The sequence below is a fragment of the Pinus tabuliformis genome, chromosome X (assembly GCF_031772625.1).
Source record: "Pinus tabuliformis cultivar Carrire ecotype Pingquan chromosome X, CPIR1, whole genome shotgun sequence".
Classification (NCBI taxonomy): Eukaryota; Viridiplantae; Streptophyta; class Pinopsida; order Pinales; family Pinaceae; genus Pinus; species Pinus tabuliformis.
This window is the reverse complement of record NC_142308.1, coordinates 509,748,605-509,892,783: the sequence shown is the minus strand read 5'-3', so window position 1 is coordinate 509,892,783 and position 144,179 is coordinate 509,748,605.

The following is a 144,179-nucleotide window of genomic DNA, read 5'->3' as shown; positions in this document are numbered from 1 at the left end:
CTTCTTCCACATGGGCACCAAATTGGAAATCCAATCTGAAAATCTTATTGGAATGATTATACCAGCCTTGTACAATCGATACACTTCTTTCTCTATTGATGGCAGCAACTTTGGATTTATCTTTCTTAACTTTTGTCGAAATTGCTTTTGGTTTGGCTTGATTGGATTGATGTGTTGAATTATACTCTTATCGTACTCCTTCAAATCTGAGATAGTCCCATGCAAATACATCAGTGGGTGAAGACAATAAACTAATGTATTTTGCCTTTACCTGACGAGGTAATGCCTTTTACAATTTCACCATCTTTGGATTTTCTGTTGTTCCAATATTCACATCCTCAACTCCCTTCTCAGTCGACACCAAGCCTGGTTTCCAGGCTACATCATCTTGATAAAATAACTCCTCTAAAGGTATTAGGCCTTTAGGAATGAGATTGTCCTTCAGCTACAAAACTTCCATCTCATTTACCTCTATGTCTGATTCACCAGCATCTTGCTCTCCATCGATAGAAGTATCTTTGTATTTGCCTTCATTTTGCAGAAATTCTTCAATATCTTTGTCATCTTGAAACAACTGCCAATATCTTTGATTATCAGGGATAGTTGGGCGATGTTTCACATGAATTTCAAACTTCTTGTTTGAATTCATCGGGATTTTCAAATTGCTTGCAGCTGTAGCAAGGGAATCTGCAATAACATTTTGTACACAAGGGACACATGTCAAAGTATAATCTGGAAACACCCTCAAAATATCTAAAACCGCATTATGGTAAGCCTACATTCGAGGATGTTTGGCTTGGTATTCACCCTTGACTTGCTTTATTACTAATTCGGAGTCGCCATAAACTGAAATTCTTTTTGCATTCAACTTCTTGAGGATTTTCAAACCAGCAATAAGAGCCTCATATTCAGCTTCATTATTGGAACAGTCAAATGCCAATTTATATGAACAAACTCTAACATTACTCGAGATTTTATTTGGTACAAAAACAGGGCTACGTCTCCAAATACCAATTCTAGCACCATCCTTACCTACTGCTCCATCAAAGTCCATACTCCACAAACCGGCTTCGTCCTCCAAGTGCTGAAATTTTGCCCGTTCTTATACCTTTACATGTTTTCCATTAATTTTCTACTACTGGCGGAAGGTTGATTATTCAGCGGTACTATCAAGCCTTTGTCTTTCTTGATCAAGTACAACTCTAAAATTTTCTATGATCTCTGGAATATCTTCAACTTCAACTAATTGACTATTTACATCATTAAAACTATTAGAATAAAGAAAAAAAATTTCTAAATCTGTATGTACATAATTGTTTGGATGATTCAAATGTTTCTCCTTGCTTGTGATCATATACTTCATCTTTTTCTCCCGATATAATTTCCTCAACTGACCAAACATGGGAATAGTGGCATAGGAGAAATATAGCTGCAATGTCCCTTTGAGTTTTGCACCCCACGATCTGGATAGAAGCATGCCAAATCTAGGGGGAATGTCGGCCACAACCACATCCATAAGAACATTCTTTGCTGGAATCTGATCTAAAGTGACAACCAAATCTTTAATGAGACCAATACATCTGACCCTACCAGAATCAAAGGAATAAATATCATGGTACTTGTGAGTGATGTCTAAACCCAATTTTTCCATAATTTCCTTTGGCATCAAATTATGAGATGCTCTTGAATCAAACATGGCATTGTGGAAGACATAATCATACAATCTAAGGCTGATGTAAAAAGGAGCTACATCACTATCCTTAGATTGACCTTCTAATGCCAGACCAAAGATAAGCTCGGGTTGGTCATCCTCTACATTAACCATATCAGATAATGGATCTAAATTCAAAATATTTGACATGTGACCTTTATAGCTGCTAGTCTTCAATAATTCAGTCAAAGGTATCGACACTTTTAACTTAGAAATCTCATTCTCTAAGCTAAAGGCTGTAGTTTTTTCTACCTCTTTGAGTGGACCATATTTCTTTTCAGTCTTCTCCTTTGATGCATTTAGCTGATTTGACTTTTCATTTGTTGATTGTGTTTTGCTGGTGGTAGGATCTACTGCTTCCTTTCCCTTTTTCTGCACATTTGGAGAATCATTCTTTGGTGGTGTTGCTTCCTTCCTCTTTTGAATTGGATTGATGGGTACCTCTCTACTCCTGAGTGAATATTTTTGTTACTGGGTTTTCAAAGCATTCATGTATCCCCTCTGATATTCATCAAATTCTTCTTCTATGACTATTTCATTTGCTAATATAAAATCTTCATGCTTTTGTATAGCAGGGCTTTCTGAATACTCTTCATCCTCCGTGATATAGATTGCCAAACCATCAAGTGTAAAGAAATGATTCTCCTCTCCTATTATATTTCCATCATCAACTGATTCCAGACCATGTACAAAATTCTATTGTAATGGTATTTTAACTTGCTACTGTGCTACTTGGTCTTGTGCTCATTGTTCTCGTTGTTTAATTCAAACTGTGGCTGTTGCTGACCACGAAAATTTGGATTTCTGATTTGTGTCTCAGGCTTATCTGCAATAGTGAGTCTATCAAACATATTTTCTATCTTGTAAAGCAAGTGATTTGAGGAAGAAGCTTCCTCCTTTATGGTCACTTTCTTCTCGGTCTTTGTTCTAGCTCTTTTAGCTAGCAGATTTGCCTCCACGCTTACTGCAATTTTCTGCATATCCTCCAATGTGGCAGGGTCTCTTTCTCTCAATTGATATGCCATGTTGGGATCAAATCCATCAGGAAATTTAATCAAAGCCAACCCCATTGGTGGATTTATATCAGTTGGAATTACATTATAAACAGTATTGAATCTAACACAATAATCCTGGACACTTTCACCAACATTCCTCTTTATGTTTTCATTTTCGGAAAGAATTTGAAGTGGATTTTTCTTTACCTCCCAACGATCCAGAAATTGTCTATGAAGAACCGCCAATGTATTGATAGTCCCAGCTGGCAATGCTCTGAACCACTTCCGCACTTCGCCTCCAAAAGTTTGCACAAATAATCTCATGGTCACATTTTCTTCATCTATCTCATGAAGGTCAAAGAAATTGTTGATCTTATCCACATGTTGCTACACTGTGATACCTTGGGTACCATCAAACAATGGAATTTTGCTTTGGTACTCAGCAGGCATAGCATCCAAGTTTTGTGTCAAAATGAGAGGTGCATACTAGGCAGCCATTTCTCTAGGTGGATTTGAAACTGACCTTGGGGATGTAGGAGGAGTCAGAACAATAATAACAGTTGATCTAATGGGAGTATGAGGTGTAGAAGGAGGGGACGAAATATGAGATGCTTGAGGTGTTGAAGGGGTTGATGGGGGAGAAGACAGTGAGTCTCTGATCAGATATGGTGGGCTGCATGCAAATGGTGGGGATAAAAGAAGTTTCAATAGGAATCTCTGAACCAGATACAACAACAAATGAACCAAGAGTTGCAGATGCAGATTCTAAGAACTCGGGAATGTTTGTAGCCAAAATGGAAGTTTGAAGATTCAGGATATAATCATCAATTGATCTATTAGCCTTTTCAGTTTCAAGATCTTTGACAAACTCCAGATTTAGAATAGTAGAACCAGCTGCACTTTCAAATTTAGTTTAAAACAACGATAGATAAAAATGTTCATCAAACTCAAGATCTTCAAGGTATTCAAAAACAACTGGACATGAATGAGATCTGAAAACGGGAATCACAAAACTTTCTTGTCGGAGAATTCTTGGAATGAGATTTGGGTTTTCATACATGGGAGGAGGATCAGGATCAAGATTGGCCCTGGTGTATCATCTAGAAGCCAGTGTGTTGAATTATTCCCAAAAATAAAATGGACATTGTCAATTTGTCAGCCTATCAAATTCTAAACTCATCATCCAAAGTCTAGAATTGCTTTAAGATACTAGGGCAATAGTTTTTAGTTCATATGTTCAGTTCATAAACTAAACCGGAGATTGATTGAAGTAGCATTCATCTACTTATGCACTTGCAAAGCAAGAGCAGTTTGAAGGCTACCTAGCTAACTTTAGGCTCCATCTATAGTCTACAAAGCAAACAGCAATAACAAGCAAACATTTCTTCCCCAATATGGTCGCCACTATGTTATAGCCTAAATCTACCTCAGGCTGAGAAAGGCAGGTCTAGGGTAACATCAAACCACGCTTAACCTGGTAGCTAGCCTTACCAGGTTGGTAGAGGGCTCTCTCCTTGTCAATCTCCGGAAAATATGGCCAATAAAGCTTGAGATGACTGAAGTAAAGACGAATTTTAGGCTAGGTATATTCTCAGAGGAGTTTGATTGAGTTTTATTTTGGTTTGTTGGATCAAATGTGAAAGCCAGATTTGGGTCCGGGGAATGAACTCAGTTTTACAGAGGTTTCTTTGGGGTGAGGTAGGAAAATGCTTTAGTACTTTGAATTAAGTGAAATGGAGAGTCTTAAGACTGATGAGGAGTTGGAGAGGGAATGAATTTTTCATGAGTCCTCTTCAAATAGTAGAAAACATGTAAAACCAATGAAACCCTAAGGTAGAGCATTGCAACATCAATAATTTCCACCTTTATACTTGATTCATTTAGTTAAGTTGAAAAGATAGAGATAACGGCACACATAAACACATGATAACTTGATTCACAGAAGGAAAAACAATACTAAATCACCTTGCACAAGAATCCCACAGAATGCTACAAACCCTAGTTTATTTCCTTGCCAAACTACAAAGATGATGTACAATAGTGCTCAAAGCATTCACAAGAGTCCAACCTTGACAAATGACTAAGAAAGTACAAGATATAGGCAAAAAACCACCCGTGCTAGCCTTTAGGGGTCAAATCCATGAGTCTAGGAGTTGTTTCAATAAGATCTAAACTAGGAATTGAAAAATAGGCAGTGGAACAGCTTGCCTCTAAAACTATGGAAACTAATTCATTCAGTTCAAAACAACCTGTACATGATGTATCTACCTCCTTGAGTCAATTTTCATCATTTTTACATCAAAGTACATCAATTTAAATCAATTTACATCATGATTTTGACCATGAGAGAGAAAAAGTCAAACTGATAAAAACTCTAGGCAAAAATTTTGAGTTTTGAACAAAATTGAGCAAATTGTGCCTAATGCGTGGCGCCATCTTCCTGATGCACAACGCCGTTACCCAGCCAAATTTGGAGGCCTTCCCTTTTACCAAATTTGCTCCAAGTTGTCTTGTTAGAAAGGTTTGTCTATCTACTTTCTAGGAAAATTCAAATGTTTGAATTTGGTGTCAATTTGCCCCTCCAAAAATCAGTTCTCCCAACACTGCTTCCAGTGGGTCCAAAAAGTGGCAGAAAGGGCAATTTTGAGGTGTTTTTTGCCCTTTTGGTGACTCAAAAATCCTCCAAAATTCATGAAATTTTCTGGATTTTCATATTTTTTCATGACAAATTCAAAAATATCAGCCATTCTTCAAAACTACTTACCATCTCAATGTGCAATGCCAGTGGCGTTGCGCATCAGAGGAAAATCCCTATGTATAGCAATTAAAAATTTGAAAATGACAAAGAGTTCTCCAAACTTCTTCAAAATTGGCATGAGGCAAGCAGATCAACTACTTTGCTAAGCTAAGGAAGCTTCAGCCAAGATTCTAAGTTTGTCTTTCTCCTTTTTGGCCTTTAAGGCTCTCCCTAGCTTGGCTTTTAGTCTTCTTATCCTTGCCTTACAAATTTTGTTTTCGGCCAAATAGTCATAGGCCATGTGTTGCAACATTTTCTTCTTATTATTAGCATTGTCAAGAAGCTTCTCAACATGGACATTCACTCTTTCCAACCATGATTCTCGGTCAGCTTCTATTTCTTGCTCTAGTGAAGTTAGCTTGAATTTCCTCCTTTTTGCCATCTTTTGGTTTTCCCTGATAGTTTGCAGCTCCATGATCATATGTTTATCCTCCAGTTGCTTGTTTTGTTGCTCAAGGTATTTAATGATCCACTTAGCCCTCTCAAGGTTGATGGATAAGGTATTGATATCAGCTTCTTGTTCTCTAATGAGCTCCTTGAGACTTGAGTTTTGGGAGATCAAATCAGTATCCTCCTCCTGAATCAAAATAAAGTCTCTCTACTAACCTTTAGAAGGCCCTTCATCATGCAATGGTTTCTTTCCTCTGTCTTGTACTTGCTCTGTTGAAGAAGAATGCAAAGCCCCTTTCACCCCAGGTGAAGTTAACATTTGCCTGTTGTCTGGTGAAGAGAATGAGACCCCTTCCACCCCTGGTGGAGATAATACTCGTTTTGCAGCATCAAAAAGTCTTCTTCTCCCCTTTTGATAAGTGATAAAAACAAGAATGTGAGCCTCTTCAGCTTTGCTTTCATGCTCTCTTTGTTGCCCGGAAGGTCCATCTTCCTCTTGAGGTTCTGCAAACATTTGAGGTCCCTTGAAAATCTCATGGGCAATGAAGGTTTCCAATGGCACTCCCAACTGAGTCAACTAGTGCAAAACAACAATTTTGATGATAGCAAAGTGATATATGATGTTGAGCTGCTGTGAGTAAGGTTTCCTCTTTACAATTACAGTAATCCTCTCTATGCTTTTGCAAATGAAGTATGGTATGCTCATCATTCTAACCCTAGTAAAATGCATAAGCAACCTAATATGATAAGCATAGAGTTGGGAGAACCTTCCCTCACATGTGAAGTATTTAATGATGAGTTTCATTAATGGCACATACTGTCCTCCAAAAACTTGAAAGGAAACACCCTGCCCATTTGGCTATGATATCTAGCTTTAATGTAGGGTTCATAATTCTTTTTGGTGATATTTTGTCTCTTATTCCATCTTTCCCCCACATCTGGCATTTGAGTTTCTTCTGCAATAATGGCTAGTGAAAGAGTGAAGTTGATGCCAGCAAGCTGTACCATATTGTCCTCCATGTTGATGACAAATTTCCTAGCCAATTCATGATGATACCTAACCCTCTCTACCATCTCACAAAACTCAAGGCAAGATTGGTATCTGAAACAAGTGGTGGAAAGAGGACAAGCAAGAAGTTCAGCAATACTAATAGGCTCCTCCCTGATGATCTTCCCACCATTGTGAGGTCTGCTAGGCTGCAAATTTTTGTCTCCTAAACTATCACTTTGTGTTTCTTGTTCATAGCTTGAGTCATTGTTTCTTGCCATTGTGCTTGTTTTAGGGAAAATGATGAAAAATGGTGATGAAAGAGGACAATAGTGATGAGTATGAAGAGATTTTACTCTTGGGAGATGAAATTGGGGAGTGAAAGGAATGATTTTAGGAAATTAGGGTTTAGTGAGGGATTTAGGGTTTGGTGAGGGAAATTCTTGCATTAGGGGAGTGGGGTATGAGAAAATGGGATGAATGAAGTGTATTAGGGTAAATAAAGAGTGAAAATGGGTTCAATGAAGTTTTTGTGAGGGTGGTATGAAAATTGCACAATTGGATGGCAAACAATGAAGAGAAACTAGGGTTTCATTCTTCACATGCAAGATCTATGAAAAACACCAATGTGACTCCAATTTCAACCTTAGGAGGATGAGTAATTACTTGTAGAGGGAAAATGTAGCAAATTTTAGGTTTGTTGAGTAATTTGGCATGATTTGGGATTATTTGGAGCAAACTGGACTAATGCACAGCGCACTGGGCCCAATGCGCAACTCCCTCTTGATGCACAGTGTCAGTTCAAATTTACACTGCAGTTCTGCCTTTGATGCGCAACGCCTGCCTGATGCACAGTGCCTGGCCAAGTTGCCTTGAAAACATGGTTTTTTGCTTCTTTTGCTCCAAATCGCGATTTTTGACTCTCCAGGAGTAAATTTGCATAATGAAATGACCAAGAAGAACCATTTCACTTTAAATATGAATGAATTTAATTTTTCATTCATCTCAATCCCACTTTTCTAATGTTAAAGTCACTTTTGGTTTTGAACTCTGTTTTTCCATTGAAATTGACTTTTGTTAATCATTTGACAAACTGATGCTTTGATGCTTGTGTTTTTGCTTGTAGTGGCTGGAATTGGCAAGGTGACCAAGGGTAGCAATTATGAACTTATTACATATAGGAAAATTAAAATACATGAAATTTTTATACATCGAACATAAAAACTCTATTTTACCTCAAAACAAGGTTTTGAGGAAAAAATCAATTATTGAGTATATCATTATTGGAATTTGATCTTGAAACCTTATTAGACCTCCTCATCTGCCTACTAACCATTATTGAGCATTTACATGACTATGGTGGCAAACCCTAGACCTAATGAGACCTAGAACCCTAAAAATGGCTTTTGCAAATGTAATGACAAAAGATGACTGTAAATGACCTGAACTTGTAAAAATAGGCCAGCAAGTAAAGACCATGAGGAAAATTTGATAATGAACCACTACCATCAGAGGATCCATGATCCTAATGGAATGTAGCTGATCGGATGAGATAACTACAATGCATGCAAAAAAGAGAATTTTGATCATTGATGGAGGGATGAAGATATCGACACTAACATTGGCTCCAATGGGGATGGTAGCTCTTGGGAGGTGCCAAGAACTACAGATCTCCAAAAAGCAGACATTGCCTCTTCCATTGGGCTAAATGAAGTCAATAACTTCAGCAAACCAAAACCAATATCTTGACTCAAAACTGACTCAATTATAAAGACTGAAGACTGACTTAAAACTGACTCAAACAATCCACACTAAGTAATCAAAAACTGAAATCAAACCTTTAGTTTTATAGCCTTCACTTCGGGCCCCAAATAGAATGAATGACGACAATACACACTTTGAAATGAAGGAAATAAAATGTTATGTACAGTGACAAATTATGATAGCAGAAAATTTCTCAAAGATAATACCGTTTTAGCAGCCGACCATTGACCGGCCTCCTAGACAATCTTCCCCATTCATTTCTTTCAGCAGGAAAGCATTTTGACCCCGATATGCAGCAATTCTAAATGGTCCCTTCCATAGATTCTCGAACTTGCCATGCTTGCCTTTGTCCTCGTTTCTAGCATCCCATTTCAGCACTACGTCTTCAATCTGAAATTTGTCCGCCTTTGCCTTCCGATCATAGATTTTCTTGATTCTCTCTTACAGCCTAAAGGTATTTTGAAAAACTTCCTCTCTCATCTGCTATAAATGTATCATTTGGTTTATTCTTCTTTGTAAATGATCTTCCTCGCTGCTAGCTTCCTGTAGAAGTTTAACAACCGGGACTACGAGAGATGTCAGGAACACTGTGTCAACACCATATACGATCTTGAAAGGAGACATGCCTATTGATTTCTTCTGACTTATTCTATCCACCCATAGTACATTAACTAATTTCTTATGCCAGCTCTTTTTGTTTATTTCTAGCAACTTTTTAATGATGTTGACCAATGATTTGTTTGAAGATTCTGCCAATCCGTTACCTTGTGGATAGTATGTAGTAGAATGCCCTAAGGTAATTTGATATTTGTTACAAAATTCAATCATCTTTTTAGATTTGAAAGCTGTTGCATTATCTGTAATCAACTTGTTAGGACAGCCAAAACGTGACAAAATATTGTTTTCAAGAAACTGAATTATTACCAAGTCGGTGGCCTACCGAGTGGGAATCGCCTCAATCCATTTTGTGAAATAATCTGTTGCTGTGAGGATCCACTTGTGCTGAGCTGAAGATGTTGGATGAATCTCGCCAATAAAATCTAGATCCCACTGCTAAAATGGAGCACTAACTTCCACTAGCCTAAGAGGTAAAGGCTGCAACTTTCTCCTTCCCTGAAAAATTTGGCATTCGTAACAACTTGTAACAGTTTTATATACATCAGCAAAAAGGGTAGGCCAATAATACCCTGCTCTCAAAATTTTGTGCATTGTCGTCTTCCAAAATAGGTGACCTCCACAGTCTCCCTTGTGAAAATCATCCAGGACCTCTTTTGCTTCCTCCTCAACCAAACAATTCAGCAGAATACCGTCGGGATCTTTCCAATAAAGTGCATTATTCATAATACAAAATTTGGCAGCCTTTAATTTCAGAGTTCTACTTTTATTTCTAGCCATCCCTGGTGGCGGTGAAAGATGCTGGAGCACATATACAACATCTGAATGCCGAGAAGAATGAAGAAAAATTTCAGATACCTGAACAAGTGAGCTGTATTCATCTTCTTCGGACATAGCAACAATCAAGTTTATGTCCAAGGCATGCAAATTAGACTCCGCCATCAGTTTTGCTAGCCCCTACCCCTTGATGAGCTTTGTTGGCTTTATCTCCATGTCATATTCTAACAAAGCTGTGATCCATTTGCCTCGTCTCCCTTCTGGATCTGTTTGTACTAAGACATCTTTAATGGTTGCATTAGGGACATAAGCAAGAATATGAGAATGCAGAATATATAGCTGGAAATCCTTCAAAGCTTTTACCAAGGCAAGAGCTTGTTTTTCAATAATGTTATACCTTAAGGCTGCATTTCTTATTGATCTGCTGAAAAAGGCGATTGGCTTTTCAAGCTGGTCTCTTTTCTGCATTAGCACTGCTGCCATAATATGATCCAAAGCGAATGAAAATAAAATGAAATCTTGGGAATAATCTAGGTTGATTAAAATCGGATTTGAAGAAAGAGCCAACTTTACCAAATTGAAAGGCTTGATAGCTTCTTCGGTCCACTTTACTACAGTATCTTTCTTTAACACGTTTGTGATTTCCCTTAAATGTTCAGCTAGATTTGGCACAAAACGACGTAAGAAGTACATCATATCATTGAATGCTTGGATCTCCTTTTTACTATATGGAAAATCAATTTCTGAATGGCTTCCACTCAAACAGGGTCGATGCGGATGCCCTCCTTGGATATGATGTGACTGAGAAGCTTCCCTTCATCCATGGCAAACAAGCTCTTTTTTGGATTAAGAGATATGCCATACTTTCTACATCGTTGAAAAACAATATTCAAATGGTAAATATGCTCCTCATTTGAATTGGAAAAAACTGTCAAATCATCAAGATAAACTACTAAAAATACATCTTTCTCATTTGCAAAGGCGATATCCATAGCCCGCTGAAAAGTTGCACCAACATTCTTTAATCCAAATGGCATCTTAGCATAATGGAAAGTCCCCCATGGAGTGGTGAATGTTGTTTTGTCCCTATCATCCTCATGGACCAGAATTTGATTATAGCCAGAATACCCATCGAGCAGCAACATACGAGATGCTCCAACTACTCTTTGAAGTATGTGGTCCATTTTTGGCAATGGATAATTATCTTTCAAAGACACCTTATTCAGATTTTTGAAATCAATACATAATCTAATCTCACCTGTCTTCTTCCGCACGAGCACCAAATTGGAAATCCAATCTAAAAATCTTATTGGAACGATTATACCAGCCTTGTATAATCGATTCACTTTTTTCTCTATTAATGGTAGCAACTTTGGATTTATCCTTCTTAACTTTTGTCGAAATGGCTTTTGGTTTGGCTTGATTGGAATGATGTCTTGAATTATACTCTTACTGTACTCCTTCAAATCTAAATAGTCCCATGTGAATACATCAGTAAATGAAGACAATAAACTAATGTATTTTGCCTTTACCTAAGGAGGCAATGCCTTTGACAATTTCACCATCTTTGGATTTTCTGTTGTTCCAATATTCACATCCTCAACTCCCTTCTCGGTCAGCACCAAGCTTGGTTTCTGGGCTACATCGTCTTGATCAAATAACTCCTCTAAAGGTATTAGGCCTTTAGGAATGACATTGTCCTTCAGCTACAAAACTTCCATCTGATTTATCTCTATGTCTGATTCACCATCATCTTGCTCTCCATCGATAGAAGTATCTTTGTATTTGCCTTCATTTTGTAGAAATTCTTCAATCTCTTTGTCATCTTGAAACACCTGCCAATATCTTTGATTATCAGGGATAGCTGGGTGATGTTTCACATGAATTTCAAACTTATTGTTTGAATTCATTGGGATTTTCAAGTTACTTGTAGCTGTAGCAAGGGAATCTGCAATAACATTTTGTACACGAGGGACACATGTCAAAGTATAATCTAGAGACACCCTCAAAATATCTAAAACCGCATTACAGTAAATCCGCATTCAAGGATGTTTGGCTTGGTATTCACCCTTGACTTTCTTGATTACTAAGTCGCCATAAACTGAACTTATTTTTGCATTCAAATTTTTGAGGATTTTCAAACTAGCTATAAGAGCCTCATATTCAGCTTCATTATTGGAATATTCAAATGCCAATTTATATGAACAAACTCTAACATTACTCGAGACTTTATTTGGTGGGAAAATAGGGTTTCATATCCAAATACCAATTCCAGTAGCATCCTTACCTACTGCTCCATCAAAGTCCATACTCCACAAACTGGCTTCGTCCTCCAAGTGCTGAAATTTTGCCTGCTCTTCTACCTTTGCTTATTGTCCATCAATTTTATGCTACTGGGGGAAGGTTGATTGTTCAATGGTACTATCAAGCCTTTGTCTTTCTTGATCAAGTACAACTCTGAAATTTTCTGTGATCTCTAGAATATATTCAACTTCAACTAATTGACTATTTACATCATTAAAACTATCATAATAAAGAACAAAAGATTCTAAATCTGTATGTACATAATTGATCAGATGATTCAAAGGTTTCTCCTTGCTTGTGATCATATACTTCATCTCTTTCTCCCAATATAATTTCCTCAACTGACCAAACACGGGAATAGTGGCATAGGAGAAATCTAGTTGCAATGTCCCTTTGAGTTTTGCGCCCCACGATCTGAATAGAAGCATGCCAAATATAGGGGGAATGTCGGCCACAACCACATCCATAAAAACATTCTTTGCTGGAATCTGATCTAAAGTGACAACCAAATCTTTAATGAGATCAATACATCTGACCCTACAAGAATCAAAGGAATAAAGATCATGGTACTTGTGAGTGATGTCTAAACCCAATTTTTCCATAATTTCCTTTGGCATCAGATTATGAGATGCTTCTAAATCAAACATGGCATTGTGCAAGACATAATCATGAAATCTAAGGCTGATGTAAAAAGGAGATACATCACTATCCTTAGATTGACCTTCTAAAGCCAGACCAAAGATAAGCTCGGGTTGGTCATCCTCCACATTAACCATATCAGATAACGAATCTAAATTCAAAATCTTTGACACGTTACCTATATAGAAGCAATTCTTCATTAATTCAGTCAAAGGTATCGACACTTTTAACTTAGCAATCTCATTCTCTAAGCTAAAGGTTGTAGTTTTTTCTACCTCTTTGAGTGGAGAATCTTTCTTTTCAGTCTTCTCCTTTGATGCATTTGGCTGATTTGACTTTTCATTTGTTGATTGTGTTTTTCTAGTGGTAGGATCTACTGCTTCCTTTCCCTTTTTCTGCACATTTGGAGAATTATTCTTTGGTGGTGTTGCTTCCTTCCTCTTTTGAATTGGATTGATGGGTACCTCTCTACTCCTGAGTGAATATTCTCGTTTCTGGGCTGTCAAGGAATTCATGTATCCCCTATGATATTCATCAGATTCTTCTTCTAGGACTTTCATTTTCTAAGATAAAATCTTCATCCTTTTGTATAGCTGGGATTTCTGGATACTCTTCATCCTCCGTGATATAGATTGGCAAACTGTTAGGTATAAAGAAATGATTCTCCTCTCCTATTATATTCTCATCATCATCTAATTCCGGACCATGTACAAAATTCTGTTGTAATGGTGTTTTAAGTTGCCGTTGTGCTGCTTGGTCTTGTGCTCTTTGTTCCTGTTGTTTGATTCTGAACCGTGGTTGCTGCGGACCACGGAAATTTGGATTTCTGATCTGTGTCTCAAGCTTATTTGCAATAGTGAGGCTATTAAACATCCTTTCTATCTTGTGAAGCAAGTGATTTGAGGAAGAAGCTTCCTCCTTTATGGTCACTTTCTTCTCAGTATTCGTTCTATCTCTTTTAGCTAGCAGATTTGCCTCCACGCTTACTGCAATTTTCTGCATATCCTCCAATGTGGTGGAGTCTCTTTCTCTCAATTGATATTCCATGTTGGGATCAAAGCCATCAGGAAATTTAATCAAAGCTAGCCCCATTGGTCGCTTTATATCAGCTGGAATTGCATTATAAACAGTATTGAATCTAACACAATAATCCTGGACACATTCACCAATATTCCTCTTTACGTTTTCATATTCGGAAAGAATTTGAAGTCGATTTTTATTTACCTCCCAACGATCCAGAAATATCTATGAAGAATCGCTAATGTATTGATATTCTCAGCTGGAAATGCTCTGAACCACTTCCACACTTCGCCTCCAAAAGTTTGCACAAATAATCTTATGGTCACATTTTCTTCATCTATCTCATGAATGTCAAAGAAATCGTTCATCTTATCCACATGTTGCTGCACTGTGATACCTTGGGTACCATCAAACAATGGAATTTTGCTTTGGTAATCAATAGGCATAGCATCCAAGTTTTGTGGCAAAATGTGAGGTGCATAATGGGCAGCCATTGCTCTAGGTAGATTTGAAACTGGCCTTGGGGATGTAGGAGGAGTCAGAACAACAATAGCAATTGATGTAATGGGTGTATGAGGTATAGAAGGAGGGGAGGAAATATGAGATGCTTGAGGTGTTGAAGGGGTTGACGGGGGAGAAGAGATAGGGAGACTCTGATCAGATATGGTGGGCTGCACGGGAATGGTGGGGATAAAATAAGTTTCAGTAGGAATCTCTGAACTAGATACAACAACATATTAACCAAGAGTTGCAAATGCAGATTCTAAGAACTTGGAATTGTTTGTAGCCACAACAGAAGTTTGACGATTCAAGATATAATCATCAATGGATCTATTAGCCTTTTCAATTTCAAGATCTTTGACAAACTCTGGATTTAGAACAGTAGAACCAACTGCACTTTCGGATTTAGTTTCAAACAACGATAGATCAAAATGTTCATCAAACTCAAGATCTTCAAGGTATTCAAAAACAACTAGACATGAATGAGATCTAAAAACGGGAATCACAAAACTTTCTTGTTAGAGAATTCTTGGAATGAGATTTGGGTTTTCATACACGGGAGGAGGATTAGGATCAGGATTGGCCCTGGTGTATCATCTGGAAGCCAGTGTGTTGAATTATTCCCAAAAATCAAATGGACATTGTCAATTTGTCAGCCTATCAAATTCTAAACTCATCATACAAAGTCTAGAATTGCTTTAAGATACTGGGATAATAGTTTTTAGTTCAGATGTTAAGTTCATAAAATAAACGAGAGATTGACTGAAGCGGAATTCATCGACTTACGCACTTGCAAAGCAAGAGCAGTTCTAAGGCTACTTGGCTAACTTCAGGCTCTGTCTATAGTCTACAAAGCAAAAAAAAATAACAAGCAAACTTTTCTTCCCCAGTATGGTCACCACTATGTTATAGCCTAAATCTACCTCAGGCTGAGAAAGGCAGGTCTAGGGTAACATCGAACCACGCTTAACCTGGTAGCTAGCCCTACCAAGTCGGGAGAGGGCTCTCTCTTTTTCAATAGCAGGAAAATATGGCCAATAAAGCTTGAGATGACTGATGTGAAGACTAATTTGAGGGTAGGTATATGCTCAAAGGAGTTTGATTGAGTTTTATTTTGGTTTGCTAGAGCAAATGTGAAAGACAGATTTGGGTCCGAGGAATGAACTCAGTTTTGCAGAGGTTTCTGTGGGGCGAGGTAGGCAAATGCTTTATTACTTTGAACTAAGTGAAATGGAGAGTCTTAAGACTAGTGAGGAGTTGGAGAGGGCATGAATGTGTAATGAGTCCTCTTCAAATAGTAGAAAACATGTAAAACCAATGAAACCCTATGGTAGAGCACTACAACATCAATGATTTCAACCTTTATACTTGATTAATTTAGTTAAGCTAAAAAGGGAGAGATAATGGCACACATAAACACATGATAACTTTATTGACAGAAGGAAAAACAATACTAAATCACCTTGCCACAAGAATCCCACAAAATGCTGCAAACCCTGGTTTATTTCCTTGCCCAACTGGAGAGATGATGTACAATAGTGCTCAAAGCATTCACAAGAGTCCAACCTTGACAAATGACTAAGAAAGTACAAGATATAGGCAACAAACCACCCATGCTAGCCTTTAGGGGTTGAATCCATGAGTCTAGGAGTTGTTTCAACAAGATCTAAACTAGGAACTAAAAAATAGGCAGTGGAACAGCTTGCCTCTAAAACTATGGAAACTGATTCATTCAGTTCAAAACCACCTATACATGATGTATCTACCTCCTTGAGTCAATTTTCATCATTGTTACATCAAAGTACATCAATTAACATCAATTTACATCATGATTTTGACCATGAGAGGGAAAAAGTAAAACTGAGAAAAAACTAGGCGAAAATTTTGAGTTTTGAACAAAATTGAGCAAATTGTGCCTGATGCGCAACACCATCTGCCTAATGCGCAATGCCCATTCCTAGCTGAAATTGGAGGCCTTCCCCTTCACCAAATTTTCTCCAAGTTGACTTTTTGGAAAGGCGTATCTGTTTACTTTATAAGACAAGTGGAATTTTTGAATTGGTGTCCATTTTCCCTCCAAAAATCAATTCTCTGAACACTGCTTCCTATGGGTCCAAAAAGTTGCTGAAAGGGCAATTTTGAGGTGTTTTTTTGCCCTTTTGGTGACCCAAAACTCCTCCAAAGTTCATGAAATTTTTTGGGTTTTCATATTTTTTCATGAAAAATTCAAAAATATAAGCCATTCTTCAAAATTCCTTACCAGCTCAATGCGCAAAGCCAATGGCGCTGCGCATTAGAGGAAAATCCCTATGTATTGCAATTAAAAATTTGAAAATGACAAAAAGTTCTCCAAACTTCTTCAAAATTGGCATGAGGTAATCTGATCAACTACTTTGCTGAGCCAAGGAAGCTTCAGCCAAGATTCCTAGTTTGTCTTGTTCCTTTTTGCCCTTTAAGGCTCTCCCTAGCTTGGCTTTTAGTCTTCTTATTCTTGCCTTACATATTTTGTTCCTGGCCAAATAATGATAGGCCATGTGTCACAACATTTTCTTCTCCTTATTAGCCTTTTCAAGAATATTTTCAAGGTGGACATTCACTCTTTCCAACCATGATTCTAGGTCAGCTTCTATTTCTTGCTCTAGTGAAGTCAACTTGACTTTCCTCATTTTTGTCGTCTGTCGGTTTTCCCTGATAGTTTGCAGCTCTATGATCATCTATTTATCCTCCAATTGCTTATTTTTTTGCTCAAGGTATTTAATGATCCACTTAGCCCTCTCAAGGTTGATGGATAAGGCATTGATATCAGCTTCTTGTTCTCTAATGACCTCCTTGAGCCTTGAGTTTTGGGAGATCAAATCAGTATCCTCCTCCTGAATCAAAATAAAGTCTCTCTCCTGACCTTTAGAAGGCCCTTCATCATGCAATGGTTTCTTTCCTCTATCATGTACCTGCTCTACTGAAGAAGAAGGAAAAGCCCCTTTCACCCTGGGTGAAGATAGCATTTTCCTGTTGTTTGGTGAAGAGAACGAGACCCCTTCCACCCCTGGTGTAGATAATACTCGTTTTGCAGCTACAAAAAGCCTTCTTGTCCCCTTTTGATAAGTGATAAAAATAGGAATGTGAGCCTCTTCAGCTTTGCTTTCATGCTCTCTTTGTTGCCCGGAAGGTCCAGCTTCCTCTTGAGGTTCTGTAAACATTTGAGGTCCCTTGAAAATCTCATGGGCAATGAAGGTTTCCCATGGCACTCCCAACTGAGTCAACTGGTGCAAAACAATAATTTTGATGACAGCAAAGTGATATATGCTATTGAGCTGCTGTGGGTAGGGTTTCCTCTTTGCAATTACAGTCATCCTCTCTATGTTTTTGCAAATGAAGTATGGTATGCTCATCATTCTAACCCTAGTAAAATGCATAAGCAACCTGATATGATAAGCATAGATTCGAGAGAACCTTCCCTCACATGTGAAGTATTTAATGATGAGTTTCATTAATGGCACATACTGGTCCTCCAAAAACTTGAAAGGAAACACCCTGCCCATTTGGCTATGATATCTAGCTTTAATGTAGGGTTCATAATTATGTTTGTTGATATTTTGTCTCTTATGCCATCTTTCCCCCACATCTGGCATCTTAGTTTCTTCTGCAATAATGGCTAGTGAAAGAGTGAAGTTGATGCCAATAAGTTGTACCATATTGTCGTCCATGTTGATGACAAATTGCCTAGCCAATTCATGATGATACCTAACCCTCTCTACCATCTCACAAAAATTAAAGCAAGATTGGTATCTGAAACAAGTGGTGGCAAGAGGACAAGCAAGAAGTTTAGCAATACTAATAGGATCCTCTCTGATGATCTTCCCACCCTTGTGAGGTCTCCTAGGCTGCAAATTTCTGTCTCCTAAACTATCACTTTGTGTTTCCTGCTCATAGCTTGAGTCACTATTTCTTGCCATTGTGCTTGTTTTAGGGAAAATGATGAAATGAAGGTATGATGAAAAATGGTGATGAAAGAGGACAATAGTGATGAGTATGAAGAGATTTTACTCTTGGGAGATGAAATTGGGGAGTGAAAGTAATGATTTTAGGAAATTAGGGTTTAGTGAGGCATTTAGGGTTTGGTGAGGGAAATTCTTGCTTTAGGGGAGTGGGGTATGAGAAATTGAGATGAATGAACTATATTAGGGTAGATAAAGAGTGAAAATGAGTTTAATGATGTTTTTGTGAGGGTGGGATGAAAATTGCACAATTGGATGGCAAACAATGAAGAGAAACTAGGGTTTCATTCTTCACATGCAAGATCTATGAAAAACACCAATGTGACTCCAATTTCAACCTTAGGAGGATGAGTACTTACTTGTAGAGGGAAAATGTAGCAAATTTGAGGTTTGTTGAGCAATTTGGCATGATTTGGGATGATTTGGAGCAAACTGGACTGATGCGCAGCGCACTGGGCCCAATGCGCAGCGACCTCTTCCCAATGCGCAGTGCCCTCTTGATGCGCAACGCTAGCTCAAATTTACACTGCATTTCTGCCTCTGATGCGCAGCGCACTTTCTCTGATGCATAGCGCCTGGCCAAGTTTCCTTGAAAACATGGTTTTTTGCTTCTTTTGCTCCAAATCGCGATTTTTGACTCTCCAAGAGTAAATTTGCATAATGAAATGACCAAGAAGAACCTTTTCACTTTAAATATGGATTACTTTAATTTTTAACTCATCTCAAACCCACTTTCCTAATATTAAAGTCACTTTTGTTTTTAAACTTTGTTTTTTCATTAAAAGTGACTTTTCTTAATCTTTTGACAAACTGATGCTTTGATGCTTGTGTTTTTGCTTGCAGTGGCTGGAATTGGCAAGATGACCAAGGGTAGCAATTCTGAACTTATTACATATAGGAAAATTAAAATTACATGAAATTTTTATACATAGAACATAAAAACTCTGTTTTACCTCAAAACAGGGTTTTGAGGAAAAAATCAATTATTGAGTATATCATTATTGAAAATTTGATCTTGAAACCTTATTAGACCTCCTCATCTGCCTACTGACATTATTGAGCTTTTACATGACTATGGTGGCAAACCCTAGACCTAATGAGACCTAAAACCCTAAAAATGGCTTTTGCAAATATAATGACAAAAGATGACTGTAAATGACCTGAACTTGTAAAAATAGGCCAGCAGGTAAAGACCATGAGGGAAATTTGATAATGAACCACTACCATCAGATGATCCATGATCCTAAATGAATGTAGCTGATTAGATGAGACACCTACAATGCATGCAAAAAAGAGACTTTTGATCACTAATGGAGGGATGAAGATACCGACACTAACAAAAAAAATACACCCTACTCCTTATAGAGTGTCATGGTTACAAAAGGGACATCATATTATTGTGACAGAATAATGCAAGGTTGAGATACAAATTAGTACGTATAAAGATGTGATATTATGTGATGTAATGCCCATGGATGTATGCCATGTATTACTGGGAAGACCGTGGCAATTTGATCAAAAATCTATTCATGATGGGGGGAGAAACACTTATACCCTGGAGAAGGATGGAACTAAACATACACTGCTGCAATTGAAGGATGAAGTTGACAAAGGAGCACTTGAAAATAGTGTTATGCTGATGAGTGGGAAGGAGCTGTTACAAGAGGTTGAAAAGGGTGAAGAAATGCATTTTTCTGTCATAGGGAGACCTAAGGTAATTTTGACTTCCACAAACTCAAATGATTTACCTAAAGAAATCAAAACTTTGTTGAATGATTTTGCTGATATTGTTGTGGATGAGTTGCCAAATGCATTGCCACTGATCAGGAGTATTAGTCATCATATTGATCTAATACCAGGAGCAAGTTTGCCAAACAAAGTAGCATACAGATTAACTCCTCAAGAGAATGAAAAAGTTGGAAGAAAAGTGCAAGAATTGATGGATAATGGGCTAATCTGAGAAAGTCTTAGTCCATGTGTTGTACCAACAGTACTCAGTCCAAAGAAAGGAGGTGAATGGCATATGTGCACAGATTCTAGAGCCATCAACAAGATCACTATCAAGTATAGATTTCCTTTGCTAGGAATGTATGATTTAATGGATTGTTTGAGTGAATCAAATTATTTTACTAAAATAGATTTGAAGAGTGGATATCATCAAATAAGAATTCAAGAAGGCGATGAATGGAAGACTACATTTAAAACAAACAGTGGGTTGTATGAGTGGTTAGTGATGCCTTTTGGACTCACTAATGCACCTAGCATGTTCATGAGAATAATGAATGAAGTCTTGAAGGAATATGCAAGCAGGTTTCTTATTGTTTATCTTGATGATATTCTAGTTTTTACTAAAAGTAAAGAAGAACATATAGAGCATCTTAAGTTGGTTCTAAGAACTCTGCAGAAACAGAAACTACTGATAAACCTGAAGAAATGTAGTTTCATGAAGGAAGAATTGATTTACCTGGGATTTATAGTTTTTAAAGAAGGATTGAAAATAGATCCAGAGAAAGTCCAAGCAATTTGGAATTGGCCTATTCTCAGAAATATATTTGAGGTAAGGAGCTTCCATGGTCTTGCAAGTGTTTACAGAAAGTTTATCAAAGGCTTTAGTCAGATTTGTGCACCAATTCTTGAAACAATTAAGGAGATAAATCAGCCATTCAAGTGGACAGAAGCAACAGACAAAAATTTTAAATTGCTAAAGAAGAAAATCATAGAGGAACCAATTTTAGCTTTGCCTGATTTTGAAAAAGTATTTCAAGTTGAAACAGATGCTAGTGGAGTTGCAATTGGCACAGTTCTGAGTCAAGAACAGAGACTAATAGCATACTTTAGTGAGAAATTGAATGAAGCTAAGAAGAAGTATTCTTCTTATGATAAAGAATTTTATGTTATTCTACAAGCCTTAAAGAAATGGAGACATTATTCGCTACCAAAAGTATTCATATTGTATTCAGACAATCATACCTTACAATTCATCAATAACCAGTCGAAACTAGACCAGAAACATGCCAAGTGGGTAGAATTTTCGCAAATATTTACTTTTGTGATCAAACACAAGAGTGGTAATTCAAATAAAGTCGTTGATGCATTGAGCAGGGTAAGTTTTATTGTGCAAGAATTCAAAGTGGGTGTTGTAGGATTTGAAGAAATGGTTGAAATCTATAAAGATGATGCAGATTTCAAAGATATCTATACAATAGTTTAGAATCCAATAGTTCATAAAAAAATTCAGTGGTTGGACTATCTCATTCAAGGAGGCTTATTATTTAAAAGCAACAAGTTGTGTATTCCCAAATGTTCTATGAGGGAAAACATTTGTTGGACACCTAATCCTAAATGGGTTAGTGTGGAAGCCGAATAGACCAAAGCAGTCCAAGAGACCTTGGGATCTGAAACCCAAGAGTCACATATTGTACTATAAATGTATATCTGATGTTAATAAAAAAATGTACTCACATGATTTATCTTTCCTATTCTATGTTTCCCATGTGTGTTTAACATGGTATCAGAGCAGGCGTATTCCTGCCCTGTATAATTAATTTGAGCCATTTGTTTATGGCCTTTCTGTGCAGTGTATTTCTGCCATATTCCTTTATACAGACCTGTGCATTGTCTGCCATATTCACTTGAACGTATGAAACGTTCCTCTCTCTGCCTCTGCCAGTGCTCTCTCCTCTAGTGTAATTGCATTCGTTGGTTAACGCCTCTGCCTCTGCCAGCGCTCTGTCCTCAAACGGCTATGTTAATCTGCCACACCTGCTCTAATACAGTCCGGCCTGCGCCTTGCTCTTCTGTTGCGCTGTCATCCTGACCTGATTTGAAACGTTTGCACTGTCCTTGTACCTGCGCTCTGGGCCTGACACGGTATCTCTGCGCTTGTCAGCTATGCGTTTTATGTATTCTCCCATGCAAAAATGCAAAAACGCTTCTGCCATTATTCTTTGTGGTATCAGTTCATCGAATCACTGCACCTCATTATAACCTGTTAGTGAGTAGAGCGACGATTATTTCTCATATTCTAAGTTGCATCACCAGAACTCTCCGCTGGAATTGCGCACTTGTTGATTGCTCAACTAAAGTCAAAATTTTACCTAAATTCCAGTGAAACCCACAATACAACATTGATTAAAACTGGAGGCATTCTCTACGCATTGAATGCCGTGTTGGTTTGGTATGTGGGATTTTGGGGCATTTCTATGCCTTGTAGCTCCTCTGTTGCATTAAGTCTGTCGCTTGCTACACATTGGTATCAACCCCTCTATTGTATTAAATTCATTGCCTGCTACACAACCCAATCGATTTCGAATATGTAATGCTCTCCCTAATGTCTATGCCTGACATATCGGTTTGGTTACAGTTTGGGTAGCAGCGTATTCTTTGGGCTTTGTTATTATCTTCAAATCTATTAAAGCAAAGGACATCGATGTTGATATAATGAAAGAGAAGTTGCTTCGTAGTTTTTTGAGAATTTGAATAAGAAACTTCGTCTGTAAAAACCATTTTCTTCTTTCTTCATATTAATGGCATGCAGAAAGTTCAACTCCTCATCGTGTGGACCAGTTGGATCTGACTAGAGAAAGGGAAGTTGATCGCCTCGTCAAAAGGCTATGAACCGAAGCTGCCCACAAATTCTGGCATTGTTCACGTGTTGTCGAATTCTCGGGAGAGATTGTTCTCATTCCTGTTCTACCATATCGAGATTTCTGCTCAACATCACCAATTGCAACGATGCTGTGCTGTTTGAAGAATGATGGCAGTCTCATGAAATCTCATTAATTCTTTGAAAGTCGTTGTAAGAAGTTGATTGTGTTGGAGCAATTCCTGCATATACGTCTCTTGGAACCTACAGTGCGTCGAACGTTGTGTTACTCCTGTGTGTTGAATTGAAAACCGTGTAATGGGCTGAAGAATTGTGCAGTGAAGACCGGAATGCTACATTTTAAAACTGATATGTGTTGATTGGTTTGTTGAATGCCGCTCTGTTGCTTTCAATGGTGCGTACAAGAACCTTCACGTGCTTATGAGAATATTGAAGTCCTGGTATCGATATTGAATGGTAACATTTGAATGCGTTTCCATTTGAACGCTGTCCATATCTGTTGAATATTAGCGCTGTGCGTTTGAATAGTGTTGAATATTATGCTGCGTTATTGAATGGCTGTACACTGTGCGTTTGAATGGTATTAATGCTGTGGGTTTATACATATGCCCGTCCAAAATTTGTATATGCGTTGAACTGAGCTGGTATATGCGTTGAAATGGATACAGTAGCTATCGGGTGGCCTGTTATATCAAAGTTTGTCTATGCATTGTTCAAATTTTATATGTCATGTGCTTGACATGGTATCTATGTTGAATGCGTTTGAATAATAACATTTGAATCGCTTCAAATCATAGTTGTTCAAAGCTTGAAGCCGTTGAAGCCATATAAACCTACATCAATTTTGGATGCCTTGAATTGTGCACTGGAATCGTTTCATTATGTTGCGAGTTGTTTTTAAATGGTGGTGCATTGAACTGAAGAATACCTCAATACTAGTGTTGAATGGCCTGCATATGCATTGGTGATTCTTTTAATGGTCGTATTGAAATCTGTGAATAATAAAAATTATGTGGTATATGAATGAACGCTGAAGTAGATCAGAGTTCCAGGAGCCGAGCAGAATCACTGGAACACCTGGTGCTCTTCCACTTTGCATTCTACTGAACTCCGATGGAATTCGACCATCAGTGTTACACATTCCTTGAGGTCTATTTCAGAGTAGCCTGAATGGTTTTTAAGTACATCATTCCAGAGCGGCTTCCTTTCCAAAGTGCATTGAGCAGTGTAGACTGCAGCAGCAGCAAGCATTGATGGAGGGAACTTTATCATCACATATTCCATCAAGCTCAGTTCCATAAAGAAGAATACCAAATTTGCCATCTCTCCGTCAGAGTCTGCAACCTTGAGGAACCGGACAAGGAATACATATGGGGTTGGGACTGTGAGGTGAAATTTCAGTTTGTTGAGCATTGTCTTTTCCATAAAGCAGTACATGTTTCCTCTCAAAATTTGTTTCTAAGATTGCGAGAAATTCATCTATCTCCGGAGCCCAAATTTCCTCGTACTTGGAAGCTAGAAGCAGTGCAGTAGCACCTACTAATTGACAGTCGCTCCTTGATATATATTGAATAGAAAGATATCTATCAAGAATATTTGTAGTTAGATACAAAATATGCTGCCTGAATACGTTTTGATGCTGCCTGACGTTGAAGCTGCTGTTTTAAATAAGTTCGTATGAGGCCTGTTCGAATTCCATTTGCAACCAAGATTCTGTGCTTCTGTTCCTATAGTTGGATCCGATTTGATTGTTGGTGCCATTCTTATGTTTAATGCTTTGCTGAGGTTGACCGCTGTAAATTACAGTTCAAAGAATGCCCATGACATGGTGTTATAATTATTGAAGTTTTGATAACCATCATTTCTGAAGGAGTACTTGAAGGATCCAAACAAGTTTGCAGTTGCTGCTGCCCCAGTTGTGGAATTGTATTTAAAACTCATTATAGTGCATTGATTCCTTGATTCCACTGCTGCATAAAGATTTTGGTGAGCTGATTGTAATCCTTTATATTGCACACTGATCATTTGCTGACATTTATAAAGGATATTGCTGTGTAATGTGAGTAGATATTACTTTTCTGCATTAAGTAGTAGTTTTGATAAGTTTTTAAAGCATAAATGGCCAGAATCAGTGAAGTATTAGAGTTCATGAAAACTCTTATACAATCTACTGTTGATGACACATTACAAATCAGCAAAGGATCTCTCTCATAAATTCAGACATGTCTACAAAATGCACAGGAAAAGATCGATTTTTTGCAGCTTGAATCACAGCTACAGCAAGAAGAGCTACATCAAAATAGACACCATTCTGAACCTGTTTTTGTTCAGAATATTGAGACAACCACCCATCAGCAGCATGTTAATAATGTTATGGTTCATTCAAATAAAGTAGCAGTTGTATATGCAGATGCAGAAACTCAGTCTGCACTTCCCAAGCCCATCATCGGACCTTGGGAACAGCTTGTCCACAACAATCACAAAACTGGTCTTGGATATGACAAGGACTTGTCCTTTCATATTCCAGACTATGCCAAGCCCATTCAGTTTCAGAGTGTTGGATTCATTCATAACAGTTCACTTGCTCCTCATGACAATTCACCTCCAGCTGTTCCAGATTCTACCCCTCTTCCACAGCAACAACAACAACAACAGATTGAGAAATGCCAACACTGTGATCGAGTTGGCCATCTGAAAGATCACTATTTTGATCTTCATCCATGTAAGCATTGTCATAAAACCAGCCATTCTTCACACAGATGCTTCAGAAACAAACGCCCTGCAAGAACAAAGATTCATCTTGGATGGATCGCTTCTTGGCAATGGGCATCAACAGCCAAGAAGATATTCCAAACACATGTCAGAACTTGTTCCAGAGTATTGAACAGTGTTGCAGTTGAGTTTTCTCCATCATCTCACCTTGTATCTGACAGGGGGGAAAATGATGGTCATCTACAAGCTTCAAAGTCACATCAAGCGAGCCTGAGCCACAACCTGCCACACCAGTTTCAGAGTTGTAGCCAGAGACAAAGATGCCCCTGAGCATGCCTTCAGTTGGCAATCTGGGACACTTCCTCTAGCAGAAGACTTCAGCTTCTTGCCAGTTTTGGAAGAGTTCCAGGAACAAAATTGAGAACACTTCCTCTAGCAGAAGACACCAGCTTCTTGCCAACTTTGGAAGAGTTCCAGGAATTTCATTAAGCATTCCAGAGTTGTTGGTTATCCTTAAACCATCACAGGTTGAGACTTCCCTTTTCAGGTTGAAGTTTTACCTTTTATGCGGGGTGAGACCTCCCTTTTATGGTTGAAGGTTTCCCTCTTTAAAACAATCGGATCACTTCCTCTAGCAGAAAACTTCAGTTTCTTGCCAGTTTTGGAAGAGTTCCGGGAACTGCACTAAGCGTTCTAATGTTGGTGGTCATCCTTAAACCACTGCCCTTTATACCAACATTTCATAGAGCACATTCAGCCTAGTGCTGCCATGCATTTTTTGCACGTTTTGTATTACAGCTCTCTTCTTGGACTCATACATAACCCTTCGGATTAAGGGGGGGAATTTTGGACACCTAATCCTAAATGGGTTAGTGTGGAAGCTGAATAGACCAAAGCAGTCCAAGAGACCTTGGGATCTGAAACCCAAGAGTCACATATTGTACTATAAATGTATATCTGATGTTAATAAAAAAATGTACTCACATGATTTATCTTTCCTATTCTATGTTTCCCATGTGTGTTTAACAACATTATAAAGGAAAAACATAGTGGAGGATTATCTGGTCACTTTGGACAAGATAAAACCTTTGCTCAGGTGAATGCTTTTTATTATTGGCAAAAAATTCAGGCTGATGTTAAGAAATTTGTTGAGAAGTGCAAGATATGTCAACATGCTAAAGGGTGACTAGAATATAGGATTGTACCAGCCATTGCCAATACCAAACCGACCGTGGGATGCAGTTAGCATGGATTTTGTTTTGGGCTTACCTAAAACTCAAAGGGGGAATGATTCTATTTATGTTGTGGTAGATAAATTTTCTAAGATGGCACGTTTCATTGCTTGTAAGAAGACTAGTGATGCAACACATATAGCTAATCTATTTTTTTCAAAAATTGTAAAATTACATGGATTGCCTGTAAGTATTGTGTCTGATAGAGATACAAAGTTTGTAGGACATTTCTGGAGAACTCTTTGGAAGAAACTAGGAGCTAACATTAGTTTTAGTTCAGCATATCATCCTCAAGAAGATGGATAGACTGAAGTAGTAAACAGGAGTTTTGGAAACATATTGAGAAGCTTAGTGTATCAAAATCCTAAGTAATGGGATTTAGCACTAGCTCGGGCTGAATTTTCTTAAAATGATACTCCAAACTGAAGCACGGGAATGAGTCCATTTCAGATTGTTTTTGGAATGAATCCAAGAGGTGTATATGAGCTCAAAAATTTGGGTAAACAAGAGACAAGAAGTGCAAAAGCTGAAGAGTTTGCAGACCAGATGTAGAGACTACAAGAAGATGTCAAAGGAAGATTGCAGGAAAGCAACAGCAAATACAAACAAAGGGTAGATATGAAAAGGAGAGAGAAAGAATTCCAAGTTGGAGATTTAGTGATGGTGTATTTAAGAAAAGAAAGATTTCCTATTATGACTTACAATAAACTGAAAATGAAAAAGATAGGACCATGTAGAATAGTAAGAAAGTTTTCAAGTAATTCTTATGAAATTGAATTTCCAGAAGGGATTGGAATATCACCTATCTTCAATGTTGAAAATTTGTATCCATACAAAGAGGCAGAGACAAAGCTACAGGAGATGAAGTTCAAACTATGAACTAGGAAGAACAAATGCCAAAGACAGCTAAGAAAGAAGTGGAAGTTGTTTTGGAGAAAAGAGTATCCAAAAGAACTAGAGGACATACTTATTTCCAATATCTAGTCAAATGGAAAGGACAGCCAGTGGAGGATGCTAGCTGGTTGACAACAACAGAGTTACAGAAGTATGGAGTAAGTCCTGAAAGTTTGAAGGACGATTCTTTTCTTCCCTGGGAGTCTGATGCAAGAGCATCCGGACTTAGCCAACAATGTGAAAGTTTGTTCACATGTTGTGGCTAAACAAGTTGAATTTCATTGACCTGATTGGTCAAAAGCCAGTTTTACTGAGAGGGTTGTATCTCTCAAGAAATGAGTTGTATTTTATTATTGTAATAGTTAGAAATTGTCTTATTTTAGATTTAAAGATATGTTGTTAGCATAGAGCTAGGAATTAGAGATTTTCTATTAGATTTATTAAAAATAGAGATTGAGTTGTTAAGCATAGTTACAGTGATATCCGATTGATAAAAGGAAGGAAAAATATAATGAAAGAGAGAGTGGATTAAGTGGAGCAAGATCAGGAATAGTGTGTGGATTTTATTTGAAATAGAGGTCTTTTATTCATGTAGTCAGGTCAAGGCCGAGACTCTGTAACTATTTTTAATGTGAAAAAATGATGTTGTGTGTGTGATTAATCAGCAAGCCTATGGAAATCCTTGTTATGCTTTCAGATTCTTTGTATTCGAGTAGAGTGATTATTCCTTTGTTTATTTTCTATGTTTCATGTCTAAATCCTGGAATTAATAGAACTCCGAGGCCTTTTTAAATATCATTGTTTGATGCCGACTTAGTTCTAACCATTGGATCACTGATATTGGATCGACAAAGTTTATTACATAGTTTTGGTGTTGCAAGTGGTAAACCCAGCTTACACTAAGAATCGGCGCAAAACATAGATCGAATCCAAGCCCGAACGTGAAATATTATAGACAGAGGCTTTTAAACCTCATCGAGTCCGTGGGTCTCCATCGAATCGCAATTATAAAACAAAAGGAGCCTGGCCAAGTGAACTTGCAATTTGTGATCGACCGATTCAATCGTGGTCGTTAGATCGTGAATAGATCACAATTGTTGGATCGTGGAAGTGGTCTCACTACAGTGAATGGTATTTTGGGCAGCTCAAGAGTTGTAAGCTGTTTTGAAGGGTCGGCACCTGATCCCATTGAACGCTTGACATGTAGCACAAGAAGGGAGAGAGGAAACCGCCTATCGGGCGATTATTCCCCACGTATTTGTCACACCCAAAATCTCTGACAACTGTCAAATCAAACAGATCCAAATCAATGGTCATGAAGGATCGCACGCGTTGACTTTTGTTGTACAATGAGTGCACCGACTCAAAAAGTAAAATTCATTTTTTTGGCTTGTTTCCAAAGGTATTCTGGTAGAAAAGAGAAAGGTCAGGTTATAATAAAAAGGTGAACCACGAGGTGATTGTTGGGGTTTCTTAAGCCACTATTTCCACCTGTGGCAATAATATCATGAGTCTTCGAGCTTGAGGACAAAGCTCACACTCCTGGAGTCATTCACCAAATTCCTTGGAGTCATTCATCAAAATTCTTTACATACACATCTATTGAAGACATATAATTAATAACTTAGAATGGTGGAGATGAATAACAGTCAATACTTCGCAGGAATTTCAACCTGTCTTTGCGATTTTTCTCTAGTCCTCTACTGGAAATGTCCATGGATTGTCACATCATTTCAAGAGAAAGGAAAGTTTCTATCTAATACAATTCTTAGATATGCAGGGAATGCATCCCACTACACTACTGATCCAAGACTACTCTATCCTCATGTTCAAATACACTTTTCACTATTTTAAACTTTCTTCAGTACATGAATGTCTTCATGAAGATGAAACAAGTTAATAATACTTTAGAGTCATCACTATAGATGCTTCTTGCTAGACCAAAATTCATTATATGCCACAAATGTGAATTAAGCCTTTTCAATGCTCAGTCTGTAGTGTTTCAAGTTAGTTCTTGGTGCTAAATCTCGAGGCTAGGCTACACAATGGACCATTGAACAAGGGCTTAATAAAGTAGCTAACAAATATTAGACATTAGGACCTATTTAGTACCTAAATTACTTGATCAAATATCCTATGAACACATGCTAGGATACAATGATTTAATGAGTTGAGTACGTGATCATAAGGAAAGCAAAAAGGTACATAATTAATGGGTTAAATGTGTGATCAATGTACAATAGTAAGGCTTTGAATATATAGGTTAAGAGAGGGTCAAATTCATAGTGATTATGATCTAAGATTTAGGCAGAGAATAGGGTCAATACAATAGTGAATTGGGACAGAACTAGGGCCGAGGTGAGGATGATGTTTTAGAGCCAGGAAAGAGGTGCAACTAGAGAGTAGGAACAAGGTTAATAAGAACGAGTTGAGGTAAGACAAAGAGTACATGGGAGACAAGTCTGAAACAATTGCTGACTAAAGCAATTGCAGACTAAATCAAGGACAAAAGTGAGACAAGGTTGAAACAAAGGTTGAAACATATGTGAATTAAAGAATCAGTGATTCCCTTTCCTAAAGAAAAAACCACAGAAAATGAAGCCCTAGGCCTAACAAGAAATCGATAAAATGTCCAACTTATGTGCGACATGTGAGGGTCCTGTACAAAAAATAAGAGAAAACTTGAGCCACTTTAAGATGATTATTTCCTCCACAGGGTCAAGAGATAATTTCAGAGCATAATACTTTAGATTAGAATTTGATTCACACCTTTTGGAGAGAAATATGACTCATATTTATAGTTCTTGGAGGGTTAGCTGAATTCAACAAATGAAGGGAAATATTTGAATTATAGTGTGAATTCGACTTGGATGCTAAGGCTAATTAAAATTAAAATTTAAAAAAGTTGGAGTGAAAAATCTTTTTGATGTTGATGTTGTTTTGAATTAGATTTTGATGCCTCAAACTTAGCCATAAGTTCTTTAATTTATTTTTTATCAAGGATATTTCTTAATTTCATGAAAGGTCGAGCAAACAATAGGTTGCCACATCAAAATTTTAATTTATTTCTTATTGCTCAAGAATTATTAGAGCCAAATTAGAGCTTCCACCTCATCAATATTTGGTGTTTTTCCCCACGAGTTGGGGACTCCAACTTCAAATAAGGATATCCCTCAAACCATGAGAGCTCTCGAGGCATGCCACATACCACTAGAATCAACTTGATGAGGAAAATCCAATGACAAGGATAACCAAGGCAAATTCAGTGATTTACTTCTTCAAAAACCTCCAACAAGTGCGGGGTATGTCCATTGCTTAGGTAATCCAAACCTTAGAGATAGAGTTTCCAACCATTATTCCATTGGAGCTACCAATCTAATGTAATATAGACAAATATTAAGAGTGTTCATTAACAGACATTGAAATCAATGACAACACCATTCAATAATATCCCTTTTTATCATTGATTGAAACACACACGCTCCCCCTATAATCAATTTTGCCCATGACTTCATGCCTCAATCTTTGTATTCTGATGTCTCTCCCCCTTTGACATCAATGGAAAAGGGTGACTCCCCATGACAAATTTCCTACTTTTCCTTTCATGTTACATGTCGTTTCTCCCCCTAACAAAATTCCTTCCTTTGTCTTCCTACAAAATGCATCTCTGCTTCTAAGTGCCTTCCTCAATACTTGTTGCAACAAACTATCTTCCTTTGACATGCTAAGCTTCATATGTATTTCCATAGTTGATTCTACCTATTAATATAAATCCATAACATGGGGCCTTTTTTTATTATTTCCTTAACTTGTCTTGCCAAAACCACTCCAATGAAACTGCCCAAAATGTTGAATGTCGTTCTAAAGATTTCTTCATATTTTCCAACTGTCAACTTGTCAAAATTATAGATCTTCAAAAGCACAATTGCTGCTACATAGAATCCCCCTTTTTTTAAATGTTTATGAGTCAACATGCTAAACTATTTAAAATAGTTTGTGAGCCAGCTCTTCTATTGGATCATCCTGGATATCTTCCATGGGAGTTTCATCATGCCCTTTTTCTTTTACAAAACCTGAAAGAATGATTTCTGATTTTTTCTCGTTTGTTTGGTCTTCTTGCATCTTTTTTATTCTCTATAATTTCTTGTAGTTGATGTTAGATTTGTTCTTTTTGGAAGAATCCATCATGTACTTGTAATTGTGAGCTATATGCCCATACTTATGGCATTTGTAACATTCAATGTTGGGTATAAATAATGGAGCAAAGAACATATACTTTATGCTGTCAATTTCATCGTGAAACATGTCTTGTGCTACTGTAAACTTTCTTCTATGGTTTTGATAACATCATTGATGATGTTCCCTGCTATATATATTGCGCTCCCTGATCGTATGCCCAAAGTTAGAAGATGAAAAACAATAATCATTAAACATTCTAGTGTACCTGGATTTGTTGTCCTTTCTGAAGTCATTCTTCCTTGGAGGTTGTACATTTCTTTGTTTATCCTTTTCCTTGATTGCTTCAACATTATTCCTTTGAGTCGTAGCATTCTCAAAATTTTGGTTTGGCCTTCGAGGGTTGCTGCTATCAATTTTGCTCTTACATCTTGTGCCTTCGTCACATTTGGCTTTACCTACTTCTTCTTCCTTCATCTTCAACTGAGCCAATTCATTATCCTGCAAGTGTTCCTTTTGCCATTCCTTGAGCTCGTTGATTTCAATAAGATTTGCAATAAGTTCGTCTTACTTTCTAACAAGGTCTTCTTGAAATCTCCCTTTCAACAATTTCCTTCTTTATTCTGCCTCTTCTAGTTGCAACTTTAGAAGAGTGACCTTTTCTTCTTCTCTATTAAAAACTTGTATTTGTTCCTTCTGATTTTCATTTTCATTTATGAGCCTACTAATTTTTGCTAAAGATGCATCTAGTTCCTTTTGATTTTGGTTGATTTCTACCTCATATTTCTGAACAATTTTTTCTAATTGGATTGTCAATATTTCCTCATTATTCCTTGCTCCATGTACTTGATGCCTTAGGAACAAGGTTAATAAGAGCGATCTGAGGTAAGACAAATATAAGAGGTGAGACAAGGCTGAAACAATTGCAAATTGAAGCAAGAACATAGGCGAGAAAAGGTTGAAACAAAGGCTGGAATAGATGCTAATTGAAGGATCAATGAGTCCCTTTCCCAAACAAAAACCATAGAAAGAAAAGCCTTGGACCCAATAACAAATCTACAAAATGTCCTTTAATTTATATGCCACCAGTGAGGGACCTGTACAAATAATAATAACAAACTATAGCCACTTTAAGATGATTCTCTCCATCAGAGGGTTGAGATAGAATTTGAAAGCATAATACTTTAGATTAGAATTTGATTCATGCCATTTGGAGAGAAATATGACACATATTTATAGTGCTTAGAAGGTTAGCCAAATTCCAAAAATGAAGGGAAATATTTTAATTCTAGTGTGAAGCAGACTTGGATGTTAAGGATAATGTAAATTAAAATTCAAAAATTTTCGAGTGAAAACCCTTGTTGATGTTAATGTTGTTTTGAATTAGATTTTGATGCCTTCAACTTAGGCACAAGTTCTTTAATTTATTTTTATTAAGGAGACCTCTTAACTCTATGAAAGGACCAACAAATAATAGGTTACTACATCAATTTAATTCTTATGGTTCAAGCATTATTAGATCCAAAGTAGATTTTCCACCTCATCAATATTTGGGGTATTTTCCCACAAGTTGGGGGATCCAAATTCAAATAAAGATATCTCTCAAACCATGAGGGCTCTCGAGGTGTGCCACATACCACAAAAATTAGCTTGATGAGAAAAATCCAATGATGAGGATATCCAAACAAAATTCATTGATATGTTTCTTCAAAAACTTCCATCAAGTGTGGTGTATGTCCATTGCCTAGGGAATCCCAACCCTAGAGCTAGGGTTTCATCCATCCTTCCATTGGATCTTCCAATCTAATGTAATCCAAAAAAATACTAAGATCATTCATTAATGAACATTGGCATCAATGACAACACTATTCAACAATAGCCCCCTTTGTCATTCATTCAAACACACATGTTTCCCCTGCGATCACTACTCCCCCTGACTTCATGCCTTGATCTTCATCTTCTAATTTATCTCCCCCTTTGACATCAATAGAAAAGGGTGGCTCCCCTTGACAATATTCCTTCTTTTCCTTTCCCCTAACATGCCATTGTTGCCCTTGACAAAATTCCTTCCTCTGCCTTCCTACAAAATGCATGCCTTGCTTCTAAGTGCCTTCCTCAATACTCATTGCAACAAACTACCTCCCTTTGACATGTTAGGCTTCATACGGATTGCCATAACTGATTCTACCCACCAATATAAATCGATTACATGGGACCTTTTGTGATTATGTCCCTAACTTATCTTTCCAAAAGCACTCCATTGAAAATATGCAAAATGTTGAATTTCGTTCTAAATATTTCTTCATATCCATAAACTTTCAAAGAATAAAAAAGATAAACCTTCAAAGGCATAATTGGCTCTACATAGACTCCCCCTTTTTTCTTAATGTTTATAGGGAGTCAACATGTTGATCTCTTCAAAATGGTTTGTGAACCAGCTATTCCATCGGATCATCCTAAACATTTCCATGGGTGTACCATCATGCCCTCTTGCCTTTACAAAAACTGAAATCATGATTGTTGAAACTCTCTCGATTGCTTGATATTCTTGCATCTGTTTTTATTGGGTGTGGAGCCTGATTATATTCTTTATTTAAAGGTATTGCCGCATTGGACCCCAATTCATAATGTGGCAGCAATGCCACCTATAAAGGTACGCCACCAGGGGGGTCCAGGGGGGCGACAACAATTATTTGGAGCCCCCCCTAGTGGGGCATCAAGGGAAGTGCCCCCGAAGCTAAAAATGGATGTAGAATTGCCTTGTAAAATGTTGTAATTTCGTAGTCAGCTTGGGTCGTTCATTAGGCGGAGATCTGACGGTAGAAGTTATGCTTAATTTAGGGTTTTCTGCCCTAGAAGAAAACCCTCACTATATATGAGGGAATTGTATTGCATCTATGTAGATCTATATTTTGAGTGAGAAAAAGAGAGGAGATTGTGTGAGAGCGAAGAGGGAATTACAACGGATTTGTTGTAGGTTGTATCTCTTCATTTTGCTGGATAATATAAAAGGAAGGACTGACTGTTTCTACATGGACATAGCCCAAACTAGGTGAACCACATATATCTGTGTCTCTCTTGTTTTCTGTGTTTTCTATGTTTATATTTCTGCAATATATTTTGTGTTCCATTGCTCTGCAATATATAATTTTCTAACAGTTTTCCTCTCCATAAATTTTTGTACTTGATGTTAGATTTGTTATTCTTGGAAGAGTCCTTCCTGTACCTGCAATTGCAAGCTATATGCCCATAATTATGGCATTTGTGACATTCAATGTTGGGTCTGAATAATGGAACAAACAACATATACTTTCTGTTGTCAAAGTCACGATGAAACTTGTCTTTTGATCCTACAAACTTTCTTCTTCCTTGGAGGTGGTGCAATCTTTTGTTGATCCTTTTCCTTGATTTCTTCAACATTATTTATTTCAACCACAACATTTTCAACCTTTTGGTTCTCCCTTTGAGGGATCCTGCTATCAATTTTACTCTTGGATCTTGTGACTTTGTCATATGTGGCTTTACCTACTTCTTATGCCTTCATATTCAACAAAGCCATTTGAATATCCTGCAAGTGTTCCTTTTGTCATTCCTTGAGCTTGTTGATTTGAGTAAGTGTTAAAGTTTGGAACTAAGGCCAAATTCCACCTTATAATAGCTCAAATTATGGAGATGATTATTGGATTGGATTCCTCTTTTCAAGAGGTCCAATTTTGATATAAATATCATCTCATTCTGACGAGAGAAAGTGGAATTTTGAATTTATTCTCTCTCATGCACAAATTGTCAAGGATGACCTCAATCAAATGTAGGCTCAAGAAGCCCAATAAATTTTTCTCCAAACCCTCAACGAATTGTATAAATAGGAGTGACCTCTCTCCTCATTTGGACATCACTCAACACATCACATCATCTATCTCTCATCTCTTGACTAGTTCATATAGCTTGGGGACAACCTCTCTCTTCTTTTCACATATGGCAGGAGGCCGAATTCTTCTGGATCAAGGGCAGGTCGAATTTCAAAGGAATGGACTAGCGTTGACTAGGGATTATTTGACCTCTGTTGACTTCAATTTTCAAGGCATAATTTCGATCTTTGGAAGACACATTTATTGGCACAGAAATCAAGGAGTTTGGGATAGTTTGACCAAAATTGACTTCAATGTTGACCACAAAAATTACATAAGTGTTTCTCTCTCCTTTGAATGGGTTTGACTGAACTGTTTTGGCCTGACTTTGACTCTCCTAGAAGGCTAATTAGGACTATTGTTGTTCGAGCTTCTAGGAGGACATTTTGATTATGATTTGACCAACATTGACTTTCTAGTTAGGGATGTAGTTGGATTGTCTTCTGCACATTCTTTTATGTTCTATCAACATTTACTACCAATGTGTTTAAGTTAATGTGATTTCTACTGAAAATAATTGGAAATTGTCATTGGGCTGATAAGGAACTTTGAAGTAAATTGTGATAAATCATAGAACATACCATTGTTATCTAAAATTAACATGGTATCAAAGCTCAGGTGAAGACAAAGCCCAAGAAAGAGTGAGGAAAAGCAATCACTAAGGGAAGTTATTGGAAAAGGACTTGGAACTAGTCTCAATGACGACTACAACTTACTTCAAATCTGAGGAAAAGCTTAAGGACAAATCTGACTATCATGCATGGAAGATGTCTCTAGATTTGAATTTGGAAGAAAATGATGCCATGGACTGTGTCAAGGGAAGAGTAGTGGAGCCTCCTTCAAATACATCCAAAGCTGCACAAACAAAGTACAAGAAAGGTGAGGTTAAAGCTAATAAAAATTTTGTTGATTCTATTCACAAGCCTTTGGTTGCCTATATCTTTAATTTGGAAACATCTAAGGAGATGTATGACAAGCCAGTTGGGATTTTCAAAGTAAATAATTCAAGTCAAGTTCTCTTTCTCAAGAACAAGTTGAAAGACATCAAGATGGATAGAGGATAATCCATTCAATGCTACTTCATGAGGATTACCAAAATCAAGAATGATATCATATATATTGGAGAAGTCATTGGTGAAAGGGAGCTCACTCTTATTTCACTTGGATGCCTTACAAGAGAATGAGATGTGTTTAACAATACTATCCTCAATAATGACATGATTCTAGGATTTGATGAGTTAGTATTGGCTAGATGCACTCAAGAATAAATAAGGACGATGGAAAGAGACAAGCCCTCAAATGGAAACAATCCTACCGCCTTCTTCATTCATACTAAGAGGAAGAACAATGATGGTCCAAGAAAACAAGGTCAAGGGTTAAAGCTGAGATTCAAAGAAGGAAGAAAAGGAAGATTCTTCAATTGTAATAGGTTTTGCCACTTCGTTAGGGAGTGTCCTCACAAGAAGGATACTTGAAGAGATGGTGACAACAATAACAACAACTTCAATGGAAATGGAAATCAAAGGAACACCAGGTTCAACAAAAAAGGAAAAATGAATGCTCCCACTACTTGTAATGGAAATGGTAGTCCTCCCAAGAAGTCAAGAAACTCAAGGTATGAAGAAGATAATGTTGTAAAGCAAAAATAATTTTAACCACTGCCTCTCCCCTAGATACATTGGATCATTGCTTGATTTATAGTGGTGCCTCAAGGCACTTCATTGGGTACAAAGAGGCTCTCTCTGACTTGATTGAAAATAAGACAAATATGGAGATTCTACTTGGGGATAATGCCACTTATCCTATGAAAGGAATTGGGACTGTTACTCTCCACTTAAATCAAGGTCAAACTCTTCATTTACAAGAAGTGCTATATGTACCTGATTTGAAAAAGAACCTGGTCTCTATTTCTACGATGGAAGTGTCAGGCGGAAAGAGTCGATTGTGCGGACACAACCAACCTCCCTAGGAGCCTAAGACTCTCTAGTGACAAACAAGACAAACAAGATCTATCCTTCTCTAAACATGCATTATGATATGAGATATCAAGTGTTTTGTTCTTACCTTTGTCCAAACGCTGTTGCAGAAGTCCAAGCTTTGTTGATCTGGATGAGCTCCTCCTTTTCTCCAAAACCTGTAATCACCAACAGTCAAACAATTAAATAGCACCTGATTATAACATAAAACAAAGCATATTCAACATGTAGACCAAGGAGCACATGAAATAACTCATAAACAACAAGTTATTGAGAAGAATGGACTCATTTGCATTAATAGGTAACAAAAAGAACAAATACAACCTGAGCCTTGGTGTTGTGCAAGTCCTTCCCAGGGTCCGTCAAGAGTTCTCCTTTACTTTGACAAAGCACACCCACTTCCAAATAGAACAAGCAAAGATGGCAATCTCTCCTCACAAGCTTCTAAATGGGAGTCCTAATTCCTGTAGCATTTACCCTTAGAAAATGTATAGCTTCAACCTCTCCTCCTTCTGGCCCAATGCCTGTATTTATAGTGCTCAAGAGGAGGTTAATCAGGTCCACCATCAATGGGATAATCCCCTCTTTGGGTGGGATAGCTCCCTTATTGATGGGATAAGTTCCTCTTTGATAGGAGTGCATGAACCATCTGGAGGCGCCCAATACACGTCGAACAACCTTCTAGAATGCTCTAGAAATGACCACAAGTAACTTTTTAAAGATGAAACTTGCGCATTCTAACCTTTACAGGGGGACGCACCTGTCCCTTTACATACAGAGCGTCTTTGGACGCAGTTTTTTTGAACATTAGGAGCGTCCCCGCAGGTAAGGTTGAGAGAACCTGCGTCCCCAGAGATAAATACATTTATACAAGACTTTCTCTCTTTTTTGGAGTTTGACATGGAGAGCAGAGGCATAAGACTTGCCTAAGAGGGTAGCATGACTGTTGATTGAGCCATACTAACTGTAAATAGTCATGGTGACATTTTTTAGTGTAACAGATTGCCCCCTAAAGTGCGAAGCCTGGAATAGATTAGGGTTTGTAATATCTAGGAAGGGTGAAGTGCTTTATCATTTCAAGGATTATCCCGTGGAGAGCCTGGTCAGAACCTGCAATTTTCAACACAAAATACATGTATAAGATTATATCATCACTGAGGTAGGCATTCCCATACTCAGATCAAAATTTTAACTAACAGACTAACTACTCTGATACAGGAATGATCTTGCAGTACATCACAATCATAGACTTTTGTAGACACAGTATGGACGCAGCCATCTGTTTATGATTAGTCTACTTAGATAATGAATACAAAACTCCTCGCAGCCTGGATGGTGGAAACTAGATCCAGGGTCTTCATTTCTACTTCCCGAATTGGTACGATTCTAGCCATGCGAGTAAATGAGTTGATGTCAAACATGGTAGAAACCACTTGATTACCAGTCGATGATGTAAACTGTTAACAAGCGTGAGAGAGACCACCAGTAATGTCAATGGTTTTCAAAGTACCCAGTACAATCCATGAGATGTGAATGAATGAGTTGATGTCGAACATTTCACAGAATCCTTCGATCGAAAGTCATTGATGTAAACTGACGTCAAAGGCGAGAAACCTGCCATTGATGCATGCAGACTTCAAGGTACTGACGATTTCTAAGTCATCTCTCTAGATAATGTGTTGATGTCGATAGAAAGCGACCCGTTGCAGGCAAGCCCGCAACACGAAATCATTGTTCAAGTTGAAGAAATGTTGCTGTAAGGACTGACTCAGGGATGGTCAAATGGATGACAAATATTTTGCATATGAAAGTTTTACTTGCAGACCTCTTGAACACATAACGACACGACAGATGGCTTGGTGACGAATAACTCAAAGTTAATCCCCGGAACCCGGTTAAAGACTTTCAAAGTGGTTTGATCAACTGTGAGGTAAAAGATTTCCCAACCCAGGTGAATGAAAAGTGTCGTGTTCAAGAGTGGTAATAAAGTTTCTTTTGAGACAAAAGGTAACAAACAGGTTCATTCTTCTCTCTTTTCCCCCACCATTTTTGGCAAGTACCTCTTTATTTTTAACAAGCTTGAGGAGGATAACATATGCTTGATTATAAGCTCATCCTTCGGATGAGTCCAACCTAGTTTTGATTCGAACCCTAGGAAGGAGTGGTTCGTTCCTGTTTGTAATTGAACAGGTCCTTTACTGTGAAATGTTTAACGAGCCCAGTACAGGAGAAACTCGGTGTTTTTCAATTTTAGAGAGTCTGAAAAACTTAAGAAGACTCCAAGTTGAACTTTTTCGTAGATTTGTGTCCCTCAAGCCCGAAAAAGTATAAAATAATACCTGGGGGAACCGCTTGATCTTGCGACCAAGGAGTACTTTCATAATTAGTGCCACTGACCTGAAAAGTAAAAAGCGATCAAGGACACGTCGTTTTATTTCCGTATCGAGTTTGAAACGACAAAAACCCGGCAATCTTTTCCTGATTTTACGGTCATAAAAGAGCTATAAGGGGACCGTCTTTTAGTTCCGTTTTAACGAGTGTAAAAGAAACGCTCGGCAATCTTTTCATATTTTAGGAGTCAGAAAAGGGCTTAAAAGATGACTCTGATATTTTGGTTCGTGAAAAATGACAATTTTCCTTCTAAATCCCTTTGTCCTGCACAAAAGCAACACTTTACTCATACCTGTTTAAGATAGGCAAAAATACATCGAAAAACATCTTTTCGGGTGAAAAATGAACAAATTCATCCAAAAAACCTATAAAAAGACTTTTTACCATGTCATTTTTACCATTTTACTGTTGAGGTTGAACAAAGGGCTTTTGGGCAAGAAACTTCCCGTGGTCGCTGCGGAAAATCCGACCGTCAGAATCGAATGTCGTCTCTTCCAGGTATTTTACAACATCCTACTCTTCATTTCTATCTGATTAAAATTGTTTTTTAGGTTTTAGTTTTGTTTTTTGGGAGGGTTTAGGTTTCAAAATGCGCTCCTCGATGGACGCAGGTGCTCTTCGGGTGACCTGCGTCCCCCGACTTTTTCCTATACAGGAAAATGGTCGGGGGACGCAGCCCACCTTCAGGCCAGCTGCGTCCCGACGCCCTGTGTTCCAAACGCGGGGTGCGTCCTCCGTGGAACGCGGAATTTGAAACCCCAATCCTCACAAATAACCATTCAAATTTCCCCAAATTAATTCTAATCATTATTTCTTGGTGTGTAGGACACTCACCATGTTGGATTGGAGAGAAAGAGAGCACGAAGAGGTTGATGAAGCTGCAATAGAACACCAACCTTCCCTGGATGCCCTAAAAGCATGCAGGTTATACAAATACTGGGCCATACCGGGCATGAGGGCTCAGGTAAGATTCTTAGAATGGCTGGTTGAGAGATGGAACGTTCAAGAGCAATGCTTTTACATAGGAGGGCACCAGCTCGAGATAGAGCCCTCAGATGTATACTTTCTCACTGGCTTGCCAAACAGAGGCGAGCAACTCAATCTAGCCGGGACTAGGCCGGGTGGCCAATCCCTTGTTAGTCTCCGGGAAGATTGGTGCACACCATTCGAAAGGCGTGGAGATCAAACACATCTCTCTGCGTGAGCTCAAAGTTATAGCGTTCACGGTTACCAGAATTTGCAGCGCAACCGCTTTACACATTGTTTCTGGGTCCCAAATGCGGATGGCAATTGACTGTTACCAAGGCACCATTTTCAACTGGTGTGATGCTGTGTCGGCTAATGTGAAGAGCCAACTGACTAAGGCAAAGAACGGACGACTGAAAACTTTTGGATATGGGCCTTTAGTCGTGAGCTTTGCCTTAGAGAGAGTTCCGATGCTGATCCCTCAGCAACTCACTGTTGATATCTTGGGTCCTCGAGAGCCAAAGCTGGTACGATGGGTTGCGGTGATGGCCCGACATCCTGACGAGGGCGCGGCAGTTGTTCGATTTTCTGATAGTTACTTTCACTGGTTGGAGGACTAGGTTTTCTCGATCCAGGACTTTCCGTACGCCGGAGTAGATTTTCGACATGATCCGGACATGGTTCTTCCACAGGGAGAACAATGGGATGACATAGGTACTTTATTTTTCACAAGTTTTTAAATTATGTATTTTTTTTTTTTTTTTATATATATCGTCTCAAAACTGACAGTAAAAATTTTCAAAATGCAGATGTTGGTCCACAGCGCCCAGCCAACCTCCGGCCGTTTGAGAGGAGACACCCAATTGCACCGGTACCGGCCCCACAGAACGCGGCTGCAGAAGTACTAGCTGAGTTGGAGCATGATCTGGAGCGTCTGACGGCAGATATGCCTGAGACTACTGTGGATGACATTCCTATCAGGCTTCAGCGCTTTGTAGTCGCAGTCCCTGGACCGTTTAGGAGATTTTTGCGTAAGGTAGCCCGTGCAGTGGTGTCGTATAGGGAGCACCACCAGTGATTGACTAGTCACTTTTGTAGACACATATGACATTTTTGGCTTTTTGTACTTTATCATTTTTGCCGATCATAAGGTGTTTTTCAACCTATGATCGAAGACGATGTATATTTTTTGACACACTTCTATCTATATATATATCACTATTACCGGCTTATCTTGTTTAACATATGTGATGAAATGTTTTTAAATTTACTTGCATGATTATCGTAAATGTCTGTCCAACATTCGAGAAGCAATTGCATCTGCTAATGTATTTAAAGACCTTGGAATATGCTGATATTCAATGTAATCAAATTCACGTTCCAAGAGACGCACTCTCAAAAACAACCTTAATAACACAGGATTTCTAATGGCATAAACTCTATTAAGCTGTAATACAACAAGTTCAGAATCTAACCTCACTATCAAACGTCGAATTCCAAATGAAATAGATTCGGATAATAATTCAACCACTGCACTGTATTCTGCAATGTTGTTCGTTGTTTGACCGAGGCTTACCCCATGCATAGAAACTAACTCGTCAGAGGGCGAATAGATAACCCAAGCTGCGGAAGAGATATTCCGTGTACTACGACAAGCACCATCAGCAAATCCAATGTATGTTTGGAGAGGCGTCGACATCTGCAATATCAAGAGTAAAACCAAGATAAGCCAGAATAACGACGAAAAACACACTCTCTAAGCTAAGCACACTGACTAAACTAACAAACACGCTAGCTAGAAAGAAAATCTATCCTATCTAAAAATTTCTCCATACCCACTTTTTAAGCATAATACCTCTTTAGGTAAAGTCCATTTCTGGGTTTACCCAAAGAGTCCCCATCAAAATCAACCAGCTCATAAGCCCCTTTTGCTAGCTTTCGCTTTACAATGTAGGGTCCATGCCACATAGGAACAAATTTTCCAGCACCTAGCTTATCGTTAGCTTGATCATATAATAGCACTAGGTCTCCCTCCGAAAAACTTCGAGGGGTTACATTTCTATCATACTGAGCTTTCATTCGTTTCGCGTGAGTCTCGATTGCCAATGTAGCGTCACGTCGAGTCTCATCTAATTTAGCTAAGTACAATAAACGTTTCTCCTCTTCAGAAGTAGCTAGAAGTAATTCGACAGCCATTTGAAGTGATGGGATTTCGCATTCAATGGGTAACACAGCTTCCAAGCCATAAACTAGCTGGAAAGGAGTGAACCCTGTTGAATTTTTCACTGAAGTTCAGTATGCCCATAGCGCTGAAAATAACATGTTGTGCCAATTCGACCGATGAACACTAATGGTTCGTCGGATCATGATAACCAGAACTTTGTTGATAGACTCGACCAAACCGTTGGCTTGCGGATAATAAGGAGTAGAGCTATCGTGGCGCAAACCAAGCTGGCTTGTAAGCTCAGTCATCATGATGTTTCGAAAATGGCTCCCATGGTCAGTAATGATTGCTTGTGGGACACCAAACCTAGTTATGATATGATTGAATACGAAAACTGCAGCTGTTTTGCCGCTTGCGTCGAATGTAGGCATCGCCTCGGCCCATTTAGTAAAATAATCAACCGCGAGGATGATATACGCATGCCCCCCGGTCGAGTGAGGGTTACAAGTAATAAAGTCGATACCCCATTTTGCGAATGGACCAACGGCAATTATAGGGTGGAGAGGAGCAGGTGGAGTGCGCATCTTGCGATCAAACACTTGACAGTTGTGGCACTTCCTGACGGCAATGATACAATCTTTAAACATAGACGGCCAGAAATAGCCAGCGCGCAACACCTTCTGGGCGGTGGCATACCCAGACATATGACCGCCACATGCTCCAGAGTGACAATCATTCAAAACCTTCTCAGCCTCTTCGTGAGTTAAACAACGTCAAAAAACTAAGTCTGCCCCCCGGCGATAAAGTGTATCTCCAATAATTTTGTATTGCTAGGATTGAAACCGAATTTTTCGACGTTCTGCTTTGGAAGCTTCAGGCCGAAAGGTTTGGGTCTGGAGATAGATGATTATATCCCCGTACCACGGATCTACAGTGCTGATAAGAAACAAAGATTCGTCCGGAATGGACTCTTCTGCCACAGTCTCTGTGTCAGCACACGGGAAATCACACATCAATTCCGCAAAAACTAAGGATTTCTTAGACTTGGACTTCTCGAACTCCAAGTCGAACTCTTGTAGGATAACAATCCATTTAGAGTACTTGCCCCCTAGCAGTTGTTTTGTCAAAATATAAATCATAGGGTTGCAATCCGAAATAACTGTAGTTTTACGGAGAAGAATGTAGTGACGGAAACACTGGACAGCTTGAACGGCTGCCAGGGCCAATTTCTCCACATGCGAATATTTTAACTTAGTGGGATTTAAGGTCCGACTAAGATAATATATCACATGTTCCACTCCGAATTCATCTTCTTGAACTAACACCATTCCAATGGTGGAATGCGAAGCTGCGAGGTATAAGAAGTAATCCTGGTTGTAGTTGGGAGGATGCAACAACGGTGCATGGGTCAACGCGTGTTTAAGTACATCAAAAGATTGTTGAGCAATCTCATCCCAAAAGAATTGTGCGTTCTGTTTCAACAACCGTGTAAAACCTTTAGTGACCTCGGCGTAGTTTGGGATGAATCGGCGTAAAAAGTTCGCTTTCCCTTGCAAACTTTGGAGTTGGCGCAAACTCGAAGGAGGAGGCAAGTTGATGATAGCCTCGACTTTCGAGGGATCGACGCGAATGCCGGCTTTTGAAACAACAAAGCCCAGCAATCGACATGTTTCTATACAGAAAACACACTTGTGGGGATTCAACCGAATTCGATAATGCCTACACCTCATAAAGATTGCTCGTAGGTGGACAAGGTGATCGGCTCGATGTAAAGAATGAGCAGGCAAATCATCGAGATACGGTTGCAAAATGTGCTTGATGTCATGAAAAGCATAAGACATTGCCCGTTGAAAAGTGGCCTCGGCATTCTTAAGCCCAAAAGGTAATTTGCAATAAGCAAATGTACCCCATGGACAAATGAATGTCGTTTTTGGTTGGTCGACAGGTAGAATATTGATTTGATTGTAGCCCGAAAAACCATCCATAAAGGAAAACATTTCACTTCCAGCACAATCATCAATAATTTGATCGATATAAGGCGTAGGATAGTTGTCTTTTGGACAAGCTCGATTTATATCCCTATAGTCGATACAGATTCTTATTGTTCCTTGTTTCTTGTTGACCGGAACAATATTCGATACCCAATCCGTTAACGGGATCGGATATATGAAACCTGCTTTCAACAGCTTTTCGACTTCTGCTTTAATCGCAGCCGCTTTTCGAGGGTGAATCTGACGCAACCGTTGCCGGACGGGTTTAGCATCCGGGTAGGTCTTTATTTCATGAACAACAATGGCAGGATCGATTCCCGGCATTTCCTCGTAAGACCAGGCAAACACATTGCGGAATTCTTGGAATAGGGCCTTGTAAGTTTGGATTTCTTTTTCTGTACAAGCGGCACCTATATGAATGTTTTCCTCAATTCCGGGCTTCAATGAAATATCAATGGGAATAGTACGAGAAATATTCCCTAAATTCAACTCTGAATCAGAATGTTTCGTTGGATCCTGAGCGTCTTTGACATATTCAGCGGTAAAGATAGATGAAAAATCATTTTCAAAAGCATCACCCTTAGGTAAAAACGAAGATCTGTGATGGAGATCCTCCCATGGTAGATCGTCTACACTTAGGATTTCGCGAAGTTGTTCGTCAGATGACACGACTTCGGGAAACGCTATCCGTTCTAAGGGTGAGGTGAAAAGTGACTCTTCACCGACCACATTCATTTGGTCGAGCTCGGTCGAATGAAAGTCGGTAAAAGACATGAGAGCTTCATAAGCAATTTCATATGGACTCAAGGGCATAGCATTACCGAATGAGTCTACCTCAGAGTCAGATGGGATGAACCAAGGATCATCATAAATAATGTTTTCTGATGTAATCATATGAATTTTTGCAAACGAAGGATCTACGCTGAGTGGAGGGAGAGGAAAAGTTCCCAGTAAACCGGAATCTTTAACTAAACCTACACCAACGTCCCTATAAGGGATTGTCGTCTTACCGACATGCTGGATACTCTCTGAAGAGGCTGGGTCGGATGAAAAGTATGTCAGCTGATCAATAGTCACGATCTTACCGTTATGTGGAAACTTGATTATTCTGAAGACCGATGAAACGACCGCTGTCATAGCATATGACCAACTTCGACCCAAAAGAAGGTTGTAGTCTAGAGGGGCATCAACCACTTCCACATCCAGACTAACGGTTTTACCTTCTACCCCTATAGGCAATTCTTGTAGAATACCAAACAGACGGAACCCACGGCCATCAAAGGCCTTAAGGATGGTGGGGGATTGGTTCAACGAAGGAGAACCAAGGGATCTCCAACATTGAATCGACATAATACACGTAGAAGCTCCCTCATCAATCACAGTCCGATGAATAGGCCTGTTTATAACATAAAACAAAGCATATTCAACATGTAGACCAAGGAGCACATGAAATAACTCATAAACAACAAGTTATTGAGAAGAATGGACTCATTTGCATTAATAGGTAACAAAAAGAACAAATACAACCTGAGCCTTGGTGTTGTGCAAGTCCTTCCCAGGGTCCGTCAAGAGTTCTCCTTTACTTTGACAAAGCACACCCACTTCCAAATAGAACAAGCAAAGATGGCAATCTCTCCTCACAAGCTTCTAAATGGGAGTCCTAATTCCTGTAGCATTTACCCTTAGAAAATTTATAGCTTCAACCTCTCCTCCTTCTGGCCCAATGCCTGTATTTATAGTGCTCAAGAGGAGGTTAATCAGGTCCACCATCAATGGGATAATCCCCTCTTTGGGTGGGATAGCTCCCTTATTGATGGGATAAGTTCCTCTTTGATAGGAGTGCATGAACCATCTGGAGGCGCCCAATACACGTCGAACAACCTTCTAGAATGCTCTAGAAATGACCACAAGTAACTTTTTAAAGATGAAACTTGCGCATTCTAACCTTTACAGGGGGACGCACCTATCCCTTTACATACAGAGCGTCTTTGGACGCAGTTTTTGTGAACATTGGGAGCGTCCCCGCAGGTAAGGTTGAGAGAACCTGCGTCCCCAGAGATAAATACATTTATACAAGACTTTCTCTCTTTTTTGGAGTTTGACATGGAGAGCAGAGGCATAAGACTTGCCTAAGAGGGTAGCATGACTGTTGATTGAGCCATACTAACTGTAAATAGTCATGGTGACATTTTTTAGTGTAACAGGAAGACAAAGGTTTCAAGGTGACATTCATTGATGGGAAGGTTTGAGTTTGGCAAAGGAACCCAAGAGATGCATTAAATATTGGATTTAGTGTTGAAGGTCTTTATTAGGTCGGACGAAATCCATTGGGAGCATTGACTTGTGACACTTCTTTTCAATCCAAATTATGGCTTCGAAGATTTGCTCACCTTCATTACAAAGCCTTACTCGATGTAAGGAATATGGTCATAAGTATGCCTGAATTCAACTTATATCATGAAGTTGTATGTCAAGGATGCGGAGCTAGAAAAAATACAAGGGGACCATTCCCCTCAAGTGAAACTCAAACTTCCTATATTCTTCAATTGGTTCATTCTAATCTATTAGGTATGTTTCACGTGACACCTTTGGGTGGACATTTGTACTATGCAATTTTTTTGGATGAATTCTCTCACAAAACATGGATCTATTTCTTAAAGAAGAAGGATGCAATGTTCAAATGGTTTTTCTCTTTCAAAGCCTTGGTTGAGAATCAAACAAGGAAGAAGATCAAAATATTGAGGATCGATAATGGGATGAACTATGAGTTGAATGAATTCATTACTATTATAGAGAAGCTAGGATTAAGAGGGAGACCACCACTATATATACTCCCGAGAAAAATGGAGTTGCCAAAAGGAAGAATCGTACTATCATAGAAGCCAGTTGTGCCATGCTTCATGACTAAGGTCATTCGAATTTCTTATGGGAGAAGCTACCAACACCATTGTGTATGTTCAAAACAAATGCCCAAATCAAGCATTGGACTTCAAGACACTTGAAGAAGTATTCACTGGTAAGAAACATGATGTTTCTCATTTTATAATTTTTTGTTGTCCTATATATTTTCATGGGCTATAGTGAAACTTTGAAGGCATATAGAATCTATGTGTCTAGTCAAAGGGAAGTTGAAATAAGTCATGATGTCACTTTCGATGAAGATTCTTCTCTTAGGAAAGTCTGAGATCTTCCTATCCCTAGGAAGGACAATGGTGATGTTGATGCAGTAAAGCCAAATGAACCTCCATCTGATGAACTAATGCTCGATGTGGAATGTCTGATGGATCCCATTGATGCACCTCCTAGTGAGCCCACTACTTCAAGAAAAATACCTTTGTGGCTCAAAGATACTCTTGAAGACGCTAAGAAACATATCGCATCGAGGGGGACATTTCGTGAAAGCAAGAAGTTGAACAAGTACCAAGGGTACTTAGCTTCCATGAGTACCATTATACAATTTGAGCCTTGTACATTCAAAGAAGTCGTGAAACACCAAGTTTGAAAGGATGCGATGAAAGAGGAGTATGATTTGATCATGAAGAATGATGTCTGGGATGTGGTTCCTAGACCTAAGGACAATCAGTGGTCACTTAAAAATGGCTCTACAAGATCAAACATGGAGCTGATGGGAGTGTTGAAACGTTCAAGGCAAGATTCATTGCTCGAGACTTGTCTCAAAAGGAAGGAGTAGAATATCATGAGATATTTGCACCGGTTTCTCGATATACTACCATCCATTCGATCATAGCCCCTGCCACTTCACAAGGATGGAACCTACACTAGATGGATGTGAAAATTACCTTCTTGCATGAATCTCTTAAACATGAAGCCTATGTAGAAAAACACAAGAGGTTCGAAGTTCATGATTGTAACACACATGTATGCCGGTTGAAGAAAGCCCTTTATGGGTTGAAGTAAGCTCCTAGGGCTTGGTATGAGAGGATTGATAGCTATCTTATGAAACTGGGATTTACAAGGAACGATGCTGACCCAAACCTATACTTAAAATTTGAAAAGAACATACCTCTCATTTTGGTCCTTTAGATGGATGCTCTTTTTCTGATAGGTGATGACTCTCTCATTCATTAATGCAAGTGGGATTTGGCTTCCAAATTTGAGATGAAGGACCTAGGACTGATGCACTACTTCCTAGGACTAGAGGTCTGGCAAAATCCAAGTGAGATTTTCCTTTCTCATGGAAAATACATTGTGAAGCTACTTGAGAGATGTGGGATGATGGACTACAAGTCCATACCTACTCTGATGGAACTCAACTTCATGAAGCCATGTGGTAGTGCTACTGGGTTGGGATTAGCAAACCCTTCCAAGTATCGTCAACTTGTGGGGACCCTGATGTTCTTGGTAAACTCTTGTCCTAGCATATGCTTCACTATGGACACGCTGAGTCAATTTATGGTTGATCCTCATCACATTCATTGGATTTCTACTAAGAATTTCTTGAGATATCTCATGGGAACAATCCACTACGGACTGAGATAAACTATTGGGAACTTGAGGCCACATGGATATTCAGATGTTGATGATGCTAGAAATGTGGTGGATCGTAAGAGCACATCTGGGTACTCCTTCTCTTTTGGGTCTGCCTCAATATCTTGGATGAGTAGGAAGTATAAATCGGTTTCTTTAAGCACCACCGAGGTCATATACATTGCTATGAGTATAGCCTTTTATGAAGCTGTTTGGCTGAGGAAGCTCTTTAGTGAGCTATATGAGCACGTGCTAGATACCATTGTGATCTTCTGCGACAACCATATTGGGATTTTCTTATTAGAAACTCATGTTCCACGAGCACTCCAAGCACATTGATATCAGGTAACACTTTATCCAAGATATGTTACAAGAGGGAGAAATAAGGCTCCAACACATCAGAACGAATGAGCAAGTTAAAAACATTCTCATGAAGCCATTGGGGAAGGTAAAAATCTTAACCTTCCGAGAGAGACTTGAAGTCATGGAACGAACCTCCTATGAGGGTCCCGTATTAGTTGGAAACTGAGCTTTGGGAGCTCCTAGGGGTTTGGGGTATTTCCTGGAGCTATGAGAGACCATAGGGTGAGTGGTTCACCTTCCTCTAGTGGTGCACTATGTACAGGGTGAGTGGTTCACCTTCCCCTATGATACCCCATAATGGTTGACATGTGTGTAGGGTGAGTGGTTCACCTTTTCCTACCATTGCAAACACTTGTACACAGGGTGAGTTTTTTACCTCCCCTTATGATTTACATATGCATAGGATGAGTGGTTCACCTTCTCCTATGCCATATGAGTAGGATGAGTGGTTCACCTTCTCCTGTCGATGCCCCAACACACATCCTACCCATGGAGTCTGCAACTCATAGGAAGTACCTCTCATCTGAACAATGAATATGGAAAATATGGTTAAGGACCATATCACTACCGATGGATGCATCGTTTACTATTGCACTCCCTATGACTAGGATGCCTAGTGTTCAACAACTTGATATGGGATCAAGGACTGAATTTTGTCAGTGGAGAGTAGTATGATCTTATAACTCACTCTCGAACACTTCTTCTTAATTATTACTTTATGGTTCAGTAGATCAGTGACGAAATAGATGGTACATGATGACATGTTGGCATGATGACAGATGGATTCGCAGGTGGATTTCTGCCTAGTTGTGAGGGAGTGTTAAAATTGGCAACTAGGTCCAAATTCCACCTTATTACAACTCATATGATGGATATTATTATTGTATTGGATTCCTCTTTTCGATAGGTCCAATTCTGATATAAAGATCAGTTCATTTTGACAAGCAGAAGTGGAATTTTGAATTTACTCTCTCTCATGCACAATTTGTCAAGGTCAGCCTCAGTCAAATGTAGGCTCAAGAAGCCCAATAGATGTGTCTCCACACCCTCAGTGAATTGTATAAATAGGAGTGACCTCTCTCCTCATTTGGACATCACTCAACACATCACATAATCTCTCTCTCTCCTCCCTTGATTAGTTCATACAACTTGGGGACAACCTCTCTCTTCTTCACACGTCTGGCAGGAGGCCCATTTTTTCTAGATCAAGGATAGACCGAATTTCAGAGGAACATACTAGCATTGACCAATGTTGATGAGGGCTTATTTGACCTCCACTGACTTTTTTTTAGGGTAGAACTTTGATATTAGGAATTCTGCATTTATTGGCACAGAAATCAAGGAGTTTGGGACAGTTTGATAAACGTTGACTTCAGATTTGACAACATAAATTACATCAGTGTTTCTCTCTCCTTTGACTGGGTTTGACCAAACTATTTTGGGCTTACTTTGAATCTCCTCAAAGGCCGATTTGGACCATTGCTGATCGAGCTACTTGGAGGACATTTTGATTCTGCTTTGACCAGCGTTGACTTTCTGGTTAGGGCTATTGTTGACTACTAATTTTTACATGACTGTTTTGGGCAAGTAAACTTGATATTTGTGCTCTCTCTATCTGCTGAACTATTGAATAATAATAATAATAAGATTTGATCAAATTTTTTTCCCTACATTGGGGTTTTTCCCTAACTTCCACCAAATCTTGTATCCTCTTGTCTAGGCTTGTCTTATGCACATGTTTTTATGTTCTATCTGCATTTACTATCAATGTGTTTAAGTTAATGTGATTTCTACTGAAAATAATTGGAAATTGTCATTGGGCTGATAAGGAACATTGAAGTAAATTGTGGTAAAGCATAGAATATACCATTGTTATCTAAAATTAACAGTAAGAGCTACATCAAGTTCTCCTTGTTTTTCAACAAGTTCTTCCTTAAATATCCCTTTCAATAATTTCCTTCTTTCTTCTGCCTCTTCTTGTAGAAATTAGTGTAGATTTAATAGTGCTCGTGAAATTTACTAAATCAAAAGACTGGAAGCTACTCTACTCATCTCCAGAAGTTAATTCACCATTTAAGACAAGAATCATAGACCTACAAAAGGAAACATCACACATGCATAAAGATTTATCTAGGGCAAGGAAACTACTCAAAACTCCTTACTACCTATACTGCATTAATCAGAGAATAGAGAAGGAATACAATGCTTGCTCAAGCCTGAGCACACCCTGCAAGTGTATAGCCTATCCCTCTGCCTAACTGACTAAAACTGGACAACACTTAGCCAAATTTTCAAGCCTCCAAGCTCCTATTTCCTTGCGCTATTCCCTTGGGAAATTTCCCCTTTTTTTAAGAATTCACACCAAGGAATTGCGTAATAGCCTTAGGTCAATCTCTGACCGCATGCACCACCTGTACACATGGGAATATGATACAACTAATAATACACTACCTTGGAATTTCCATCTCAACTAGGTAACTCGAATTATCTACATGCAACAATTATTTTGGTCCGATTGATCATTTAACTGGTTGATCTCTCAATGTGGTTGAAGTTCAACACCCACAACTTCACATCCACTAGTTCTTATGACAATTAGAACTAGTTAAATTGATAATAACTCAAATTAACTTAAATAGATTGCTACAAATTAGCAATCAATCTTGTAGAGCTGAAATAAGGTATCTCCAACTCAAATTTACTAAGTTAACTAAGTGACAAGAGCCATTTCACCTCAGTTAAATACCTACAAGTATTATTTTGAAATAGAAATTCAAATTTCAATCTAGTTTGACCAAGGCAAATTCAAAACTAGATTTTCTAGCTACATTTTCAACACTCCTTCTCAGCAAGAAAGGAATTATCAGATACCCCAATCATGCTTTTATGGAACTCGAATTTTCCTCTTGAAAAAGCCTTTGTCAAAATATATGCATCTTGTTCCTTTGTAGGAATGTACTGCAACAACATAATCCACCTCTGTACACAATCTCATAGATGGTGATACCAGATGTTGATATGCTTGGATCGATCATGAAATACTAGATTGTCGGAGAGTTTGATACAAATTTGATTGTCATAGTAAATCACTGTAAGATACATATTCTGACCAAATAACCCAATAATAATATTTCTCATCCAGATAGCCTCACATGTTGCTTGACTTGCAGCCATGTACTCTAATTCTGCTAAGTTGAGTGCCACAAATCTTTGCTTCCTGTTGTACCAAGAAATTGTTGTTGACCCAACACTGAAAATTACTTCTGATGTGCTCTTCTTGTCTAATGGACTCCCCATCCAATCTGCATTTGTGAAGCCTTGCAACTTCACTCCCTCTATCTGTTTGTACCAAATACCAAACTGAGTAGTGCCTCTGAGGTATCTCAACACATGCTTTGCTGCCTTCCAATACAATTTGTTTGGCTTAACCATTACTTGACTAAGCTTGTTAACCGTATAAGACATGTCTATTTGTGTGTTCACCAAGTACATAAGTGGACCCACAAGTTTCCTATAAATGGTCACCTCCACTACTTCACCTAAAGTAGCATCCTCATTCCTCCAGTTTCCTATTAGAGGAGTCTCCATGGGTTTGCACCCATCCATGCGAAACCTTTGAATTATCTTGTTGGCATACTTTCCTTGAGAAACAAACGGTTCCCCATCTCCTTTCCATACTTCCAATCCAAGGAAGTAGTGCCTGAGTCCCATATCCTTCCTCTCAAACTCTTGCAAGATCCTCCTTGCAAGATCTTATCAGTTTCTCATGGCCAGTAAGGATCACGTCATCAACATATAACACAATAATAAATAATTTACCTTCAACCACAATGTGATAAAGGTTTGCATCTACTTTGTTTTTGGTGAATCCCAAATAAGCGAGATAGTTATCGACCCTGGTATACGAAGCACAATGTGCTTGCTTGAGTCCATACAATGCTCGCTTGAGTTTGCACGGATGTGACTCTTTGTCAAAGGTATCAAACCCCTCTAGTTTCTCAATATACACCTCCTCCTCAATAACTTCATTGAGGAATGTTGTATTCACATACATCTGGTGGATCTTCCACCCCATCTGCACTGATATTGCTAGAATTGACCTGATGGATGAGTACCTTGCTACTGGAGCAAAGGTCTCCTCTTAGTTAGTTCCCTCAACTCAAGTGAACCCCTTGTCCGCAAATCTAGCCTTTTGTTTCTCTATTGTTTAATCTAATACATGATTTACCTTATAAATGCATCTCGAACCAACCACTAATTTGTCTGTTGGTCTTGGGACCACCTCCCAAACACTATTTCTAAAAATGGAACCATATTCCTCTAACATAGCATCAACCCATACTAGTTTCTCTACAACTTCATCGAATGAGGATAGCTCAGTATCTATAAGCTCACTCATCAGAGCCATGTATCCAGCGTACTGATCCAGTGACCTCCTCTGCCTGCATTGTGATGTGGGTGCTCCAATATCTTCTCTCACATCCTGTAATAATTTGTCATCTTACCTAGTTCACTTCCTTCCTTCTCTAGATGTCTCTTCTTGAGTGGATGTCTCCACTCTCTATTCCTCTGCTTGTGGCTACTACACAACTTCCAAAGGTTTTTCCTTTGGATCCAAAATCTCTTGATCATGCTGCAACTGAATCTCCCTCTCAAGAGAACACATCATTTCCTTCTCCTCACCAAATTTCACATCCCTTCTTACCACTGTCATTCTGATAGATGGAAGGTACACACAATAATTGTGAGGTGTGCCTATGTACCCAAAAAATATGCCTAACTCTGTTGTCGGCTCTAGATTTTTCCTTACTTCGTTGGAAACATGATAGTAGACAAATGATCCAAAGATCCTAAAGTGTGACACATCTGGTTTGTTCCTTGAAAAAGCTTCCTCTGTTGTACTCATACCAAGAATCCTGTGAGGACTTTTATTCTTCAAATAGACTGATGTGTTGCATGCTTTAGCTCACAAGTGTAAAGGTAGGCATTGGTCATGCAGAATCACCCTTTCTTCTCCCACAATAATTCTATTCTTCCTCTTAGCCACCCCATTATGTTGTGGCTTATGGGTTCTTGTCAACTCTCACTGAATTCCTTCCTTTGCGTATAATTTTTAAACTCATTTGACATGTACTCACCTCTTTTATCACTCCTGAGAGCCTTCACTTTCTTGCCAGTTTCTTTCTCAACAATTACTTTGAATTCAATAATTTTGGAGAATGTATGGTCTTTCTTCTACATGAAGTAGATCCAACACTTTTGTGAGAAATCATCTACAAATATAACATAATACCTGTGCTCAACAGTGGAGGCTATAAACAAAGGTCCATGGACATCATTGAAGGTGGATTTTGTGTAGTTTCCCAACATACACCCTTTACATGTATCCCACTGCTTTAGTGCTCCTTTGGGGAGGCCTATAGAAATTTGTTGCATGATCTTCAAAGTGCCATGATGAAAATGGCTAAGCCTTTTATGCCATAATTCATCGACATCTCGGCTTTGCACCTTATTTACTTTTGTTCTCAATGTTGCATAGTCTTCCACATCTAGTTTGTATAATTTATTTATTTGAACCCTAATTTGATTCACTTGTCCCGTGGCAATGTGTCACAGGAAAGCCTTGCCTTTGCTGAATATCACATCATAGCCATGGTCTTCCAACATAACTATGAAAACTAGATTCTTCTTTAGACCCGATACAAACATCACATCCTTGAGCCTGATAGGGGTGCAAGACTCCCTCTAAAAAGTAACTGTACCAATACTGGTCATGCTATACCTTCCATCATCTCCCATCTCGATGTGCATCTGAGATCCTTCTCCTCCAAGTCACTAAAAAATTATTTTTTCTCTATCATGTGTCATGAGGCACCACTGTCGAGATACCACACACTACTCATCACTATGCATACCATGCATGCAATGAGGGTAAAATAAAGTTTGTACTGTGAAGCCAAAGCTTCACCCACATTCTTGCTTTCCTTCTTTCTTACCTTCTTGTGTGGACAATTCATTGCATAGTGGCCGAATTCATGACAGTGAAAGCACTTGATTCTAGACAAGTCTTTCTTCTTTCCCCCTTGACTAGAATCTTCTTTGGATTTGGATTTCTTCCCCTTCCCTTTCTTTTCCTTTCCATCCAAGGCACAGTTCTCCTCATCCTCTCCCTTGGATGAGGTCTCATCTTTGGTGTTCCACCTTATTTCTTCCTGCACTAGATCAGACCATAACCACCCCCAACTCGGTAGTTTATCTCTACCATTTATTGAGTCTCGATAGTTATGCCCACTCTTGGAAAGTCCCAAAAGGGCTAGAGCTACCAAGTCTTATTTAGGGACATTATCACTGACCTCGCCAAGTTCATCATGACACTATGTAAACCTACTCAAGTTCACATGAAATAGTGTTGTTCTTTTGCATCTTGATACTTCGAAGCTTTTCCTTGAGTGATAGATTCTTGTGGTCACTATTTTCCTCGAACTATTTTTTAGTACTTTCCACATTGCAAATGAAGTCTCTTTTTTGTGGAGATTCAAGACAATATTATCTTGGAATCCTTCCAATATGATTCTCCTTGCTTTGGCCACATCCTTCTTCCACTGAGCAAGATTATGGGCATTAGATGCTTGTGATTTTTCTAAATTTGTCTTGATGTATTTAAGCATCCCATTATCATCCCATATTGCCTCCATGAGGTTCTTCCATGCAACAAAGTTTGAAGTGCTTTCCAAGGCATACTCCATCCTGATTCCATTGAAAACCATCTTCTCATTCTTCACGAAAACCTACATCTCTAATCTTCAAATTCAAATATCTTGTAATGGAAACTTTGAAGTCTCTTCTCTACAATGATTCTAGCTCTAATACCATGTAGAAATTAATGTGTAGATTCAATATTTCTCATGAAATTTACTAAATCACAAGACTTGAAGCTACTCTACTCATCTGTGGAGTTTAATTCACCATATGAAATAAGAATCATAGACATGAAAAAGGAAACATCATACATGCACATAGATTTATCTAGGGGAAAGAAAATGCTCAAAACCCCATACTATATATATATATATATATATATATATATATATATATATATATATATATATATATATATATATATATATATATATATATATATATATATATTGTATTAATGAGAGAATAGAGAAGAAATACAATGCTTTCTTAAGCCTGAGCACACCCTACAAGTGTATAGTCTATCCCTCTACTTGGCTAAATTGTCCTGGCCAATGCTTCGCAAATTTTTCAAGCATCCAAGCTCCTATTTTCTTGCGTTGTTCGCATGGGAAATTTCCCCTATTTTTTAGAAATTTCACACCAAGGAACTTTTGCAATAGCCTTATGTCAATCTCTGACTGCATGCACCACTTGTACACATGGGAATATGCTACAACTAATAGTACACTACCTTGGAATCTACATCTCAATTGGGTATCTCGAATTCTCTACATGCAACAATTATTTTGGGTTGATTCCTAAGTTAACTGGTTGATCACTCAGTGTGGTTGATGTTCCACACCCACAACTTGACCTCCACTAGTTCTTTTGATAGTTAGAACTAATTAAACTGACAATAACTCAAATTAACTAAAATAGATTGCTACAAATTAGCAATCAATCATGTAGAACTAAAATCAAGTGTCTCCAACTGGAATTTACCAAGTTAACTAAGTGACAAGATCCATGTCACCTCAATTAACTACCTCCAAGTATTCTGCTGAAATAGAAATTTGAATTTTAATCTAGTTTAACCAAGACAAAGTCAAAACTAGATTTTTTTTGTTTCATTTTCAACACTTCTACTTGCAGCTTTAGAAGATTGAAATTTTCTGCTTCTCTGTTAAGAACTTGTATTTGTTCCTTCTCCTTTTCATTTTAATTTATGAACTTGCTAAATTTTGATGAAGATACATCTAGTTCCTTTTTCTTTTGGTTGATTTCTGTCTCATGCTTTTGAATAAATTCTTCTAATTAGCTTGTCAATATTTCCCCATTCTTCCTCACTTCCTGTAGTTGATGGCTTTGAAGGGAAACCTCTTCTTCAAGTGTCTGATTTTGCTTCCTTGCTTTGCTTAGGTCACATACGATGTTGATCAATTTTTCCTCTACATCAACTACTCCTCCTTCTTCTTCTCTATTGTTAGATTTTTTAACACAAGAATGGTCTTCATCATCATCTTGACTTACATGATTTTGACCATCATAGATATCTTGAAGTTTCTCCCAAAGATGTTTGGCTACTAAGAATTGACCAAATTTTATTTTTACAATGTCTTGAAAAGTATTAAGGATTAGATTCATGGTTTTTGTATTGTACCTTCTAGATTCATCAATAGATATGTCTCCAGATACAATAGAGTTTCGTACTTCATATCCGTGAGCCTGCAAATAAGATTCCATTCTTCCTTTCCCAAATAAAAAACCTAATTCGCTGAACATAGGAATTGGACTAAACAATTTCTCTTCATCATCAGTAATAGGATATGAAATTATTTGAACACCTAGAATTTCCTTTGAATGCTTGGCAGCTTTCTTCTTTGATTTTTCCATATCTGCACTCTGAGATCTACCTTCTAGCTATTAAGTTGTTATCAAAAGAACCTGCTCTGATACTAATTGTTGGAAATACTAAGAAGGGGGACGAATCATTATTTCTTTTTAATTAATATATTTTTAACTTTATAGAGTATTAATTATTATTAGCATCAGATAAATATAGGTATTCATCAACACCATTCAACAATTATTACGAAAACAGCTCACAAAAAGATAGAAAAGATAGATCAACGCCTTAGAATTCAGCCTCTTCGAGGGGGCAACCTCCTTTACATTAGACAAATGAATGGTTCCTTGATGATTCAAATGAAAAAACCTCCTTTTTATATATAGGAGTCTAAGGAGTCACAATATAAACTAGCCGACCTAACAATAATAATATAAAGGCACAAAAATAACAATAGAGGGATTCTATGGGGCACAGTAATAACAATATGGGGACAATAGGGGCACAACAATATTAATAAGGGATACAACTACAATAGTAATGGGGTATTCACTAGTATTGTAGGGACCTAACATGCCCCTCTCCTTCAAAAAAGTGTTGTCCTCAACGCTTAAGTAGTTCTGGATGCTTTTGTATAAAATTCTCATCCTCCCATGTGGAATCTTCAGTGGATAAGTTCTTCCACTTGATGAGATACTCCGAAATTGATCGATTTTGTAGCTATCGAGTTCTTGTTTCTGTGACTACTTCCAGTTCCAATATAATTTTTCCTTCCTCATCAAGTTCTGGCAATATTGTTTGAAATGGGAGCTTGTCACCTATAACCTTCTTTAAACATGGAACATGGAAAACTAGGTGCACTCGAGAAGCTACAAGAAGCTCCAATTTGTATGCCATAGTACCAATCTTTTGCAACACCTTGTACGGACCATAATACTTTGGTGATAATTTATTATCCTTCTTAGCTTGCTTGAGGGACATTTGTTTATATGGTTGTAGCCGTAGGAATACCCAATCACCTACATCAAAACTTCTTTCACTGCGATGTTGATCTGCCTATTGTTTCATTCTATTATGCGCCAACACGAGGTTATCCTTTAAGAGTTGGAGGACTTGTTGTTGATGCTCAATGTGATGTTCCACTGCTTGAACCTTAGAATTTTCTCTTAAATATGATGTGGTGGATGGTGGCTAATCTCCATAAAGTGCCATAAATGGGGTCATTTTTGTTGCTATATGGAAGGAAGTGTTGTACCACCATTCATCCAGAGGCAACCATTTGACCCATTGTGTCTGTTTATCAGATACAAAGAAATGAAGATATCCTTCCAAACATTTGTTTACTATCTCAGTTTGCCCATCAGATTGAGGATGATAAGATGAGCTATGAGCTAACTGAGTACCGAGACAAGAAAATAATTCTGTCCAAAAATTTCCAGTGAAAATGGGGTCTTTGTCACTTACAATAATCTTTGGATTTCCATGTAGCTTTTGAATTATTTCCATAAATGAAGTAGAAACTGTACTGGCTTTAAATGGATGTGATAATGCACAAAAGTGTGCATACTTGGTAAGTCTGTCAACTACCACCATGATGACACTCTTTCCCTCAGACTTGGGTAAACCTGTGATAAAATCCATTGAAACCTCCTCCCAATGTTGGCTTGGAATGGATAAAGGTTGTAATAGACCCGAGGTCTTAACTGTTTCAACTTTATTTTGTTGGCAAACCAAACATTCTGCCACAAACTTTTGAATATCTGATTTAAGGCCATCCCAAAAAAATTCCTTCTTAACCCTGTGGTAAGTTTTTAAAAATCCTGAGTGCCCTCCTAAGGGAGAAGTGTGCAATTCCATAAGAATCTTTTGTTTGAGTTGGGAATTATTACAGAGGTATAAGCGATCTTTGTACCATAACGAATCATTGTGCCAGCTAAATGTATCAAATGTACTGGAATCTTGTTGTAACTTTCGAATAAGTGCCCACACTTCTTCATTATTCTTCCATTCCTCCCTTGCTTCGTTTATCCAATCTGGTTGGATAATAGAAATGGCGCACAACAATGCTTCCACATCCTCATCCTTTCTTGAGAGTGCATCTGCCACCACATTTTGCTTCCCTTTTTTGTAGATGATTTCAAAGTCATAACCAACATCTTTGTGACCCACTTTTGTTGCTCTTCAGAGGATAATCTTTGTTCTAAAAAGTATTTAAGGCTATCATGATCCATTTTTACCTTGAAGTGTCTTCCCATTAGGTAGGGTCGCCATTTCTTAAGTGCATGTAGTATTGCAAACATTCCTTCTCATAAATAGCTTTATGTAAAAACTTTCACTTGATTGGACGACTTTCAAAAGCAATGGGTCTTTCATCTTGCATTAAAACAGCACCAATTCCATTTCCTGAAGCATCACATTCCACAATAAAGGTTTTTGTGAAGTCCGGTGTAGCTAAGACCGGTGCTTGGCACATTGCCTCTTTAAGATGTTCGAAGGCCTTTGTTGCTTCTGGAGTCCATGAAAATGCATCTTTCTTCAATAATGTTGTTAGAGGTGCTGCTATTCTCCCATAATTCTTAACAAACTTGTGATAATACCTTGTCAACCCGAGAAATCCTCGCAGATGCTTTATGGATGTGGGGATTTTCCATTCCTTAATGGCTTTAATTTTCTAGGGTCTACCTTAACTCCTTCATGAGATACAATATGACCCAAATATTCCACCTTTTGTACTCCAAAGAAACATTTGGATCTTTTTGCATATAATTGTTTCTCCTCCAATAGTTGTAGCACCCTGTCAACATGTTCAACATGATCCTTCCAAGACTTGTTGTAGATTAGTATATCATCAAAAAATACTAACACAAATTTTCTAAGGAAGGGTTTGAAAATGGAATTCATCAAACCTTGAAATGTAGAAGGTGCATTGGTAAGGCCAAAGGGCATGACCAAAAATTCATAATGACCCTCATGAGTTCTAAATGGTATTTTCGGAATGTCTTCAGTCTTCATTCTGATTTGATGATATCCTGAACAAAGATCCAACTTGGTGAAGTAAATTGATCCATGCAATTCATCTAGTAATTCATCAATGACAGGAATGGGAAACTTATCTTTAATAGTGAGCTTGTTGAGCTCCCTATAATCTGGACACATGCGCCATGATCCATCCTTCTTGTGCACCAATACTACTGGAGCAAAGAAAGAACTTTGACTAGGTTGAATTATACCAGCCTCTAGCATTTCTGCCATCATACGTTCAATTTCACTCTTTTGGGCATAGGGATATCTGTACGGCCTGATGTTTGGAGGAACACTTCCTGGAATCAGATGAATAGCATGATCATGATCACGAATAGGTGGGAGACCTTTGGGAGTCTCAAATACCTTGGAATGATTGTCCAAGACTTTTTGGAGATCTGGAGAAATAGATGATTTCGATGTGGAAACATCTAGTGAACATAATTATGCAATTACACCTCTTTGTTCCTTTTTTAGAAGCTTTGTCATACCGTTAGAGCTAATTATCCTTCCCAGATTCCCTGTAATACCCCTTAATTTAACTTCCTTATGAAAGGTTCTTGAAAATTAAAAGCTATTGTACCCAAGGATTGTAGCCATTGGACTCCTAGTACAACATCAATACCTCCCATTGGAATGGAAAGCATTGGGCTAGTCAATACATATTCTCCCATGGATAGCTTGATATTATGGCACTTTCTAAATCAATTTATTGTTCCTCCATTTGCAACCATCACTTGACACTCTGGTGCTGGATATAGGAAGCAATTCAATTCTTTTGCTACCTTACAATGAATAAAATTGTGGGTACTTCCTGAATCAATCAACACTATTACCTTTTTCTTCTTGATTTGTCCTTCTATCTTGATGGTTTGAGGAGTGGTAATTCCCGCCAATGCATTACAAGATATGATCGGATTCGTTTCTTCTTTATCTAGGCTTTGTTCTTGGAGTATATCCTCTTATTTTGACCTTTCTTGCTCCTTTTCTTCTTCCTCTTCACAATCTATGTAGAATAATTTCTTCTCAGCACACTTATGACCTTTAGTGTATTTTCTATCAACCCTGTAACAAATCCCTTTTACTCTTTTTTCTTCCAATTGTTGTGGTGTTAGCCTTATAGGTTGTGGAAGACTAGGGGCAACAACACTTCCATCTTTATAGTTGTGAGTGGTATGCTTCCTGGTTGCCATAATTTTGCTTTCCATTTTTCTTGCTAACCTGAATGCCTTCTCTAATGAATCAGGTTCCCAAAGGCGAACATCATGTTGGATATTATCCTTTAAAGTCCCTATGAACACATCAATCCTATGCTCCTCTGGAATATTTTTTACCCTTATGTTCAATTTTTGGAACTCCTCAATGTGCTCCATTATTGAACCCTTTTGTTTGAGACTTATCAATTGGCTAAAAAAATTGTTGCATTTTGTATCCTCATAATGTGCTATCAATTCTTTTGTAAAAAGTGCCTAAGTGATAATTTGTTTACAAGAGAAAAGCCATTGATACCATACAAATTGATTTGGTTCTAAATATAAAGTTGCAATATGTACCTTTTGTGTGTTTTGCACATTATTGAGATCGAAAAATTGCTCCATCTGTAATATCCATGTTGCGGGATCCTTGCCATCAAACTTCCTCATATCGATTTTTTGAATATGGTGGGTCTTCGATCCAACGTTAGAGTCTACGAAATCATGATTAACATTTCTTTTTTTCACATCATGAGTTTCCTTTACTACCCTTTCACCATTACTAAGTATTTCTTGTAGAAAATTTGTCAAATCTGTCTTCAAATCTGCCATGTCTGTCTTCAAATCTTTATTCAAATCTATCTTCAAATCATCCATCTTAGCTTCCATGCCATTCATCTTAGCTTTCATGCCCTTTATCTTATATTCCACGCCATTTATCTTAGCTTCTGTTAGCTTTTGTGAGAGTGACATTTGTTGCACTTGGTCTTGTAATTTTAATATATCATGTAGTATTTCTTCCTCTTCTTCATGAGTCATGCTAGAGATTTCAGGTTGCTTACTATTTGTTTGCATTTTCTTTCCTCGAGGCATTAGTTACCGATAATAATGCTCTACTATGCCCTTTGAATTCCTTCAAAATAATTTTTCAAACCAAGCTTAAGCAAAAATTTAAAAAAAAATCTACACACCTTTTTTCACTTTGTAGGAGCTTGATATTGCCTCTGATGTATCTCAGTAATTTCGGACCACCCAGTTCTGAAATTGTGATTTACAGTAGCCCTCTGTTTCATCTTTCCAATGCCACCAGTCTGATCCAAATTGGATTCTCCAAGGAAGAGTTATACCAAATCTCCCACAGTGACCTGATTATAGACTAGTTTAGTAGAGTGAACTTGTACGACATGCCATGTGTCCCTGTTTCGACCTTTGGCTTTGAAAAATACATACAAGAAACCATAGTCCATCCTCTTTCTATACCTTCTTATGAAATTTCAATCTGATGCTCAGAAAGAAATTTATGACAAGTTTCCCCAGGTCACCTGTTTGGAATGTAATTCAGGAGTCTGCAAAAAGACCAACTTCCTCAGATCATATCTCCGCAAATATAGCACGAAAAGCTTTGAAATTCAAACCAGAGGTTCAGTGTGATTTTGTTTCAAATGGGTTTTTTTCTGCTTCTAAAACGTCATAGAAAAAAGTTATAGCGAAAATTCCATAATGACCTATTTAGAGCAGCGAAACCCTAGAATCCAAAGCTCTGATACCAAATGTTATGAAACAAGCTCACAAAAAGATAGAAAAGATAGATAAACGCCTTAGAATTCAGCCTCTTCGAGGGGGCAACCTCCTTTACATTACACAAATGAATGATTCCTTGATGATTCAAATGACAAAACCTCCTTTCTATATATAGGAGTCTAAGGAGTCACAATATAACCCAATCGACCTAACAATAATAATATAAAGGCACAAAATTAACAATAGATGGATTCTATGGGGCACAGTAATAAAAATATGGGGACAATAGGGGCACAACAATATTAATAAGGGATACAACTACAATAGTAATGGGGTAATCACTAGTATTGTAGGGACCTAACAACAATGCACAATAATACGATAGTAGACATAGATATTTTTAGGTGGAAACCCCTCAGGGCCAAAAACCACCGAACACTTCTTAATATGTTTCTTTCAAAGATTTACATCAAGTTTTCAGCTCCAACAGAAGGAGGCTCCAACCCCCTAATTTACAGGATCCAACCTGTAGGACACTACTCTTTTTACCAGCTGCAACAGAAAGGATGCTCCAATACCGTAGTTTTCATTAGAGAAATTTTGAGGTAAGAATTGGGCCTTAAAACAAAAATGTACAACCAAAATCAACTTTATAAGAACCAATAGGATTTAAGATGATGGTGCCAACCATGAGGGATAATTCACCATTTTTGGAGTAAAAATGTAAAAGCATTAAAACATATAAAAATAAAAAATAAAAAATAAAAAATAAAAAATAAAAAACTATTTTTTCAACTTATCTCCCTACGGTTTTACTCAAATTTTGAGTGGGAGAACTCGTTGGATGCAAATTTTAATTCCTCGTCAGAGGAGTACCCATGTTGGATAATTTTGATAGACCCTGCTAGACAAAAAATGTGAAAAATGTGAAAAACATGAAAAAACATGGTTGCAATCATTCTTTTTCATGCATTTCTCATTTTTCATGTAGCAGGGTCCATCAAAACTATGCAATATGGGTACTGCTTCGATGAAGAACTAAATTTCACATGTAATCAGTGATCATAATCGAAATTTGAGTAAAACCATAGGGAGATAAGTTGAATATGCAAGTTGAAAAAGTAGTTTTCCTTTTTTCCCCTCTAAAATTTGATGATGTAATATAATATTATTTTATTATTTCTACTATTATTTTACAATATTGCTTAGGAGGCCCATTTTATAACTCAAAATTTCTCTAATGTAGGCTCCAACCTGATAGATTCTCCAACACCCTATGCAAGCTACAACTTGTCCTAGCAACATGCTTCATTGCACCGCCCTGCAAACTTGATCAACCGACGAATAATGTTTCACAATTTTCAAACTGGATCCACCTGTGCTCAATAATCAATATAAAAGAAACTGCTATACAAGGACACTGCAACACAAACTCTATCTGTCAAATTTTCTTCTGCTCAATTTTCTCATCAAACCCTAGATGCCAATGTCAATGTTGTCCTTCAAATTTTTCTACTGAAACCCTAGCTTCACAACTATAACCAACATTGCTCATCATATAGATATATCCACTAAAACAATAATTTGTACTATATCTGCTCTAGCATCACAATCCTGTAATATTGTCATTTATCTCACTTTTCAGTTGTTCCCACGTGCACAAAACTAGATGCCACTCATCGAACCTATGCCCAGGGTTGTCTCAACTTTTTCCACAAATCCATACATATTTTTGTTATCTCAAAAACATTATCTGCACATATGGACCATAAGTAAGAAACCACAATCAACGTTGCAATGTCACAAGCATTGTCCTTACTATCTTTAAGAATACTACAATATTCTCATGAGACTTCAAATATATATTAGTAACACTTTCCAAGCCTCTAGACTTATTCACCTCAAAGCCCTGATCATGAAGGTTATTTCAGAATCTAATTTGCATCAAAACAAGTGCACTAGCTTTATATTGGCTTAATATTTATACAAAATAAAATTTCCTTTAATTATGTGATGAAATGAAGCTTAATATTTGACCACAATCTAGAATTGAACCTTTAACCCTTTATTTTTCAAGTAAATTGCCATATGGACTTATACCATAACTTTATTTCCCTTGGTCTTTTAATTTAAGATATAAAGCAAGGGTGTACTTCAATCCACGTATGACTAGTACCATAACTTTTTTTCGCTTGGTCTTTCAATTTAAGATATAAATCAAGGGCGTACTTGAATCCACGTGTGAATCAATGTCTTAAGGTGTCGAGTACTCATGCTAATTACCATGCATTAGTGTGGTGTATATCAAGGAAAATAATTAAATTAGTTCCCAGAATGACCAATTAACTTCCAGGTATTCAACATTGGAATAATATCATGTGTCTTTGAGGCTAACAAAAAATTTCATGCTTCTCAATTTATTCACCAAATTTCTTTAGATAAACATCTATTGAATACCAATAATTAATTACTCAACATGGTGGAGATGAATAACAATCAATATCTAGCAAGAATTCCGACCTGTCTTCGAGATTGTGCTTAACCCTCTACTGGAAATGTCCATGGATTATCACGTTATTTTAGAAGCATGGCATTTTTGTGTCTATTACAATACTCAACTATGTAGGGAATGCATCCCACTAAAACTATTGATGCAAGGCTACCTTTTCCTCATGTTCAAATACACTTTTCACTATATGAAACTTTATTCAGTACAAGAATGTCTTAATGAAGATGCAACAGGAGAATAATGCTTTAGAAATCATCATTGTAGATGCTTATTGCTGGAATGAAATTGATTGTATGCCACATATGTGAATTAAGTCTTTTCAATGCTCAGATTGTAGTGTTTCAAGTTGCTCTTGGTGCTCAAGTGAGAGGTTAGGATATACAGTGGATAATAGAACAAGGGATTAACAAAGTGGCTAATAAGTCTTAGACATTAGGACCTAATTATTACGTAATATAATTGATTAAATATCCTATGAACATAGACTAGGATACAATGATTTAATGAGTTAAATATGTGATAAGAAGGAAAGAAAAAAATGTACAGAATTAATGGGTTTAATTATGATCAATGAATAGTAATAAGTATTTGAAGGTACATGTTAAGAGAGGGCCAAATGCACATTGTAATAAGATATTTTGTCACATATGATCAATCAACCTCATACTAGGATGATTCACATCCTATTCCTCCTTTACATCATCATTGCACAAACCCCTATCCATGACTCTCTCATTCCCCACAGTTTCTGCCCTAAACTGCATCATCTGAGCCAGTTTTAGGACCAACACACCCTGGCCTCTTGCTGGACAGTGTTCACCTACAAGTTTCTCCATTGTAGCTTGCATTGATCACTTACAGGTTTCCCCCCTTTGCACCTGTGTTGGTTCTAAAAATCCAGGAAACTAGGGAGAGTCTCCAAGCCTCCATTTCCAGAAGCTTCTAGGATCTGTTGTAACCATTTACCTTAGATAAAACTTTTGAATCCTATTCTATCCTTCCTTTGAGTTTCCATCCCTTATCCTTAGATCTCATACTCCCATCAAGAGTGGATATTAATCCCAAGATTGGTAAAATGATAAGAACTCCCAACTTACCTCACTCCCCTATATATTTACAACCTTTCATATACAAGGGGTTTGCTTTTGGAGAGTGATTCTACCCTTATGTTGTTGTCATGAGAGTTATCCTTTCATGCATTTAGGGTGATTAGAGGTACACTTTGTGACAAAGGAAGGACAAGTTAACAACTTGGAGGAGTTCTTCTACAAGATTGACTCCTATTTATAGTTGCGACTCACTCCATTTATATCAATACAAAGAGTTCTTTTGTTTTCCTACAGGTGATGTCGTTATTTCATGTATTTCAATATGATGTTGATATCTTGAATAAAGTAGATAGATGATGCTACATATATCTCTTAGTTTCTTGGCTTATGTTGTCTAGTTGTGCAGGTTCTAATTTTGGCAGATGGAGCTCAGATTGGATCATTCAAGCCAAAGGAGCAAAACATATGACAAATCCCAAGTAGGTTTCTTCCCCTCATATACCTACTTTAAGGAAAACATTGGGTCCTTTTTCATTATATTATTCTAGGTTAGCCACCAAATCTAGGGGAGTTATTTTTGTTCGTAGTCATAAATCTCGCATAACAAATTAGCAACTCCACTGGGGAACGACGTATTCACTCAGTGGTTTCTTTTTCCATTGTGTTTGATTTACCTATTTCATAGACCTTTTCTTCTTTAACCAGCTAAGAAAATACCTAGGAAGTGATTGCATTGAGTCTTGTTTGCAATTTTTGTGTTGGAATCTTCTTTCCCAAGACCAATGCACCATCTGGTCTGTTGACAGAGAGTTTCACCCCACCTAGGCTCTGTGCCTGCTTTGCAAAGCACTGGTGCCTCTTTTGCACTTGTGTTGATCGTATTGCTAGATGACCTTCACTAAGTCTTGAGTGTCTTTTGGTCTCTCTGAAGCCTCCATTTGGTTTTCATTTGCTTTTATTACCTTTGGTAGTATTTTATTTTTTATTTTTCTTTGTTCTTATCATTAGGTCACTCGCAAACTTGTTTCATGTTATCATTGCTTACTTGGATGAATTGTTGTTCTAGTCCTGATTCTGAAAAGTGCATTTAAATTAGTGATTAGACTTTACATATTTTTTTCCTCACTTTTGAAAATTAAGTGTGGTGAAAAGAAAAAATATTACATTGGCATTTAGGGTTTTGCATCTATTTTGATTTAGGAACAGTTGCATGAAGAGAGAATTTCATTGAGCATTTTATTTGTTTCATTTTCTATGCTGCATATTGTTTGTCTCTTCCCTTCCTTAGCTATATTTTCATTGAAGAGAAAGATTCCATTTTCTTATGGTAGATTTGCATTTTAGGGAATTCAAGAGAATTCGGGGTGAGCCATAAAATAGAAACTTAATTAAATATCAACTTAAATTTTACTGAATCTACTTAAGGATAATTTGTAAAATTAATGCAAACACATAGAGGTCTATACTAGAGACATGTTTTGACGTCATTAAACGTAGAATATGTCATTGTTTGCCAGCGTTGTAGCCCGGTGGTGAAATGTCATTCTACATATGTGAGAGTATAGAATCATACTGCACATACCTTTGGGTATATTGGTGTCACTCCATGCACGTAAAGTATATGGGAATGCTCTCATCGAACAATTACGCATTAGAAAACACTCCCACTTATTGTCACGTGTACTTTAGGAGTCCCCAATACGTTTTTATCCATCCCTAGGTAACTGAGTTTGTTGCCTTGTATACCATGATACACTAAACACAACATTCAAGGCGATTGGTTGTTGTATGTTAAGTCCTTGGTTTGCTAAGGTGAATATTGCAGTTCACGGTTGCTTGGTAATCCTTTATGCCTAGATTACCCTCTTTTTGACTTATTTCCTTTTGTGTTAATAAAATTTATCATCCAATGTGGAACGAAAAGATCTCCCACTCCATCGTTCATGTAGAATGTAAGATAAGCCTTGTCTTCCACTAGAGACTACTCCTGACCATCATCAAAAGCATAAAATAATGCGAACTACTGAATCAGGAAACTAGGGAACTAATTCTGGTCCTCCTCCTGAATATGATCAACCAAAATCATATGTCCCCTTGAGTACTGAACATGAGGTTACATCTAGACCTTTCAGTGAAACTGACACAATCGATACTAAATTACCTAAAAGTTATTTCCCTGAGGTTATAAAATCTCACCTTCTTGAGTCAAAAACTTTATTTCTTGAGGTCATTGAACCCGAGGAGCCTCAGTCATCTTTACTTGTTACTTCAGGTATTTAATTCTCTCTTTTTTTGTCTCGGACAGATCCGCCTACTATATATCTTGGCCCCGATGGTGAATCACTTCCACCTGGACTTATGAGTATCAAAGAGATCCCACAAGAAGAGCCTCATACTTCTACTCATTTGGAGGGACATTTCCTTTATCAAACCCATCCTCTTCTTCCTCCTCCACCTCCTGTACAAATTCCTTTACCTATTTGTTTTGATTTACCCACAAATTTCACGTGGAAATCCACAATGGGATTATCGACCATGACTGGAACTAATATGGCTTCCTGGTCTATGTATACCATTATGGTTGAGACACCAAATGTCGCTTCCACATCTATGTTTTCGACATCACCAGAGGCACATTTGTATTGTGGACCGTCCATCCCACTAGGATATTATTCCTTATCTGGTACCTTTGCTATTGCATCTTCCAGTTTATGGACATCCCCCATGTCTTCCACTTCGGGAATTCCATCTGACGCTACTCTTATGAGTGCTTCTCAACCTGCTCCTTCTCCTCCTCCTACACCAACAGTTGAACAATAGGTTGGACCTTATGTTAGTAGGTAAGGTCTTATTCAACAACCTAAATATCCTTATGTTGGGTGCCCTCTGCATCAAAGACAGTTGCCTCCATCATCCCCTCCCCCTTTAGCAGGGGTGAAACCTGTTGTTGTTATACTTAATATTGGTAACCAACCTTATTATGGTCCTCCTTATCCTAGGATGGTTGTTAGTGTTTGGAAACCTACTTTTCTTGTTCAACCTATTTTGATGTTGGGTTCATTATTTTTCCCAACCCATGTCATATTCATCTCAATTTCCTATTCCTCAATATGTACCTCAATAAGATCAAATTCATGTAACTCAACCTGTACAAGTTGCAATTGCATCTCAACTCATTCCTTTAGTATCTGATATCTCTTATCTCCCACTTAATCAACCTTTACAAGTTCCTTTGTGATATCAATTGCTTGCACAAGGTATTCCTCAAATTATAGTAGGACATACTATGTACGGCATGCTACAACATCACTTGAACCCTCTTTATCATGGGACAATGCAAACTTCCATCCGACAACAATATAGACCTTATCGGAGTATTGCTCAGGTGCCTTTTCAAAGCCAACAAATTCATGGTTATCCTGGGGTTGGTCAACAAGGTCACTTGTTTTATGTCTATTAGAATCCTCCTTATTCTGGTAACTAGGTTCCTTATTACCAAAACCGTCCTTATTCAAGAATGCAAGTGCCTATTTCCTAGGATATTCCTTCATATCTAGGTCATCCTCCACCATAATTTAATCAAAAGTTGTCTTTTGTAGCCACTCTCGAGTTTCCATATTTCACTCGGCTCACTAATGATGCCATCGCTCATTCGCCTTGCTGGCCAATTATTCCTACTAAATTGCTTTTTGATATCCCTAAATTCAATGGGAATCCAGGAGAAGACCCGTTGACGCATATCATGATGTATCATCTATGGTGTTCATTACTCCCTTAATGATGATTCTATTCGAATTCGTCTTTTCCAAAGAACGCTTATAGGTATTATTACTAAATGGTATGTTGATTTACCCAAAGCTTTATTTATTTCAACACATTAGCCACAACCTTCCTCACGCATTTCCATTTTCCCATCAAATACGAAACTGGAACGAAACTGTTAACCAACTTCAAACAATCTAATTCCACTCACATTTTGAATCACATTCATGAGTGGAGCCATCATTTCCGGTTGGTCAAAACTTATGCTCCTGATCAATTTCTCGCAGAATGATTCACCAAATCTTTGTTGGAACCCATAATAGAATATGTGGCCAAAGGTGGAGTCATGAATGAAGAGAAAGTAATTTCTCATGCACAACATTTGGATTTGGATTTGGTTTATACCCAATCTGACACACTCTACAATAAGATAACAAATGCTTCGACACCTTTGAATATTGTTCCTCTTACGCCTGGTAAAGAATCTCATGTTGCTAATGGAATTATTGGTTGTACCAACTTGCAGATGACGAGTAAACCATCTGGTATTGATCCACGCATCTTCTCAAAACCATCAATCTTGTCCTCCAGCGGCTTATGTATCCAAGATAAATGTCATTTCATTTGATAAAGGAAAGTCTCAACAACAACCTGAGAGCTATAAGATAGGAAAAGGTAAGAAGAAGAAAGATCCCTCTCCGTAAGATAAATAAACAAATCAGTCTTATGATGAGAAATGGTAGCCTTGATATCCTTGCTTGATTTTGCAATGAGGAACACTTTACACGTGATTGTCCTCACCGCGTTGAAGTGAATCAATTTATTAATCCCTCCACTTCCCCTCTAGGGTTGACTGGCCCATTTCCTAATCAAGAGACTCATATGGTTGCTCGAGACCCATCTTCCTTTAACACGGTTTTGATGCTTTCCTCTTCAAAGCCAAGATCCAATGTTTTGGTAGCTACTCGAAATAAGGATTATGGTAATGTGAATCTACTAAACGTTCAGGCTATTTATCAACCTGTCGATTTGGCACCATCCATGTCATATCCCACTCCTCCATAGATTCCCACCTACTTGACTATTAAACCTCCAAAGGGTGTTATTCATAAGTCAAGTTTCAACCCTCGTGCAAGATTCACTCAGAATTATAACATAGTTGAAGACTTGGCTCAATCTACATCGGCTATGTCAACTCTTGAGGTGTTGCAAAACTACCCTACCCAAAATAAGGCTTTACTTTCAACTATCAGATGTGTGGATCCATCAGATTCTAGCCTTGTTGTTTTATCTCATGAAAATGATACCCCTCGGCTTCTAACTCAATTAGATTTTATAATCCAAGTTGTCGTCCGCGGTAAGAATACTCATCATTCTACCGTGGATGTGGGAGCCTCAACTTGTATTATGTCCATGTATCTTTAGAAGGCGATTGTTTCTCCTCAACTGAGTCAGTCACCTACTACATTGAAAGCATTTTACAAGAGAACATACAAACCTTGCGGGATTTTGAACTCCCTGCAAGTTGAATTAGGGGAAAATGTGTCCATAGAAATCGAATTTATTGATGGATCTTTCGATTACAATATTCTATTAGGACGTATGTGGGTTTATGCTATGACTGATGCCATCTCGACTTACTTTTGTATGATATCCTTTCCTCATAAAGGTGGGATTGTAGCCATAGACCAACTCACCTTTTTCGCCTTTGATTCGCATGTTACTGAAGTGTCCCACTTGTAGGGGAAACTCTACAGTCATATCAGCATGCCGGAGTTGGATTGTTGAAGGATGGGATGTTTTCACTCCCTCCTCCTCTCCTTCCTGATAGCTCATCTTCGGTAGCCTATATCGACATAATGTTGTCTTCTACTATCCTGGTCGATCCATGGAATTTATCAGATGAAACTGACATCCAAATTTTTTTGCGACTGAATGCCACGAAGCCCCATTGAGCTAGATTATGAAGCCATTTATTAAGCTTGTGAGGTTTCTTCTTTTGAATAGCTTAATTGGGTAGATATATCGTTGGACTATGGTACATCTTTTGATCCTTTCTCATGTGTATTCCCTACCAACGAAAGCATCATGGAAATCATGATGTCAGACGACGTGTCATGGGATGAACATCACCATTGTTTCTCCTTACCTAATTCCATTAAGGAGTGTCTCAGTGATTTATACGCACCCAGTTTTGTCAATATTTTTATGAATTTCGTATATATTCATGAGGTTGATTCGGAAAAGAACCTTTCAAATATATAAGAGACAATACCTCTTGATATTTTCATTAAGCTAGGTGTTGTAGAAAATATACACATTGGAGCATCTTGTTCTCCATCCGAGATCGATATTTATCGAGCCCTTTTCTGTGAGTTCCAATATGTCTTTTCCTGGACCTACTAGGAGATGCCATCCATCGAACCAAATATACTTGTACATGAAATTAAGATGTATCATGGTGCCAAACCAGTCAGGAAGCACCTTTGTCCAATCCATCCCAAGAAGGTTGTTGGTATTAAGGCTAAAGTTGAAAAGATTCTTCGAGCTGGTTTCATATACCCCATTCCTTTAATTGATTGGGTGTTGAATGTATTTCATGTCATGAAGAAAGATGGCACCATTTGAGTGTGTGTCGATTATCAAGATGTGAATCGTGCATGTGCGAAGGAAAATTATCCCACCCTTTTTATTAACTAGATGGTTGATGACTACGCTGGCTTAGAAATTTATTCATTTATGGATGGATTTTTGAGCTATAATCAAATCAACATTCTCCTGGTGGACCAACTTAAAATTGGCTTTATTTGTCCCTGGGGCAGTTTTGCCTTTAGGAAACTCCCTTTCGGTTTAAATCATGTTGGGGCCACATTTCAACGTGCCATGGATTATGCTTTTCATGATATAAAACACATCATTCAACCATATTTGGATGACCTCCCTACTCAATCAAAAGATCAGGCTGATCATCTGATGCATATTCATGTTGTTTTCCTTCATTGTAGACATTATAATATTTGACTTAACCCACACAAATGTGTGTTTTGTGTCAGTTCTAGTCGACTTCTAGGTTTTTTCATATCGAAACAAGGAATTCATATTGATCCATTGAAAGTACAAGAAATTGTTGATTTGCCTGCACCTTCATCATTTGTTGAGCTTCAACGAATTCAAGGGAAAGCTAACTTCCTACAAAGATTCATCCGTAATTACACTAAGTTGACCAAAAGATTCACTCTCTTGCTGAAAAAAGTGCTTCCCTTCCATTGGGATGACGTAGTTTAGAAAGCGTTTGATGCTTTGAAAGATGTACTAGTTCGGGCATCTCTTCTATATCCCCTTGACTATCAACGTGATTACTTACTGTATCTTGTTGCTGCCATTTCTACTATAGCAATGGTATTGGTCCAAGAAGGTAATTTATGGACTAAACATCCCATTTATTATCTGAGTTGGAATCTTAATGATACGAAAATTTGATATTCCCACGTAGAAAAGTTGGCTTTGGCAATTGTACAATCCGTCCAAATATTTCTCCATTACATCTTGCTTCGGAAAATTATGGTCATTTTGGATTGAAACCCTATGACACACATTTTTTCATGTCAATTTCTATGGGGAATGTACTCGAAATGGATTTTCATCTTACAAGAATTTGACATAGAGTTCATTAAATCCAAGTCAAAGAAATCCCTAGTTTTCGTGGAACTAATGTGCGATCTCCCTTCCCCTGATTCAAAATCTAAATATGAAGATTCTATTCTTGACGAGTCATTTTTTTATATCTCTTCATCTGACCCATGGTATGGATATTTCCATATTTATCTCCACACCTAGACTTTTTGGTCTAATACCTCTCTCTCGGAGCAACGACACATTCGTTAACAAGCCTGAATTTACATCATTATCGGCGGCAGCCTTTACCGTCGTCATATTGATATGATCTTATGAAGGTGCCTCACACTTGAGGAGGCCAAGAAAGTCTTAAATGAATTCCACTCGGGGGCATGTGGTGGACATTTATCTGGTTATGCTACCACCGAGAAAATTTTATGTGCTCATTACTTTTGGCCTACCATATTTTGAGACTGCATCCTCGTTGTCTAGAAGTGTCATGCGCTCCATATATATGATCGTAAGACTCGTGCTCTGCCCACTCTGTTGCATCCCGTTATTGTTGTTGGTCCCTTTGCGAAATGGGGTATAAAATTTATGACATGTAACCCTCACTCAGTTGGGGAGCATGGTTATATTATTGTCAATGTTGACTACTTTACTAAATGGGTCGAGACAATGCCTACATTTAAAAACACTAGCTAAATGGATACATACTTCTTTTTCAACCATGTCATCGCACAGTTTGGTTTTCCAAGAGAAATAATTACAGATCATGAAAAACATTTATGGAATCATATGATGGCTGAACTAACTGCTAAGCTAGGAGTTTTCCATGAAATTTTCACTTCCTACTATCCGCAGGCTAATGGATAGGTTGGGGCCATCACCAAAGTTATTAAGATGATGTTTCAACTTGTGGTAGTTGTCTACAAATTGGACTAGCATTTTCTTATTTATGCTGCTTTTTGGGCATACCGAACCTCATTCAGGATGACTACCATCTTTCACCCTTTCAGTTGGTATATGATTTGGAAGCTATCCTCCCAATTGAATGCACAAATCCATCATTGAAACTAGCTATCAAACTTATTCCCGCAACTTCCAAAGAGGAGGAGCCTCTTTTACATCTAACTCGTTTAGATGAAACCTGAAGCAATGTTGCTATAGCTAATGAAGCTCTTAAAAGATGCATGAAGGCACAATATGAAAAAAGTTTCAAGCCTCATTTCTTAGAAGGAGACCTTGTTCTTTTGTATGACCAGGAGTCTGATAATTTAGGTTCGAGGAAGTTTCAACCCATTTGGTTAGGTCCATACATTGTCAAGTGAGTCCTTGCAAAAGGGGCCTTTGAGTTAGTATATTTTGATGGAGTTCCCTTTGGCGCAGCCTAGAAATGGGTTGTACCTCAAAAAATATTATGCTTGACCTCAAGTGTAATTTCCACTGTGTACATACTATCTATAGGTGTGCTGAATGTGTTTGCAGTGTGTCCTTTCATATTTTTTCACAATTTATGTTGATTCCCTTTTACGTTTGGTTTGGAGGAGTCGGTATCTCTTGAAAATTCTATCATTTATGCTAATGGTGTCAGTCATAGTACTCAGAACTTATGTTCCGTATCATGGGCTATATTTGATACAAATAACGAGTTAGTGAGTCTGCAAAGGATTTGTATTGGTCTCTCCACCAACAACATTGTTGAGTATAGCACAGTGGTCAAGCTAGTATCTAATGATATTTCACATGGTATTTGTCGTTTTGTCATCAGACTTGACTCACAGTTCATAGTACTACAACTTGCTAGTTTCTATTCAATTAGAAGTCCCACAATCTTATGCATGGTTTTAAGAGTAGGCCTTCTAGAAATACATTTTCGATTTCATACAATATGAACACATTTCTAGAAATATAAATTCATTGACATATTCCCTAGCTAATCATGTCTTAGATATACATTTGCCACAAATGTAATTAATTTTCAATTCACATCACATCACATTGAAAATACAATAGAAACCAAAAAACATTGAATATATATATATATATATATATATATATATATATAGAGAGAGAGAGAGAGAGAGAGAGAGATCTATATATATCTAAATATATATATATATATATATATAAGTTTGGTTTTACAAAAATTTGTGCCCGAGACATATATGCCATACATCACACATATAAAAAACTACATGTAAGATTTAAGTAGACAAATCAAAGGTGTTAATGATAGAATGACACTACATGAGCCATATTACGTAGTAGTTGACCAATACGACTAGGAACTCCTATGGTGTATCATTGAAGTCGTAGTGGAAGTTGGTCGACCACGGTATCATCAATTCCATGTGTTAACCCTTCCACGTGCCACTTCACCTCTAATAGGACCTCTACTACATTTTGATCGCGTAGCATATCTCGTCCCACTACAACAACCTATGTTGGTTCTACTCCCTCCTTCTATTGTCATTCCTCTGCATGACGGATATATGAAGCACCAATAGGTTGAACAAGCCCCACATCTACATGAAACATCAATAGTTTAGTCTCTGAAACACAAAAAAACAAAAAAAAATTGTAAAACTTTCAAAAATTAAAAGGTAATTTTTTTTTACCTACAATACCACATTCCTCACCCTCAAGAATCACAAGCTCAGGGTCATCGCATAAATCCATGCCTGCGTAAGGATATTCGTTGATCATGATAAATTGCCTGCACAACCATCTGAAGAAGGTTGGTGCAAAGCTGATCATCGACGACCTTGCATGTTAGGATATGTGATCTATCCACCTCCTCATTTGTGGCACCCTCAGATCGATAGGCTCAAGTATAATATGTTGAGGTTGAAGTAATGGAATCCTCTCTAATGCAAAGGAAACTAAGATTTCACGGTATCCAAACTTATTTAGCTTTCCCTCTTTTTCTTTAGTCAGTTGTTCTTTCATATTAACTAGAACTCCCTCACTCTAGTTGAAGAGTGTTGGCTCCAGAAACCCCAATCCATATTGCATATATGATTTGCTTTCCACATGCAATCTAGAGTTACCTGCCAATATTGCAATAATGAATATGATCGTTCTAAAAGGTAACTGGGTCATGTCTTTTATACTGATATTTTAATCCTTTATTGGTTGGGATCAAGGTCTACAATAGGTGGAGATATAATCTTTCACTGTCTCCTCACCACTTCTTCCACTTAGGAGAGATATGGAGGAAACCCTCATGGATAGTCCTGTCAGAAAGTAGATATCATCAAACTTTATCTCGAGTAGATGTTCCCCAAACCTAAATGCTTGTGCCTAAACATCCCATGAGAAAATAATGTATTTAAAAAACTCCATATGTTCCCTCATACCAAGAAGGCAGAATAATTTTATTAATGCACAGTTCTCTAATGCCTAGATGGTAGTAGTATCATTTGTTGTATTTAAATATTTTTCCTCGTGTTCTCTTTCTCTCCATACGAAATCCATTTTATGTTGATGAACCCCTAAAACATCAACATGATATTCATTAGGATCCTTTTCATGCAAAAAACTTGACAAATTTTGAGGAGAAACTGATAAACAACTTTAGATTTGGGCCCAACACACTTTTCGACCCTCTAGGACTGTGTTGATCCTAGGGTGAAATTTTGGAACCCTGAGGCCATCAAAAACTCATAATTTTTTCTTGAAATCATAAAATGGAACCACTGAAAGAAAGAGAAAGGTTTTAGCTCCTACCTGGAAGTGACGGTACTCAAAATCGTCCACTAGATTGGTCACAATCAACTACAAAAGATCGAGGGAAAAAGTACTCAGAACTCTCACTATTGAAGGTAAATGTGAAATGGTAAAAATGAATAGTCATTTTTTAGTATATATGGTCATATTATTCATTATTTTATTCATATTTAATGTTTTGACCTAGTGATGATTCATTTTTACTATGAAACATGTATGCTTAATCCTTTTTGTGTTGTTTTGAGCAAGTCAAAAACTGTTAACGGATTTTGTTGTGCTTTAAATAGGTTATTTTGACTGAAGATTACACTTTACCTCTTTTTCAAGATATTTAGACTTACAAAAAAATAACCCCTTGGAGTACTCTTTCAACTCCTTTCATACTACCAAAACATAAAAAGATTTATGAGCACTTGTTTTCTCAAACTTGTAAAAGTAAATGAAAAGACGTCTACTTAGTATAAGTTTAAACCTTTTCTAGACTGACATAGAATAACTATGAAAAAGGAATACCTTAGTTGAATATGGCTAAGAGTTTCTCTTGTGTATTGTTTTCTACCTGTTTAGAACTAAGGAACTCCCTATGAAAAGGGACATCTGGAGTTTTCTTTTAACCTCTTTTTCAAACTCTCTAAACATGAAAAATAAGTGAAGTTTTCACCTTTGACATACTCGTTAAAACATAAAACGTCGATGGACTCTTTGATCATGACGGGGCCGAACCACTCCTTTAGGTTCATTAAATATTCTCAACGGGATTCATCCAAAGGATGGACTTACAGATCAGGCATATGTTATCCTCCTCAAGCTTGTTAAAAACTAGAGAGGTACTAGTATGGTTGGGGAAATTGGGAAAACAAGGTACTTCATTTGTTAATGGAAGTGAGTTTCTCTTGAACATGGCACTCTTCCACTTCATCTCCGTGGCTTTTGGGTTGGGTAATCTTCTTGTATTTTGGTTCATCATACCTTCTAAGAATCTCCATTTAGATTTTGGGTCAATGCTTCCAACTACATTTTAGTGTTGTCATTGTGTTCATGAGATATCTCTGTTACAATACTCTTAAGCTTTCGTTCCATGTTTATCTTTCTGATCAAGTTCCATATCAACATATTTATGATCATTCTATCTCAATCATCATACATGTTTCATGTCATTGACGGGGGCTACATCAAGGCCCTCCTGTAATGGGTCGCTTGTTGCTGACATCAGCACATTATCCAAGAAGTTGACTTAGAAACACCAATCAGTGCCTTGGTGCTTACATACATCAATGGAAATTTTTCTCACTCTCAGTGATAGATTTACATTATTGGCCTTCGACTGAAATATTTTGTGTGGTGTTCGACATCAACTCATTTATTCACACAATACAAACTGTACTTGAGTACGTTGAGATCCATTAACATCATCGGTGGTTTCTCGCATGTCTGTTAATGACTTACATCATTAATTGGTAATTAGAAGGTGTCTACCATGTTCTACTTAAGCTCATTGATTGACATGGTTAGACTTGTACATTGGTTGGTTGTGTGAATGAGATAGAAGACCCCAGATCTAGTTTTCACCATCCAAACTATGATTTCAATATTATACAAGATCACTATGCATGATGGCTATGATCATACTAACAATCATTTAGTCATGGGTCCACCATAAATCATCATTGGATGTGTCTTTTGATCAATGTACATGTTATGTTAGCTTATGTGTTGAGTATGGGTATGACTCCCTCAGCAAAAGGACGTCATGATGTAATCGTATTGTAACAGAAGATGAAGCTCATCGGTTGTTCTTGATCTCAACTTGTCACAAGGTAAATAACTTCATTAATCAATCATAATCTCTGACTTTCCACTTTAGGGGAACTCTGTTATAGGCTATTTTTTCACATCTGATCAATCAACCTCCTAATGGGATCATTCACATCCTATTCCCCCCTTTACATCATCATTTCACAAAGCCCTATGCATGACTCTCTCATTCCCCACAATTTCTGCCCTAAAATGCATCATCTAAGCCAGTTTTAGGACCAAGGCACCCTGGCCTCTTGCTAGATAATGTTCACCTATAGTTTTCTCCACTATGGCCTGCGTTCATCACCCACAAGTTTCTCCCCTTTTCACCTGCATTAATTCTAGAAATCTGGGAAAAAGAGAGAGAATCTTGAAGCCTCCATTTCCAAAAGCTTCCAGGATCTGTTATAACCATTTACCTCAGATAAAACTTTTGAATCCTATCCTATCCTACCTTGGAGTTTCCATACCTTATCCTTAGATCTCATCCTCCCACCAAGAGTGGATCTCAATCCCAAAATTGGTAAAAGGATAAGAACTCCCAACTTACCTCACTCCTCTATATATTTACAGCTTTCCATATACAAGGGGTTGGCTTTTGGAGAGTGATTCTATCCTTATGTTGTTGGTGTGAGAGTTATCCTTTGATGCATTTAGGGTGATTGGAGGTATACTTTGTGACAAAGGAAGGACAAGTCAACAACTTGGAGGATCTCTTCTACAATATTGACACATATTTATGGTTGTAACTCATTCCATTTATATCAATACAAAGAGTTCTTTTTTTATATATATATTTGATGTCATTATTTCATGTATTTCAATACCATGTTGATATGTTGAATAAACTAGATAGATGATGCTATATAGATCTCATAGTTTCTTGGCTTGTGTTGTTTGGTTTTGCAGGTTCTAATTTTGGCAGCTCGAGCTAGTAGTGGAGAATTCAAGCCAAAGAAGGAGCGAAACATACTACTGATTCCAAGAAGGTTTCTTCCTCACATCTACTTACTTTAAGGAAAACATTGGGTCCTTTATCATTCTGTTCTTCTAGGTTATCCAGCAAACCTAGGGGAGATATTTCTGTTCGTAGTCATAAATCCTGTATAACACACAGTGATTATGATTTAAGCTTAGTGTTGGGTGTGTGTTATATTATTTCCCTATATTAGGTGGGAGGACCTACCTATGGTTTTGTGCATGGGTTTCGCACATGGTTCTCGGGATGGTGGTTTTCTGCACATGGTATCTTCTAGATACGATCAAGGGAACTATGGTTATGTTCTAATCTAGGGTTAATGGATTATGGTTTATGAATGCTTCGGCATGTATATATATGTATTGTAACATTGAAAGGAATATATATGTTGCTGAGGGGTTTTTCTTGAACCTGTGGTAGACACTATTCAGTGGGAGATATACATGATCAATTCTTGAGGTGGAAAAAGATGGAAAGTAGTGGAAAGATAAGGATCGAGAAACTAAATGGTTAGAGTTTTGAGCTGTGGAAACTCAAGATGGAGGATCTGCTAAGGGATAAAGATCAGTGGATCACAATAGATCTGGGTACTAAACCAACGACAATGTCATATGAAGACTGGGGAAGTTGGATCAGAAAGCAAAAAAGAACAATACGGTTATGTATCTTAGATTTAGTGTTATTGAATGTATCATGGGGAGCTACGGCAAAGGCTTTGTGGGAAAAGCTAGGGACTTTGTACCAATCTAAGTCTCCAGTGAAAACTCTGTTCCTATAGAAAATTTTTATAACCTCAGGATGAAGGTTGGAGACTCAGTGACATAGCATCTGAATGCCTTTAATACTATGGTAAGTCAATTTTTATCTGTTGATATTACAATTTCAGATGAGGATAAGTGCATCCATTTGTTGAGTTCTCTACCTGATTCATGGGATAGTTTGGTTGTTGCAATAGGTAGCAATACAACTACCTTTAAGTTTGATGAAATACTCTTATCCTTTCTATTAGAGGAGATGAGACAGAAAATTATGGAGGGCCAGAATGGAGATGCCTTGTCTATATGGGGACAGTCCAAGAACAAAAACAAAAATAAGTCCTCAAGTGGGGGATCTAAATCTATAGGGATATCTAAATCTCCAAGAAAACTTGTAAAGGTGTTCTGGAAATGTGGAAAGGAAGGGCACTTCAAAAATTATTGTAGATCTAAAGCTCTTGAGAAAGAAAAGGGATCTAATTATGCTCCTTCTACAGATGAAAAAACCACCTCAGATGAAGGTGGGGGTGTGTACTTGGCTTCTTCTTCAAGTACACATGTAGATCTTGAGGCATTATTGATTGACTTAGGTGCATCCTTTCACTTCACTCCCCATAGGGAGTGGTTCTACGAGTATGACACAATATGTTGATCAGTGGTTGTTATTGAAGTCAACCCAAGAAGCACCAGGGGCTACCTCGATCTTGCATGGGAATTTTGACTTGACAAATTACTCTATTCTGAGTCAATGATCTTCTATATGGATTCTACTCATCGAGATGTTTCCGTTGATATATGGCATACCAAGTAATTCTTCACGGTTTTAGAGATATTCATGTTTGAAATTAGTAACCCCAATTAGTGGGCTAAAACCTTATGGGGTTGTGGCATGCCACTCATAATTGGTTGTGGTCATTGAATAGTCAATAATTAATAATTTTATTTTTTCTCCTAAAATCCCTCCAACGTTCACTTCTTTAGGACCCTCTTAACTCAATACATTCATATAAATAATGACCCTCATATCCTCCTCTAATAGGGATTTTGTGGCTTCAAACAGGTCATTGTGAAATTCTCGCTATAACTTTTTTTCTACGAAGCTTCCAAAGCTGCAATTAAAACTCTTTTGAACCAAAATCGTGATGAACCGCGTGACCAAATTTCAGATCTTGGTTCGCTATATTTTCAAAGATATGATTTGAGGAATTTACGGTTTTTACAGGCTCCTGAATTCCATGTCAAACATGTGACATTGGGAAAATCGTCATGACTTTCTCTTTGAGCATTGGATTCAAATTTCATAAATAGTCATAGGAATAGGACATACTTTATTTTGTTGAGTAATGTTTTCAGGGCTGAAGGTTGCAACAGTGACACGCGGAACTTTGTACAAGTTCGCTCTATTAAACTAGTCTATAATATGATCATCGTGGGAGATTGGGCATAACTCTTTCTTGAAGAATCCAATATTTATCAGACCTATGGGGTTGGAAACAGGACTCATAGGGCTACCACAAGATGAAATTTCAGATCCTGGAGATCCAACATTACATAGATACAATAGATTCAATATCAATCTCCTAGAAGGCAAGAAAAAGCATGCATTCAAAGATCATTGCAGTAAGGACCACACATCAACAATCAAGGGTAAGCCTCCTATAGCAAGGTATGTATGATTACTGTTTACATTTGAAATATGAGTATCATCTCTGACATATGTTTTTGCAAGAAAATGTAAGTATATATAGGGTCTCGGTTATATCTCTATGTCTCTATATGTCACAGTTAGTTTTGATACCACATTTTGAATGTATTATTCTTGATACTACACATTTGATGCTACACCAAGTCTGCTAAATCTATATGATGTTGTAATTTCATGTTACTTGTTTTTTCATAGTTGATAGAATGGTCTCATTTATTGTACTTAGAACTTTGTCCATCACAAGTCTACGGTTTGTCATCGGTTTTTATTGTATATATCTTTAGGTCAGTTTTGGATATAGTCTTGCATAGATTTCATGCCTATATCAAGAGTGGGAGTCTTTGTCTACTGCTGCAACAAGTGAACAAAAAAAGTAAGAAGCACACTTCAGGTACACATTGTAATTTTACTTTGTATTTATTCATTATTATGCACTTACATGTGTTTTGTAGGCAGAGGTAAATTGAAGGGTATTTTGTTTTGTTTCGGGATTGGTTTCACCAGGAAAATTTTGCATGCAGGTAGAAGAAGATTCAAGTACAACTTCAAGCAAGAATTCAAGAGCAAGAGTATCAAATCAAAGGAAGAATTGCAGCGAAACATCCTTGAAGACATGGCAACCATTCAGATATCGTGAAGTATTATTAAGGCCAAGAGTCATTATTGTAAAGTTGTAAAAGAGTCATTTGTATAAGAGTTATCATTGTAAAATTGTAAAAGAGTCATTTGTAAAAGAGTCATCATTGTAAAGATTGTAAAAGAGTCATTTGTGAAAGATTCATTCTACCTAAAGTCAAAGATGCAGTGTTGGGAGGTATAAGAGTCACTGTTGGAATGATGTCATGGTTGGGTTGCAGGTCATAGAGTGATTGGGTATTTGGTCAAGTACACAAAAATCATTATACATATTATTGTATCATGGATTGTTGTCCCTAGTTTGGGAATCCACAGTCTTGTCTTATTTCAGTGATTATAGGGTGGCAGGGAGGTGTTAGGTAGGTGTATGAATTTGCCTACAATTTGGGTCTTGTGAACACTTTAGGGTGGTAGGGTGGTGCTAGGGTGAGTTGTGGCTCACTAGGGTATTGGGACATCCATTTAGTTGATTACTGAAGAAACCAGGGTGTTGGGGCGTCCTTCTAGTGGGAGCTAGAGAAGAATGTTTTTATAGAATTCAAGGAAGTTTTTTCTTTCATTTCAGTTGGGGTTGAAGATTAAATAATTTATTAGAAAAGTGTTCAGTGGTTTTTGACCCAAAGGGGGTTTTCCACCTAACATTCTTGTTCCTAATGTGTTCTTTTATTTACTGTTATTACTGCATAAACATTAATAATAATTGTAGATTAACTAATGCTCTAAAAAGGTTTAAAAGTGCTAATTTCTAAGGAATATTGATTAACCCCCCCCCCAGTATTTCCAACAATTGGTATCAGATCTTGGTTCCTTCAGTAATATCTTAACTACTAGAAGTTAGTTTTCAGAGCATAGAGATGGGAAAGTCAAAGAAACAGGTTACAAGGACGTCAAAGGAAGGTACAAGTACAACAAAATCTGAAGAAAGTGAGTATTGCGTACCAACCCCTTATTTTGATGCAGATAATTACTGGATATGGGAATCTAGGATGGAAGTACATTTCCAGGCACATGGAGTATGGGAATCAATTGTTTCTAGAGACACATCTACCAACGAAGCTAAAAGGTACAATTCAAAGGCCATGAATGTAATTTTGAATGTTTTTCCAAATTCTGTGAAAACATAAGTTGGTCAATGCTCAATAGCTAAATCTCTTTGGGAAAATCTTCATAATCTCTATTCAACAAAGAAATCAGGTCAAGATGTTATTGAAAATTTGGATCCTTCTGATTATGATGAAGAAATGGGAGAAATGAGTAAAACAAAGTTTCAAAATCAAGTGATCAAGGTGATAAAGGAACTCAAAAGTCAAAAGGAAAAGACAAGACTGTTGGAAGCAGAATTGAAGACAGCAAAAGAAATCATCAAAGAAAATGAAGAGTCTAAGAAGATGATTAGCAATATTAGAAATAAATTGGAATAAATCAATAATACAACAACGTTTGCAGAGATTAGAAGGATCACACAATAGATGCAAGAAGCAGAAATTGAAAGGAAGGAATTTGATCAAAGATACATATCCATTGTTGACGAAAATAAAAAGGAATTAGAAACATATTCAGTAGAAATAAGCAGACTCGGGATTGAAAATGAGAAGCAGAAGGAACAGATACAAGTTCTCAACAAAGAAGTAGAGAAGACCACTCTTCTCAAGCTACTGGTTGAGGAGGCAGAAAACAGAAGGAAGATCTTGAAAATATGGTATCAAGAAGATCTTGCTCAAAAGAAAGAAGAACTTGATGTAACCCGTGAGGAGATCAACAAACTCAAGGGATCGTAAAAAGAACCCTTACAAGATAAGACAAATGAAGAAGCAAAAATGAAGGCAATTAAAGATGGTAAAGCTCCAGTTGATGAAGTTACAAGCTCCACATCTGGATGATTTTAAGAAGGAAGTTGATCAAAGTGAATAGCTAAAGAAGAATGTTACAACTCCAAAGAACAAGACCAAAGCAATCAAGAATGAAGGACCACAAAAAACTACAACATTACCTCCAAAGAAGAATGAAAAATCTTCCAAGTATGTTCGTTTATTTAATGGTTATTGTTTTTCATGCGCTAACTATGGACATCTGGCAAAGGATTGTAAATTTATTGATAGGTAAACCTATCAAGGACCATCGCATTCGAATGAACCATTCAGTTACCACATTTATTTAATGGTTATTGATTTTTATGTGCTAACTATGGACATATGGCTAAGGATTGTGAAGTTTTTTATGGGTATAATCATTATTTGCAAAACCCTAGAAGCAAGTTTGCAGGATCACAAGGCAGGTTCCATGATGATTTTATTAGAAGAGAATACATGCTAGATGGGACAAACATTGAATGTTTCAAATGCCATAACTATGGCCATAGCGCTCACGGTTGTAGATATCAGATAGAATCACCTATGGACAACATTGAATGCTTCAAGTGTCATAACTATGGCCACATAATGACTCAACTCAAGATGACCCGTTAGGTGACTCACTATTTTGAACAATATGGCTTGTTGACTCCTTAATGTTTGTAGAGGAGGAGTCTATGCAATAGTATATGGCACAAGTCTATGATTCACAAGAAGGTAGTTTGAACAAGATGGTAGTTTCATTACAGGTTTAGGGGGAGAAAAACAGTTGAAGGATTACAGGTTACCAAGAACAAGGCAATATTAGTCTGTAAAGGATATGCATATGTTGAAGGAATCGCTTTTGAAGAAACATTTTCTCTTGCTTCCATAATGGAAGCTATCAGGATGTTTCTCACTTATGCTTACTCAAGAAAAATCAAGGTCTACCAAATGGATGTTAAGTTAGCTTTTATAAATGGTGAATTGGAGGAAGAAGTTTACATTGAACAACCCGAAGGTTTTTTGCTCTCTGACAAAGAAGACTACCTCTGCAGATTAAAGAAGGATCTATATGGTCTCAAGCAAGCTCCTAGGGCTTGGTATGCTGGTCTTGACAGATATCTACATCAATAGGGATTCAAGAAAGGAAGTGCTGACATCAATCTTTATGTGAAACTGGATGGAGATAACCTATCAATTATCAAAGTATATGTGGATGATATAATCTTTAGAAGTAGTGATGATAGATTAAGTAAAGGCTTTACCACAAAAATGTGAAGTGAGTTTGAAATTTCTATGCTTGGTGAACTGACATACTTTTTAGGATTCATATTTCTCAGCAGGATAAAGGAATACTCATATATCAAACCAATTATATCAAAGAAATGCTCAAGAAATTCCTGATGGAAGATTGCAAGCCAGTCCTTAACCCCATGGTAACAGGTTGCAATTTAATCTTAGAAGGCTCATTAAAGGATGTGGACCAAAGGTTGTATAGATCCATGATTGGTAGTATCCTATATGTGACAGCCTCCCGGCCAGATGTGATGCAGGCAGTTTGACAAGTAACACGATCCAACTTGTCCAACTGCTACTTGGAATCGTGCTACTTGTCCAATTGCCTACATCACATTCGGCCAGGAGGCTGTCACATATAGATCCATGATTGGTAGTATCCTATATGTGACAACCTCCCGACTAGATTTGATGTAGGCAGTTGGACAAGTAGCATGATTCCAAGCAGCACCAAAAGAATCCCATATCATTATCGTCAAAAGAATTATTCGATATCTTAAGGGAACAACGGAATATGGTCTCTGGTATCCCAAAGGAAATGATTTGGTCATCCAAGCTCACATAGATGCAGATTGGGCAGGAAGTGTTCATGATTGTAAGTGTACCAGTGGTGCAGCGTTCTACCTAAGTTGTTGTCTTGTTTCATGGTTAAGTAAAAACGAGTCTTCAATCTCATTATCCATAGCAGAAGCAAAATATATCGCGGTAGCAGCTTGTTGTACACAAGTTCTCTAGATGAAGCAATTTTTTCAAGATATTCAAGTCAAGTTTTATGAGCCTATTCCTATATTTTGCAATAACACCAGTGCCATTAGTATCTCCAAGAATCCTGTGATGCATTCCAAAATGAAGCACATTCCGATTAAATATCATTTCGTTAGAGAGCAGGTCACTGAAAAGAATATCAAGCTTGAATATGTTGGCACAAATGAACAAATTGCTAACATTTTTACCAAACCATTACCTTGTGAAGAATTTGAGTATCTTCGCCAAAAGCTTGGGATTCTCCCAAGTCCTCACTAGAATCATTCTCTTATCTAACTAAGTAGAAAGGGGGAGTGTGTAGTATACCTGGGGGGATAGTATGGGGTACAGAGGGAGGTACCCAAGGGAATAATGTAATAATGGGATGTGCCATAGTAATAAACAATATGGTTAACCTGTATCATGTAAGGGACCACAAGTAGTTAGCAATAATGTAATAAGCACATTGTATTAGATAGATGGTATCGAGAGAACCATGATAATGACCCATGGTATTGTATGTATGAGGCCTATATAGAGGCTAGAGACTCCCCATTGAGAGATGTCAAGGATTATTGTATAAATAAGCATATGGCTTGTGGAGTGTTCTCCTTCCTGAAGGAGTGAATGTATGGTGTTGTCCTACCTTAAGGGTTTGATCAATAAAGAAGCATTTCTTTCTCTCTTCAGATCTTGCTATTTATTGGGTTTATTTCTATTATCTTATATTTTTGGATTAGATCTATAAAAAGTGGTATCGGCACCAGATTAACCACCTTATTTATTACTATGGCCCATCCCATTATTACATTATTCCCTTGGGTACCTCCCTCTGTACCCCATACTACCCCCCCCAAGCAAACTACATTCCAACCCCCTTAAACATGTTTCGTCCCCGAAACATAAAAAGAACACAAATAATAAGATTTACTCAAAAGAGTAGTCCACTGGTACCATGCACGTGCATCTAGCAATCCCAGAGAAAGGTGAACCCTTGATCTAGCTGGTGCCTTGCTCACTTGAGATGGAAGTTGACCCTGGTGGCACTTTTTCTTTGTTGTGTTATGGGTGGATCGTCATCCCTCTCTATCTGTCATGCAAGGGTTGTTGTCCTTGTTGCTGATTCGTTGCCATCTTGTTGGTTGTTTTCTTGCGGGGCGATGTGGGTGGTGATATGTTGAAGTTTTAACCAACGGTGTATCTTTCTTTAATTCACCACCTAATGGAGCCTGATTGGTATCTGGTGCATGTTGTGGTCCCTACTATTGTTGCTTATCTTCCAATATTACTTCAACCATGGATTCCTCATCTGATGTATCCATCCTTGTAACATTTTCTGCTTCAGCCTCCTTGGACTCTACCGGTTTTTCTCGTACCTAGTTTGATGTTTGTGTTTGGTTGTCAACCATCAAGGGATGATCATCTGATGTGTCAGTCCCTAGAACATCTTATGCTTCAGCCTCCTTAGACTCTACTTGTTTGTTGATGGAAATATCCTGTAATGTAATTTTCTTCTTTTTATACCAAAGCTTCAGGAATTTCTTCTGCACATTAATATTGATAGTACCCACCGATTCCATCCAAGGGTATCCTAAAACAACATCCACATTAGCTATATCTGAAGCATAAAAATTAGAATGCAATACATACTTATCCATAGAAATCTTCAAATCTTTATAAACTTTCACCTCCTCATTATTAACCTATGTGTGCTCCATTTGTTTTGCTAGAACTTGCAATTTTTTTGCCAAATTGACATTTATAAGATTTTTCTTGCAACTAGGATTTATAGACACAATGATCTTCTCCTTCTGAATATATCCATGAACCTGTAATAAGCAAATACCAGTAGAAAATAACCCCACATGTTTCTCATTATCTTGTTTTCTAGCATGAGACCAGCTGTTTAAAAGGAATTTTTCAAATTCTTCATCGGGCAAGGTGGAACACTTCTTTTTGTTAAGTAATTCCCACCATGTGGCCGCCTCCTCTATAAAACTAGCCACTACCCAAAATTTCCAATGTTTTTCCCATAATGACTTTTTTTCTTTTATGTATTCTTCAATAGTCAGACCATCATATTTTCCTGTAAAATATAGAACCGCCATGAAGAGGGTTTGGAAAAAAAAAATCACTTACTTGGAGAAAATTTGAAATTGTCACAATTTAGTCAATATTGCTCAGAATCCCTATTATGACCTATTTTCGAAAATGGAACAACCATTCCACATCTTCCTATGTGATATAAATCCCGATCTAGGCACTAGAATTTCATATTCACGCTGCAATTGTCCCGCCGTCACAAATATTTCTGAAAAAAGAACTGATTTTAAATCAGCAATATCTCCCTCATGTAGACTCTAATTCAACTGATTTTTTTTTTTTAATTGGGTATTTTTTTACAAAGAACCCATATTTATAATTAGATTCTGAAAATTTTGCACCAGAACATACAAATCTGATCTACAAACTCATCGCCCCAAAAAATGTCTGCAACACAGCTAATTTTTAAATCAACGATATCTCCCCCATCCAGACATCTATTCGGCCGATTTTTTTTCTTGAAATTGGGTATTTTTTTGCAAAGAACCCAGATCTGTAATTAGACTCTGAAAATTTTGTACCATAATGTACAAATCTGATCTACAAACTCACCACCCCGAAAAATGTCTACAGCACAGCTGATTTTTAAATCGGCGATATCTCCCTCATCTGGACTCTGATTCGGCCAATCTTTTTTTTCAAATTGGATATTTTTTTGCAAAGAACCTAGATCTGCAATGATATTCTCCAAAATGTTCACCAGAATGTATAGATCTGATCTGCAAACTCGATGCCCCAAAATGTTCCTGCAAAACAAATAAAAAAAATATCCGATTTGCCCAAGAAAGTGCTCTGATACCACTTGTTATAGATCTGATCCAAAAATATAAGATAATCGAAATAAACCCAAGAAGTAACAAGATCTAAATATAGATAGAAATTCTTCTTTATTGATCAAATCCTTAAGGTAGGGCAACACCATACATTCACTCCTTAAGGAAGGAGAACACTCCACAAGCCATACTCCTGTTCATACAATAATGCTTGACATCTCTCAATGGAGAGTCTATAGCCTCTATATAGGCCTCATACACATAATACCATGGGTCATTACCATGGTTCTCTCAATACCATCTATATAATACAATGAGCTTATTACATTATTGCTAACTACTTGTGGTCCCTTACATGATACGGGTTAACCACCTTATTTATTACTATAGCCCATACCATTATTGCATTATTCCCTTGGGTACCTCCCTCTATACCCCATAATATCCCCCCTAGGTATACTACAAAGTGGAGGTGTGTACAGGTCCATAGGATGATATTTTATCAAGGGGAGTCACCCTTTGCCATTGATGAAAAAGGGGGAGAGGAGGTAGTAGGAAGAGGTGTCATGACCACAGGGGAAGTACTTATGTTTCCATCAATGCCAAAGGGGGAGATTAATGATCAGTGGTTTTCATTGATGTTAACCTAAGCAGCACCAAGGGCTACCCCGATCTTGCATGGGATTTTTGACTTGACCACTTACTCTATTCTGAGCCAAGGATCTTCTAGGTTGGATTCTACTTGTCGAGATGTTTCCGTTGATATATGGCATGCCAAGTAATTCTTCACAGTTTGAGAGATGTTCATGTTTGAAGTTAGTAACCCTAGTTAGTGGGCTAAAACCCCATGGAGTTGTGACATGGCATTCATAATTAGTTGTGGTCATTGAATAGTTAATAATTAATAATGTTTTTTTTATCCTAAATTCTCTCCAATGTTAACTTGTTGAGGACCCTCTCAACACAAGAAATCATATAAATAATGACCCTCACATCCTCCTCTAGTAGGGATTTTGTGGCTTCAAAAAGGTCATCGTGGCATTTTCACTGTAACACTTTCTCTGTGAAGCTTCCAAAGCTTAAATTAAAACCCATTTGAGTCGAAATCTTGATGAACCTACTGATCGAATTTCAGATATTTTTTTGCTATATGTTCGGAGATATGATCTGCAAAAGTTAGCATTTTTGCAGGCTCCTGAATTCCATGTCAAACAGGTGATGTTGGGAAAATCATCATAACTTTCTCTTTGAGCATTGGATTAAAATTTCATAAATATTCACAGAAGTATAAAAGACTATAGTTTGTTGAGTAGCATTTTCAAGGCCGAAGGTTGTTAAAGTAACATGTGGAACTTCGTACAAGTTCTTTCTAATGAACAAGTCTATAATCCGTCCATCGAGGGAGATTGGGCATAACTCTTCCTTGAAGAATACAATCTTGATCAGGAATGTTGGGTTGGAAATAGGACTCAGAGGGCTACCACAAGATGAAATTTTAGGTTGTGGAGATCCGAAATTACGTAGATACAACAAATTCAATATCAAGCTCCTAGAAGGCAAGAAAAAACATGTGTTCAAGGATCACTGCAGTAAGGACCACACATCAATAATCAAGGGTAAGCCTCCTATAGAAAGGTATGTATTAGTGTTTAAATTTGAAATATGAGTATCATCTATGACATATGTTTTTGTAGGACAACATAAGTATATACATGGTCTCGGTTATATCTCTATGTCTCTATATGTCACAATTAGTTTTGATACCACATTTCAGATGTCCTATTCTTGATACTACACATTTGATGCCACACCAAGTCTACTAAATCTATATGATGTTGTAATTTCATGTTACTTGTATTTTCATAGTTGTTAGAATGAAAACTGTTGTTGTACTTAGAACTTGGTCCATCATACGTCTAGGGTCTGTCATCAGTTTTTATTATATATATAAATATATATATATATATATATATATATATATATATATATATCTCTTTAGGTCAGTTTTGGATATAGTCTTGCATAGAGTCCAAGACTATATCAAGAGTGAGAGTCCTTGTCCATTGCTGCAACAAGTCAACAACAAAAGTGACAAGCACACTTGAAGTACACATTGTAATTTTATTTTGTATTTATTCATTATTATGCACTTACATGTGTTTTGCAAGCAGAGGTAAGTTGAAGGGTATTTTGTTTTGTTTTAGGATTGGTTTCGCTGGGAAAATTTTGCATGCAGGTAAAAGAAGATTCAAGTACAACTTCAAGCAAGAATTCAAGAGAAAAGGTATCAAATCAAAGGAAGCATTGTAGTGGGACATCCTTGAAGACATGACAACCATTCAAATATTGTGAAGTGTTAAGGCCAAGAGTCATTATTGTAAAGTTGTAAATGAGTCATCATTGTAAAGATTGTAAAAGAGTCATTTGTGAAAGAGTCATTCTGCCTAGAGTCAAAGATTCAGTGTTGGGATGATGTCATGGTTGGCTTGCAGGTCATAGAGTGATTGGGTATTTGGTCAAGTACACGAAAGTCATTTTACATATTATTATATCGTGGATTTTTGTCCTTGGTTTTGGAATCCACAGTCTTGTCTTATTTCAGTCATTATAGGGTTGCAGGGAGGTGCTAGGTAGGTGTATAGTTTCTTATAGGTTGCGGCATGTGAACATTTCAGGGTGGTAGGGTGGTACTAGGGCGAGTTGTGGCTCACTAGGGTGTTGGGGCATCCATTCAGTTGATTACTGAAGAAACCAAGGCGTTGGGGCATCCTTCTAATGGGATCTAGAGAAGAATGATTTTCTAGAATTCTAGGAAGTTGTTGCTTTCATTTCAGTTGGGGATGAAGATTAAAGAATTTATTAGAAAATTATTGATGGTTTTTGACCCAGAGGGGGTTTTCCACCTAAAATTCTTGTGCCTACTGTGTTATTTTATTTACTGTTATTGCTGCATAAACATTAATAATAATTGAATATTAACTAATTATTTGAAAAGATTTAAAAGCACTAATTGCTAAGGAATACTGATTCACCCCACCCCACCCCACCCCAATATTTCGAACATATGTCTTCTTAGGGGATGCTAGGAAGGCTAGAATCATTGGACCACAAAATTCAAGCTGAAGTTGCAAGGTGGAAGGATATTCCTGCATTGGCCAGAAATATGATATTTTAAGGCAAGATGGATGATGTAGGAGTAAAAACAATGTTCAAGAAATATACGTGCAAGATGGTTCTAGGAGCACTGGTATTGATGTGGGGAGTTTGGATTGGAACTCTATACAAGCTTCTGGGTAGTAATTTTATTTATGGGTGCAACAATTCTATGGTTCCTGAAATAAAGCAGAAAATGTGGTGGTCTCTGGAGAAAAGACCATGATATGGCATAAAAAGCTTGGACATATTGGAGAGAAGGGCCTTCGAATAATTCATGGTAACGGTATGGTAGAAGGTATGTCTAATTTCTCTCTGGATTTTTATTTTTTTGAACATTTCGTATATGGGAAGCACAATTGGGTGAGTTTCCCCTTTGGTGATAAGAGGGCAAAACGGATATTAGAGCTTGTGCACATTGATGTGTTTGGACCTATGTCGGTCCCATCACTAGGTAAGTATGTGTAATATGTATCATTTATAGATCACTTCTCGAGGAATGCATGGATATATTTCCTCAGGAAAAAATCTGAAGTCTTTGACATGTTTAAAGAATTTAAGGCTCTAGTTGAAAACTAGACGGAGAAGAAGATAAAGGTGTCGAGGATAGATAATCGTGGAGAGTTCTGCAAGAAGGAATTTGAATAATTTTTTAAGAAGTGTGGTATAGAACAATAGAAGATTACCCCATACACACCTCAACAAAATAGAGTTGCATAAATAATTAATAGGACATTGATGGTAAATGAAAGAAGCATGCTCAGTGTTGTCAAGTTAGGACAAGAATTCTGGGTAAAGGAAATGGAGACTACATGTTACCTGGTCAACATACCATCTTCATCAACATTGGAGGATAAGTCTCCACATGATGTATGGACTGGTAAGAAATCCTCTCTTTCACATCTGATGGTATTTGGATGTGATGCATATGTACATGTTCCAAAGGAGAAAAGAACCAAGTTGGATAGTAAATGTGAAAGGTGCATCTTTATTGGGTATAAGGATGGTTTAAAATGTTATAAGCTTTAGAACCTAGAAACAAGGAAGGTTGTGTACAACCATGATGTGGTTATTAGAGAAGTGAAATATGTTATTAAACATGAAGTCCTACTAAAGGAACCTCAGAATATAGAGTTTGAGCTAAAGGATGAAGAATGAGATTCTACAACAGAATAGGAATGAAGAAAATAAAGAACCACAAACTCCAAGTGTGAGAAGATTAGTTCGAGAAAAAAGGCAGCCAGAAAGGTATAGTTCATCTGCTTTCTGTTCAAATTTTTCTTTATGTATCACTGATGATGATCCCAAAACTATTAGGGAGGTAGTAGATTGAGAGTATGGAAAACTCTGGAAAGAGGCCATGGTTAATGAAATCACATCTTTGCACAAAAATTAGGCTTGGGATTTAGTGGATTTCTCAGCTGGAAGTAAACCCATTAGAAGAAAATGGGTGTTTAAGAAGAATATGAATGTAGAAGGCAAGGTGGAGAAATAAAAATCTCAGTTGGTAGCAAAAGGTTATTCCTAGGTGTCGAGAATTGATTTTGGTGATATTTTTTCTCATGTTGCTAAGGTAGCTTCTATTAGATTACTTTTATCTATTGCTACAGATTTTTATTTTGAGGTAGAACAGATGAATGTGAAGATAACATTTCTTCACGGGGATTTGGAAGAAGAGATATACATGAAGAAACCTGAAGGATTTGCGATGAAGGGAAAGAAAGAACTGGTATGCAGGTTAAAAAAGTCTCTGTATGGGTTAAAACAATCACCAAGGATGTGGTATCAAAAATTTGATACATTTATACACGGATATGGCTTCACCAGAAGAAAAGTAGATCACTGTGTGTATTTTAAATTAATTGGTGACCACGTTATTTATCTCATCTTGTATGTGGGTGATATGTTTCTTTTTGGAAATAACAAAGAAATTATCTAGGATTTGAAGACCCAATTGTCCTCCAAATTTGACATGAAGGATCTTGGTTTTGCAAACTATATTTTGGGCATGGAAATTAAACAAGATTGAGCAAAAAGGAAGCTATGGTTAAACCAGAGGAAGTTTATCGAGATAATACTGCAAAGATTTAATATGTAGGATAGTAACCAGTGAAGGTTCCTATTCCTATAGGTGTAAAGTTATATGTTGAATAGTGTCCCAAGACCCAAGAAGAGGAAGAGGACATGTCCCATGTTCCATACACAAGTGTAGTCGGTAGCCTGATGTATGAAATGGTCTATACTAGACCATAAATTGCACATGCAGTGGGAGTATCGAGCAGGTTTATGTCAAAACCAAGGAAGAAGCATTGGAAATCAATGAAGTGGATTTTCAGGGATTTTCTTGGCACTAGTGATTATGGTTTTTGCTACCAAGGAATACCAAGATTCAACAAAGTTTTGGACATTCATGGATTTGTTGATTCAAACTAGGTTGGAGATCTGGATTAGAGAACATCTACAAGTGTGTATGTGTTTAACCTATTTAGAGGTGCATTCAGTTGGATGATCAAGAGACAGCTTTTGGTGGCACTTTCAACTACAAAGGCATAATACATGGCAGCCACTCATGCAAGCAAGGAAGCAGTTTGGTTGCAGAGATTGTGTTCAAGTATAGGGTTAGGACAACAAGCTATAAGGATAGATTATGACAGCCAAAGCGCAATTTTCTTGGTAAATAACCTTGCTTATCATTCGAAGACAAAGCACATCGATGTTCAATATCACTTTGTGAGGGATATGGTTGAGGACAAAAATGTGTTGCTGGTAAAAGTGAACACTTTGAATGATACTGCAGATGCATTTACAAAGTCTATGAGCACTGAGAATTTTTCTTGGTGTAGAGAAACAATAGCCATTGTAGGGCTGAACTAATGACTAAGATCTCCTGTGACCCCCTCTATCGAAAGAAAACAATAAGTAGGATAATGTTAGGTGTGTGTTATATTCTTTCCCTATATTAGGTGGCGGATCTGCCTATGGTTTTGTGCATGGGTTTCACACATGGTTTGGGGCATGATGGTTTTCTACCCATGGTATCTTGTATCTCTAGTCAATGGAACTATGGCTATGTTCTAATCCAAGGTTTATGGATTGGGGTTTATGAATACCTCAACATGTATATATAGTTATTGTAACATTGAAAGGAATATAATGAAAAATCAATCTAGTAGTCATGGTTTTGGGATCCATGGGAAAATCTCTATGTATTTGTCTTTTGTTTCTTGCCATTGTATATTTTCTGTTTTTGAGAATTCGTTTGTAGTTAATTTATATATAGGGTTAAAACCTATGTTTAGGGTAGAGAATAGGGTCATTACAATAGTGAATTTGGACAAAACTAGGGCGGAGGTGAGGATGAGGATGTAGAGCTAGAAAAGAGGTGAAACTAGAGGGTAGGAACAAGGTTAATAAGAGCGAGTTGAGGTAAGATGTAACAACCCCAGGTTAAAAGTTCATGTAATAAAGTTAATAAAGTAAAAATAAGACCAAGGTCATGGGACATGTATTCAAAGCTGAATTATGGGCAAACCATCATAGTGAGAATCACTTGTTGTTTATTATGGCTAAGGGGAAATGAGAAAAGGAATTGAAAAGGAAAAAATGCATTATTGGCATTTTTATTTATAAAAATAGGAGAAAAGGAACGTGAAAGGTCACAGATTGCATGTGAGGAGGAAATTGAAGGAACTTAGAGGAAAAATGAAGAAATTGGAGGCCTCAATAATAAAAAGGCTTTTAAGGATCAATTCACCGCTTTTTGTGAGCCTTTTGTCAGTTCAGTTTTGGAATTAGTCTCAGAGAGAAGAAGATAACCAAGAGGAGAAGGAAAAAAATCAATCAGGGAAGGACAAGGAAAGCAAGGATCAAGTAAGGAAAGGTTGGATCAAGCGACTTCAGTGGGAATACCTGAAATTAACAGGTTGCATGTAAGATTTCCTAACTAGTTTTGGAATGCATGGTATATACATGTGTATATTTGGTTCATTTGTTGTCATTATCATGGGTTTTGTCAGGTTTCGACAACGGTTTATCCTTGCATTGCAATTTCTGGATAGCCATGGTGTGATGGGATTCATTCTTGGTTGAGATTTGGATTGCCGGAAAGTTTGGGATCTGGGTGAGGTGGTCTCAGGAAAATACCAATGGTTGGGGGTGGAGATGGTTTTCTCTGGAAAGCCCTTAGCAGGTGGGTGGAGATAGGAAAATACCTTAAGGGATGGTCAAGGAATTCTAATGCATCCAAGCTCGGTTTGGTTTTGTGATCTCAGGATAGGTTTAGTTGAAATCACGATAGTGTGAGGGTGGAGGTGGTTTAACCTCTAGATTCCATTGGTTGTTTATGGATTGGTTTATCCCATGAGATCCCACATTCATGCTTGGAATATGGCATGAGGGTGATTGGCTGAAAGAAATATTTGTTTCAACCTAATCTATTGTCATGTGGTATGTGGAAGTCCCTGACTTGGTTGGATTTTGCATATGTCAATAAGAGCTAAGTTCCACATTGTATCTTATGAGTAAATGTACTTGTTATTATGTGTCTTTAATGGTTGTTCTATCATTATTATTTATCTGGTTATATGCTGGTAATAACCATGGTTTTATGACAAATCCAAGTTAAGGCTCGTATCATGTTTGATTGATAAATGAATGTTTAATGAATGCATGACCTAATAGATGTTAATGTATCCATTAAGAGCGGGCATTAGTCCTTCTTTGTAAGCCTCATATAGGTTTCAGATCTCTATCTTTTGATATGCATTCATGACCTATAGATCTTATTTTCTCAATGTGTTTGACATAATGACTATCATGGTTAGGTTAGGATAGGTCAAGTACTTGATTAAGCTTTGTGTTAGAGGATTTTTTTGTATGTTATTTATCATTTCTAGGAGTTTCATTATGTTCTAGGAAGAGGTTTGGATCCTAGCCCTGAAAAATTTGCTCAGATCTTGGGATAGCTAGCATAGATCTGAGTGAAAAAGATTGTAGTCTCTGGGAAGCAGGCATGTGGGAGTAGTTGGAGGGTTCTAGTCACATGGAGGCCTTGTCATTGGAGCAAATGAGGCTTTAGGTTAGCAAAAAAGAATGTTATCTCAGGGGTTGGGCACCTAGAGTGATTAGTTAGCTCTTGGGGGCCTTGTAGCATGTGAGGGAAGTCAATAATGTCTTGTTTTTTCAGATCCATTTCCTTAAGGTTATCGAGGAGGTTGAGTCATCATAGTAGCCCTCAACTCATGTTTATCCTCGGCACGCTGGGGAAAGTGGGTAGATATGAGAGGTGGTGTTACATAGTGGTATCAACACATGGTTCAAACACTTCGACCAGATGGGATAGATGCATGTGGTTATGCATGCATTGTCATGGTTATGGTTGTCATGCATGAGGTCATGGTATGTAGTTGGTATTTACATGCATGATGTTGACATATTGATATAATTATGGTTATACAAGTATCATGCTAATGTGGATTGATTTTGCAGATGACACAAGCCTCCTTTGAATCTCATTGAGGTATGATTTTTGTTATGGTATCTATTTGGTTTATCTGACATGGTATACTTGTATAAATAATAGAATCAAAGATGAAGATAAAATGGTAGACTAGAGTTCACATGACTCTCCCTATAGATCAGTTGGGTAGCAAGAATATGGGCATTCTCCTAATATAGCAGACACATTAAGGAGTTTGAGGGTAGAGATCAGGAGTCACAAAATAAACAGTAGGTTGGTTGAGGCTCAGGAAAGACTTGCAAGGGCTCACGAAATGAAATCAGAGGTCAATGCAGTCGTCCTTCAGAGTTTTTCTAACTTACAGATACAGGGACAATTAAGGTTTGGTCAAGAACATGAAGAGAAGAGTAATGGAGCCTATGGTAGCAAGTCTCGGTCACAATACATGTTGGATAGAGGGGACACAGTCAGACGTGGAAGATCATTGGATACACCTGATAGGAGGACTGGTATGTATGGGTATCACTCTACTTCCTCATCCAGAAGACATCATCACAGTCGATATTGCCATCATCCTTATAGGAGGAGTTAGTACTTTCCTGAGGAACTAGAGAAAATGAAAGCCAAAATAGCCACCTTCAGTCTGAAAGGGAAAGCAGATATTTAGTGGGAAGATGTGAAGAATGTAGGCAAATCACCAGACATCCATTATTGAGATGGAAGGTAAGCTATGTGGTCAAGTTGTTTCTATTTTGATTGACCCTAGATCTAATTATACTTACGTTAATCCTTACCTAGTGGATAAGTGTGGTTTGAGAAAATAAGTGCATGCAGAATCTTGGTTGGTGCAGTTGGCTACAAGTACTAAGAAGAGAGTTCATCATTGCATAAGAGCTTGTGCATTTGAGTTGAATGACATGCCTACATCAACACATCTAAATGTTCTCCCATTGGGATCATATAGTTTGATTTTGGGTATGGATTGGTTGTAGTTCCACAGGACCGAAATAGATTGCTATGATAAGGCTATTGAGTGCTTGGATGATAATGGGGAAAAGAGAATTTTGCAGGGAAATAAGAAGCCTACATCAGTGAGGATGATTGCAGCTATGCAAGCCAAGCATAGTCACAGAAATGGGTGTGTACTATTTGTAGTCCATATTTCCAGTGACAAGGTTAAGGATGTTGAGGATGAAAAAATATTTGAGATGTACCCTATATTACAACAGCGTTAGGATGTGTTTCCAACAAATATTTTATAGGTGCTTCCTCACAGGGAAGTGGAATTATCTATTGAGTTGTTACCAGGGGAAACACCAACATCAAATTCACCTTATACGATGAGTACTCTAGATTTAGTGGAATTGAAGTTGTTGTTAAAGGAACTGCTTGACAAGGGGTACATTAGGCCAATTGTATTGCCTTGGGGTGCACCAGTATTGTTTGTGAAGAAGAAGGATGCTACTTTAAGGTTTTGCATTGACTACACATAGTTGAACAAGGTTACCATAAAAAAGTGGTATCTTTTATTGAGGATCGATTATTTGTTTGACCAATTGAAGGGAGCAATAGTGTTCTCAAAGATTGATTTGAGATCACGATATCATCATGTATTCATTAAAGAAGAATACATCTACAAGACTGCTTTCCAAACCAGGTATAGGAATTATGAGTTTGTTTTCATTCCTTTTGGTTTGACTAATGCTCCAACTACTTTTATGTTCTTGATGAATAGTGTGTTGCGTCCTTATCTGGATAAGTTTTTTATTGTATTCATTAATGATATATTGATATATTCTAAGAATGTCGAAGATCGTGCCGAACATTTAGAAGTAGTATTGATATTGCTAAGAGAGTGTCAGTTGTATGCCAAGCTTAGCAAATGTAGTTTCTTTCATACAAAGGTACATTACTTGGGGCATGTGGTTTCCAAGGAAGTCATAGCAGTAGATCCCGAAAAGATAAGATTTATCATGGAATGGGTAACTCTTAGAAATGTGGATGAGGTTAGATCATTCATGGATTTAGCAGGTTATTATAGGAGGTTCATCAGGAACTTCTCACAAATCACATATCTTATTATATCCTTGCAGAGGAAAGGAAAGAAATTTTAATGGAGAGAAGAATGTGTTGCAAGTTTTGAGCAGTTGAAGCAGTTGTTTACAAATGCTCCAGTGTTAAATATTGCAGATCTAGATAAAGAGTTTATGGTGTGTGTTGAGAAATCTAGGGAATTAGGATTACGTGATTTCTATTGTAATGATAACTTCCTGTGAATTCTTTTTACTTATTTAGATTAGGTTCTTCTTTAGATTATTATAGTGTTCTTCTTCATCAAATAGTTACCAAAGCATAAACAATAAGGAGACAAGAGACACAGAATGTAAACGATCATCTGGGTCAAAAACTTTCCAACTTGAGAGGAAAACCCAAATGCATTCTTCTTCTTATAGAGACTTCAAGCGACGAATACCAAGATAAAGACCCTTGACACAATGACCTCTCTAAGACCAAGTCACAAGACCCTTTCTCAATGCTTCTCCTTGTCAAATTCAACATTGGTCAAAATGACTTCTAACACTTCTAACATAGACTATTTTGGTGTTTTGGCCTTCCTCCACACATCTACAAATTTTTGTTGCCTAAAATCTCTACAAAATCACACATGTGGGTTGGATTATGGAACTTTATGATGTGTTCCTCCTTCGCTTGGCTTGATATATTCTTCTTCTAACTTCGACTAGCAATATTGAAGGTTTGGTGACCTTTTACTTGGCTTTTATAAGGGCTAGTGTAACCCTAGTGCAAAAACCCTAGTTTCGGTCACATGTGTGAGGAAGATGACCCAAAAATTATCTCAAGTTACTTTTCTCTCCTTCCCTTCCTTCTCACTGGTTATGTGGTTTCTCGCCTTGTGATTCTTGTGCATTTTCTCTTATTTCAAATGCTTGACCGAATTTTTCCTCAATTAATGCCAAGTTTCTCTATATATAGTGGATTTCCCATGTGATATACGCCGACTTGACCTTGTCCCTAGGCCGAAATGCCTTTCTAGAACCATCCTTATACCTTTCTACAGGCTGGCTTCAAGGAGAGCTTGTGACGTGGCCTTGGAGGGTTAATGACTCAAACAAAGTCTCTTTTTACAATGTATAATATGCCCAAATGGGTCTTCAATCCTTCACATTGACCCACTAGACTTTTATGACTTGATCATCAAACCTAATAGCTCACAATGAGAGATTCAACTAACAATAACATTCCTTGAGGATGAAACCCATGACTCAAGCATTAAAAAATAATTTTATTTTCATCAATTACATAAATTCATGATTACACATGTCATTATGAAGACCGAACCTAGTTACATTTTTTAACAGTGTGCATAGATGCTTGCAAGTGAGGACTTGGTTGCAACACCCTCCTCCACCATCTACCAAAGTAACTAGCCAACTAGGGTGAACATGTGACGAGAGGCTACTATGATTGTATTTGACCTCCTATGTCACCTTAAGTAAGTGGAATCAACATAAACATCACACACAATCATCCAACATGAGCTTCACAATCCTTAGGAGACAAGTCGTCCACTCAGACATCCTATCCCTGGGTCGCACTAATGTTTTGGACATCTTAGGCCTTTGTCTCTCCCATGCTATGCGAAAGAGATCATCCAGAAACCCAAATTCTCTCTCACAAGCTTGACTTCTAGGGATCAGAGACTAAAATTTTCAGTTTTGTGTTAGCGACCCTGGGATTTAAGCCACTTTTTCAAGCCCAAAGCCCAGGTCACTTCCCAGAATGGAGTGATAGCTTAAAATTAGTAAAATTACAGGGAACAATGATACAAAAGAAATAATTTGAACAATACCTCAACCATACCCCTACTAGCCACGACAGGCATTTCGTCAAACATATCATCAACATGTGACCTACAGGTCTAAACAACATAATTAAGTGTAGGGATCTCATAATTATCTAAGAATCGATATGAACCATTATTCCCTCATGTCATTTGCTGCATTATCATCTATTAGGCCATAGATATATTATCCATTCATTTACAAGTAAAAACATGGTGAGATCCATACATAGTTGTTGTCATAAAACATACATATAACCATCATAATAGGGATGTAATTATCATAAGCATATCATCCATGAAATCCACATACACATCAATACTTTTATACATGAAAATCAAGGGAATGAATTTCTCATTAATGAATGAAATAAACCAATTGGAGATGGGACTACCACATTCCACCCGACCATAGAATGATTGAGCCAAATCTCTCTTTAGCCATTCACCCTTGTGTCATATTCCAAGCATGAATGTGGGACTCAAACCAAAAGAACCAACCAGGGCATAATGATGCTAAACCACCTCACCCTCATCATAGAAGCCAGGATTTACCATAATCCATCCCAGATCACTACGCCAACACAATGAGAAAATCATAACAGTCTTTCTCCACTCGATCACTAGGCCAAACAAGAATGGATGCCACCGGAATTCTACACCTACACCATGAGGAAATTTCTTATCTCCTAGTCACTTAGGCTTTATCACAATCCAAACTCGGATCACTAGGACCTAAACCGAGACCCACTCTCTAGGCTTTAACACATATCCCAAACATGGGATTACCAGGCCCAACAGAGAGAAAACCACCTCTTGGCTTTATCGTATATCTTTCCATTCACCAACAAGGATTCCTAGGCCCACTGAGGCAACACAATCGTAGCTTTACTACAACCCATAGTCTGGCTTAGGGGTCACTAGGCTAGTGGCTTTACTGTGACCCATAGTCTAGTTCAAGGACCACTAGGCTACGAGCTCTATCATTCAAAGATCCACCCCACATAGCTTCGAATCCATCTGGCAATCCAGCTCAACCAAAACATGAGAACCCTATCACACCATGGCTATTCGGAAATGGAAAGGATAGGATGAAAAAACTGTTACACCTAGAAAAATGCATGCCACAATAGCAAAATAACCACATGGAATACCATGCATGCAAAATATAGCAAGGAAAATACACATGCAAATTGATACCTACAATGAGGCTTATTGTAGCTACTTAATCCTATCATTCTGTGCTTGATCTTTGCCTTTCTTTCTCCAATGCCAAAATATTCCAAGAAAACTATAAGTGTCCAAGAGTGAGATAAAGAGAGAGAATAATGAGAGCGCTCCAAAACTCAACTAACAAAAAGGTTACCAATTGATCCTCAAAATCATTTTTATGAACGAGGCCTCTATTTTCTTCATTTTCCATTATTTTCCTTAATTTTCCTCCTCACATGCAACATGTGACCTTTCACCTCCTTTTTCTGCTAATTTCCATTATTTTCATAAATAATTGTGCCAAAAATGCCATTTTTCCTTTCCAAAGCCTTAGCCATTGCCTTTGCCGATTTACTTAGCCATAAACAACCAAATTAACACCCCCCTAGGATTTGTTGCCCAACATTCATCTTGGAATAAGTGTCCCATCAACCATGGTTATTATTTTTTCCTTTATTAACTTTTATTACATGGAATTTTCACTAGGGCTGTTACAAAACCCTCTCCCTTGGGGAACACCATCCTTGGTGTTAGACCACATCAAGACCTCAGCAAAACCCCTAAAAATCAAACATACTTCCCATGGAGCTTTATAACATAGCTCAATGCAATATTTACAATGATCACCCTGCTGAAAGCAAACCATCATGACAACATAAAAACATGGCAAAGTAATAACATGACACCCATACCACTTATTGGAGCTTTATAACTTAGCTCATGTCAGTATTTACATCCATATACATATGTATATATAAAAACATCACCAAAACATATGCCAAAACATATACCAAAATCACACAAAAACATCAAGCCAAAAATGCTTTGCCTCAACTGGAAAACAAGGAAGGATGCATAGCCCGCATCTGATCCACCATCTCCCATGTAACTTCATCAAGCCAAAAGTGCTTCCACTGCACTTTAACTCACTCGATTTCTTGGTTTCGGAGCATGAGTACCTTTTCTGCAATATACACTAAGGCTTTGGCTGAAATTCTCCATCTAGTTCCACCTGCAATACAGACCAGTCAATCACATGATCAATGTCCTTAACATACTTCTTAAGCAAATATACATGGAAAAAATCATGCAATTTCACTATCAGAGGCAATGCAAGTCGATAGGCTACTGGCCCAATCCTCTCAATGATACTAAAAGGTCCACAAAACTGTGGTGCCAGCTTGGCACATGATCTAATCTGCAAGGATATATTCTTTAGTTTGATGCACAAGTACACTTGTTCCCCAACCTGGAACTCCTTGAACAACATGTTCCTATCTTCATAACTCTTATGCATATCCTATGTTGCCTTTAGATTCTTCTTGATCACTTACATTTCTTATTCCATGTTTATGAACATAACTGGTTCAATCAATACCCTGCTAACTGGATCACTCCAACTGATGGGAGTTTTACAATTCTGCCCATATAATATTGCCTCAAAAGGAATCATCCTCAATGACTCTTGATAACCATTGTTGTATACAAACTCTACCAAGGGAATATACTCTTCCCATTTCCACTTCTTATGCATCAAATTCATCCCTAACATGTCCTCCAATATCCTATTGACCCTTTCTGTCTGTCCATCTATTTGTGAATGATAAGTTGTGCTGAAGGGAAACCTTGTGCCCAAACCTACAAATAACTCCTTCCAAAACTTGGAAGTGAACTTCGCATCCTTATCTGACACAATATTCTTTGGGACACCATGCAATCTAACAACATCTATTACGAATACCTGTGCCACATTGCTAGTTGAGAATGTAGACTTCACTGAAATTAAGTGTGAAACCTTCGTCAACCTACCCACAACAACCATGATGGAATCATGTTGTCTCACTGTCTTTGACAACCCTGTAATGAAGTCCATGGAAATGACATCACATTTACACTATGGAATCATGATCAGTTGTAGCATTCCACCTGGATGTTTACACTCTGCATTCACTCACTGACAATCAAAGCATCTAGCCACAAACTTTGCTACATCCTTCTTCAAATTTGGCCAATTGTAGGATATCTTCATTGTTGTCAGTGTCTTTTGATAACTTGGGTGACCTGAATAAGGTTTCATATGAAACTCTCTCAAGATCACCTTCTTGAGCTCACCGTTATCTAGCACATATATCATGTCTCTGAATCTGACCAAGCCATCCATTGTAAGACAATAATCCATACCCTGTGCACCTACACCTATACTGCCACCTGTACCATTACTAGTACCCTGCTACAACCTATGCACAATATCCATGTACCTGACATCCTGCTAACCTACATGAAAGATCCTATCCTGTAGATATGTCCCATAGGAGCTCATAGTTTTCAAGTGATTTATCTATACCCAGTTGCTAAGAGCATCTTCCACCCTGTTCTCGTTACCTTTGATGTACCTGATCTCAAAATCAAACTCATTGATCATGGCCAACAATCTAGCCTACCTGGCATTCAGATTTGGCTAGTCAAATAAATACCTCAACCCAATGTGATCACTCATAAGTACAAACCTCCTGCCAGGAAGACAGTGCCTCCACATCTTAAATTCATTTATAATCGTTGCCAACTCAAGATCATGCATGGGGCAGTTCTATTTGTGCTCATTTAGTTTTTGCAACTCATAGCATACCACCTGTCCATCCTGCATAAGGACTCCACTAGGTCCTCCTTTGCAAGCAGCCATTCATACCACAAACTCTTTGTCCGGATCTACAATTTGTAACACTAGTGCATGTGTCAACAACTACTTAAGTTTCTCAAAGCTAGCCTCACACTCTTCTATCCATTCGAACTTCTTACCTTTCATCTACAATGATGTGATAGGATAAGCAATCTGTGAGAAGTTCCTAATGAACCATTGATAATAGCCTGCTAGACCCATGAAATATCTCACCTCATCCACATTCTTAGGGGCTACCCATTCCATGATGGCTCTTATCTTTTCTAGATCTATTGCAATGCCATCCTTGTGTTAGAAAATTATATATTACGGAGCAATGGAACACATAAAATATTGCAGAAATATAAACACAGAAAACGCATAAAACAAGAGAGACACAGATATACGTGGTTCACCCAGTTTGGGCTACATCCATGGAGAAACAGCCAGTCCTTCTTTTATTATATTATCTAGCAAACTAAAGAGATACAACCTATAGTAGATCCGTTGTAACACCCTCTTCACTCTCAATCTCCTCTCTCTTCCTCAATCAGAATATAGATATGCATAGACACAATACAATTCCCTCATATATAGTGAGGGGTTGCCTTCTAGGGAAAAAAACCCTAAATTAAACATAACTTCTACCATCAGATCATCTGCCTAATGAACAGTTCAAATTGACTAGAAATTACTAGACTTTTACAAGGCAATTTTACATCTATTTTTAGCTTCGGGGGACCGTTGGCCCCTGGACCCCCCAGCCGGGTGGGATCGGCCCCCCTGAACCCCTGCGGGGAGGACAAGTCCCCCCCTCGTGGAGGGGTGTATAGTCTTCTTGGGGTATACATCCAGTTGAGACCTTTGAATACAGAAGATAATCAGGCTCCACACCCAACAATCTCCCACTTGGAGACTGATTATGGCAACTCCATCGTTGCTTCATTTGCTAGAAAATGACTCCACTTTGGACTTGGCTATTTCTCATCTTCTTCATCATACTTGAAGACCAATTGAAACTGAGTAGATTCTCAGTTTCTCCCAGGTTACAAATTTTGTTAGCATATCTACAAGATTCTCGCTAGTGTGTATCTTTTCCAGCTTCAACTGTCCATCTTCCAATGCTGACTGTATGAAATGGTACTTCAGCTGTATATGTTTAGTCTTGGAATGAAATGCAGAGTTCTTTGCAAGATGTATGGCACTCTGGCTGTCACTGTATAACCTGCCCAACTCCTGCTTCTTACCCAATTCATCCAGAAACCTTTGTAACCAAATCATTTCTTTACTAGCCTCTGTAGCAGCAACATACTCTGCTTCTGTTGTTGAAAGTGCAACAATGCTTTGGATTTTTGAAACCCAACTGACAGTTTTTCCACCTACAGTAAATACATATCCTGTAGTGCTCCTCCTATTATCTCTGTCACTTGCCATATCTGCATCAACATATCCCTGTAGAGAAATTTTTGAATCACCAAATCATAATGCTTGATTTGTGGTACTTCTCAAATACCTGAGAATCCACTTCACCACCATCCAATGTTATTTTCCTGGATTGTTCATGTACCTGCTTACAACTCCCATTGCATGTGCAATATTAGGCCTTGTGCAGACCATTGCATACATTAAGCTTCCAACTGCTGATGCATATGGAACTTTAGACATATGAGCCATTTCTTCCTAAGTCTTGGGACATGACTCCTTACTTAATTTGAAATGGCTAGCCAAAGGTATACTAACTGGTTTTGCATTCTACATATTAAACCTTTTCAACACCTTTTCTATTATGTACTCACTTTGAGACAATGTTAATATACGATTCTTCCTATCTCTAGTTATTCTCACACCAAGGATTTGTTTTATAGCACCCAAATCCTTCATTGCAAATGAGTTTGTCAATTTCCTTTTGAGCACATTTATTTCTTGCATGTTAGAACCTGTAACAGGCATGTCATCTACATACAATAACAATTTAATATAGCTGCCATCATTTTTCCTTTTGAGATAAACACAATGATCAGAGTGACACCTAGTATAACCTTGTTCAGACATAAACCTGTCAAATTTTAGATACCACTGCCTTGGAGCCCGTTTTAAGCCATAGAAGCTCTTCTTCAACTGGCACACTAGTTTCTCCTTCCTTTTTACCTCATATCCTTGTGGCTGCTGCATATATATCTCTTCCTCCAAATCCCCATGGAGAAAGGTTGTCTTTACATCTAACTGCCGAAGATGCAAATCTTCAGCTGCTATTAGACTTAAAATAGTTCTGATTGAAGTCATTTTAACAATAGGAGAAAATATCTCATCAAAGTATATACCCTTTTTCTGTGCAAACCCTTTCACCACAAGTCTAGCTTTATACCTTTTTCTACCTCCATCTTCTTCCTTCAACTTGTAAACCCATTTATTCTGCAATGTTCTTTTACCTTCAGGCAACTTGACTAAGTCTTTAGTCTGGTTATGTGCTAAGGAGTCCATCTCTTCTTTCATGGCTCGCTCCCACTTCTTCCTGGTTTCTACCTGCCCTGCTTCTTCATAACATTCTGGTTCACCAGAATCAGTTAACAATACATCATATAATGAAGGAGAGTATCGTTCAAGGGGTCTACTTATCCTGGTAGATCTTCTAACACCACTTTCAAGTGTTTGAAGTGCTTGTTGCTATTGTGGTTGTTGTTCTGGATGTTGATCATTATGATTTTCAGGCAGCATCACTTTTCTTGTGATATCGTCAAGCACTGTGTATTCTCTATTTTCTTTTTCCTGTTTCTTTTCCTGCAGCCGATCCTTATACAAAACCTTTTCATTGAATATGACATCTCTACTCCTAATGATTTTATGTTTTCATAATCATAAAAGCGATAACCAAAATCATTAACACCATATCCAAAAAAGGTACATTTCTTTGATTTTGCCTCAAGCTTTGTTCTATTTTCTTTGTTAATGTGGACAAAGGCTTCACAACCAAAAGTCTTTAAAAAACAGTAGTTTACTTTTTTTACCTGTCCATGCCTCATTTAGAATATCACCATCCAAGGAACTTGAAGGCCCTCTGTTTATTAAATAAACAGCAGTATCTATAGCATCTGCGCAAAATTGTAAAGGCAATCCTGCATGCAATCTCATGCACCTTGCACACTCCATGATTGTCCTGTTCATCCTTTCTGACACACCATTTTCTTATTGTGTTCCTAGAACTATCTTCTCTCTATGAATTCCATTCTCAGAACAGTAACTATCAAAATCTTTGCTACAATATTCACCTCCATTGTCTGATCTGAGACACTTCAACCATTTTCCTGTCTCATTTTCAACCAAATCTTTCCATTTCTTGAAAGTATCAAATACATCAAATTTATTTCGAATACAATAAATCCAGTTTTTTCTGGTTGCATCATCAATAAAAGTAACATAATAATGAGAGCAACCAAGAGATGATACCTAAGCAGGTCCCCATACATCTGTATGCACAAGCTCTAATTTTTCGCTCTTCTTTTATTTCCCAACTCTAAGGAATCTGACTCTCTTCTGTTTTCCATAAACTCAATTCTCACAGAATTTTAAATCAACATGCTTCAAACCTGGCAACAAATTTCTTGAGTGAAGAATCTGCATCCCCTTCTCACTCATGTGCTCGAGCCTATGATGCCACAATGTCGTATCTTCTCCTGTAGAGGTTAAAACATTAACAGAATTAGAAATACCATTGCATAAGTACAATGTACCAACCTTTTCTCCTTTCGCTATTACCAGGGATCCTTTAGTGACTTCCAGGTTTTATCTGTGAAAGTAGTTACGCAACCTTCACCTCCCAACTGGCCTGTTGAAATTAGATTTTTCTTTAGATCTGGAACATGCCTTACCTCCCTTAATAGCCACTGATTTCCATTTTATTGTTTTATGAAAACTGTACCCATTCCAACGATTTTACAAGGTTTATCATCACCCAATCGAACCTGTCCAAAATCTCCTTGTACATAATCATTAAAATGTTTCTTATCAGGTGTGGCTTGGAATGAGGCCAATGAATCTACCACCCAGGCATCAATAATATTTTATAATGAAAGAATCAAAGAATCTTGCAACACATCACCTGTTACATTTTCTTCATGATTAGTTTCTTGTTGCGCATATCCTTCTTTTCCCTTCTGAGACCTGTAGTCTTTCTTCAGGTGTCCTTTCTTCTTGCATTTCCAACACACTATCCCCAATTTGGACTTGGATCTGCCTTTTCTTGACTTACTGCGATATCCTGGGCTCTTTCCTCTTTCCATTTTTCTTCCCCTAGTCTCTGCAGTCAAAGCATTACTTGATGTCTCACCGGAGCTTTTCTGTCACATTTCCTCACTAAGGATTGCACCGACAACATCATCAAACTTTAAAGTACTAGATCCAGAGGCAGAGTTACTAATGGCCATGACTAAACCATTCCAAATTTCTGGTAATGAGCACAAAAATAACAAAGCCCTAACTTCATCATCAAAATTTACCCCTACAGAACTTAACTGACTTGTAACTATATTAAAATCATTTAAATGGTCTGAAACAGATCCACCTTCTGACATCTTCATATTAAATAAACGCTTCATAAGAAATACCTTATTTGAGGCCGAGGGTTTTTCATATAGTTTGGCCAATGCCAACATTAAACCCTCTATTATCGTTTCCTTTGAAATATTAAATGCTACCGACGCCGCTAGGCACAGCTATATTGTTCTGAGTGCCTTTCTGTTGAGAATATCCCATTCTATGTCTGTCATACTCGTCGACTTCTTTGTCTTTTCGCTCAATGGTAGGTAAAGATCTCTTTGATATAGATAATCTTCCATCTGCATCTTCCACAGTTGGTAGTTTTGGCCGTTGAATTTTTCGACCCTAAACCTACCATCTTCTGCCATTGCTCCCACTCGAACCAAGAATGCTTCTCTCCTACGAGTTTATTAGCCAAATAGACCTTCGGCTCTAATACCAGTTTTTAGAAAATTATATATTACAGAGAAATGGAACACATAAAATATTGCAAAAATATAAACACAGAAAACGCATAAAACAAGAGAGACACAGATATACGTGGTTCACCCAGTTTGGGCTACATCCATGGAGAAATAACCAGTCCTTCCTTTATTATATTATCGAGCAAACTGAAGAGATACAACCTACAATAGATCCGCTGTAACACCCTCTTCGCTCTCAATCTCCTCTCTCTTCCTCACTCAGAATATAGATTTGCATAGATGCAATATAATTCCCTCATATATAGTGAGGGGTTGCCTTCTAGGGTCAAAAACCCTAAATTAAACATAACTTCTACTGTCAGATCATCCACCTAATGAATGGCCCAGATGGACTAGAAATTACTAGACTTTTACAAGGCAATTTTACATCTATTTTTAGTGTCGGGGGTGTTGCCCTTGAACCCCCACCGGGGGACCACTGGCCCCCGAACCCCCTAGCCAGTGGGGATTGGCCCCCCCGCGTGGAGGTGTGTACAGTCTTCCTGGGGTATACATCTGGCTGACACCTTTGAATACAGAAGATAATTAGGCTCCACGTCCAACACCTTGGAGATAAAATTCCCAAGTAGTGTACCTCAATCTGAAAGAAACTACACTTTCTAAGCTTAGCATACAACTGATGATCTCTCAACAACCTCAACATTGTTGTTAAATGTTCATCATGCTCTTCCTCATTTTTATAATATACCAGTATATCATCAATGAGCACAATAAAAAATTTATCCAAATATGGATGCAACACACTATTCATCAAGCACATAAATGTAAATGGAGCATTAGTTAACCCAAATGGAACTACAACAAAATCATAATGCCCATACCTGGTCCAGAAATTTGTATTGTAAATGTCCTCCTCCTTGATATGTACCTGATGGTATTTGAATCTCAAATCACCCTTCGAGAACACTTCTTCTCCTTTCAGCTAATGGAACAAGAAAACAATCCTCGACAAAGGGTACCTATTCTTGATAGTCGTTGTGTTCAACTGCCTGTAATCGATGCATAGTTTGAGAGTACTATTATCACCCAGATTTTTTCCTTAGAAGTTATCAAAGAATGAATAGTCCAAGGTAACCACAAACCTAATCTTTTAGACTTAGGTTCTAGCCAACCTAAGTCCAGAGAGGGCTCTCTCTTTATGATTTATCTTTGTTTTGGGTAGATTTCAGGCTAGTTATTAGTGCTCAAGGTGTTTTGTTTTGATTGGGTGGTGGAATTAAGGAAACAGATGGGCAGAGAAAGTATTCAAGCCATTGGGCTATTGAGTCAATCAAGAAAGGCTTAACTGGATCTGATCTATCACTAAGGTAAGAGTCCACAAGGCAGGCTAGCACAACAAAAGAAAATCTGCAGGTTTAAATGGATGAAGTAGTCCTAACCAGGGAAAAGGGCAATGAAGAATCCTTAACCGGGATTAATATGAAGAAAGGAAGGATGATCAGTAGCAAAGGGAAATGAAGAATCCTTTACTATGGACCAAATGGGGGGTAAACTAAGGAATTAAGGAAGCAATTAAGAATTCCCAGACCAAAGTAGTTTAGTAGAAAACATATAGAAAGTAAACAGTTAAAACAGAGAGCATTTAAGCTAATTCTGAGATATTATTCCTTGTTTACTTTACAGATTTTATAAGAAACACATATGAATATTCATAACATGAAGAGAAAACAATATTTGAACACTAAGAGATAAGACTTATTTGTTCCAATTGTGCACAAGAATCCAGTGAAATGTCCTTAGCTTTATTTCATGATCCAGCAAAACCAGTCTAGTCTTGAATACAAAAGCTCCTTGGCTCAATATAAAATGTCTACAGAAATGTATTTTAATCGACCCTAATTACTTTGTTTTGTGAAGTATTTATACAAAAAATGTTTACAAAAATATCTCATAACTATATGAGAATTATTTGAAGAAATGAAAATATCTTTAGCAAGAAGATAGAGACAGATGGAGAACTGCCTTCTTGTTGTCCCTTTTATTGTGACTGTGTTGGCTATTGTAACTTGGATTAGGCTCTTTCAGTTGCTTTGCAGATGTGTGCTGGAATCACTTTCTATCTTCTACCTACTGATACTCTTTACATGTTTTGCTTTGACCATGTATTACCTGTTTCATCTGGTAGCAGTGTTTTACCATACAGATTTATTGTAGTAACTTTATAGTAAATTAGTCAAACTTGTCCACCGTTCATTGTTAGGCAATTTCATCCTTATCATTTTCCTATAAATCTCGTTTTCTTCTGTATATTTAGCAAAATTTGGCCTGCTGGTAAACAATGCTTGGCTTCATGTTCTATGTAAAATAGATTCTCCAAACTGTCATATAGTACCTTACCAGTGGGCAAAGATTTCACTCTAGAGGTACTAGCTTGGTTACTGGCCAGCTTGTTGAGCCAGTAAATGTAGTCATCTTGGGTCATCAATTTGTCATGTATTACCATAGGACTGGGAAGTCCTTTTTCTCTTAGGATGCCATACTTTGTCATAAAACTGTCAATGTCTGTTTGGATGCTTTGACACCTTTTCTCCAAATTGAGCATTAGGTTCCTTTTGGTGAGAACCTTCTTTATTTCTATAATAGTTGTCATTCTATCCTCTATTTCTAGCTCATCCAATTGGTACCTGTTTTTGCTATTCAAAAATGTTATTAATTGGTTTGCCTCTTTAGGCTTGTTTCCCAATTCTTCCCTTGTTTTATTGATTGCTTCTGTGGTTGTCTTAACTAGTTCTGTCTGCTCAAAAATAATTTGAATGGATGGCCAAACATCATTGATAGAATCAATGATGTTGGCCCAAAGAATTTCTTTCATGTCACCCAGTGGATCTTGTAGTGTTAAGTCCTTTTCAAGGACTTTTATTCTCTCAACCATTCTCTGGTTTTTCTGAACTTCTTCTTTTCACTGTATCTAGGCTAGTTTACAATCAGTCTCCAGAATTGATAATTTTTCTCTTAGTTTCTTAAGTTCAGTTGCCTGGATGCTCATTTCTTCTATGGCCCTTACCAGTTCAACTGTTTGTTCTGTTGAAGTACCTGTGCTTGTAGATGCCCCTGTGCCTGCTGATGTACCTGTTACTGGCAAGGTTGTTGCTGGTGGAAGTGTTGGAGCTAAGGCAGTAGCTAATGTGGAGGGTACTGCAGTGGATACTGTAGGAATTACAGTCTAAGGAGTGGTGGCCAACTCGCTCTACTTAGACTGTATCAGGTTGTCTAGCTCCTTTTCAGTTTCTTTCAACTGATCATTAAGCTTTAGGACTAAGTCCATAAGCTCTTCCTCCTTCTGTGTTTCTAACACTTCGGCTGTCTGAGGATGATGTAGTTGAGGATGATGTAGTGGAGGAATTTTAAGTTGCTTCTTCAGTGCAGCTATATCATCATTTTTCTTCTTGATGAGCCTCTCTACAGCTTTTACATCTTTGGGATCATGTCCCAGCTCTATGACCAAGTCCTCCAAGGACTTTATTCTGGTGTCTTTAGCCTGTGAAGAGGCCTTTCCCAATTGGAATTGTGTTGATATGTTGTTCAATGAATTCTGGAGCTGGTGGGTTGTGATTGCTTTATTGGTCAAAGTAGAGTAGACCATTTCACCAGTTTTCTTATGTAACTAAATTTGGTCAATAGGATGGATATCCTTGGCCAATGCTTCAAAATCTGTCTTTAGATAATCTACCATTGATTTGGGTTGTTGTGTGGTTGGCCTCAAAAAACTCATCTGCATTTTCCCTTATTTTATGTCAAAGGCTGACATTAGCATTGTTTGGTTTGTTGGAGCCATTTTCAGGTAATGTGCATAACTTTGCACCTTTAGCCTTGCATTCCTTGCTTTGATTTCCTTGTATTTTTCTTTGATATCTTGACTCTACCCAGTAGGAGCCCTGAAGGAGGATACTTGCACACTCTATTGCCTTTCCAACATTTGAGCTTGTGAGGTGGAAGGTTCTTGTGTCCCTCCTGAAGGAGTGGTATGTCTGCTTTCTTCTCCTCCTATTTCCTCAATGTATTCCTGCTCTGAAAATGGGTTCAGCCTTTGCCTCTTAACATAGGTCTGGGCAACAGGTCTACTAGAGGGAGTGGCCTCCTCTCTATCTCTTTTTAGGTTCCTCTCCTCATTTAGAGGAGTCTGCAAAACAGGAGGATTGATCATGATTTGCTCTGGTGGAGCAAGCTCTTCTCAAATTTCAGGCTATTTGGATTCCTCTGGCTGCTCTATCCTCTCTGAATGCTTTGATGATTCTGGTTGCTCTAAAGTTTGCTGCTCTAATGGACCTGCTTGCTCAAATGGGCCTGGTTGCTTTGTTGTGTGTTCACTGTGTATTTATGATTGACTTGCTTCTGGCACCTGTAAAAACGAATCCTCATCAAGTCTTTTATCTAGATTAATCAATACATTGTTGACAACAGTTTCTGTACTATCCTGGTCTACCAAAGTATTTTCCCTCCATTCAAGCTGGTTTGCATATTGTTCAATTTTAGGGATTCTATGGTGGATGTAAGGAGATAATTTATTCTTTTGTCTCCTATTACAAATAAAATCAAAAGGATCATATATCCAAATGAAGCTTTGTTTTAATCTCAGTTTTTGGAGAATTTCTTATGCTACTCTTCCTGCTTCCCTATTGTTACAAATGAATGGGCCAACCTGATCCTTTATCCTAAGTTGTGCTTTCTTCTTGGCTTTGACAAAATGCACCTCATCTAAGTTGATCATTTGTCTGTAGTACTCCAGAGAAAACAATCTCATAGGGAGGTATCTGGGCAATTTGTAGGGAGCTAGCTCACATCCATAGATCCCTATTTCAGTGTGGTTTTGGTACAAGTACCAATCCCCCACTCTATATTGTTTTGATAACTGAAGGACCCTCCTGATGTCTACACCGATTCTAGGTGGAGGGCTTCCTAGCAACATAGTTTCTACTAGGTGTACAAAGAGGTCTATGAAGTCATTATAAGAGTATTGAGAGTCTGAGGCTCTTATGCTCTTTGGTTGGGATCATAGTTCATGTGGCAGTAATGTATAATCTCTAGGAAGATGTGGACCCTTGGGAATTGGTATTTGGGTAGTCCGGATTCCCAAAGCCCTATGTGGTCTACATGGTTTAGGAATTGGTCTCTGTACTTGCAATAGAGTTTCAAAGGGGATTCAGAGACAAAGGTATCTTTAATCTAGAAGTATTTATCAGTGAGTGGGAGGTGATCTAAATCCCTATGAGGGGTAGTAATGGGCATGATATTTAGTGCAATTGGGGCAGACATCCTTGGTTCTTGTGGATTCAAGGACGAGGACGAAGGGTTTTTAGTGAATTTTGGATGAACTGGCCTAATTCAAGTTTTTTGGAGTAACCAGGCAATTCTTCTTACTAAATTACTTAGGAATTGAAGCAATTTAGTTTAGGTTTGGTAAGAAAACGGGGTTTCTCGGTGAATTGGGATAAATACCTGGTTTTAGCTTTCGGGTGGAGTAATGGCGATAGTGCATATCTGCTGGAAGCACATGGGACTTGCAAGGTGGTTCGGAGTTCAGCAACTTTGGTAAGTTGGCGATTGATAGCAGGACGACAGTTGAATGTACTCTATGCTTTGCATGGAAGTTGGAAAGTTCTTTTCACGATAAAACGAAAAACTATAAGTTTTTTTTTGGTTTTATGTGTAAGGAAAATGACTTTGGCAAGTATGTTGGGAAAAGGATAGTTGGTGCCAACAGGGAATGTGATGTTTTCACATGTAGCAGAGGCGATAAGCGGAATCCATCGCACCACTTTTTGGGATCAGTGGTTTTGGGGGGAGGTCGCCCGATGCCATTCAACGGGCGCCACGTAGCAGCGGGGTGAACAATGAAACTGCTCATATTGGGTGGGTAAAGGTTGGCCTTCAGAGGCTGCCCGATATGAGTGTTGGCCGTCAGATCTGAAGGGGTCAGATCACACAGTGATCGGGGGATGATTTGATCAGAGGTTTAATGGAGGGGCCCGATGGGGTTTTAATGAGTGGAAAGGTTAATTAACTATGGATTAGGGAGGCTTAATGACGTCGGGGGTGATTTGATTGGCGGGGATAGATTTAATTAATCACTGATTGACTAATTACTCTTTTTATTCGGTGAAGGGTTATGGTTCTTAATTAGTTGTTGATCGACTAATTAATCCATTTAATTAATTTATTAATAAGGCTTATGTTTCAAACCTCGGGGGCGGGATATTTATGATATGGGATTTAATAAAATATATGGGGAAGGGTTTATTTTCAGGAGTTAATAACTATAATTAAGATTAAAGGTTAATATGAAATGAAAGTGGAAAAGTGATTTTTGCGCTAAGTATAATGTGTTTGACATTTATTTACATATTTGTATTTTCACATTATAACTTAGGCTAAATGCTTTTTGTGGATTTTTGTTGAAAAGGGGTTTTGTATGGGGGTAATAACTTTCCCTAGGTAAATGGTGATTTTACCTTAGGAAAAGGGATTTTTTAGATGAAATGAATGAATTATGGAGGGTGTGAATGTTGGTAAGGGGGTTTAGTACTTAGACCCTATAAGCTGTTGGGCCAAGGGTCTCGTCCCTCCAGAAGACAAAGAAATGCTCTTAGCCCCTTTAACTTAAGGTTTCAGGTACTTTTGACTTTACTTATGGGAAATTAGTAAACTTTTAGGGTAAAGTTAATGGGGAAATTAATCACTTGACTTTGTAAATGTTCCATTGTCATCCATTCTTTGGTAACTTGATGATGAAAGTAAATGATATGATCTTAACTAATCATTCACCATAATTCTACAACCATTCAACTACTTACCCATCTACTCATTCTACCATTTTTTCTACTCTTTATTAGGGTGCACTTAAGCTGGCAAACCCTTATCAAAACTTTTTCTTTTCTTTTACAATAGAAATCTATCTAAGTCTATCCTTATTACATCCAAGGGCTTAGATTAAACAATTGAGCTCCTTTTATTTTCTCTACCTATCTACTTATCTGCCAAGATTAAATAGTTTGGTCAGATTTTATTCTCTATCTCTAAGCATGAAATTCAAAACATGGAATAACCAATATTAAACTGTTTGGTTACCATGGCTTGTGGCATGAATAACAAGTTGCACACAATAATTATTATGCATAAAATGTAAATGGTAGTGGCATTTGGACTTGCACACTTTCAAGGTCTTTTTTTTTCCTTGGGGTTCATTTTTCATCTTTTTGTCCCTTAATTTTCTTTTGGGACATACCCTCTTTACATTTTTTTATTTTTTGATTTTTTTGAATATGGAAAACATTTGAGAAAGCAAAGGTATGTACATATTATAGGTTTAATCTCAGCCATTCATAAATTATGACTCCTATTGGTATAGGAACCTAACAAGTACCATGTTTTTTTTTCATGAACAATACTGGTGCACCCCAAGGTGATACACTTGGCCTAATGTATCCTTTGTCCAACATTTTCTTCAACTCAACCAACTCAAGTTTTGTCATCCTGTAAGGTGCTTTTGATGTTGGAGCTACCCCTCGAACTAAATCAATAGAAAATTCTACTTCCCTATGAGGTGGAAACTTTGTAATGTACTCAGGAATAACATCCCGAAATTGCTGCAAAACTAGGTACCTGCTCAACACATCTGCATCCTCAACCTCCTTATAATTATAACTAGAAATGTGTACTACAAATAACACACACCCTTTCTTATGGCTACGCTTTGCTTACATCGCTGTCACAATACTAATTGATGTGGCTTTATTCTTACCCTTCAAGACTCTTGGTTCTCCATTGTCATAAACACACTCAATGGCTTTGTCATAACAGTATGCCTTGGTTCTATGAAGATACAGCCAATCCATGCCCAACAACATACTGCATCATCCTAATGGTAATACATTTAGATGTGATGTGGTAGGCATACCATTCAATCAAATACACAAGCTCTTACCTAATGATGAAACCGCTTATTTGTACTTGTAGCCAATTGCACTAACCCAGACTCTGCATGCAATTCCTTACTCAAACCACACTTATCCACCAATTCGGGACTAACATATCTATAATTAAATCAAATGTCAATAAAAATATAAATGACTTGATCATAAAGCTTACCATCCATCTTGATGATAGATGCTTGATGTTCTTCCTGTCTATTTTCCACTACTGCATAGATATGAGGAATGCTTTGCCCAGCATCCCCAACAATCTGTGCCTCCTGTGCACGTCTATCTGAGGCATACCACCCTAATTCTGTAGACAATATCTCTTAAGGTGTTCCTTCCCATATGTCCGACACCCCAACCGACCAGTACCAACACCTCTATGTTGATGTTGCGACTCATGTCCCTATCTAGTTGCATTAAACTTCTTTTACAGTGCCACATTCTCTTTTTCATCTATCCTCTTAGGTTTCCATTTACCTCTACCTTTGTCCTTTCCCTTCCATCCTTGTTGAGATCCATTCTTACTCCTTGATTGTTCATAATAATGCTTCAATTTCCCAATAACTTCCTCAAGCAGCCGAGGTTTATCATACTTAATATGATCTCTAAATGTTAATGGCATACCACAGAAAAATTGCTAAACTTTATCATTATCATCAATAAGATATGGTACATACCTCAATAGCTCTAGAAACTTGGTCATGTACCCTTCATCTATCATTGATCCCCTCTTTAGCTCATAGAATTCTTTGGCCTTACCATCGTAATACCTTTCTGACAAGTACTTCTTCCTAAAAAGTCTCTTGAACTCCCACCAACTCAAACCATCTATCTTGATGTCTATGACCTGCTTAACATCTTCCCACTAGATGTCTGCTTTACCTTTCAACATCAAGATTGCTACTCTGGTCTTCATGTTATCTGTGTAATCATGCAACTCAAATAATTTTTTCATCCCAAGTATCCAAGCCTCTGCATCTTCCAACTTCTTCACATATGCATCAAAAGTAGGTGGCCTCTCTTTCTTAAATTCATCTGGTAAGTATCCCCTATCATTCCACATATAAGGATAATAGAAATGAAAATCATGATGTTTGTCAGAACCAAAACTAGAATAGTACATGTATTCATCACTCCTTCTATCTGGAGTGTCCAATAACCTACCATCTCTCACCATATTAGATATATCTGAATTTTGCCTACGAGGAGACCTACTACCATATGCCCCATTAGTTTTATCCTCATGTCCATGGCTGATTCGAAGAAACCTTTATCGCTACAAGTCTGAAAAACTCTGAAGAAGTATAGCATTAACTTCTGCTTATTTCTTTTGTTCCTGTATGATCCGAACATTATCATCCTCACAACTCCTTATCTCTTCCTTCAAGATTCTCAATATATCTTCCAAATCAGAAGTATGCCCTGCACCATGCTACTCATCTGATGCATAGGGAGATTCTATGTAGTTTGTTGGCTTGATTGAGCCTGACCCAGGTTTAGCTTTAATGCACCAACCAACAAAAACCTAACTTCTGGTCCTTTCATAAACAAACTGTGCAACGTAGGCTATAGTCTAACCCGAAGCAGTATTGGGGGATGTTAAAACTAGGTTTCTGCATCTAGAGGCCTGTGTGATGGTTTCCTAAGGTTCCTATGGCTTAGATCTACCTTCGCACAACCTTATCCCTTCCGAACAGACAACTACTTCAACTCTATCTAAATGACTTTCATATCTTCACAAAGGTACTTAGTTGTACTTATCATGCATAAATATTACAGATCTACCAATTTCGTGCAGTAAATAAGCATTAATTCATATTAAATAGATCACAGAGTGAAGATACATAAACTTTGTAGATGTAAATAAAAGGACACAGATGCATCAATTTTGGCCCAAAATAGTCTCTACTAAATATAAACGTTCAGATACAGACCTTTTATCACTGCTTACTCAGCTGCAGGGCCCCGCACACTTAGCCTGTGGACTTACCAAGGTCTTCACACACTAAGATGCAGGATCCTTCCCCTTTCGCCTAAGTACAGGAAAATAGACATTTCCGTCCTTAGCACCTTTCCCCTACAATGATTCTTTTCTAATTGATTTATTCCTAGACTCAATATGACTCATCTATTTATAGCATCTGCTTTACAATGCCATGGTCAATGGACCACGGCTGGGTCTCAAAACATCTCCATCACCTACCCATCTAAGGGACTAAAGTCCCTTTGACTTCTACTAGCTTTGAGTTTCACTTTCCACATTTCATGGAGACTTTACATTCGCTACAAAAGATAATACAAAATTGACTCAAAACTTTAACAAAATTGACCCCAGGGACCCTTCCCAATAGGCCCCCAACACAAATTGGGTGACTCTCCCTCGATTCACTCAGTTGGCACATCTATCTTGTTGCAGATGTCACTAAACTCCATCTTCAACACCGTTACGTCAGCAAACCCCTTCACTGTGGCATGCTTCACTTCCTCTACTAGCTTTTATGTAGTCGGGTCTTCCACCGCCATGCGCATCGTTCTTTGTGTCCACTGGAGTGTCTTCAAATTTTCCTGGATTGACAGAGTAAGTTTACTTGCTTCCTCTATACATAGTTGTATTATGGCCTTTAAAATGACTTCTTTTCTCTATATCTCTTCAATTTCTGATTGCAGTTGTTTTCCCTCTTACAACCGAGCGAGGCGCTGGACTAGCGCCAAAGTGCACACAATCACCCTGATTTCATCAAAATTTTGTTGCATCTCTCAGATATATGTGCCAAGTTTCTGTAGGTTTAAGTCCTCCTACAGAGTCATCCATAGTTCCATGGCCTGTTCAAAGATTAGTATGCAGTCTATGACTACTGCACCCAAAGTGGCCATGCTCTCCCTGAAGGCTACTCCGCGCTCCTCTCGGATTTCTGCCGGAGTGGTTGGCTACAATTTTAACTCCAGCTCTGAGATATTCATTTGGAACTTAAATTTCACTCGGCCAACCTAATCCTTTGAGTCTCTCACTGTGACAACCAACTTTTGAATCTTCGCGGCTGCTTTTGCATCCTCTAGAATGTGAAGTTCTAGCAGTATCTTGCATGCCTGTGCAATTTTTGCCTCCAAGCTCTGGCTCTGCACAACCAATTCTTCCTTTTATTTCAGTGCTTGAGCCTTTTCTATGAAAATCTACTCATTTTTTATCTTGACCTTGTTGATAACTGAGAGCGCACGCTACTCCCTGATCTTAAGCTCATTAGAGACCCCTTGATGAAGTCCGTGGAGGGTCTGAATAGGAAATGCGGCTCAGTTAATACCCACATCCTTGATTTGTGTGAGATGGAAAATTGCCTCATCTGCTTCTGCACGTAGAAATCCCTCTGATAATAGTATACCTCTCAGCTCCAGAGTCTTGTCTGTGTCCAACACAGATGACCTATCTTGCTACAAGCTTGCTTGAATCTCACTCGCGTGTCCCACACTCGACTGAATTTGACCTGTTTAAATCTGCAACTCATGCAGATCCTTTGCACACTCCCCAAAATTTTCACAAATTGTTGCTCGAACTATGTCCATAGCTCCGACATTGTGTCAGGGACCTTGTCTCCAATCTCATCCAAGTCCTCCTCAGTGAGGACCATTAGATCTGCATGTGCATGCTTATCAGATTTTTGTTTCTTTCTAGACCTAAAAGTGGTCTCCCTAGTCCACTTCTACAATTTAAAGGGATTGCTCTACTCATCGCCACAACCTCCTTCCTCCTCCTCAAACCCTTCCTTGTCCGCATTATGTTGAGAAGCAGACTCCTCAACCTCCATTGTGGCCTCCTTCACAGTGTGCTCCTTGTTAACAACTGCCTTAGCAATAGCTTCCTTCGTAGCGCATTCTTTGTCAGCAACTACCTTAGTAGCAGCTTCATTCTTTTCTTGTGATGCATCTCTCAGCAGTAGCCTACTCAACTTCCTTTTTCTTCTCCGAAGAGGAACTTTCCCTAGCTGTGCTTCTTCTTATGTCGAGATTTGATGGTTGTCGCCACTCACTTAGCCATTTTCACACGACTTCTTGTACATTTGCATCAGTGACTAGGCATGGCAATGTGTACCATACTTTCTTAGGATATCACCTCACTTGGATGGATACATTATGAAGATCTACTTTAAATTCCGCGTAGTCCTCCAACTACTCAAACGAAGTAAGTGACAACCTAAGTCTCTCGTTGATCACCGTGTGAAGGACCATCTCGAGCAACACCCATAATATCTATGTTTCCATGACCCTTTCTGGGTCCTTCGTCGCCCATAGTGAAGCGAACTTCAACGCTTTTGGTAAATCATTGTCATATGGAGGGAACTGACTATCCTCTGGGAGCCTCCATGTGATGAGGGAAATCAACAATAATAGCCAGGCATAGTGAAATGCCTTGGCATCATTATGTACTTCGCAATAGTTGATCAGAAATTGCTTGAAGAGGTACTATGCCTAGTTCTACTACACCCCCTTCGCGCACTATGCAACCAATAAAATAACTGGCGCCAAGACCTCCTCCGCGTGGCACATTCTCATGACTTTGCAGGCCAAAATCTAAGTAGAAAACTGCATGCCTTGTCTATAATGGAGCTGATGGAGTATCCGCGTGACTTCTTTATCAAACCAAACTCATTCTTCATCCTATCTACGAGTTTCTTCTCCTTTCTTTTTCCTTTGAACTCCTCAGCTGGATCCACCCCTTTATAGGGAAACCTTGTAATGCTGTGGATCAGCATGTCTGTGATGGGGATGGGTTCTCCCAGCCAAAGACAACCATCATGAACTAATGTAAGCAATTGGCATATGCACACCATGTTGATAGTGGTTCATCTGAAGTGTGGTACCCATAGCATGTTCAGTAACCTGGCCTTTTCAATCCCCGTGACCCACTTCATAGTCTCCAGTCGCGTGACCCCACTCTCCTCATAGTAGATTTTTGTCATTTATTTGTTTGTGGCCAAATGCAGAAATTTCTCATGGTCAACAAGATCCCAATCCTCCCATTTCAGTGCAGGGATGCGCTCTAAGGGCGCACTTTCAAATGGAACCTTTTCCAGCAACAACAGTCTAGAGACCATGAACTTCGCATTATCGGGATCCTTTAGCACCTTTTCTTTACCATTGCACAAAAGGATATATTTTGGGAGCCTAGCGAGAGGCTCACCCTCCTCAGCATCTAGTTATTTGACTCCTTCGCGAACTTTTCTTCATCCAGATCTAATGGTTCATGTGGCCACTTGGATTTTTCTATTTTCCCTTTTTGCCAAACCTCTACGGGGTTCATCCTCAGTGACTGCATCATCGATACAACCTGTGGTTTCTTTTGTTTCTCCTTAGCAGCAGATGGTTTCGGCCTAGGTGACCTTGGCATTATAGGCGCAAGTGGTGTAGCTTCCATTGACATGATTTCAAGGGTCTCGGCTTGAGAGACAGTGATTTGAGAACTTTCAACTTCTGCATGATTAGTTGCAATCATTTTCTCAAAGATGAGCTCACGGTTCCACTCACTAAAAATTGTGAATGTCAGCTATGACAGAAGTTCCTCCCGATCTTCTCGGTTCATAGGTTTCAGATAATAGATCTTACAAATAATTTTCAGAAAGAAAAGTGTTCTACTATCGGCCAACATACTAGATTTATAAGTAATTTTGAATTCAAATACGATCGTTCCCTCAAAAATCTTGTCATAAATGCATCTTTGGCAGCAGATTGCCAAATATTTGCACCATAAATGCAGCCTACCCACTCCTCCTAATGATATTTTTTCCATCCAATTAGCTACAGTGCATCCAATGACTATTTTTGGAGCCATCTGCGCGAAACAACCCTCCATGGCGCAACCCCCTAACTTCGTTTTCCCAGTCTTTGGGCAGTGTAGTTTAGATTCCCATACTTCCTTGCAGCTACTTGGAGTACTAATACTGTTCTACTATCATGTAGTCATTGCACAGGGGTAGGATCACCTTGATATAACTTTAGTCGACTTCCATTGACTCTTCCTGGAAATACATCCCCATTCATCTTCGTGAGCTGAATAGCACCACCATCTGTAATTTCCTTGACTACATAAGGTCCCAACAAGTGCATTTGAAGCCTCCCAGGGAACTTCGTGAGCTTACTATCATATAGTGGGACCAAATCATTCACCTTGAAGGTGTGCATCATAATATGTCAATCATGCCATGCATTTTCGTGCTCCTTTTGCACTATTGGTGAAATCTTGCTAAAAACTTGTCTTCTTCTAACTCCAACAACTGTGCAAGGCACTCCTCCATAGTCTCACAGTCTGCTATATCAGTCAATGTTGCAATTTGCAAACTCGGCATGATATACTCGATGGGAATCACAGCCTCTATCCCATAGACTAGCCTAAATGGGGTTTGGCCTGTCAACTTTTTACGTCTTCCTATATGCCCATAGGACCGCCAATATGTGCACATCCCAATCATTCATTTGCACATTCTAGACCTTCGTCAATGTGTTTTCCATATTTTTATTGAATGCTTCAACTGTACCATTTTCCTGAGGATGATAGGGTGTACTCTTTTGATGATAAACCTGAAATTCTTCGAGCATCGCGACAATAGTTTCATTTAGAAAGTGCATACCCCTATCACTCATCAATATTTTAGGAAACCCAAACCTTGTCAAGACATACTCAAGTAGAAAATTCGTGGCTGTAGCAGTGCTACATTCCTTCACTGGTGGTGCTTCTGCCCATCTTATCAAATACTCCTTCGCAGTAAAAATGTACCGCACACCCGCATTTTTCCCTAATGGATGTATTGGACCCACAAAGTCAATCGCCCATTTATTAAACATCTGTAGTGAACTCTGAGGATTTAAGGTCATTTCATCCCTTCACAAGGGCTTCCCCATCCTTTGACAAGCATCACAAGCCCTGTAATATGCATTAGGATCCTTATGTATCGTCTGCCACCACAACCCTGCACGCAGAACTTCTACGCAATTTCTTTGCCTGCATAGTGTCATCTCACCACTCCTCCTTGTGCTTTAGCGAGGATGCTTGATCGTTCAAATTCTGGAACATATCGGCGCAGTATTTCATCAGTGCCCATCTTATATAAATGTCCCACAATCACAAAAAACTCAGTTGTGTGAACCACCAACTCCTTTTTCTGTTGTGTAGAGTATCCTTTCGGGGTTGTTCTGGTAGTCAAAAACTGGATTATATCAGCAAAATGATCATCATCAACACACATAACAAAGAGTTGTGCATGCGGCAACCCTTCTTCCAAATTAGTTGGTTCTTCGACTGTCTCAATTATGGATAGATGTTTTGGTCCTGTGTTCAACCGTCCAAGATTCACAATCACCTCAAAGTCATATTCCTAAAACAACAATAACCACCTACAAATATTCCACCCCAACACAGGCTTGTTGACTAGTTGCTTGAGAGTGGAGTAATCTGTATACATTTTGAAGTGTGTGCCTAACAGGTAGTGTTGAAACTTATGCAGCGTGTAGACCATCGCCAATCCTTCGTGCTCTATAGTTGAATAGTTTTTCTTGGCCTTTGACAATTTTCTACTCACGAAAGCTATATGGTGATCTATCTTGCCTTCACCTGACTGGGTCAATACCACACCCAACATAATGCAAGAGGAAGAGGCATCCACGTGAAAATGAAATTCTTTTTTCTAGTTGGGGAATACCAAAATTGGCACAATCACCATATTTTCCTTTAACACATCCAAGCAATGCTGACACTCTTCATCCCAGTAGAAAGTCGCGTCCTTCTTTAGTAATTTCTCCATCAACGTAGTTATATGTGCGTAAGCTTTGATAAACTACCTATAGTAGCCAATGTGCCCGAGCATTGCGCGCAAATGCTTTACATTCTTTGGAGCTTCTAAATTGAAAATCATTGTTATCTTCACAAGGTCTACCATTAGTCCTTGCTTACATACTACATGGCCTAGCAATATCCTGTAAGGCACACAAAAGATACATTTCTTTAGATCTAGAGAAATTTGGTATCTGTGACAAGTGTCCAACATAAGGTGCAGACTTGCAACGTGGCGCTTTACCAATCCAAACACAATCCAGCCATCAATATACACTTCTAAGAATTTATGGATGAATTCTTGAATGCTGCAATTACAACCCTTGAAAAGATCACAGACACATTCTTCAGTTTGAATGGCATTACTTTGTACTAGAAGCATCCCCACTTCGTCGCGAAGGTCGTCTTGCTGCGATCCTCTGATGTGATCTTAATATGATGGTACCCTGAGAACCCATCAATGAATGAATAAGCTTGTTGTCCACCAAAATTCTCCAAAAATTCATCTCTAATTGGTGTTTGAAATGGGTCATGAATGCATGCATCATTGAGATTTCTTAGGTCTACGCATATTATGATTTCACCCTACTGCTTCTTCTCTTGAACCACCATAGGACTCACCTAATCAGATTCTTCTACTAGCTCAATAATTCTAGCTTCCAACATTTTGTCCAGTTCTTTGTGCACCTTTTCCTTATACTCTGGATTCAGTCGATAGGGTCTCTGTTTTATAGCCATCACTTCGGGATTTAAGGTGATCATCATCACTCCCAGATCCACTACTATTCCTTTCAGGTTTGAGAACTTGGTGGGAAATAAGTCTTGGTAATCACGCAATAGCTCCACAACTTTATCAATGGTATCTTCATTCCAATAATCAACTATCTTTGCAAACTTAGGTTGCACGTCAGATCCAATATTTACTTTCCTGGTCTTCAAAGGTTTTGATATATCAAGGTTCGCTACTTTAGGACCTTCAACCCCGCACTGTCCTTCGATCTCTAAAATGTTGATTTTTCATGGATCTTCTTCTTCTTCTTCAGATTGATTACTCCATCCATGTCAAAGGCCCAATAAATCCATAGTAGAGCAGGGTAAGGGTTGTTTTCATCCACTATTTCAATTACTTCAAAATTGACCAGAGCATTGGCTCCTTCAATATCAACTGTTAGCCCATAGAGGCACCCCAAAGGAATGATCTTCTATTGATTGGCCATGCGTAGTTGTATATGAGACCATTGTAGTGTAGTTCTCCCCATCCTTTCCCATGCCTGCTTTTGTAGTACGTTTGCATCAGATCTCGGATCTAAGATGACTTGATCCATTTCATATTCTCTAATCTACATGGTCAGCCTCATCTCGCACACTATTCGCTTCTTATGTTTACCCAACTTTCTTACAGTGTGTTGTTATGAAGGAATCTTAATTTTTCTCATGAAATTGTCGATCTCCTGGAGCCCTTCCACTACTTTTTTATCCTGCAACATCTTCATACAAGTTTTCAGAAAAGTGGCTAATAGTGAAGGATCCACATCTTGCACTTCACTATTTCCAACCGGTTTTTCCTAGCTCCTCGATGTAGAAGCCTTAGCAAAGTTCTTCCTAGTTTCCATGAAATTTTATTTAGCCTATTGAGGTCAAACCTAACTTCCTTTTCAGTAGCCTTGGTGCACCCATACCTTGGTCTCTGGTTTCTTTCCTTTATCTTCTCCTGTATCTACACCATAGCACGTTACAATATTAATACTATGGTCCTCTTCATGAGGCTCTACCCTCATCATCTGGATGTTCTGCATAGGTTGTTGTGTCTTATTCTCTTGCATATTGGCAATCAGGACTGGAAAATCTTCTATCATATGATCGAACTGTCTACAATATTGACAAGATAGATGTGTTGGGTTCTGATAGTCATGCACAAAATGTCTAGCTTTGCCCCAATTATAACAATAACCTGTCCGCGACCTCTTCTAGCCCCTCCTCCTCTTCCTCTTCCATAGCCTTCGAATCCTCCACATGCTACACCTGCACCCTGATCCTGAGGCTGATTTTTTGCCTACATCTGATATGTAGGAGTCCTCTCCACCATTAATCCATAGCTTCGACAGTTTCATTCATCATGTCTAACCAATTTACAGAAGGTACAAAACAATTGTTGCAGTGTTTGAACAAAATTTTGCAAGAGGTGACAATTATCAGTTGCGTGCTTCCTAGCTATCTAACAGATAGTGCACCATAATGGTACTCCCATGCTCAGTCCCACGATATTTTCAGGCTTCAGAGGCATAGAACCTCCTCCATTCAAGTAATTCTGATAAACAAGGTAATGATCCTTATCATGTCCCTTGTATTTTCATTTTATATACCAAACTTTAGCACGCACCTCTAGCTGAGATTCCTTTCCTATCTTCAAACTCTACAACTCCATGTGTAGACTTTCTAGTTGTGACTGAATCTGTTGCACTCCAATGTTCGTATCATGCACTGGAGAAGCTTCTAACATCATTGCGATCTTCACATCCAATGCTTGCTAAGTCTCTGCCAACGTCGTGACAGTGTTATCTTGACAGAATTTAATATACCAAGTCAGCACCCTATCCTACAACGTTGTGACTAGCTGCACTTTCTTTAGATTATCATCAGTTATATGTTGTGCAATCCATACATCATTTGCAACGAACCAGAATTTTTCGGGGTCTTCTCTCCCCACCCCTTTAAAGATTGACGTCTTCATTGTGTTTTCCATGTTGAATGATTGGTGCAATGGTGGAGGTGGAGTGGATGGATGAGGTATTCTCAGGATACCTTGACTTACTATTTGTAGCACACTCTGCAGTGTACTCCAGATAGTCCCTTCATCGTTGCTAGAAGAGGATCATAACAGTGGACTGTACTCAGAGCCTGATTCTCTGTTCCTTCTGAAGGGTTTTCCTCTTCGTGTAGTCCCAAACATCAAGGTAGTGGCATAACCCGTTTTTCACATAACAACATCTTAATCCGAGTTTTCAAAGATTTTAAATACTTACCTCATGATCCCTTGAAGAGCCTATGCTCTACTTTACTATGGCTGATGGTTGTATCAAATCGCAATTTTAGTGACAAATCCTCCAACTATGCGATCAATCTAAGCGCCTCACCATCTCTGGAGTCCAGAAAATAGGGTCCTCAAGTCTCCACGTACCTTGACTGTTCGTCAATCTAGACAACCACTCGTGCAATTCGTAAGGGAAGAAACAGAAAAAGGCCTCATTTTCATCTGTGTATAGATATCTATTCAACCACTACTCTTTGGATAATCGAGGGTTCATGTTCTCCTGATCTACAAATGCATGCAACTTTTGATCGATCCACTTCTCGATTTCCTTCTTTGTAACCATTTGTTGGCAACAGAACCATTTGTTGGCTTGATGGGGCCTGACCCAGGTTCAGCTTCAACTGCGCCAACCAAAAAAACCCTAACTATTGGCCCTTTTGGCAACAACCTACGTAGCGCAAGCTACAGTCTCACCCGAAGTAGTATTGGGGGATGCTAGAACAAATTTTTTGCATCTAGAGGCTTGTGTGATGGTTTCCTATAATTCTTATGGCTTAGATCTACCTTCGTGCAGCCTTATCCCTTCCGAACATACAACTATGGAAACTCTATCTAAATGAATTTCAGATCTCGCGAAGGTACTTAGTTGTACTTATCATGCATAAATATTACATATCTACCAGTTCCAAGTATTAAATAAGCATTAATTCATATTAAATATATTACAGAAAGATACATAAACTTTGCAGAAGTAAATAAAAGGACACAGATGCATCAATTTTGGTCCAAAACAATCTTTATTAGATATAAACATTCAAATACATATTTTTTATGCCTACACACTCAGCTGCAGGGCCCACGCACTCAGCCTGCGAACTTACCAAGGTCTTTGCGCACCCATATGCAAGAGCCTTCCCCTTTCGCCTAAGTATAGGAAAACAGACCTTTCCTACCTTAGCACCTTCCCCTACAATGATTCTTTTCTAATTGATTTATTCTTAGACTCACTATGACTCATCAATGGAAACATCACACACATTTATCCAGCATCAACTTCATAATCCTTAGGAGACAAGTCATCCACTCAAATAGCTTGTCCCTGGGTCACAATGATTTTCGGACATTTTAGGCCTCAGTCACTCCCATGCTATGGGAAAGAGAGCATCCAGAAACCCAAAGTTGCTTTCACAGGCTTTCTTGCCAGTGACCAAAGACTAAAATTTCCAGTTCTATGCTAGTGACCCCAAGATTTAAGCCTCTTTTTCAGGCCCAAAGCCCAAGTCACTTTTCATAATGGAGTGATAGCTTAAAATCAGTAAAATTTCAAGGAAACAATGATGAAAAATGAATAAGTTGAACAAGAGCTTAATGAGACCCCTACTAGCCATGACAAGCATTTCGTCAAACATATCATCAACATGTAACCTACAGGTCTAAACAACATAATTAAGTGTAGGGATCTCATACTTATCTAAGAATCACTATGAACTATTGTTCCCTCTTGTAATTTGCTACATTATCATATATTAGGCCATAGATACATTATCGATTCATTTTTAAGTACAAACATGTTGAGATCCATACATAGCAACTATCATAAAATATACATATAACCAACATTATAGGGACAAAAATATCATAAGCATATCAACCATTAAATCCACATATACACCAATACATTTATACATGAAAATCAAGGGAATGAATTTCTCATTAATGAATGCAATAAACCAACCAGAGATGGGACTACCATGTTCCACCTGACTATAGAATCGTTCAGCCAAATATCTCTTCAGCCATTCACCCCCGTGCCATATTCCAAGCATGAATGTGGGACTCAAACTAAAAGAACCAACCAGGGCATACTGAAGCTAAACCACCTCACCCTCATCAATAGAAGCCATGCTTTGTCGTAATCCATCCTGGATCACTAGGCCAACACCATGAACACATCATAACAGGATTTTCCATGATCCACACCCAATCACTAGGCCAAATAAGCATGGATGCCATCGAATTCGCCACCTACACTATGAGGAATTTTCTTGTCTCCTAGTCTCTCAGGCTTTACCGCAATCCAAGCCCAGATCACTAGGCCCTAAACCAAGACCCACTCTCTAGGCTTTAACAAATATCCCAAACCTGAGACTACTAGGCCCAACTGAGAGCAAAACACCTCTTGGATTTACCGTATATCCTGCTATTCATCAGCAAGCATTCCTAGGCCCACTGAGACAACACAATCCTGGCTTCACCACAACCCACATTCTGGCTTAGGGGTCACTAGGCCAGTGTCTTTACCATGATCCATAGTCTGGTTGAAGGACTACTAGGCCATTTTCTCTATCATTCGAAGATCCACCTCACACAACTTCGAATCCATTCGGCAATCCAACTCAACCAAAACATGAGAACCCCATCACACCATGGCTATCTGGAAATTGCAAGGCTAAACCAAAAACATTATTACACCCGGAAAAACCCATGCCACAATAGAAAAAGAACCACATGAAATACCATACATGCCAAATCTAGCAAGAAAAATACACATGCAAGTCTATACCTACAATGAAGCATGTTGTAGCTACTTGATCTTACCTATCCCTGCTTGATCTTTTCTTCCTCTTGCTTTTTTTTCCTTTCTTGTTCCAATGCCAAATTGTTCCAAGAAAACTCTAAGTGTCCAAGAGTGAGAGAGAAAGAGAGAATAATGAGAGAGCTCCAAAAATCAACTGACAAAAAGGTTACCAACTAATCCTTAGAAGCCTTTTTATGAATTAGGCCTAAATTTTCTTTATTTTTCTCCTCGCATGCAATCTGTGACCTTTCACCTCCTTTTTCTCCTAATTTCCATTATTTTCATAAATAATTGTGCCAAAAATACCATTTTCCTTTCCAAATCCTTAGCCATTGCCTTTGCCAATTAGCCTTAGCCATAAACAACCAAATGAACACCCCCTAGGATGTCTTGCCCAACATTTAGCTTGGAATAAGTGTCCCCTCAACCGTGGTTATTATTTTTTCCTTTATTAACTTTTATTACATGGAATTTTCAGCAGGATTGTTACATTGGTGGAGTCCTGATGCAGGAGATACATGTGGTGTGTTATTAGGCAGGGAAACTGAATGAGCACGAGAAGAATTATGTGACTCGTGATCTTGAGTTGGAAGCTATTATTCGTGCATTGTAGATGTGGAGGCACTGTCTTCTTGGCAGGAGGTTTGTATTGATGAGCGATCATACTGGGCTAAGGTACCTATTTTGTTGGCATTATGTGACAATTGTTGTCCTTGATGGCAACTCACACAAGATGACAGATTATAGTGCAATAGGTCAGTAGCAAAGAATTGATGATCAGACTACATAAATGAAGAAAGAAGAGTATATACGCAGGTTCACTATATACCAAGTCGCGTACATAGGCAGGTTATACGCAGGTTCACTATGTACCAAGTCGCGTATATACACAGGTTCACTATATACCAAGTAGGGTATACACGTAGGTTATACACGCAGGTTCTCTATATACAAAGACGCGTATACACGCGGCATTGCCGATCAAAAGTCGCGTGTGTGTATGCACGCACTTTCATGCACGGAAAAGCACGTACATGTGGAAAAGCTTATTTTTGGGTCCTTGGTATTTAGACCTATGGTTTTGGTCCTTGGTATTGCGTCCGAAGTGTTGAACCCAGGTATTGGGTCCCTAGTATTGGTTCTCAATGGTTTTGGACCATGGTATTGAGTAAGGCCTAAGACTATAAAAGGAGAAGAAGATCATTAGGCAAAGGGATTCAAAAAGTCTTGAATATCTGATGTTGTATGAGATCTAGTATGCAGGTTATGGGTTCATGATGCTTTGCTTGATCTGAGCTAAGGAGGAATCTCAGCGGTTGATGGAGAACGAGATCTAAGGATAGATCGGGATCATGAGGCTTGGAATGTATTATCATTATGTGATAGTCTAGATCTGAATTATTGACGCATGTTTTATTATATGAATGTTATGATCTGGGTATGACTGATGTCTGGAACAGCTGCAATGTTATGAGTAAATATTTGCAGATCTGTACGCGGGTTGGCTTTGGTGAAAGCGCGTATGTACGCGGGTTTGGTTCTTCATAGTAGTGTATACATTATGAGATATAATAATTCAACTTGCAGTTGGATCTGGTTATTGTTGCAGAGTTCTGTTGTCTATTTTGTGTTCTGGTGACTGTGTTGTTGACAGGGTTTCAGTGTTTCAGTATTGGGTGATTCAGAGATTGATGATGCTAGTGTTGATTGATTATGTGCTTCAATGATATTGATGGGTCCAGTATGAAAATTGGATGAAACGTGGCCTTTAGATTATGATGTTGTGTTCCATGAGTATCCAGTCTGAAAATTTATGAAACGTGGTACCTGGAGGAAAAAAGAGAAGGTTGTAGCCTTCTGTAGGTCGGCACCTACGTACTAGTACATCAGCTAGTACAAGAGCAAAGGGGGTGGTAGCTCCCTTCCAGTAGAAGCTGGAGAACGAGTAAAGGTTGGAGCATTTCAGTACGCTGGCACCTACGTACTAGTAGATGGATCGACTAGTACAAGAGCTAAGGGGGTTCCAGGAGAGTCTGGAGAACGAGAGAAGGTTGTAGCCTTCTGCAGGTAGAAGCCTGTGTACTGGTATAAGACTGCACCAGTACAGAAATATTGTAAAATGAAGTTTCTTATTAAAATAAGATAGAGACAACTTGCAGTAGGTGGTTTTCACCCACATTGGGTTTCCACCTTATATCATGGTGTTCATGTGTGCTTCTTGTGTGTGACGATCTGTTCTGTTTTACTGCACTCGCTTACTATTCATATGGTTAATGAAGTTCTGATGCACTAACTAAAGATCAACATTTAATGGATTAACTGAATCATAAGTATTCTAGATATACGCTAGTTTCATTAGACACATTTGCGTATACATGCGGGCTCCATTAACTGAAGTAGTGTATATGTATCTAAGTATGGAAATGAAAATGTTTTATTGATTTGCTAATACTGATTCACCCCCCCCCTCTCAGTATTATTTCCAACATATTTGACCAACCAAATTTGAATTCTAGGAAAGATAGATGGTTGTCCACCCACAGTGAGTTTTACTTTGAGATCAAGTACATCAAAGGAAAGGAGAATAGGATCGTAGATGCTCTCGATAGGAGAGTGCACGTAAACCATGTTGCAACTATGAGTTCTTATGGGATGGAATTATAGGAATGGATCCTATAGGCAGGATAGTAGGATGACAAATGCCAGTAGCTTAAGCATTGGTTATAGCAGGGTACAGGTGAACAGGATGTGCACTATCATCTCACAATAGATGGCTTGGTCATATTTATGGATAACATCTATTTGTTGGATGACAGTGAGCTCAAGAAGCTTATATTGAGGGAGTTTCATGTCAAGCCATATTTGAGTCACCCAAGACATTAGAAGACATTAATAGCGATGAAGAAGTTCTACTATTGGAAAAATCTAAAGAAGTGACCAAGTTTGTTGCTAAATTCTTGGATTGTCAGCAAGTGAAAGTTGAGTGTAAGCACCCAGCTAATTTGTTACATCCTATTCTGGTTCCATAATGGAAATGGGAGGTCATTTCCATGGATTTAATTATAGGTTTGTCAAGGACATCGAAGAAGCACGATTCCATCATGGTTGTGGTTTTTAGGTTGAGCAAGGTAGCTCACTTCATTCCAGTGAAGCCTACTTATTCAGCTAGTGAGGTAGCACAGGTCTTCATCAAGGAGATAGTGAGGTTGATGGGGAGATAGAGATGCTAAGTTCACTTCTAGGTTTTGGAAAGAGTTATTCACAGGTTTGGGTACGACGTTGTCCTTCAGTACAACTTATCATCCATAGACAGATGGACAGACAAAGAGGGTCAACGAGATTCTGGAGGATATGCTGAGGATATGTGTCATGCATCAACAACATAAGTGGGAGGAGTATCTTCCACTGGTTGAGTTTGCTTACAACAATGGTTATCAAGAGTCACTAAGGATGATTTCATTTGAGGCACTTGATGGGAGAATTTTTAATACTCCCATCAGCTAGAGTGAACCAATGAACATGGTTCTTATTGGGCCTGACATGTTGGACATAAATGGAATAGGAAATATAGGCTATCAAGTAGAATCTAAAGGCAGCACAAGACAAGAATAATATTTATCCAGACCAACATAGGGCATTTAAGGCATTTCAGGTTGGGGAGCATGTGTACTTGCGCATCAAGACTAACAAGAGCTCCTTGAGCAAGTTAAAGCGCAGTGGAAGAACTTTGGGCCCAAAGAAGCTACATGGGAGATGGCTAATCAGATGAAGGCCATGTATCCTTCATTATTTTCCAGTGGATGCAAATCAGTTTTTGGTATATGTACATATTTATGTATTGTTGATATTGTACATACTGTAATGAGCTATGTAATAAATTTCATCTAGAATTATGCAAGAATGCAACAAAACACAGAGATAAACATAAACATAGAGATGCATCTGAAATAAAAATTCATTTCTTTAACATGAAAGCACTAAAATATGCTTACATACAAAATGGAAATAAACTAGTTCAGGCGATGGTAGCTTGTCTCTGAGAAGTTATGTGGTGGCTACATGCCTGTAAACTATGTTACAATGAGGCTCAAGGACCTTTTTATTATTGAACAACAAATGGAAACCCTAAACAACCAAAAACCTAACCCTAGGAGATGAAACACCAAGATATTGTGGGCCCCATTGGGGTTAGTTGGGCAGCCAACTTCATGGGGTCATAACTTTCCCATATGATCTTCGTTTGGTGCCTATGATACCTTATTAGAAATATCTCTTTGAGTACTACAATATTTGTGGCAGGCACTTTCCTATGGCTTCAGGCCTATGTACAACCTAAAAAAACATTATCTAAGGGGTCAAAACAACTCTGGAAGTTCAAGACCTGAAAAATGCTAAAAATAGTAATTGCTACTATAATTAAGGAAACTTATGAAACTGACTGGAGGTCTAGGTGGAATAGGCAGGTTTCCACCAAGATCCACCTAGATTAGTTCTCCCCCCTTAGGAAGCAAGGATCCCCATTGCATTTAGAGCCTCCATGAGGTAAGGAAATTTCTATTGAACCAGGTCGCTACTAAGTCACTTCCCCTAGTGAAGGAGTTGTTCGACTTTAACAACTCGATATAGATGGATCCTCTACTAGCAAGTGTTCTTGATTTGTGTGTCCAAGATCCTATCAGTTGTGGCCTATTATATACAACTTGGGTTGATCTATTTTAGTTTCAACTGCTCAGTAACATTGAATTTGTACAACAATATTGAGGGAAAGTATGGTTGTAGTCTGTCCACATTGAATGCTTGGTGCAAGCCCTGGAATGGTGGAATGTTGAGCTCACAATAATTGTCCCCTGTAGCCTTAGTGATGGTGTAAGGCCCATATCATATCAAACAAAGCTTGTAGTGGATCTCAACGAGGCACTCCTTCTGCAAATGTAACTTTGTTTCCCACCTAGAACTTATGTGGCACCCGATGTTGATTTTGACGTTGCTTGTACTTTTCATTTTCTCTATCCAATATGTCATGGGCCTGCTGAAGTATATGTTAAATGAACTCAATGAATTTGTTAGCCCTGTCAACTTCAGAATAGACATGAGTTGAATATTCTTGAGTAGCTACAAATGGTATGTAAACATCAATGGTACATAGTGGTTGGAATCCCAGTACCACCTGAAAGGGGTTGTGGCTAATTAAGTTGTGGAGAGGCATGTTGTAGTTGTGTTGGACATAGGGGAGGCTCTCACCCCATGTGTGTGGGTCATTCGAGTTGTACATGTGTAGGATGTGCATGATCATCCTGTTGATGAACTCTATTTGGCCATCAATCTCGAGGTGAAAGGTTGTCGACTTACTAAGATTGGTATCCAACAATGACCAGAGGCTTAACCATAATTCACTTAGGAATCAGTTATCTCGATCAAATATTTTAATGGACTATGGGATCCCAAAGTGTACCCATACTCGTTCAAAGAAGAGTTTGGCAATGACTTCTGCTAAGATACTCTTTTTGCATGCCGCCAGAATGGCCATCTTAGAGAATTTGTTGACGACCATGAAAACACATTCATTGCCATGCTTGGTAGAAGGAAGCCTCGACATGTAATCCATGGAGATGGATTCCTAAGGCTGACTAGGAGTAGATAGAGGAGTATACATTCCTTTCTTCTTGCTTGTAGGTTTGTCAATGGCGTAGGTAGTGCATGATCTGATGTACTTCCCAACATCATGTCAAAGGTTTGGCCAATAAAAATATTTATGTAGTACTACCATTGTCTTTTCTACTCCAAATCTCCATCAAATTGATTGTAATGTACCTCCCAAATCAGCTTGCCATGCTCGCTTGAAAGTATACAAAAATGTGCCATATGGCATAATAACATGTCCTAGAACATGCTTACCTTCCTGGAGAATCTAGTATGTGGTGTTGAATTCTGGGTCACTCTTGTAAAGATGTGGCCATTCCAAAGTCTTGTGTCCACAAGAATCAAGCACAGTGGTTAGCGTCATTAACAACGATCAACTAAGGCACTTTGCAACATTATTGGTGCTACCCTTCTTGTACTTAACATTAAAATGGAACTGTTGCAGGTATGTGGACCATTTTTTATGGAAATTATTCTACAACTTTCCTTGTGTCTGTATGAACTACATGGTTCAGTGGTACGTGGATGACCATTTCTATCCCCATAATGTAATGCTTCCATTGTCGTCAGGCCTACATAATGGAATACATCTCTTTATCATTGGTGGGATACTTTTGGATTGTGTCTGAAACTGTCTCACTGTGATATTCCATCATATGCCCCTGTTGAGTAAGAACTGCACCAATAGCATAGTCAGAGGCATCTATCTCAATCTCAAATGGTTGCTACAGGTCTATTAATGTGAGCACTGGTGCATAGCAGATGTGATGCTTCAACGTGGAAAATTGATTACGTTGGGATTCAGACCAAAAGAACTTTTCTTTCACTCCACCCTTGGTGACTGGACTCAAAGGCCAAGTGATATGAGAGAAACCCAACACGAACTTGCAGTAGAAATTTGAAAGATCCATAAAGTTTCAAAGCGCTATTAGAATGGTTGGGGCTAGACAATCCCTAATAACTTGTATCTTGGTTGGGTCTACATACACACCACACTCATCAATAATGTACCCCAGATATTGAACCTAGGTCATAAGAAAAGTGAATTTCTCCAAACTGGCACACAATTTGTGTCGACACAGGGTTTGGAGGACCCGTCGAATATGGTGAAGGTGCTCTTCCAACTCTGCGTGAAGATTAGGATGTCGTCCAAATACACTACCACAAATGAGTTGGTGAAGGGACGTAAGATGTCATCCATCAGCCTCATGAAGGTTGTAGGGGAATTCTTCGACCCGAAAGGCATGACCAACCATTCAAAAAGGCCCTCCTTATATTTGAAGGTAGTCTTCCACACATCGAAGGGATCGATTGGTACCTAGTGATAACTAAACTTCAAGTCAATCTTGCTGAAATATTTCCCCCCTTGAGTTTGTCTAGAAGCCTATCAGTCAATGGGATTGGATACCTATTCTAGAGAGTGATCTTATTCATTGCCCAAGAATCAATACATAGTCTCCAGGTTCTATCCTTCTTTTGTACCATCATGATTGGGCTCCCACAAGGTGATGAAATTGGCCTAATGTTCCATTTCTGCAACAACTCCTGAATCTGCCTCTTGATTTCATCATTCTCCATAACAAAGGTTCGATAAATCGTTCCATTGGGTAGAGATGTGCCCGAGGTGAGGTCGACGGAGTTCTTCACATAACAGTGTAGGGGTACCCCTGTGGGTGAGGTGAAAATGTCCCTATACTCCTCCATGACCTTGTCCATCTACTATTTTGATTCAGAGGAGCCTTGTCTAGAGGCTGTGGATGTGGCCACACTCTTCTTCTTTCCTTGAGAGAAAATCATAAGGAAGACAAATTTCCTGGTTTGGGAAATTATCTTACTGCATTTCTTCACAGAGATCAATGAGATGGCAGTAGGAAGTGCTACCTCTGGTATCTTGTGTAACTTATTACCTAAAGTAATAATAATAGAGCAACACCTATAGTAATATATATCATGATTCTTTCACAAGTATGGTTGGCCTAATAATACATCACAAGCTTCAAGAGGAGAAACATCACACAGTACCTCATTTGTGAAGGGTTTGATGTTGTAGGGAAGGCGACACTGTTGACTAACATGGAGATATCCTCCTTGGTGAAGCCACTTGATAGTGTATTATTGCGAGTGTGGTGAGGTTGGTAGGCCCAACCGCTTTAGGACCTCTATTGAAATGAGGTTCATTTGGCTTTTGTCATCAACAATGATTGTTGTGGAGAAACCTTCACCCATATCTATGAGTGGAAGAGATGCTCCCCCACTGGATCTTCGGGCTCAATCTTTTGGATCTTGGTGATGAAAATGATGGCAGTGGGCTCTACATCAATAATATATTCCCTTGTCATTCCCCTTGTCTCTTTCTGACTTAGAGTCACAACATGCATCTGATTTAGAAGTCTTCAGCTTGGCCACTGGTGACTGCTTGGCTCAACACTCACTTGTGTTGTGAGTGGGGCTCTTATGGAACTCACACCATTTTCATGTGTCCTTTATCTTTGTGGTGTTATTCTTTGCTTGCAAATTTGGTAGGTTGTCTTGGGTCACCCCACCTTGGCTTATGTCCTTTTTTCTATGGTTTGGGGTCGCCTTTCACTTACTTTATATTTACAGATCCAAAGTCTCACTTCTTCTGTTTAAATTTCTACTCGAACTTGAAAACGTATCAATAGGCGGCGCAAAGGGAGGAGATGTCTAGGAACTCCATCTCATCTTGGATGTACTTGTGTAGACAGTCATGGTACTTGAGTAACAAATGATGCTCATAATCCTTGATATCCAACTTCTTGCAAAGCGTATGAAAAATATTTGTGAATTTTGGCATGTCTTAGTCCCTCCCCTGGCACAGCATGGTCCACTTTATGTATTTATCTTCATAGCTCCCAATAGAGTAATATTTTTCCTTGATGGCATCTCAAAAAGAATTCCAAGTGCGTGCAACTGAAAACCATGAGGGTTCTCTCTCATCCTTTTGTTCACAATAGGTTTCCCACTAGTCCTTGACATGGGGAGTAGCTTTGAGGAGTGAAAAAGTAATATTTTCCCGATTGCAAAAGTCATGAACCAGAAAATATCCTTCCAATAGATTTAACCATCTATCTATGGAATCTACATCTATCTAGACTTCAAATATGGGAATGTCAAAGTTGACTTGTAGCTTAAAGGGAGTGACACCTCTAGAGTGATTATTGGATGAAGAAGTGTCTCATGTGGGTAGATGTCGAAGGATCTAGGCAAAGTTGTCCATCATCACGTTCCTTTTTCGCTCAAGAGATTCTTTGAGGAATATTTTGAAAGGATCTCCTACTCCCTCGTCTTTCTTTTCTTCCTCCATGGGAGGTCGTCAAGGTTTACAAGGCTGGCCGTGCAAAGGTTCATCCAATTCGATCCATAACTCCTTATACCTTGACCTCGTTGGGGAGATGCAAAGAAAAATAGAGAAAGAGCATACGACTCTGATGCCATTGATCCATACTTATTCACGAACATAACAGAACATAGATATAAACATAAACACAGAGATGTAGTAGAAATAAAACTTCATTTCATTAAGATCAAAGAATTGAAATATGCTTACATACATAATGGAAATAAACTAGCTCAAGCAATCGTATCTTATCTCTGAGAATAGATGTGGTGACTACATGCCTCTAAACCATGTTACAATGAAGCTCAAGGACCTTTTTATTATTGAACAATAAATGGAAACCCTAAACAACCAAAAACCTAACCCTAGGAGATGGAACACCAAGAGTTTGTGGGCGTCGTTAAGGTTAGTTAGGAAACCAACTTCTTGGGGTCATAACTTGGCCATATGAATCTTGATTTGGCACGTATAATACCTCATTATAAATACCTCTCCAATTACTACAAGATTTGTGGCAGGCCCTTGCCAACAGTTACGAGCCAGTGACGAACCTCAAAAAAATGTCATTT